A 144,179-nucleotide genomic window follows, 5' to 3' on the forward strand; every position below is an offset into this window, starting at 1 on the left:
CTTGGAGGAGGGGTAGCACTGTATGTTAGAGAAGGGATAGAATCTAACAAGCTAGAAAACCTAAGTGGACTGGAGTCCTCCACAGAAACCCTGTGGGTGACTACCTGTATACAAGGCCGGAAAGGAATCGTGCTACTGGGGACATGCTATCGCCTTCCGGATCAAAATGCCGACAGTGACTGGGAGATGCAGGAGGAAATCAGGGAGGCATCAAGGAGAGGCAGGGCTGTAATTATGGGTGATTTCAACTACCCACACATAGACTGGGTAAATTCACATTCAAGTCAGGACAAAGAGGTCAAATTTCTAGATACGCTAAATGACTGTGCCTTAGAACAGTTGGTCATGGAACCGACCAGAGAGAAGGCGACCTTGGATCTAATTCTGAGTGACACCCAGGACCTGGTGCATGATGTCAGTGTCATCGACCCTTTAGGGAACAGTGACCACAGTGCCATCAAATTCAGCATACATGTGGGGAGAGAATCACCAAGGATGTCAAACACAGACATTTTAAATTTCAAAAGAGGAAACTTCTCCAAAATGAGGAGTATGGTGAAAAGAAAGCTGAGGGGGGAAATCAGGAGAGTCACTTCGCTCCAGAGTGCATGGCGTTTACTCAAAACCACAATACTAGAAGCCCAGTTAGATTGTATACCCAAAAGGAGGAAAGGTACCACTAAGTCCAGGAGGATGCCAGCATGGCTAACGGGTACCGTCAAGGAAGCCATAAAAGGGAAGAAGACTTCCTTCCGAAATTGGAAGGCCTGTCCAAATGAAAAGAACAGAAAGGAACACAAACTCTGGCAAAAGAAATGCAAGGTGACAATAAGGGAGGCAAAAAGAGAGTTTGAGGAACATTTAGCCAAAAGTATCAAGGGGAATAACAAAAACTTCTTTAAGTACATCAGAAGCAGGAAACCTGCCAGGGAGGCGGTTGGACCATTAGACAATGAGGGAGTGAAAGGGATTATTAAGGAGGATATGGAGGTTGCAGAGAAACTGAATGAGTTCTTTGCGTCTGTCTTCACGGCAGAGGATACTGAGCATATACCTGTTCCTGAACCAGGCTTTTTAGGGATGGAGGCTAGAGAGCTGAGTCTGATAGAAGTGACAAGGGATGATGTTCTAAACTGTCTGGAAAAACAGAAAGCTAACAAATCACCAGGGCCAGATGGCATCCATCCAAGAGTCCTCAAAGAACTCAAATGTGAAATTGCCGACCTCCTTGCTAAAATATTTAACTTATCCCTGAAATCAGGCTCTGTATCAGAGGACTGGAGAGTAGCAAATGTAACACCAATTTTCAAAAAGGGATCCAGGGGCAATCCGGGAAAATACAGGCCGGTTAGCCTAACGTCCGTTCCAGGCAAATTGATGGAAAGCATCCTCAAGGATAAAATTGTAAAGCACCTAGAAGATCAGGCCCTGCTGGGAGTGAGCCAGCATGGCTTCCGCAAAGGTAAATCTTGCCTCACCAACCTTTTGGACTTCTTTGAGAGTGTCAACAAGTATGTGGATAAAGGTGATCAAGTTGACATAGTCTACCTGGACTTCCAGAACGCTTTTGACAAAGTTCCTCATCAAAGATTCCTGAGGAAACTTAGCTGTCATGGGATAAAGGGACAAGTACATGTGTGGATTGCTAACTGGTTGAAAGACAGGAAACAGAGGGTAGGTATCAATGGAGAGTTTTCACAATGGAGGGAAGTAAGAAGTGGGGTTCCCCAGGGATCTGTACTGGGACCGGTGCTTTTTAATTTATTCATAAATGATCTAGAAGCAGGGGTAAGCAGCGATGTGGCCAAATTTGCAGATGATACCAAACTCTTCCAGGTAGTGAAATCCAAAACTGATTGTGAGGAGCTCCAAAAGGATCTCTCCAAACTGGGGGAGTGGGCGACAAAATGGCAAATGCGGTTCAATGTTAGCAAGTGTAAAGTGATGCACATTGGGACGAAAAACCCCAACTTCAAGTATATGCTGATGGGATCTGAGCTGTCGGTGATGGACCAGGAAAGGGATCTTGGGGTTGTGGTTGACAGCTCGTTGAAAGTGTCGATTCAATGTGCGGCAGCTGTGAAAAAGGCCAATTCCATGCTAAGGATCATTAGGAAGGGGATTGAAAATAAAACGGCTAACATTATAATGCCCTTATACAAAACTATGGTGTGACCACACTTGGAGTACTGCGTACAATTCTGGTCACCACATCTTAAAAAGGACATTGTTGAACTGGAGAAGGTACAGAAGAGGGCAACCAAGATGATCAGGGGCCTAGAGCACCTTTCTTACGAGGCAAGACTACAACACCTGGGGCTTTTTAGTTTAGAAAAAAGACGACTGCGGGGAGACATGATAGAGGTCTATAAAATCATGCATGGTGTGGAGAAAGTGGAGAGAGAGAGATTCTTTTCCCTCTCACACAACACTAGAACCAGGGGTCACTCCATGAAATTGATTGCCAGGAGGTCTAGGACCAACAAACGGAAGTACTTTTTCACACAACGCGTGATCCACTTGTGGAACTCTCTGCCACAGGATGTGGTGACAGCCAACAACCTGGATGGCTTTAAGAGGGGTTTGGATGACTTCATGGAGGAGAGGTCTATCAATGGCTACTAGTCAGATGGCTGTGGGCCACCTCCAGCCTCAAAGGCAGGGTTCCTCTGAGTACCAGTTGCAGGGGAGTAATGGCAGGAGAGAGGGCATGCCCTCATCTCCTGCCTGTGGCTTCCAGCGGCATCTGGTGGGTCACTGTGCGAAACAAGATGCTGGACTAGATGGGCCTTGAGCCTGATCCTGCAGGGCTGTTCTTATGTTCTTATGTACCCCTGCTAATTCAGCAAAGAGGCACCTTTTAAATGTGGTGATTCTCTTTATTTAGTAGGGGGTGAGCAACTGGGTCTATCCACCCCTAGCATAGTACCCCTACAGTGACTTTTGCTGGTCTCTGTCTTATGTTTCTTTTTTAGATTGTTAGCCCTTTGGGGACAGGGAGCTATCTTATTTATTTATTTATTTATTTATATCTGTGTAAACCACTTCGGAAACTTTTGTTGAAAAGTAGTATATGAATGTTGTTGTTGTTGTTGTTGATGATGATGTTGTAAAAGCAGCCTTGATCACTTCAGGACCAAAAGAATAAAAATGGTGCAGCCATGCCCTTACTCAGTCAGCCAATCACATTTGCATTCATGGCTGGAAGGGGAGGGTGGGAAAAGGGAAGCCCAAATGCCTGGAGAGCAACTTCAGACATGCTTGGGAGGAGGCATATCTAGGGAAAATAGTGCCTAGGGCAAGCACTGAAATTGCACCCTCTGTCCAAACATCTGACACTCATCTTTCAGATAACTTTACCATAATATCAGCTCAAAAATACAACTCAAGCTCGTTAATCTTTTAATCTTTCAAAAACTATTTAGCAGTGGACATAGCCAGTCCAAAAAATGCTGGAAAACTACAAATTTCAGTATGCTGGGGCTCATGAAATACCCAAATACTATGTGATGTACTTGGAAAACTAAACAGAAGTGCCTGTCTAATTCTCTACTGTGCATTGTAGCATCATTATTACATAAGTTTTAAAAATAAATGGAGAATTTGACTTTTCCCAGATACTCTGAAAATAATTAAAGGATGATGATATTATTATTATTATTATTATTATTATTATTATTATTATTATTACATTTATATCCTCCAGAGTAAACTGTGCCACTGCTTGGAATATATTCTAGTATCTCAGAAAGACAGTTAAAATGAGAGAAAGAGAGCAAGAAACTCCCAATGGGCCTTAATACTAAGGATTTCACACTGATTCAAAGACAAGCTCACTATTAATAGCCATATTATTAAGACATCACATTTAACTCACTTATTACAAGAAGCAAAGTAAGAGCAAATAAATACAATCCTAGCCCATAAGCTTCAGCTCAGTATTCACAAGCCCTGATTCTCTGTACATAATGCCAAACTAAATATGCGTACAGTGACTTACATTAGATTAATTTTTTTTAATTTTTGTATAACTGTAGCCCCTTCGGGGGCTTCCTAAAGGCTGTGTGTGTGTGTGTGTGTGTGTGTGTTTTCAAAGGTCCCCCCCCCCCCCCAGCTGGCCTCTAGGGCCTTGCAGGGACCTTTTGAGCATGTGTTGTGGCCATTTAAAAAAATATTTTTTTAAAAAAATGGCCGCTGAAAACAGAGTGGCCGCTGTGCATGCTCAAATGGCCTCTGCAAGGCATGGCATGGCCTAGGGCATCACAGAGACCATTTGAGCATGCGCAGTGGCCATTTTGTTTTCGGCAGCCATTAAAAAAATTAATTTCAAAAAATGGCGCCCCCTTCAAGTGGTGCCCAGGGCATGTGCCCTGCCTGCCCCACCCTAGATACGCCCCTGCTGGGAGCTAACTAGTGCCTGCTCCTGATTTGCAGAGCATTGCAACTTTACAAAAACACTTAATCCTTCTTGTATTTCTTTTTATAACACTGTGAAGTAGATGGCTTTTTCGCACTGTATAGCTGAGGCTATTAAATAATAGTAACTTATTTGTTTGATTTCTATCCTGCCTTTTGAACCAGAAGAATTCCCATGGCAGCTTATATCAAACAACAGCATTCAGTTACATTAGGGCTGCTACTAGCCCTTCCAACACATAGCATTGCTTTAGCTAGGACCTAATGAGGTCATTGTGGCTGACCGCATCATCTTTCATCCCATCACATTCCTCCAGTTGGTGGCAACCAGACAGTCCGTTGCCTGACTGTGTGCTCTTTTCTCCCTTCTTCCTGGGACTGCAGGACTTTTCTCTGTCCAGGAGGAGATAAGGAGGAGCTATGTGAGCAGTTGTGCATCAGGGAAGTTGCTGGGCAATACCAGTTGAATGTTCTGATGTCTGGATGTTGATCAACAAGCTGATTCAAACACACAGAAAGAGAATGTGGTACAATCCTTCCGGTACAGAGAGCAAACCGGTGCTCCAACTATAGAGGAAGGTAGGGGAGCCTTAATAAAGTATGTCAGCTCTGCCTCATGACTCTCCTTAGCTTTAGTCAAATGTGTAGTTAAGGAGACCATCTCACAAGGTAAGAGGACCAGACCTTCTCTGTTTCCCTTTGTAATCTGAGCAGTGTCATAGATGGGGAGGGTTGTACGTTTCAGTGCTCTCACACACTAAAATAAACTTCCAGTGTACTGTCGGGGGGGGGGGGGAGAAACACTATGTATAATGTTCAGAGGTTTTGACACCATACCTGCAGCACTAGATACACCTAATAAAATTCATTCATTCATTCATTCATTCATTCATTCATTCATTCATTCAATTTATTTACCACCTGACTCCAAATCTAGGTGGTTCACAAAAATAAACACAACAAAAACAAGACAAACCATTAAAGCAATTTAAAACAATTTAAAACATTCAAAGATTACTAAATGCCTGGCTAAAAAAATGTGTCTCAAGGGTTCTTTTAAAGGCTGGTAAAGATGTTAAAGCAAGAACGTCTAGAGGGAGTGCATGCCATAGCCCAGGAGCGACTACAGAGAAGGCCCATTCCTGAGTCACCGCCGGATGACCTCGCCATATACGGAGACAGACATCTCTCAATGACCTTAACGTGCGGTGGGGATCATGCAGCAGAAGGTGCTCTCCCAGATAAGCTGATCCTAAGCCATTTAGTGCTTCAAAGGTAATTACCAGCACTTTGTATTTTGCCCAGAAACCTATTGGCAGCCAATGCAATTGTTGTAAACTAATATGATCTCTCCAAGAAACCCTAGGGACCAATTTAGCTGCTGCATTTTGGACCAACTGAAGTTTTCAAACTACATACAAAGGCAGTAACATGTAGACCACAATGTACTAGTCAAGCCTAGAGGTTACCAGAGAGCAGAGATGGGCAAAATACTTCTAAAATGTATTTTAGATACAAAATACAAAATACCTGAGCAAATATATTGTAGATACAAAATACAAAATATTTGGTAAACTTTTAAAAAAATACAAAATAGTATCTTAAAATACAAAATACAATGCCTGAAAAAAGGAAACAATTTTCAGATGTTGGTTACTTATGCAAACTTCTTTCAATTTCCTTTCAGCAATACAAGATTTTCGAACATTAAATTACTCGTTGTGCCTTCTGGGGCTGTGAATCATCTCAGCAAAGGAAAATAACTGTTCTACGGGAACGCTTGATGTTAGACTTGTATTATATCTTTAAAAATAGCCATCGGACAATGGGATACCCACTCAACATACTAATGTCCTTGGATTTGGCTTACAAAAACTGGAGTATTTCCAGCTTTTTAAACAATCAGACCAATAATTCCAAAACGACATAATACCCTGTTTCTTTTTGCTATGCTTCTCTATTCTCACCACCCTCCATGGTCATCTGCAGGCTTTTTTTCTGGGGACAGGAAGGTGGGCTGGGGAGGGGGGATATACACATAGTATATCAATACAAATCAAAACACAACAGGATGTATCCAATGTTAATCCTGCTTAGAGAAGATACACTGAAATAATTTAAAGCTATTCAAGACAAAGGCTGCAATCCTATAGCTGTGGCACAGTCAAATGAGCAGCAAGTTTTTTTGTTTGTTTGTTTGTTTAAAATGTTTCTATACTGCCCAAAACATGCATCTCTGGGCAGTTTACAATTAAAACATTAAATCAATTAACAATTAAAATAATTTAAAATATTAAAACATTTAAACCCAATATTAAAAATATTATAACTTTAATATTAAAACTTAAAATATTAAAAGCTGTGTTATGGTGAAGCAATCATATGGTCAAATCATATGGGGAGAAGAACAATTCCTTTTGCCCCAATTAATCTGCCCCCCCTCTCTCTCTGCTATTCTTGAAGCACTGAGAGCAAGGGGGGGGGTGTTTTATAGGAGTGTTTCAGAAGGATTCCCCTAAACCCAAACTGTTACTCAGTAAGAAAGCTAAGGAAAGCTTTTAATTTATATACAAATCAAAAGGATTTATCTGTATATCCTCCTACAAATCATCAATTATAATAAAATAAATAATAAGATTCTATTTGCCCCATAAGCCAATGTAGTATAGTGATTAGGTTGTTGGATGAGGACTGGGAGACCCAGGTTGAATCCCTTATTCAGTCACGAAGCCCTCACTCAGTCAGATCACTGGGTGATCTCACTCACTTATTATTTCTCAGCATAGCCAACCTCAAAGGATTGTTGTGAGGATATTGTACATGGAGTCATCTGCTTCTGTGAGGCAGTGTCCCCCGCCCCCCACACACATGTGACCAACTTTACAGGCTGTTGTGAGGGGGAGAGTGGCTTTTAAAACTTTAGAAGCTTTTAATCCAGTATATGCAAGCATGGCTTCTTGATTTCCTGTATTGTTCTGTGTGTCCCACAGTGATACTGAGGCTCAGTTAGGCTGGTTGTGGGACGTGTTGGGATCCTTGTGGACCCTGGCACTCCTGTGCATCCTGACATCCCTTACCAAATCTGGCTGTTAGCCGAGGTTAAGGGTGGAAATGCATTCTTAACCTGGCTGCTGTACATTGTGTGTCTTCTTGAGCTGTGTGCTGTTACCAGCTGAGCTTATTCTGCCCACTCCTAGAAGCCTCCCTGGTTGCAACTGCATCTCCAGGCTTGGAGATTGCACTTTTGCTATGCTCAGGAGCTGCACTGCAATGTGAGCTCCCATTCTATGTTATACATGGGGACAAGTCACTTAGTTGGCAGTGGACTGTTCACCCCTAGATTTGACTACAAGCCCCACAAATTGGAAAGGGGATTAGCTTCACACTCTCTATGAGGGATGCCCAGCTAAGCAGACTCCCAGGACTAGCTACTGCAAGCATCTGGCATCTTAGATCATTTCAGCTTTGGAATGAAATATAAACTCCCCTCTTTCTCTTGCAAAGAGAGACAATATCTGGCCATTAGTCCAGGGAGAAAAGACAGATAAGACACATTTCTTATCTGCAGCCTCCATTACAATAGGGATGAGTTAGTGATGTAGTGTGCCTATTGAAACTGTTGATAGAATTATTGGGAAGCCATTCCAGCACAGGATATTCTTTAAACACACCTGCACACTCCAATTCTACTCACAATCAGCCTTGAATGTCATGGCCAATTCACACACATGAAGGACTAAGCCACAATGCATTCCCAAAAAAGGTTGTCTGGGCTCCCCTGTTCAGCAGAGCAGGACAAAAGACAAGTGCCCTCAAGGCACGTTTTGGGATATAAGTATCCCTAATTCCATGACCCAATGTGCTACCTCATGTATATTACACCTGGGACTCCCACTGCGAAACATCTCAGTGCCTCTCACTCTGGACCCCAGCAGACTGCAACAAGGGACTCCAGCAGACCACCTTGGTGTTCCTCTCCTGGACAGGTGATATAGCCTCTTGCCTGGCTTCTTCAGGGCTGAACCGATCCTTTTCTCTTGTTTCTGAAATCTTTCCCCTCTATCTTAAAGTACCTCTCTAGCCCGCCTGGGAATTTACACATAATTTGGAAGTTTAAGCTAAATGTGCCTTACAATAGTCTGTTTCTTAGCATATTTGTAGTGCCTTTAAACTAGGGCCACATAGTAATTTAGTCTGGTTTTATTTTTAATTGACTCCTTTTTGATAATTCAAACTTCTCTCTCAAGTTGATTTTCTTGAATTCATACACTTGCACAAATGAAGGCTGATGGGAACTGTCTCCCCTTTTGAGCTAAATTCCCCACATTCACCCGAACAAGGGGATGCAGGCCAATCACCCTCGAGGCAGTTTCATTAACAGTGCAGCCCGAGGAGACATAGAGATGGGTGATCAATGCACCATGCACGTGTAATAATAAACTGAATAGTAAAACTATAGTAAATAGTAAACTGACACAGAGATAGGGAATCCCCCAATGCACCATGCACAGTGTAATAGTAAATTGAATAGTAAAACTATTGAAACTTCAGGGGGCAGAGAGGGAGGAACAGAGCACACACACAAGGATGCTTGGGAGCCAATGGGCTGCCTGCTTTCAATAAAAGGGAAGCAAAGCAATGATTGGTTGAGAAGTATTTTGGTTTTGGCAATGTATTTTAAAATTACACAATACCTGAGCAAATGTATTTTAAATACAAAATAATTTACTGAAAAGTATTTTAGATACAAAATAAAAAGTATTAAAAATACATATTTTAAATACTTGTATTTTAGATACTGCCCATCTCTGCCAGAGAGTGCACCACAGTTTTGAGATCATTATCTGCAGGTTCATTATTTTAACCTGCAGGGATCTTCAGTACAATCCAGTGAAACTTAGCCACTGGATTCTGTTGAAATTACTCTTATTGAAAGGCCCGATTTACATGTTATATGTAGTTCCATGTAACTCCATGCCAATTTATTTTTAAATGCACCACCAAGTTGTGCATAATCCTTTCCCTGGCAGCCATTTTTCTGTGCAAAATCATCCCTAATTGGTTGTGTCTCTCTACAGGGCAAAGTTTCCTCTGGGGAACCTGTATGTTTATGATTTTGAGTGGAAATTAGCCAGCGGGAAAGGAGTCAAAGTGTCTCCTTTTCATCCACCAGTTCTCTGCTCAAGATTTTTTGGGCCTGTGTTAATTTGTGTGGTTAGCTAAATGCCAGACTAGATGTGATTCTAAAGGATTAAACATCCTTTTCCTCTGCACAGCAGTCCTAATTAATTAATTAATATAAGAACAGCCCTGTTCAATCAGGCCCAAGGCCCATCTAGTCCAGCATCGTGTTTCACACAGTGGCCCATTAGATGCCTCTGGAAGCCTACAGGCAGGAGTTGAGGGCATGCCCTCTCTCCTGCTGTTACTTCCCCTGCAACTGGTACTCAGAGGCATCTTGCCTTTGAAGCTGGAGGTGGCCTATAGCCCTCCAACTAGTAGCCATCTATAGACCTCTCCGCAATGAAGTTATCCAAACCCCTCTTAAAACCAACCAGATTGCTGGCTGTCACCACATCTTGTGGCTAGAATTCCACAAATTGATTATGTGTTGTGTGAAAAATTACTTCTGTTTGCTGGTCCTAAATTTCCCAGCAATCAATTTCATGGAATGACCCCTGGTTATGGCAGAGAGAGAAAAACTTCTCTCTCTCCACTTTCTCCACCCCATGCATGATTTATAGACCTCTATCATGTCTCCCCACAGTTGTCTTTTTTCTAAACTAAATAGTCCCAGGTGTTGACCCAGGGAATACCCGCAAGATTCTCCGGTATATAAGAGTGGGCAGGCCAATGATGAGGGGCCAGACTAGCGAGGGCTGCCCAACAAGATAGACCAGGGGGAGCTGGAGGCCTGGAGCAGCAGCAATAGTCTTAGATAGTCTGTGAAGTTGACAGGCACCAGGCTTTTCGAGCCAAGGAGGCCGGAGCGCTGAGGCCTTACCCGCCCCAGCGACCTAGCGGTGACAGGAGATTCCATAGGGATCCTGACACAGCAATAAACTGTAGGAAGTGAAAAACTTTCATGCACATTCGAAATGCAAGCTCACTCACCCTCCTCATCCTCCTGAAGGCTTCCATCCTGTTTCCCAGCACCACCATATGCTTTGCTCAGATGCTGAGCAGCAGCTTTGTGTGATTTTTTTTAGTGCTACTGCCCATCCCTTTCTCCCACTTGCAAGAAAAATAATAACATAAAAGGGTTGCACGAGGTCCTGCTCAGCATCTGAACAGAGCATTACGAGATCATGAGATTGCACTAAGAAGGAGAATGGAACCCTGCAGGAATGTGTGGAGGGTGAGTAAGCTAACGCTTAGGATTTGTGTGAAAGGTTTTCCCATTGTGAAGTTTATTGCTGTCTGGAAGGACATTTTTTCCTGGATTGTGCGTATTGTGTATATCATCAACTACCTGAACCAGGGATTCTACTCAGATAATCTCCAACAGCATAACAGCATGTCAGATTTTCTCAACCCCCAGACTATACTAAAATAAAGGTAAAGTGTGCTGTCAAGTCGATTTTGACTTCTGGTGCCCACAGAGCCCTGTGGGTTTTTTTGGTAGAATACAGGAGGGGTTTACCATTGCCTCCTCCCGTGCAGTATGAGACGATGCCTTTCAGCATCTTCCTATGCCACTGCTGCCCGATATAGTACCAGCAGGGATTCGAACCGGTAACCTTCTGCTTGTTAGTCAAGCATTTCCCCACTGCGTCACTTAAAGTGGCAAAACTATACCAATATTGTTTTAAAAACTTCTTCCTAGCACTGTCCCCACAAATTGAACTGAAGTGAATTAGAAATGAATAAATATTCCGGCCAGTGGGTGGGGGGGAGGCCAATGGCGGCCTAGGTTCAGCCCACTGCCCTCCCCCCTCGCCCCACCTCCTGCATCAGACATCAGCGTCTGATGTCTTATACAGAGGGTGGAGGTTAGCCACACACCCCTGTGTCTGACATCAGACACAGGAGGCATAGTTTAGCTCGCAAATGGGGCTGCATGGCCCCGTCTGTGAGCAAAATCAACCAATGCCGCATTTGCAGTGTGGCCAGAGCGGCTCTCCCTTCCTTTTAAAGCCATGCTGGGAGCATGGTGCTAGTCGATTTTTCCCGCAAATGGGGCTGTGCGGCCCCATTTGCGAGCTAAACCACAGCCCCCATGTCTGGTGTCAGATGTAGCGGTTGTGGCTGGGGCATGAGGAATGGCCTGTGAGGGGTGGCAGCCAGGGTTCTTTGAACCTGTTCACGCAATGGTGGCTCCGCCCCTGATTCTGGCTGAAATTCTGCACAGTGGAATGTGGGCGTAGGGGGCCTTCTGGGGCTGCTGTGCAATGTGAAAGGCAGTCCTGACAGTGTAGTGCAGCGTTTCCCAACCAGTGGTATTCCAGCTGTTACTAAATGACAACTCGCATCATCCCCAGCTACAATTTATTGTGGCTGGGGATGATGGGGGTTCTAGTTCAGGAACATCTGAAGTACCACTGGTTGGGAACCCCTGCGTAGCGCAACAGGGCAGCTGCAAAATGACTCAAACCAGCTTCTGGACTATTGCACAGTGCTACTTCTGTCATAGCTATTTGGAGCATTATTGTCCTTGCACAGGTGATTCTTCCACAGTTGCGTATCACCATTTTGCAAACAGAGGAATAATTGTGGCTTTTGGAAAAGGAGGGGACTAGATTCCTTCAATACCTGTTTTACACTCTGGATGTACAAATGATAGGTTAGCCCCAGAAAAGAAATGCTTATATATGTGCTTTCCTTTCTTAGCACTTGGAGCTGCACTGTGCGAATCCCCACAAACAAAACATTTTGATATCTATTTCATGACTGGTTCTAAGCATGGAAGAGCTCATCCGATTCTTTTATACCATGTTCACCTGAAGAAGGAACTGCCCCCAACTCCTTGAGCGGCTGAAGGGTACGTTTATGTGAAGACATTTGAGCGATGTGTCACATGGCTGGCAACCATTTTAGAGCAATACAAGCTGTCACATACCCATAATGGAGGACATAGTACTGTCTTAGTCATCCACAGAGTTAATACTGGAGTCATGTTGTGACAACATGCAGAGAATAATAAAAGTATGGTGCAAATGAGTTCCCAGTTGGTAGGACTGATAAGCAAAGATTTTATTGGCTGGAGGGAGAAAATACTCAGAGGACACATGTCTTCTGCTCATTTTGGAAAGGAAGCGAAACTCACTTGTCTCACAGCAAGCAATCTTCCATTTTGCAAGTATCTCTAGATTTGTCAGCGACAGCGTTGTAAGTGCTACTGCTGTGTTGCAAGCAGCACGTATAGATATCACCTAGAAGTCAAGCTTAGTGGGAGTTCTTCATATTGATGCAATGGGACAGTGCAGAATGGAGGAAAAGCAGCCTAATGCCAGGGACTGCTGTGAGACACTGTAGTGATAATTCTATACTGTTTCCACAGAGACAGGCTGCAAATATGAGACACTCTGTTCCAAGATTTAAAAAGAGGCACAGTTGTTCTTTGGAAGCTGACAACAGGCAATACTGTCAAAATGGTTTAAGTCAAATCCATTTGGAATAAATCTACCTATGGTATATATTACTAGTAAGAGAGTTTGCAGTTTGCAAGCATTAATCCTGTTCCACAAAATCTCCCTTCACTCCTTGCTAGCTGATGACCAGAAAAGCTGCTTTATTTTGCGGATCTAATTGTGTTGCTTCTAAGAACCCTTAAAATTATACTCTCTTGGAGACTGGATGAGATAGACCAATGAAGATATCTAGTGCAAAAAATCTTAAGTGAGTTTCATGGAAATCTGACACAGATTGCAATTCAGTGAACTGAAACAATATAGCTTGTTTGTGTCATCATTATTCTTTGAAAGTCTGGATTTTTGGTCTGTAAAAGTTCCTGAGAAAACTGAGAAAATTTGTCAGAAGACATATCCATGGTTTTTCAATGGGAGAGTTTCCCCATATTTTTTGGGAAATTCATGGATTTCTCTGTGTTTTTAAATTTTTCTGGTAGTGTGGGTGAGGTCTGGAACCTACCTGTGAAAATGGCATGTTTCTATCTTTTGTGGTTTGGTTCGGGAGTTTCATGTCAATCAGTGCGTGAGTCAACGAGGCCCAAGCAGATCCCAAACCCACACCTCCTTCCTCCTCTGCATGCTTCCAACATAACTTGAGCTTGTCAACACAGGACGGGAGAGGAGAGTAGCTAAGCAGATTTCTGAATCCAACCCTTTCTCGTGCACTTTTTACTGAAGAGGAAACTCATTGAACTAAATCATTTACTTCTGTGTAATCCCACTTGCTTAAGAGCGGCTCCAACTCTTATAACTTTTTAAAAGGCAGTCAATACACATTTGTTCACCCAGCTCTTAATTAGATACGGTTTTAATTGTTTATTTTTAATAGTTTTAATGTTTTAAATTTTAAATTGTTGTCCTGTTTTAACCTTTTTATTTGTTTGTACTGTTTTGTTGTAAACTGCCCAGAGGCTTGCATTTTGGGCAGTATACAAATATGTTAAACAAACAAACAAACAAACAAATAATACCACAAGGCAAAGGGCAGGGAAAGAGAACAGTCACTTACTTAAAAGGAAGCCCATTGAACTGAATCATGATTCATTTACTTCTGTGCAATCCTGCAGCCTTCACTAGAAGAGCGCTTGCCTCCCCTCCTCCGTTCCGCATCTTCCCTCCTATTCATTCATTTCTCTGGAGGCATGTCGCCACCATCCTCCCTCCTCAGGAGAAGGCCCAGCAGAAGGGAAGCAGCGAGGGCGATGTCAAAAAGGAGAAATGCACCCCACTGCCGCCACAAGGCTCCTTGGCCCTAGGAGGTAGTGGTGTGCCCGAACCGGTCCGGCGGCCATTCCAAAGAATGGCCGAACTGCCGGACCGGTCCGGCCCTGCCTGGTTCGGGTCCGGGTGGGGGGGGGTATGCCTTTAAGGGCGGGGAGGGCTTGCTTAGCCCTCCCGCCTCCTTGCCCCCGCCAGCGCCCGTATTTTCTAGTATAGGGGCGCTGGAAACCAGCCGCCCCCCCCCGCCGCCGCGGCGGCGAAAGAACTCCCCATGCCAGCCCTTCCTCCCTCCCAGCTAGCTGCCCGCCCGCCGCTCACCCGCTCACCGGATAGTAAACGAGAGGAGCTCCGGCACAGAGCTCCTCTCGTTTGGAAGGCCTCCGGCAGAATGGTGTTTTGCGCGCGCGCGCATGCGCACACCACAAAGCACGCCGTTCGCCGGAGGCCCGGTCTACCCGGCCCTTTCCCGGCGGGTAGACCGGGCCTCCGGCGAACGGCGTGCTTTGCGGCGCATGCGCGCGCGCGCAAAACACCATTCTGCCGGAGGCCTTCCAAACGAGAGGAGCTCTGTGCCGGAGCTCCTCTCGTTTACTATCCGGTGAGCGGGTGAGCAGCGGGCGGGCGGGCGGGCAGCTAGCTGGGAGGGAGGGAGGGCTGGCATGGGGAGTTCTTTCGCCGCGGCGGCGGGGGGGGGGGGGCGGCTGGTTTCCAGTGCCCCTATAATAGAAAATACGGGCGCTGGCGGGGGCAAGGAGGCGGGAGGGCTAAGCAAGCCCTCCCCGCCCTAAAAACAAGGCCCCCCTTCGGTGCCGGTCCGGACTTCTCCGGACCATGCACATCACTACTAGGAGGCTCTGCCTGGGGCACCAACTGAGGAGGAGTGGAAGAGGCTGCTGCTGCTGCTGCTGCTATATCCACCCCCAGCAGCCCAGGCGGAGGAGCTGAGGAGCCACTGGCCACCGCCGATGCCAAGGAAGAGAACGCCCATCCAGATGTGTCAGTTCCTCTTTTCCCCCCTTCCAGGCTCACCACAGGATTCCCCATTTTAGATATAGATATAGATATAGATATAGATATAGATAGATAGCATGTCACACACACTCTATGACTCCATTGGCCCAAATGGAGCAGGAGGAGGGGCAGATAAATATGTTTCAATGAAAATATGGACATTCCTGCCTGGAAAATACGTTTCAGTGGACTGAAAATATGAATGGCCACCAGCTGACAATGAAGCATTAAACAACCCTTTACTCTCGTTTTGAAACTATTGCACTATTCTGTCACAGTTTGTAACGCATTAACTGCTGCAAATCTCATAGTCCGGAAAACGCCCAGGGTTTCACAGAGAAGTTTTCCCCAATTATAGTAGAGATGTTGGGAAATGAGCCTGGGGCCATCTAAATGCAAAATATCTGCCCACCATAGAGCTATGACAATCTTCCATAGACAATCTTACAGTAACTTGAAAACTTTGCCTACTTTTGTAATTCAAATTGTTCATTTCAGATCTGTTCCTATCATTAGCATTACTACCACTATAATTTGAGAGTGAAACATATTGTGGTCACAGCATGGTTTTTTTGACAGTTTTCAGATGTTATGGTTGAAAAAATGGGGAGAAAGGCAGCTGAGGACTGTCTTAATTTTTGTGCTACACATGCCTACAACAGATATTTCTATCATAGTTTTTTTAATATATCAAATGAATTCAAGTTTTTATCTGTATTGTAAATTGTTTTTTTGTTAATGTTTTAACTGTTGTGTTTTAAGATTGTGAACCACCCAGAGATTTACATATGGGGCGGTATTAAAATGTGCTAAATAAATAAATAAATATGAGGCTGCAAGATTAATCTTTACATTACTTGTGACCTCCACAATCATCCTCTCTAATAAAACGCTTGGTGTCCGTCCGTGCAAGCGTGCGTTCATGCCTGGCCTGTTCTGGGCATGCGCGCAGCGCATGCCCAGAACAGAGCAAGGGAAGCACGAACGGCAGGACCCGGCGGCCATCTTGGGCGGCCAGAAGCAGCCGCCCCGAAGAAGCCGGGTAAGCGGCGGCGGGGGACACTGGCCGAGGCGCAGCCAAGGCGGCGGCGGGGCCATGGCCGCAGCCTGGCTGCGCCGCCGAAGCCGGGCGGGGGGAGGAGGCGGTGGGGGAAGCCAGCCGAGGTGGTGGCGGAGCCGCCGCCGAGGCCTGGCACCACCGCCGAAGCCGGGTGGCTGGGAGTCCTTGGGGCCCTTGCCCGGCTGGGGAGACCGGCTGGGAATGTGAGGCGGAGGTGGCCCGGCCCGGCCCGGCCGCGGCGCCCCCAGAGTCCACCCGGCCGCTGATTGAGCGGGAAAGAGGCGGCGGGGGAAGCTGGCCAAGGCGGTGGCAGAGCCGCCGCCGAGGCCTGGCGGCAATGCCGCTGGAACCAGGCGGAAGGGGGAATTTGGGCCCCTTCCCTTCCTAGCGCCCGTTATTCAACGGGCTAAAATTTACTTGTATGAAATAATTGTTGAGCGTGCAATAGTCATTGTTTCAGAAAAATAAACATTTTGCGATTTTAAACATTTTCCTCTCATTTCAGTCCACTGACGTTACATAGCCAGTGTGGTGTAGTGATTAGAGTGTTGGACTAGGATTGGGGAGACCTGAGTTCAAATCCACATTCAGCCATGAAACTCACTGGGTGACTCTGGGCCAATCACATATATCTCAGCCTAACCTACCTCATAGGGTTGTTGTGAGGATAAACATTCCCATGTTTATCTGGGCTCCTCTGGGCTCCTTAGAGGAAGAGTGGGATATTAATGTGAAATAAATAAAAACAAACAAACAAACAAATAAATACTAAAATAATGTAATTTTTAAAAAGTTTGCCTAGTCTACTTAAGTGGCGCAGTGGGGAAATGCTTGACTAACAAACAGAAGGTTGCCAGTTCAAATCCCCACTGGTACTATATCAGGCAGCAGCGATATAGGAAGATGCTGAAAGGCATCATCTCATACTGCACGGGAGGAGGCAATGGTAAACCCCTCCTGTATTCTACGAAAGAAAACCCCAGGGCTCTGTGGGTGCCAGGAGTCGGAATTGACTTGATGGCACACTTTACTTGGTCTGCTACAAATTGGCAATCAGAGGTTGACATCCGGACTAAAAAATGGGAGGGGGGAGGCAACTGAGGACTGCTTGTGCAAACATGTTGCACTAGTGCATGGATATTGGCCCTATCCCCATTAAGTTTGGAGCTTGTGTTCAAGATGTGCTTGTGCAATGTTGTTGCAATAGCACAATAATGTTGCTCAAAGAGAGGAATGTCTATTCCAGACTAATCTGTGCACATGCAGAAAATATTTTCAAATTACACAAAGGGCAACTGTATGCCTCAGTAAGATCTTCCACAGATGGCTGCACAACATTGCAGAGCACCACAACTTTGCACAGGTCTATAAACTTCTTATGTCTGCACAACTTCTCTCATTGTGCTAGCATCACACTAGTCTGGATGTGAGCCCCTGCTCCAGGATCCTTGTAGCACAAGTGCATCAAGAGGGCAAGAGATTACACAATCCATGCAGCTACATGACCTTCTTGCTACATGACTACATGGCTTTGTTGTGCTAGCTCAGTGTTATTCTGGATGTCAGCCAATGAATGGATCTTTTTTACAAAACAAAATAAGAACACTTTCCACTATAGACCTGGATTCCTGGACACATTAAAAGGGTGAAGAAAAGAAAATGAAAGTTAGGTTACCCTTGGGCTGAATACAGGTTACCAAAAAGTGAAATCACTTGTCAATGTTCAAACTGCTGTCTCTCGGTCATTTCCCAATGGATCTGCAAGAGATTTGGGTAGACAATGCCACTTGTCATGAAGTTGCTCTGTGCCAAAGCTCAGGTGGCTGAGACAGATAGTTTAGATTTTATGATAGACAGACTGATTATAGCTTATTATTGTTTTTACACCTTTCATTAACTATACAGGCACTACCATGCCTGTATCATTATTATACCAATGCAGTATTGTATATAATATTATAATGTATAATTATAATACACCAGTTTGCAATACTGTATTATATTACAGTGTACGTTTGTAATAGGGGAATTATTCCATTGACTCCAGGGAAGTTTGAATTGCAGCAGCAAAGTTTTAGCTCTCAGGAACACTTACATATACAGAGGAAATAATCATTCTCTTATAGAAAATATTTTGAGGGATCTCATACTATAATCTTCAAACTTTGGTCAGCTGTCAGTGGTTTTGATTGTAAGTTCTAAAATGTTTGGCACCTACAAATGTATGAGAATCTTCCCTGCAGAAAAATAAAATACAAAGGTATTATAATGTGCTTTGAAAGTGACTGTGAGAATATAGTTCCTAAATCACTCAGAATTCTTCTAGGAAGGTTATGAATATGTCTAATAATCATATGTCTAATAATTCTAGGAAGGTTATGAATATGTCTAATAATCAGGGGCATAGCAAGGTTGGGGTGGGCCCAGAGACAAAAAGATTTTGTAAAGTGTGGATGATGCAAGTCATTTAATGGTACTAGAGAAAGACATGCTGTTCTGGTAGCTTCAGGTCTTAACACTCACATCAATTTCGGAGGATGAATACAACTGAAGGAAGCCCGGGCGGGTGCACGGCTGAGGGAGTCAGTCATGTCCCTAGACTCTGGAATGCTCTCCCGGTGGCCATTCGTTCCTCAGACTCCATCACGGCTTTTAGAAAGCTTTTAAAGACTTGGCTTTTTACCCAGGCTTTTACATGATCGTTTTTACTGCGGCTTCTCTGTTTTTATCTGTTATCTGTTGTCATGTTTTTTATGCTTGTTTATATGTTTTTAGCTTGATGTTTTTATTGCTTGATGTTTTTACTGCTTTTATTGTATGTTTTAATTTTTGTAAACCGCCTTGGGGTTTTCTTTTAACGAAAGGCGGTATAGAAATGTAAACATAAATAAATAAATAAATAAATAAAAATGTGACTTGTCTCTGGGGCCCCCCCCCCCCCAGACAGTGGGCCCCCAGGCAACTGTCTCCCCTTGCCCTATCATAGTTATGCCCCTGCTAATAATAAAAATTGTAACAATAGCGTAGAGGAGGTGCTAGAGAAGGCAGATGGTGAGAACACTCCACTTGTGCTTAGCTGTATGATACATGCAAACATGATGGTGATGCTTGTCCAAGAGTGGGGGGGAAGTGTGTGTGTGTGGGGTGTGTGTATGTGTATTTTTAGGAAGTCTTGTGGTCATCCATGGCTCTTGGGCAACCACTGCCCAACACTACCAATAAAATATGATAGTATATACGAGGTACATTTTGTATTTCAATCTCTAGTGGTACCATTTTGTTGCTAGGCAACTCTGAAAGACACAACTGATCCAAAACAAAGAGGTTGGTGAGAAATGCAGCATGATAAGATTTGCGTGTGTGGGACACACAACAGTGACAATAGTGATGAAGATAGTCATGATGACAGATGGGGAAAGCACTCATTTGAAATTCCCAGCAGCCACTTTGGACTCATTGCAGTGAGGGCACTTTTACATTTACCCCATATAAAGGTTACATTTATCTTTCACCTTTTGTTTCAGACATGTACTAGCTTGTGATGCCAAATTGCATTGGTAATTTCTAATCATTAGGAAATAGAGGCATCACAACCAAGTTTCATCTTGTAGGACTCCGCACAACACATCCGTTGCCCTAATTCGAGGCAAATTATTCTTACTGCCAGAAACTGAAGTAAGACCTCTGATTTTCTTGGAGAAAAATACAGGAGAAGAACTGACACTTGTAGGACTCCGCACAACACATCCGTTGCCCTAATTTGAGGCAAATTATTCTTACTGCCAAAAACTGAAGTAAGACCTCTGATTTTCTTGGAGAAAAATACAGGAGAAGAACTGACACTTTGGAGAAAAATATATATGAACTGACATCTATCAGATTGGGAAGGTGAATTTACATCTAGGTCTTTGATGCTTTGATTCATTCAAATGCAAGGGTTTGGTAGAAACAAGAGTGAAAAATAATATGATGCTCAGAATGTTTAAAGGGGTTTAAGCACTGCAATGTACTATTCAGTCCCAACATCTAAAAGTGTATCAGACAGGAAAAAAGCAGTCACTTTCTGATCTGTTTCTACCCTCCTCAGTTTCCTTCTCCTTAATCATGCTATATTAAATGTCAGAAGGAGAATTTGGCTTTTCCGCTGTGAAAGCTGTTTCTGTGGGCTGAGCTTGTTGACAGGAGACTGCTGCTGCTTAAATGAGCAGTTCTAGCTGACAAATCCTCTTCTACTCAGACTCGTGACAAAATTTTGTTTGCCTCATCAAGGAGTCCATTCTGTTTGAGGCACCGGGAGAGCGCCTCTGCTTCTCATTCAAAGTTCCCAAGACGCCTCCACCTTTCTTTCATCCCTAATTCACAAGGCTGCTATGAGTGGCACACAGGTCCTTCCTAGTTATTAAGTGGAGCTAGATAGATGAACTGTCACAGGAAGAAGCCCTGCATGCTCACACAACTCCTGCTCATGCCTTTACTTGCCAGAGCAAGTGCCAGAGACAAATGAGGACAGCCGGGCCTTCTGGTGATTGCCAGGAAAGGGCAAAAAGAAAAAGAAAAAAAAAAGCACTCAAGTTTGGAGCAGGGCAAAGAGGAGCACAGACAACATGGTGTGACATGCACCAGAGAGCTCAGCACTGCAAAGTTGTTGATCCCCGGTTCCCATTGTTAGGTCAGAACTCTTGCACTGAGTAGTTCCATCTTGCACTCAGACTATTCCAGAAGGGTTGTGCAATTTGCACACAATAATCCTCCTCAGTGGTTGTCAGATATCCAGACCTCTGCATCTGCCCAGTACTCCAACTGTAATATGGAGGTGTGATTCCCACCCATTCTTTGCACACCCTAGCCAAAGCATCACGCGTTATAAGCAGTGCTCAGTGGGATGTTGCTGACTGTCATGTGCACATATTGGGTAGTGCCCATATCACCAGGCACTTAGACCTTCTTAGCTTCCCAAGATTGAGAAGGTCCAGGGACGGCACTGCCCTTTGGTTTCTGATGGGTGAACAAGCGGTGGAGAAGCTTTATGAGTTTTTTGCTAATATTTTTTATTGCAAATGTACAAGCAGAACATGTATATTGTATCCTACAAGAGAAAGATCTGCTATCCCACATCAGATCCCCAGAGAAAAATTCCCTGCACCCCCCAAATGCCTTCACCCAAATCACTCTCTTTCTGCAGGCTGTTGTCTTTCTCTTCCAAACTGCAAAATTCTCACAAACATACCCCTGCCTCTGAAGCATCTGATAAAAACACAGATGATCTCCTAATTATTAGCTCCCATAACTAAACAATCTGGATTATAAAACTATATTCGGCCCAACAATGCAATCAGTGTGCACAGTACTTTAAAGAGCAACATGTGCAAAAGACATAGGTTGAGTTACAAAGCCCCACACAGCTAGTCCTAGGTACCTGAAGGGGAATTGAACTTTTGATCTTCAGGTAGCAGCAGCCCAAGCCCTGCACAGAAGCCACTTTGGAAATGAAAGGGACTTCAAAAGCAAGTGACGATAGAACATGGGGATTTGATGTTTTAAGAAAAAAAGTCAGAAGCCACATGGAACATGTTGAAGTTCTTGACCACTCCTAAAGCAGCTCTTTGGATCCTAGCCTTATGCGTATACAGTAGGGATGTGCCTGAACCGGTTCAATACCTCCTTAGTGAAGTGCCAAAATGGCTTGGGCACCCACATCCGAACTGCTTCAGTGGGTCAGGGAATGATTCCTTTAAAAACCAGGTAAGCAGGTCCTTACCTGCTCCTCCACTGCCCCACCGCTTTTCCGGGTGTGGCACTCACTTTGCAAGAGGCCATGCGCGGCTGCAGCGCTGCTCCCACCAGCTTGCATATGGCACCAGCAGGGCTGTCCTTAGAGAGCCCTGGCAGGGAGCAGGGCCTGGGGCAAATTAGCCAATGCAGGACCTCCTTCCAGTTTATTTTAATGGGTGTTAAAAGAGTGCAGCCTGGGGTGGTTGCCCTGCTTTAAGGATACTCCTGGGCATCAGCACACACAAGCGAATGGGAGCAGCGTCACAGCTGCACATGGCCTTTTGCAAAGCAAGCGCTGCACCTGGAAAAGCCACGGGGTGACAGAGCAGAAACTAAGGATCTGCTTACTTGGTTTTTAAAGGAACCAATCTCTGCCCCGCCCACAGCTGCCTGAGCCAGTTTGGGCACATCCCCAGTACACAGCCCCAGCTGCTGGATTGGACTGGAGAACTGTATATGCAGCACCTGTTCGTGAATTGAAATTTTTAATCCAGCTAAGGTGGGAGCCTGCTTCTGCAGAGGTATGGCCCCTAGCTGGATTGGGACATCAATTTCCTTAATTCCACAATATTAATTAATGGAAATATATGAGATATATCAAAGTCGCAAACAATTTGCAGCTGAATAAAAAGAGATTTAGAATATTTGAATAGAGAAAAATAAGAATCCACTTCCAAGTAGCAATGGCAAGCTGCTTTTCCAGGTTCCATGAGGAATTACTTAAACAAACAAACAAAAATAGTTAACCAGACCATAAGAGAGGCTTACCCAGTTAGCAGTGTTGTAATACCTTCTGCAGAGGGAGAGAACTTCAGAGTAAACCTACCCCACTTTTGTTCAAAACATATCACATCATCAATTGATTAAGTGCTTTCAAGTTGGTGTCAACTCTTAGTAACCACATAGATTTTCTCCAGGATAATCTTTCTTCAGCTTGGCCTTTAAGGTCTCTCAGTGGTGCTTTCATTGCTGTCATAATCAAATCTATCTGCCTTGATGCTGGTCATCCTCTTCTCTTTCCTTCCACTTTTCCCAGCATTATGGACTTCTCAAGGGATCTGGGTCTTCACATAATGTGTCTAAAGTATGATAGTTTGAGCCTGGTCATTTGTGCCTTGAGTGAAAATGCTGGATTGATTTGATCTATGATCCATTTGTTGGTTTTCCTGGCTGTCCATGTTATCCTCAAAAGTATTCTCTAGCACCAAAGTTCAAAAGCATCAATACTTTTTCTATCTTGCTTCTTCAAAGTCCAGTTTTCACATCCATAGAGTGTCACAGGAAAAATCATTGCCCGAACGATTCTAATCTTTGTAGGTATAGAAACATCACAGCATCTAAATATCCTTTCCAAGGCCTTCATTGCAACCCTACCAAGTGCTAGTCAGCGGCATATTTCTTGACTACTGGATCCTTTACTGTTGATGGTCGATCCTAAAAGGCAGAAGCTATCCACCATTTCAATGTTTTCATTATCAATTCTGAGGCTGGTTGCTGTACCCGTTGTCATTAGTTTAGTCTTCTTTACATTTAGCTGGAGTCCCAATTTTTCACTGTGCTCCTTGACTTTCATTACTAGAGCTTGCAGATCATCTGCTATCAGAGTGGTGTCATCAGCGTAGCACAGGTTATTGATGTTTCTTCCTCCAACTTTAAAACCGCGCTCGTCTTCTTCCAATCCAGCTTCTCTCAGTATATGTTCAGCATATAAGTTGAATAAATAAGGAGAAAGTATACAGCCTTGTCTTACTCCTTTGCCAATCTGTAAATAATATCTGTCTCATTAAACCGTTAATATTCCTGATTCAACTCCACTGTCTTATCCTTGCATACCACAACTCTTTCCTCTGGCGAAGAGGATGGGATGACATTGTCACTGGATATGGAGTCATCACAATCTGAGCTTGAAGCCTGATGTGTGCTCTGCACTGTTTTGAAGTCAGATATATTTCTTGTGACTGTATGATTACCTCCCGCTGGGCTGTGATCATGGTACCTTTTATCTGCGTTATTTGATATGGAGCAGAATAAAAGGGCAGTGACAATTTGTCCCAAGGGCGAAGGTTTTTCACTAGAACCACGTCACCGACTTTCAGTGGTGGTATTGTGGCTCACCTGCTTTGATCCATGCATTGTTTCATTGCACTCTTTGCGTGTTCATCATGTTATCCGCAAAAGATCAATTGTTGAACTCCAAGCTATCTATCTATCTATCTATCTATCCATCCATCCATCCATCCACCTAATTTTTATATGCCCTATATAAAAAAAAAACTCCATGGATGGTTCACAATCTAAAAACCATTCAAACACTGACACAATTAAAACAATTTTAAAATACAAATAAAAACTCTATAACACTTTTGTGTTCCAAGTTTTGTTAGTACAGTACTTTGATGGGACTGGTCTTTTTTGGTGGGGGGAGGGAAGGAGGGACATGGTGTTTTTGGTTAATCCATATCTTGATCCAGGCCAGCTTTTGAATGGAACTTTAGTTACTTTTATTCCAGCCCTGGAGTAGAGGCAGGGCTCACAAACAGCCAACAGCAATAGCATTGATGGCAGGTGGCACTTGCCTCTCAGTAAATATCTGTCAAAGGAAGATTGTCTCAATGGTTTGACCAGTGAAGCAGGCTTCAGGTTCTAAATCCATTCCCAGATGGGAAAACAAATTTAGTGAAATCCTCTGTTTTCTATGTCAGCGCTGAAAGAGTGGTTGTAACATGTCAGTAATGTCAGGTTTCATTTAGAGGAGTGGGCATAGCTCAGGAACAGGACACTCGTTTTGCATGCAGAAAGTCCCAGGTTTAGTCCTTGGCATTGCCACTTAAAATGATCTTAGATAGTGGGGACAGGAAGTACACTCCCAACCAAGCCCTTGTCAATCAGAGTAGACAGCACTGGGTTAGATGGATCAATGGTCTGAATCACAGCCACCCTCTGAGATAGGTTTAGACTGAGAGAGAATTAACAATGACCTGGATTTGAGATAGGTGTCCCCCGTATATACTATTCATTCCGCCAGCATTTTCCAACCTTCCTACTTTCAGGAACCACGTTGCAAACCATGAGGACTAGAAAACTGCTCTTTAAAATTAGTGTGCACTGAGACTCTTCGGAATATTAATTGGGTGGCTTTTCTGTGCTCCTACAGCATACACACTCAGTTGTGCTCTTATACAATGGACAGGCTGCTTGTGCTCCATAACACAGGGCAGTTGAAAGCTCATGCTGGTGACTGTCAAATAAGCAGAAGTCCCTTTTCTTTACCTGAGCCATTCTAGATTATTCAGCAGTGTTGGGTTCAGACACATATGCCCAAGATGAGCGTGCAACCTGCAGCAGGTGCAGATTATGCATCCTGCTCTGTACCTGACAAACAGTTATTAGAGTACATTATAGCCAACCTCCCCTGTGTGTCAGCTGTCAGTCCTGAATCATGAGAGGAGAGGAGAAACCTCTTCCACCCTCATCTGCACTGCATGATGCAAGGCGGGATACAGCTTCAACAGCCTGAAAAGCACAGAAATGCCTCCACTTTAATTGCACTTCTAAGTCAATAAGAACACAGCAAGCATCTGGTGCCCTAATTAATCCCCACTCATTCGCCTTCAATGTACTTAACTGGAAAACTGCTGAACAAAAAAGCATGCTCTGCAAAGCAATGGTGATCGATTAGAGCAGAATGGGTTTTCTTAAGGTTTATAGAGCAAGAAAAATGAGTGACAACTGATGAGCAATGATCAAGACTTCCATCTTTTGAAAGCCCTGCATGAATCTCTCTCTCTCTCTCTCTCTCTCTCCTCTTCTATTTTTTCCTAGGTTCAAAAAAATCTTCAGTTTAAGAGAACAGTTAAGGTGCTTACAAATTCACTCATGTCCCCCCACCCCCCAAAAATGTTAAGGCGCCCACCTTAACTTCGTTACCATCCAAGCAGTAAACACATTCTAGAATCTCACATGTTGTATTCACTTACACCTTGATCTCCACACTTCCCCTTCGTCTTTCAGCCTCTTCCTCTGTAGGTTGGGGGCAAAAGTGATGCTCAGGATATTATGGGGGAGTGGCCACATAGCAGAACCCCCTGCTTTCCCTAAATGCTTTTATTGTTATAGGGAGAGGGAGAGGGAGAGGGAGAGAGAGAGAGAGAGAGAGAAGATGGGTGCAGATGGGCATTGGGTAGGGTTGCCATATTCTGGCTTTCCAAATCTGGGTCCCTAATTTGCATATGATGTAAATTGGCTTGGAAATAATTTTTGAACAGAATAGTGACTGCACGTTTTGCTCCATAACTCCGCTTCTACAAGGGCTTAGCCTTTTTTTAGAAAGCTGAAATCCACATGAATCCGGGTGGGCTAAGCAATCTGGGTGAGATGCTTAAAATCTGGGTGAAACCCGAAATTCTGTGGGGCATGGCAACTCTAGCATTGTGGCAAGTATCTGGCATATCATAAGATGACACACAAAAGTCAGCAAGAGAAAGGAGGAGGTCGCTGACCTCCTCAGAACATCAAATTTACAATGAGTAGGTTCACACAACATGAAAAGCCAAATCTCCAGTACCTGGAATTCAGCAGCAAGCCTGACTTCCAGTTTCAGAGAAGGGAGATACGCAGACATTTTCAGTGGTGTCTGAAACCGCCAATTCAGCCCTAGTACATATGGTTCCAGAGCTGCCATTTCTAACTGGCTTCAACTCTTAGTTACAGCTGTTAACTCTAGAATTGTAAGTAGAACTGAATAAGCCAACCCTGACAGGTTCAGACAACACAACCAATGTCAGCTTATCCCTCCTCCCATGCCCCAGCTTAGTGGGGGCCGGGGGGCCGGCAAGAGAAGACAGTTGTCCCTCTGGATTGAGTCTGTCCCACTGAGTTCAATAAGGCTTACTCTCAGCTAAATGGGTTCAGAATTGCAGCCTTTGTCCTCTTCCTCTGGAAAAAAAAAGAATCCTGTGGACACCTATGCCCCCACCCTCCAGGAGCTGGGCTTGCCACCACAATCTTGCAACCAGAGATTTGGTTTTTCACATGTTGTGGCAATCTGCCCAATGAATAATATTGGCCTTTGCAAGAGGTTGGCTTTGTTTAGTATGTATGTACACACATGTGTGCGTGACTATCTTATTATTGTTAAGGATATTTGCATGAAACATTTCCTGCTGCTCCCCCTTCCCATTCCAAGTCATAATCTACTGTTTTGTGATGTTATAGTTTCCATGGCAACCAGCTGAAGTGCCACACAGGGCTGTGATGGCTTCAGGTAGATGTAGCTGGCAGGAAAAGGGGTTTAAAACCCGAAATCCATTGTATTTGTGTTTTCTTTGCTATGTCCTGTTGCAGAATAGTGCTTGTGGGGTCTTTTAACCAAAACGCGTGACAATGGAAAGATTGAGAGAGGGGGGTTAGGTGGTAAGTATCAGGGAAGCTTTTATTGGATTCACCTGGAAACACAAAAGATGCTGTGTAAAAAGGATGGGGGTAGAGATTTGCATTCTGTACCGAGATAATGAAGGAGCAGAGTATTTTTTGATTCCTCTATGAAGTGCAGATAGAGAGGTCCTATTGAAGGTAAAGACCAGGTGCACTTAACATATTCCCATCCCACATATTTCTTACCCCACTTCCCCCTCTGTCTCTAAAGCAGAGGTCATGCTCAGCCTCCTGGCACAGCGTGGCATGTTGACCACACCACCCGGGACAGACTGAAGAGGATTTGGGGGATGTGGAGGCAGATGTGGAGGCCCTGGGCTTTGGCCTGGAAGACCCTGGTAAGAGCGCCTCTGTGCCCGACAATGTCAAGGTAAGACCCAACACAAACTTACCTGGGAAGGCCACCCTGGTATGAAGAGGCCCATAAAGGGGTCTTTGATGGTGATCCCTACAAACCTGGAATGGGCTCTGTAGCTACTCTCCTGTCTTCAAGCCTCCTCTACCCCCACTTATCTCTCTTGAGATAAAGGCTATCTCTTTCCCTCCTCCCCTCCCACCCTGATGTCTGGCATCATGTGATGGTTGCATGCCAGATGCAAGGAGCACTAGGAGGAACTGTATTTTTTTCTGGTCTTTGAACCAAAATTTATCCAAAGTGAAATTCGAAAGAGAATTTAAGGGTTCCTCCAAAGAGAAACTGGCATCTGATGAAAATTTCTGGGTTTCTCCCAAGGAGAAACAGTAGATAATTTTCTCCTATCATTTGTCTCCCATTCCAGAGATTTCCACTTCTAGTGCAATGGGTCAGTAATGTTGGAAAAACTACAATTCCCAGTATACCTTGCATCTGGTGTGCAGTCATCAGGAAGTGGAGGGGGGAAAGACATCCCTCCATTCTCCTGCTGCCATCCCCAGAGCCACAAAAATTATGTGGATGGAAGGAGATGGTGGGGACAAGGCAGCAAGCATGTGACATATAGATGTGGAGTGTTAAATATTTTGGGGAGGGGGGATCTGATTCAATTTTGTCACACTCCTCTTGGCATCAGCAGGGGTGTGATAGTGTCTCTGAAACAGACTCAGAATTGGGTACAAAAAGAATAAGCTATTTTCTAGGCTAAAGGAGGAAGGTTCATTTTTCCAAGCCTCATTCTAAACCTGACTTGGAGGCATCTGCTTGTATTTTCTAATCCCAGATAAACTGGACTCTGGTCCTAATCCACCTCTCAGTATAGACAATTAACTGCAAATAACAACCAGGGGCTTTAGTTGCAGATGAGCATCATCTCTTCAAAAAGCATCTGGTAGGTCAGTGGGACCCACACGAGCATTTCAATGCAGACAGCACTGCAAATAGCAAAGTGGAGGGACATCTGCTTTGCAGGCAGAAGACCCCAGTGTTGATGGATCTCCCTCAGGGATGATTGGTCAACACCCCCAGTTTGGGTGAATGTGGGAATTTAGCTCAAAAGGTGAGACAGTTCCAATCAGCCTTAATTTGTCCAAATGAATGAACTCAAGAAAATCAGCTTGCAAGAGAGGTTTTAATTAACAAAAAGGAGTTTATTGAGAGAAAAATAATAAGAGCAATAAACTAAGTTCCTAGGTGGTCCTAACGTAAACACAATACAAATATGTTTTAAAACAGACTATTGGCACATTTAGCTTAAAGTTCCAGTTCGTGTGTAAATTCCTAGGCAGGCCAGAGAGAAAGACTAAAAGATGGGGAAGGTGGAAGTTTGAATCAAAGAGATAGATTGGGTTCCTGAGAGCCAGACAACCACTATACTGTACCTCTCTCTAGGCAACAGGACTTTGAGCAGCAGGAAACTCATGTCCTTCAGAGACAGTGAGGTGAAAGGCAGGGGGGTTGCAGATGTTAGTGAAGGGATGGATGCCCACAAGATAAGTGTCTCAATGGACCCAGCTCCTATGCCTGCTAGGGATGCTGGCTGGAAGGGCACACAGACCGATCCAGGTAGTGATTAGTGATTTCACTTCGGGTGGCCCAGAGGAAAGGGGAACACCAAGGTGGTCTGCCGGAGTTTTTCTTGAAATGGAGTCCCAAGTGTAAAGCACAAGGGAGCACATGTAGCAGTGGAGTCCCAAGTGTATAATACATGAGGAAGCACACTGAGTCATGGGCTTAGGAATACTTATATCCCAAAACAAGCCTTGAGGGCCCTTGGCTCTTGTCATGCTCTGCTGAATAGGGGAGTCCAGGCAGGCTTTTTTGGAATGCCTTGTGTCTGATCATCCTTCCTGAGTAGGAAGGTGTGTGAATCACGTATTCAAAGCTGATTGTGAGGACAATTAGAGTGTGCAGGTATGTCCAACAGCATCCTGTGCTGGGAAGGGCTTCCCAATAGTTCTATCAACAGTTTTGATGGGCACCTCTTCAAAGTTACATCACTAACCCATCCCTGTTGTAATGGAGTCTGCCTTCCCTTCATAGCCTAATTGCTTTGTTAGCATCAGGTGTTATCCCTCTTGTGAGACGATGAGGGGAGTTTTAGAGTTCATCCTATGCCCAAAATGACCTTGGATGCCAGATAACTCACAGTAGCTAGTTCTGGAGTGTGCTTAGCCGGACCCCCACATAGGGAGAGGGTGTGTGAAGCTAATCCCCTTTGCAATTTGCGTTACTTGCAGCCCAAATTTGGGGGCAACCAATCTACTGTCAACTAAGCAACTTGTCCCCATGTATAACATAAAATGGGAGCTCACATTGCAGTGCAGCTCCTGAGCATAGCAAAAGTGCAATCTCCAAGCCTGGAGATGCAGCTGCAACCAGGGAGGCTTCTGGGAGTGGGTAGAATGAGCTCAGCAGGTAACACCAGGTCCAATCCCTGGCCTCTTCAGGCAGGACTGGGAAAGACCGAAGCCCTAGAGCCGTGGTTTCCAACCAGGGTTCCTCCAGATGTTGCTGAACTACAACTCCCATTACCCCCAGCCACAATATGTTATAGCTGGGAATGATGGGAGTTGTAGTTCAACAACATCTGGAGGAACCTTGGTTGTGAACCACTGCCCTAGAGAGTTGCTGCCATTCAGTGTAGAGCTTCTTGCTATTTTAGCAACAAAACAAAACTTCTATGAGATGAACATCCAGATATGTGCATGTGTCTGCAGAGAAGGGTCAGCAGAGATGTGGGCCCTCCGTGGCTTACCCTAGCTTGATCAGGAAACGTCTCTTTGGTGGGTGGGAACCTCAACATCTTTGGCTCCGGTTCTTAGGCACAATGGAATGATATGTTTTTCCATTCCAGGCACACTTTATTCCTCGAGTAATTAGAAAGATGGAAATTGGCTGTTTGATGGTTTCAATGCTGGCATGCCTCTATATCGCATAACAGCTGGTGGAATGTAGAATGCACCTCTGGTTCTTTGAGATGGCCTCTGCTCTAGGAACAAGCTAGGGAGATCAATCTCCCCAGGGGTACACTTTGTGAGAAACTGCTTTGTCGGCACAGAAAGGAATTTTGAACAGGTTGGGCTAAATGTTCGCATACTCTCCCATATAGATGGGAAGAAGTGCCCGTTACATATTTATGCAGCTTGGATGGGAATCCATGTGGCCTCTGCATTTTAGCAGATAGGGTGCATCTGAACTGATTCTGCAGCAGACTTCATATTCACTGGATTTTGGAATGGGAAGTGCTTGCTGTTTTCAAAACCTTATCCAAAGTGCAATTAATTCTCAAATAGAGAGTCTACCTTTCTATAAAAAAATATAATCAAGACAGCTAAGAAAACAAATCAGCCATCATCATAAAATGAAATAATAGAAACTGACATAATTTGCTAAAATAATCTAAAAGCAGCTATCAAAAGGGAAGCAGCAGCTAGGGGTGTGCACAGAACTGCGGAGCTGCAGTCCGGCACTGGGGTGGGGGGTTCCTTTAAGGGCGGGGGAGGGTTTTCTTACCCCTCCCGCTGCTTTCCCCCATCTGGCGCCCATCTTTTTTTTAGTAATCGGGGTGGCAGGATACCTCCCTCACACCCCTTCCCCCGCTTAGTGCAAAAGGCCTTCCCTGCTGCAGTGCAAAAGGCTTTTAGAAGCCTTTTGCGCGCACGCCCGTACTTTCTTCAGTAATTGGGGCAGCAGGATACCTCCCTGCTGCCCTTTCTCCTGGTTGCAGCAAAGTGGGAGAAGGGGTGGCAGGGAGGTATCCTGCCGCCCCAATTACTAAAGAAAATACGGGCGCCGGATGGGAGAAAGTGGCGGGAGGGGTAAGTTAACCCTCCCCCGCCCTTAAAGGAACCCCCCCACCCCAAACCACCCCAATCCAAACTGCCCATGTCTGGACCGGTCCGGAGGCCTGTAGAATGGCCTCCGGACCGATCCGGGCAAATCACTAGCAGCAGCAGCAGTCAAATCACATGTATATCAGGCATTGCAGAGCCTCATAGCCTCAGTGTTGCAGCTACAGTAGGGGTGTGCCCCAAACAGGGTTGCCCGGTTTGGTTCAGGTCTGGACTGGACTCGAAATGGACTGGGCATGTTTGGTTTTGTGCACCTCAACCCCGCCCCCCAGTTTGGTTTGGGGGCTTCATGAGTTAAAATTTTATTTTAATTTTTTTAACAGAAATGGAACTCGTTGCTGCTGCTCCAGGGGCTTCTCCAAGGCTGTGCAGCAGGGGTTCTCCAGACCTGGCCATGCAGAGGCCCACTGGGCATATGCAACAGCCTCCAAAATGGCTGTTGTCACAGGGATAAGGCTCAGAATGGGCCGAAGACCACTGAATTGGGCGATTTGGAAAATAATGGAGGCTAGTGGGGGGAGGGGGGATTTCTGGAGACCCCCTGCGGTTTCAGAGAAGCCCCCAGTGTAGTGGCGGTGAGTTCTATTTCTGTAAAAATAAAATTAAGATTTTTTCTTTTAACTTGCCAACCCCTCCCCACCACAAACAGGCCAGGGGTTTTGGTTTAGTATCGAACCAAATGCGGGGTGGGTTCGGTCCAATTTTGAGCCATCAAACTAAACCTGTTTCTGAACCTGTTTGCACATCCCTAAACTACAGTCCCCACATAATCCCCAGCCACAGACATGTGAGGCAGGAGCTTCATCAATATGGCAAGAGATATATGCATTCTCTCATACCTGTCAGCTCTGCTTCTTTGTCAGTTTTTGTCAGCCAGGCATGGTTGCTATACTCCCTCGCTGAATTTGTATGTACTAGGAAACCGGAGGTCCCTTCACCTCTGGTTTCCCATGCCGCATGTCTGAATTGGTGAAACCAGAGTAAGATGGGACCCGTGGTTTCTCTTCCCAAACTCCATTCTGAAACTTTGGTAAGAGTGGAGTTTCGCTGCCCTCACTTCTGGTTCTGTGGTGCCAGCATTAAATCTGAACACTGGCATTGCAGTTTCGGCTCCAAGAAACTGGAGACGAGGGAGGAAGCTGCTCCCTCTGGCCAGCCCGATTGGAGGGCTGTCCTTCTGTCGAGAAGGAAGCCCACACAGCCAGCTCCCCTGGCTCTCTGCAGTCTTGCTGACTGTAGAGAGGCAGCTCTCCCGAACATCGGAAAGTGGACAGGAGAGTGGGGGGAAGTGGGGCATGGAACCATGGGTCAATTGGACCTGCCATTCTGTGTGATGTTTGAAGGCAGCCCCTGTGTCTGCCCACCCCAGTTTCACTCCCCTCCTGGTTATCATGAGACTACTTGCAGTCTCTGGTCTCACATACCTTTCTCCCATCTAAACCTATTACGTCATCTGTTCAGGATCAGGATCATCTCCTTCTCTTTACCCCATCCGCCACAGCACTTTGTGTTCAAAGCATTTCTGATATATTGGCCAACATCAAGATGAATGAAGTGCTGTTTTGATGATGTTGGACTGCTGCTATGCTGGAAGGGTGGTTTTTGTTGATCTCCCCTTCCCTCTGAAGGTGCTGTGCACTCTTCAGGGCCATATTTTTGGGAATCACATTTGGTTTCAGAGGGAAGGGGGGATTGAAAAATCTGAAGAAGAAAAAACAACCTAACTGGGCCAAAAAACCTCCAGACTACCCCAATTTAACTCAATAAAGTAGAATGTTCACAGACTCAGAAGGCAGTTCACAGACAACCAGCTGGGTGGAGCTAATGGAACTCAGTGGCAAGGAGGGGAAGAGAAGGAGGACTTGAACAGAGTGGGAAATTTCTCAATTTGAAAAATATTCCCTCAAGACAACTCCTTCCACTTCTGAGAGGGAAATGTGCCTGGCAGCATGCTCTGGCAGAGATTCAGGTCACACACACACACACACACACACACACACACACACACACACTACTGCAAAATTTTGTTGTGGTCAGGGGTGGAACAAGGTTGGAGTGGGCTGTGGGACAAAAAATGAAGATAGCCCCCTGCCGCCCCTTCAGAGAGGTGAAAGGAGAAGAACAAAGAGCTATCTGTCACCCAGAAGGTGGGCCCCCTCCCTCAACGGCTGCCAGGGGCATTTATCCCCTTGTTCAATTGTAGCTCTGCCCCTGATTGTGGGTCTCTATTTATCATCTCCATAATCCTTACCAGGCCCTTATTACCACCATGTTGCAGAGGGACTGTCATTTGCCTATGACCATTTTGTAACTGAGGTGAGAGTGGAATCAAAGATTCCCTGGTTTACAGCTCGGTATCTATGCCATCAGGAGCTATAAACTACCTCTCAAATGGCAAATTTGTGTGGACAAATGAAATGATATATAGAAATGCAAGCAAGGATGCCACCAAATGGCCTGACAACAGAATACCATACCTTGCAATTAAGGTGTGTGAGACAAAGGCCCTCTCCACATGAAGACACATACCCAGAAGCATCACAGGGACTGGTTCCCAAGGTACAATCTCATGCCACTGAGGAATGTGTATGAATTAAGCCTTCTTGTGGATGGGTTTGTTAGCCCCATCTTACCACAGACACAAATTTATTATGTTAGCCCCATCTTACCACAGACACAAAATGAGTACCCAGAATGTTGGGGGCAATATGCTAAATCATTGTAAACCGCTTAGAGAGCTCCGGCTATAAAAGCGGTATATAAATGTAAGTGCTATTGCTATTGCTATTACTAGATAGCTTTAGGCAAGCCCCTATTTTCTCAGCTCATCCTTATACCTGCAATATGGAGATAATCATAATACTGGTCTACTTTACAAGAATCAAGGCGATAAGGTACTGAAAAACACACTTTTTCACTAGCTACATAAATGCTAGTGATGCTGCCAAAGTTCAGAAGGCTCAAGTCATGGATTTCCACAACGCCTATTTGCATAATGCCTGGATATATCCTAAGAATGACTTCTGGCTGCCAGCACTGACAGAGCTATCCTCCCCTACCGCCATATTACAATTTCCCCAAAGCATTGTGCAAATATGCATGCATCCAGAAAGGATGCAGGCATGTGCAAAAAAGTATGAGTCATTCTCCAGTGTTCAAAATAATGCAGTTTTGCTAGTCTTGTCCGAGGGTGCTTGTAATTCCTGAATTTTTATGGTGAGTTTATATGCCAATTTTGAACCTGCAAAGGCATCAAACTGGGCACTCTAAGCTAGTAGCTGCTTTTGCTGCAATATCACTCTAACCCAGGTATGATCAACTTTGGCCCTCCAACTGTCTGTGGACTACAACTCCCATAAACCCCCTCTACAGTGGCCAACAGCCAGGGATTATGGGGGTTGTAGACCAACATAAACAAGATCCATCTTATTTATTTATTATCTCTCTGTGTGAACCGCTCAGAGCCATTTTTGGAAGGGCAGTATAGAAATTGAATGAATGAATGAAAGAATGAATAAAAATCTGCAGAAGGGTTGAGGTTGAGCAGGCCTGCTCTAACCCTTTACTTTCCGTGAAATGATCATGGATTGCTGATATTAACTAGAACTTTGGGGAAGTCATTTACAGACCAGTTCCTTGGCTCCTGAGAAATCAAGTGGCCTGGGGATTTTTAAGTTTCAAAAAGTCAGGTACACCCCAAAGACATGGTGCCATATAAATGTGACCTTTGAAACAATGCACTCCCATCTTGACTGTTGGGGTGGGGTTTAAAAATACCCCATGCCATGCTGGTCACCTACGGGGCTCTTGCTCTGCTTGCACCTAAGGAAGAAATGAAGGAAACCATGCTGCTCATCAGTATTTGCCCATCACTAAAACATGCTGTGGTCATTCACATGACCACAAAGGGATGGGCTGGGGTGGGTGAGGCAGAAGCCTACCTGCCTTCCCCCAGATGACCAGTTGCCCATCAGGGCAGCCACACAAATGGAGTGGCAGCAAGCAGAGATCGGGAAGGAAGCAAGTCAGGGCCACCAGGGATCCCAGTGCATCATGCTGGAGAGCAGAGTGGTACATTGGAAAAGCTCTGCACTGCCTGGTCACTCCTTCCTCCCAGCTCCATCATAAAGATGGCTGCTGGCAGCTCAGGAGCAGTTGCCAGCAGCATGGCAACCCAGAGGAACAGAGAGTGAGTAGGAGGTGCACACTTGTCCTCTTACCTCACTTTAAATCTGGGTAGCCAATCAGGGCTGCCCAGGAGAAGAGCATTGGAATTGGGAGCAATGCCAGGGCCCCAGATGACCAAGCCTACCTCGGCTAGCCCTGCCCTACCCAGGTAGGGCTGTCCATGAGAATGGGCTCTCTAGGTATTGCTAGTAGTAAGTATTGCTACAGCCCTGCAACATTCAGCCACATCCATTATTTGCTAAACAATTTGCATATCTATTGGCCCTTGGAGAGGGGTGAACCATTGGTTAGACTTTGAGATGCTCATTAGAACAACATTTCTGAAACACTAGTGTGTGGAGGGGGGCTCCATTTGTGCAGTGGCAGCAGGCTGTCATTTCAATGCACCCTGCAGCTGATGATTGTTTGAACAAGAATGGACCTGGGAGAGTCAACAGCCACTGCTGCAGACTGGGATAGGCCCAGAATTTTACCTGGGTCATAAGGGCCCTATAAGGAAATTCACAATTGCCATTCTGATTATGTTATTTGAATATGAAAGCAAAGAGTGGTGTCAGATACAAGTGGCTTGTGAGCCCTCTAGTGGAGCACGATACTCCTTTGTGCAGCTGTGGCAACAATGGCTCGCTGCAAGAGAAAAAGCTGGGCCTCGATGGCCTCTCTGCCTCCCAAAAACATGGCTACTCTTGTCAGGTCGTGGTTAAGACTGTGAGTGGCAAAGGCCCTGGCTCGGATCTTGTCTCAGTGACATGCACACTGTAGGCAAGCCACTGTCTGTCAGTCTCAACTCTCGATGTGCAACCTGGGGATAAAAATACCATCCACCTACCATACAGAGCTGTAGTAAGAGTACCGAAACAATGGATGCTGAGACAATGAGAGAGCTGGTCTTGTGGTAGCAAGCATGACTTGTCCCCTTAAGCTAAGCAGGATCTGCCCTGGTTGCATACAAAAGGGAGACTAGAAGTGTGAGCTTTGTAAGATATTCCCCTTAGGGGATGGAGCCGCTCTGGGAAGAGCATCTAGGCTCCAAGTTCCTTCCCTGGCAACATCTCCAAGGTAGGGATGAGAGAGATTCCTGCCTGCAACCTTGGAGAAGCCGCTGCCAGTCTGTGTAGACAATACTGAGCTAGATAGACCTATAGTCAGTATATGGCAGCTTCCTATGTTCCTAATGCTATGAACACTCAATCGGTGCTATATAATTGGTAGCGTTGATTATGTAAATAGCTGATGTGGTGTTTGAGTGGCCATCTGGCAAACTGCAGCGGGATCTGGGACTTTTCAAAGAGCCCCTAGGAACGGAAATGGTCTATTGCAGTGGCTACTTCCATGCCAATGATATGGCTATCCAAATTTATCTGCCCAGCTGTTAACAGTGGGAACTCAGTGTAGGATCACAAAGTATCACATCCTTGCCTTGTTGTGTCAGAGGCTCTCAGGAATGCCAGCAGCTTTATCAATGACTCTTGCTTGAGAATTTCTTAATCACACTTTAAGGTCATTCACATGACCATTAGTACCGGGCTGGGGAGGGCTGGGGGGAAGGCAGGACATCACCTACCTTCCACCATATGATCCTTGCCACTCCTGAGCTCTGCTGCACACAACTGGCATGTGAGCAATCCTGGAGTAGCGAGAGGGCAGGGGGAAAGCAGGCTGTGTCTTCCCATATCTCACAATGCACCCCATGAGGAGCATGGTGCACTGAGGAATTCCCCACTGCTGGTCCGCTCCTCCCCCTGGCTCTATGGAAGCTCCGGCTGCTGACAGCCCGGGTTTCCCCACGACTGGGTGGTGAGGTAGGATGTGTCTGCGTCCTCCTACCTCAACTGCAGCCCGGGTTTAAAACCCAGGTGACTCAGTGGGGGAGCGCCAGGATTGGGCGTGATCCCAGTGGTTGTCACGGCCAGCCCTACCAGGGCTACAGCTCCCCGTCGTTAGAATGATCTCATTGTATCTCTCAACCTGTTCATCTTTGTTTCTTCTCGCACCTTAAAACAAACAAACAATAGTGCTTTTTCAAGTTGACCAGAGCATCCTTCTTGCTCTGCCTCACCCTTCTGCCTTCATATTTCTTCTCTCGGTTTGCTTCTTCCCTGCCTGCCTGAGCTGGCCTCCCTAGATCTGATTCCTTCCAAACCTGGACTCAGCTCAGCCAAAACTGTCCACATCACCATGAATCTTGGCCACCAAATCAAACGTCGAATACTCCGCAATCCTAAAATGGCACCTTGTTCCAGAGTCCACTGAAAACAGTCTACCATTCCTTCTCCTAAAATGAACAAGTGATGATCACTTTAAAAACGTGGATAAATTATGGTCTGTGAATTACTCCCTCTTAGTCAAGCAAAAAATAAAAGAAAAAAGGAACTCTTTGATGTTATGTAACATCTTGTTGCACAGAGCAGCCATTTTCTCTCCCTGCCTGTTATCTGACCTTTCCTCCAAGGAGCATCCCACTTTTATCGTCACAACATGAACTAGATTAGGCGGAGAGACTGTGGAACTGTTCTCACGACTAGCCTAACCCTGCCTAGTCTGCCTCAACCGGAAGGAAAACATGTGAACTTGCATCAAAATAGAATCCAAGAGCAGGGGGAGGGGCCGCTTCCCTCAATGCCACGAGTGTGATTCGAAGTGGCTTCACTCAACATTTACCACACGGCATGAAGCCATATGTGAATAACTCCCAGGTCTTTTGAGTTTAAGTCTGATACTCTAACTGCTACACCACACTAGCTGTAGGTATTGGGCAACTTCAGAATCCTGATGATTGTATAATAGGTTACAGCTTGTTTTGCTGAAGTTTTACAAAGCTGGTTCAGTCTACAGTGATCCCCCTCTCACCTTTTGACAATGTTGCAACAGTTCTCTTTGTTTGGAAAGTCCCCCAGAGTTAGTTTCATCACCGTCAGTTGTGCATTGTGTAAAGGTATACACAGAATTTGCATACATCAGTGGTGTACACATAACCTGCTGACATCCAGAAAAACAAAGAACCAGTGCTAAGGAAGAAGGACTGCTGCTTCCTAAGAGTTCAGCTAACTCAGCTCCACTGCTCTTGAAGCATGGTTGAGGTAGCGGGGAATCTCGACAACCTCCCCTTCTCCGGAAGTGTTCTGTGTCACCCAAAAATATGTCCCTGAGGGTTATGCAGCCCTCAGGAACATATTTCCAAGGGGTACAGAGTGCTTCCAGGGGAAGCAGAGGCCATCAAAAATCTCCCTCCACCCATGCAAATACTGGTGCAGCATTAGTCTAGAACTCTTCAGAAGCCATGATGCTCTACTGGTGTTTCTCCCTTAGCACCAGTGCTTCATTAGTCTGGATGTCAGCCACTGTTTCTAATTATATTACAAAGGCCTAAGATGAGGGATGCATTTAGATCACGGATGACCAACCGATGGCTCATGGTACAGTTCTTCTGGTCCTTAGAGCAATTTTATCTGGCCCCCCCAGTAACCCCATCAAAAATTAATCAAACCACGGTAAACATTCTGGCTCAGAGTTTCAATTTGCAAGGAAAAGAAGCAGTGAGTCTCTGTGGTAAATGTCATACAAATTGTGTTGCATCGTTATCTCATGCACATTATGGAAAGGCAGAGTAACACTGCCAGTCTGCCACCTGAGGGGATCTTCAAGAAGCACTTTAGCTTCTCAACCCCCCTCCCCTTACACAATTGATGGTTTTGTATCTTCCAAGATACAAAAGGGCTTGTGTTGTGAAGCCCTTTGTAGTAGGTAATGCTAGCTTTAAAACAGAACCTGATCATCTGTAACAGGCCTCAAACTACTGTCTGGAGCAGGGTCCCCAAGAATACAGAAGTTAGCTGTTTCTGATTTAATATCTATTCTGATTGGCTGATCCTAGGAGCCAAGCTAAACATTGACAGGAATGCATTTGTTTAAAGGCATGGCTCCAACTAACTAACTCTCTCTCTCTCTCTCTCTCTCTCTCTCTCTCTCTCTCTCTCTCTCTCACACACACACACACACACACACACACACACACACACACACACAGTGGAAAAAGTGTCCCAGCCTTGCTATTTGCTGCAAATAGTCATTTTAGGGAGAAATGGCAGTACTTTGGGTGTGGGTGGGTGTGATTTTCAGCAGGATAATGGTGTAAGGGGAAATAATGTATCCCTCCCTCTGCACTGTAGTCCTGATCAGGATCAGACTCCCTAGCTGTGTGTATAGATAGATAGATAGATAGATAGATAGATAGATAGATAGATAGACACGCACAGCACACATGTGTACAAACACACACACATTTCAGCTGGAAGCACACCTTTTAACAATGTATTCCTGCTAACATCTAGTTTGGATCTAACCCACTGGATTACATGTCATTCACCTTGTAAAAAGAAAAGATAGAAAACTGCACCCAAGAATCTGACCCCTATGAAGCACAAATTTCAGATGGGCTCCCAGCTCTCTTGGGCTTCTGTAGTTTTTATAAACTTTAATACTGTTGCAGGCTCCCATGTAATTCATGGCATAATTTTAAACAGGGACATGTAAATCACACCTCCTGTGCACAACCCCAAGCAAAGAAGTATTCAGCTTCAGTTTTATGTCCCCTCAAAGGCCCTTCCACCTGGACCATTTGGTGTTCATCCATCACGAATTGGTTTGGTACCAAACTTTTCAGATCCCTGCTAGAACTCAATATCTGTGTTTTCACTAATCCCCACATTTGAGCCCATTTCTCCTGACCTCACCTAACAAACAGCTGGCCAAATGTTTGCAGTTTTCCACCCCACCCAAGCACACACACATACCCTCCCCCCGATAAATCTCTCAAAGCCCATTTCTCTTCCATTCCCACCCCCATTTTTCAGATCCATCCCATCAGCCCTGTGCTTTGTTCAGTCCAAAGAAGCATGCCTCAAAACGCCCATCATTAATCTGATCATCATGTATGACCCCTGGTTTGCAGAGGATGTGGGGGAATGGCTCCCCTACAGGACAGGATCTCGGCAAGGAAGTTCCAAGGAAGACTCTGTTCTGGCAGGAGTGGAAGTGGGACACATTTGTGCCAACACCCCCAACCAGGTCGCAAAGCATCCCTTGACCTGCAGTTTTAGAAGATCGGAAACGGGAAAAGCACACGCTCTGCAGCATTGTAGGCAATGTGAAATATGGCGTCTCCAGGGAGCACTCATAGATGTTGTCAGCCTGTAAAATGGAATCTTGCAAACAACTTTTCGGTGTCCTTCCAAGGCAGGTTACCGCGCAGCACCATTCCGCCCAGTGTTGTAATTTAAGTGCTCCAAGGGGTCTGAATCCCTTGCTGGAGCTGCCAGCGCTCTGCATGCTGCAAATAATATTCTGCTTTTTCCATCTGTGACTAGATTTATGGCTCAGCAGACTCTCTCCGATTCAGGCCCATCTTCGAGAGTGGATGCTGGAATGCAGCTCATGTGATATTTTCCTAAACGTCCCTGTAGTGCTATGAAATCTCGTTATAAAGAAAACAAGGACATGTTTTAACAATAAAACCAATGTGCATGATCTAATTAAATGGCATAATAAAATTAGGAAATAAATGCACAAAGCATGAAAACCTGTTCCTTGAAAAGTGAATCAAATTGGCTCCTTTAAAAAAAGGGAGAGAGCGAGAGAGAGAGAGAGAGTGTGTCACTTGCATGGGAAGTGGCAGGATCTTCGTTCACTTGCCGGCCCAGCAGCAGCAACCAGCCTTGCTTGTGTTTTGGTTCTTTCTCCCACTGGGGGGAAATTAAAAACCAACAGGCACAGAAAGAACTTCCATGCTGGAAAAATGATTTTGCAGGGCAAGCTAAATAAGATGAAGGAGAAAGGAAGGAAGGAAGGAAGGAAGGAAGGAAGATTGCCAGAAGAAGGACAGAGACAACAATGTCACAACTTTGTCATTAACTGCTTGTGGAAATTGTATGGAATTAGCAGCAGAAGTGATGATAATGACTTCTTTAAGTCTCAATTTACTCAACTGCCCTAAGATATCAATTTTTCCAATTTTGTGATATTGAGCCCATAAGATAGAGGAGGAGTTGAGGTTTTAAGCTGTAGACTTTCACATACTAATACACACACACACACAGTATCACACCACTCATATTAAGTTGCTGTCTTGTGAGTTACTGAGTCCATATCACTCAGTTTTGTTTACAGTTATTGGCAGTAGTTCTCCGGGGTTTCAGACAGGGTTCTTTCCTAGCTCTACCTGGAGCTTCCAAGGACTGGAGCTGGGACTTTCTGCATGCAGAGCATGTGCTCTTCCACTGAGCTACAACCCCTCCAACTCACACTGAAGTTCAGTGACTGCCAGACACCTTTGGACACTACTGCCAACCTCTGCAGTCCTCCTGAGAGTGAACTATAGTGCAGGACAAGAACAGCTCTGGCTTCACCTCCATTGGAATGTGCAGTTTAGTTCTCACAGGTTGCTCTCAAAAGCACACCCTTGAGAGTGGATGGATGGAAATCCATTGTGTAGGAGTCATGAAGGAAACCAAGGACCCTGTTACATACACTACCATTGCAATGAAAATTGTAACTTAGACTAGGGATGTGTACGAACTGTGGATGCCATGTGCATGCAGGTGCCACACGCTAGTTCTTGGGAGGAGCACCACCGCAGCAGGAAGCTGCATGGGGCGGGAGGGAGCAAGTAAGGACCGGCTGTCCTCCTTTCTAAAGATCCTGCTTGCTGCCCCCGGTGGCCTGTCCATGAACCTCGGTTTTTGCACATCCCTAACTTGATTGATTGATTAAGTGCCATCAAGTGTCGGTGTTGACTCTTGTAAGGTTCCTTCATGGTGCTGTAATGCTGGAAACTTAAGAGCCATTAGGTTTGTTCTCTCAACCAGCAGCTGGCCAGGAGAATTGTCCAGCCAGGTTCCTGGCCCTGTGTGTGCAAACAGTCATCTACAAAAAAAAAAAAAAAAGAGGTAGGAGGAGGGGAAAGTGATTGGCTGCTAATTGCAGCCTAGGTAGGACAGTGTGGGATGTGTTTTTCCTCCCACTTTGATAGAGTGCAAGATGTGGTTTGGGCACCATCGCCCTACTGAGATCAGGGCTAGCACATGGTCACTTTCCTCTCCTCCTGCCTCAGTTTTTGCCAACACATGGCCATTTCTTAGAAGTGTGTACACGGTTTGGAGCCTGGCTGGATGCTTCGCCCACCCATCTGTCAGTTATAAGAACAAGCCCATTATCTTTAAAATAACAAACAGAATTGCCTTCCCAACTGTTGGAGCTCACTGTTTGGAGCTTGAGGAGTCAGTTTCAGGCTCAGTACTATTCCTTGTTATGAGGGCTGAAGCTTTAATTGATTAAGCAAGAACAAAACAAACAAACAAACAAAATAAAAAACCCACCAACTAAGGCTCATATGTAATATCAGGGGCAGGTGGGATGGAGCAAACTATCCCAGTCAAGGCTCTGAACTGGGCGTGGAAAACCAAATTATTTCCCTTCAAACCCTGAAAGCAGTCTGGTTCACTACAAACTGTATCCTGAGAACCCATTAACCCCTGTCAGGGATTGAACCCTGAACCGTCTGCATGCAAAGCAGGTGCTCTCCCACTGAGCCATGGCCCGCCCTTCAACTAGTCCAGGTAATCTCTCTTAGTTCTTGTACATCTTCCATTCCACCACCGTATGGTGCACAGGAAGAGCAGGGAAACCTCACAGATGACTTTCCCTTCCCATTAGTACTCTCATAGCTATCAGCATGTGTCAGTTCAGGGTGACTTCCCTTCTAACAGTAGCAGCAGGCAATAGACAGTAGCAGCGCCCAGCTGAGATTAATGTCAATGCATCCTGTTATCTTGGCTGGAACTGCAACAAATTTGGGCTTGGGCTTGTGAAATGTGGGAAGGCTTACTTGGGGCCTGGAAAGGGTGAGGGGCAGCCAGCCATCTAGACACAAAGCACATCTTCGGGGAGATGCAGCCCGACTGTGAAATGAGGGTGAGGACAAAGCTTTGCAAAGCAGGCATGGATGATGAGCAACAATTGGAGACCTGAGGATCCCAATGAGAAATGTTCTCCAGAAGGTGGAGGAGCAGGGGCGTATCTAGGGTGGGGCAGGCAGGGCACATGCCCCAGGCGCCACTTGAAGGGGGGCGCCATTTTTTAAAATGAAAAAAATTTTTTAATGGCCACCGAAAATAAAATGGCCACCACACATGCTCAAATGGCCTCTGCAAGGCCCTAGTATCTGGGGAAAGTCAAATTCTCCATTTATTTTTAAAACTTATGTAATAGTGATGCTACAATGCATAGTAGAGAATTAGACAGGCACTTCTGTTTAGTTTTCCAAGTACACCACCATATAGTATTTGGGCATTTCATGAGCCCCAGCATACTGAAATTTGTAGTTTTCCAGCATTTTTTGGTCTGGCTATGTCCACTGCTAAATAGTTTTTGAAATATTAAAAGATTAACGAGCTTAACTTGTATTTTTGAGCTGATATTATGGTAAAGTTATCTCAAAGATGGGTGTCAGATGTATGGACAGGGGGCCCAATTTCAGTGCTTGCCCTAGGCGCTATTTTCCCTAGATACGCCTCTGTGGAGGAGGTACAGGATACACTCTTCCTCAGGGGTGGCCTGAGGTGCAAAATGCTGCCTTGCCCCTTGATCCTGGTGGGAACCGGTCCCGTTTCATAACCAACACTTGTGTGGGAGGCAGGGAGGAGGACATACTCTCCTTGTGTGTCCAGCAAGCTTTGCCAAGATTGTGAGGAGAGGTGCTCCTTGCCAAGTTTGCAAGGGTCAAAGTGCCCCAAAGAGCTGCTCCAATGGCCATAGGAGGGGGGAGTATCTCAACACCTGCTGATGCATCAGCAATCTGCCACCTGAGGTGACTTACTTACTTACTTATTTAACATATTTGTATACTGCCCAAAATGCAAGTCTACCTCACCTTTCCACAGGAAAGGTCCACCCCTGCTCTCCTCCCTCCTGTTTTGAGGCAGTGGCTTCCCGCTGAGGTCGGCTATTCAGGGCCCACAGACAGCTTGTTTATTTTCAAAAGCATTTTTTCTTGTTATGTGTTACCATAATAGGTAGGTTCCATTCCATAATTCCCAAATTTGATGGTGGAAAGCCACAGGCCATAGCTTTTCCTTATAATAAGAAGTGTTCCATGAGGTTGTGTAGACTGTAAATGTCTTTAAATTTAATCAATACTTGAGCTGAAAGCCACAGAGTTAATGGATTAAACATATTGCAGCCCTACTTGTTACTGGATGGGATGTCTATCATCTTTCCACTAAGCAAGTTCAAGTATTAGATGCCAGCATTTCCTACAAAGGCTACGGGACCAGCCTGCAGACAATGACTGCAGAGACGTCACTTTCCAGTCTGAAATTGATTGATGCACACAGAACTTGCTTTGAAAAAAAAATGGCTACTGCACATGTGCAAATGACCTCTGTGAGGCCCTGGGTCATGCCAGGGCTCGCAAGGGCCATTTACGCATGCACCGTGGCAGCGCATGCACTTACAGAGGCCCGAATGGGCCAAATACAAGCATTTTCCAGGCTGCGGTGGTGAATTAAGAGGCCAGTGGGGAGAGGGGGAACCTTCGTGGGACACCACCACCCCGTGGCCTACAGGAAGCCCCCCAAAGCTAGAGGTATTTTTATTTTATTTTTCAAAAAAACAATTTTTTTTAAAATTGGCGGACGTGTCCGGAGGTTTGGTTCTGGTCTGGACAGAACCGGGGTGTGTGTGTTCCAGTTTGATCTCGAACCCCCAAACCTCCAGGCCGAACCCGCAAACCCTCGAACCTCCGGACTGGTCCGCACATCCCAAATAGACAATACTGAGCTAGATGGATCAATGATCTGACTCAGTATATGGCCGCTTCCTATGTTCCTAGGTTCAGTGACACAGAAGAACCACTTGATTATCCCCTAGAAAGAACACAAGGCAGCATCCAGATGAAAACTTTGCCAGTATAAACTCATTTTGTAAATGGTACAGGCCCTGAACTCATCAAGGGTTCATTGTGTGAGTGGAAGATGTCTTTGCACAAGCTCAACACTAGGGATGTGTAATTCAATTCATGCTGAATCGGCTGGCAGGGGGGCACTTTTGGGGGGAATTTGAAAATGTGTATTCAAAGGGACTGGGAGGTAGAGAGAGAGCCCTTATGAAGAAGAGGATACATCAGGACAGGAGGAAGGAAGGTTAGATTTTGAGGTTCTCTTTTCTCAGCACTGAGTATATGCTGTGCTATTGCTGCTGTTACTGTTTTGCTGGATCTCAGATTGACAAAGGGGGAACAAAAATGGAGGGAATTTCAAAGTGCATTCAAAGGGACTGGGAGGCAGAGAGAGCCATTACATCAGGAGAGGAGGAAGGAATCAAGGAGGGTTTGATTTTATGGTTTTCTTTTCTCAGCACTGAGTATAATGCTGTGCTACCTATTGCTCCTATAACAACTATCTGGTTTTGCTGGATCTAAGATTGACAAAGGCAGAACTTGAGTGCCTGCCTGACTTCCTTGAGTTGTGGTTTTGGTTTGGTCTGTTTGTGAGATTGTGTTGTGATGAAGAAATGGACAGTGGCAGCTCAGGTGTGTGGTATGTGTGTTAGGTGTGTGTTAGCCGAACCACCCCCGGTTCGGCTCGACCCCAGACTGAACACCACCACCCCCTTCCAGAGGTTTGTTGAGCCATTTTTTATTTTTATTTTTTATTTTAACTTACCCCTACAGGGGGCTTCTCCGAGGTGCTGGTGGGTGCACAGACATTCCCCCCTGCCTGGCTGGCCTTCCTTTATGCAAAAATCACCCAGTTCAGGCAGTCTTCGACCCTTTCCAGGCCTATTCCCCTGCATGGTGGCTATTTTGGAGGCTGCTGACATGCACAGTGGGACCCTGCATAGCCAGGTAGGCCAAAGACTGCCCGAACTGGGCGATTTTTGCATAAAGGAAGGCTGTTGGGGGAGGATGATCCTCCGCAGACCCCACCACCACCTCGGAGAAGCACCCTGGAAGAGGTAAGTTTAAAAAAAAGAAAAAGAAAAAAAGTTCGATGACCCCTCCCCCCAAACACAACTAAATGGCAGGGCTCGAAGTGGGGCAAAACCAAACTGACCTGGTCCAGTTCGGGTCCAGTTTGAACTCAAACCAAACCGGGCCAGGGGTTTTGTGCACACCCTGTGTGTTGGTGTGTGTGTGTGTAAGTAATATTTCTTGATGATTGCTGTGATGAGCTCCATGTCTGGACTTGAGAGTAACCTGTGCTTCACTCATTGCTCTGGTCTGCTCTGCAACCTGCATTCTGCATCACAAGAATATGACTGAAGCTTATGGCTATGCTTGCTGGCTGCTAAGGGTGCTGCTGTGCTGTGGCAGCTGTTGCAAGCACGATGGAGTCATAAGTGTGTGAGAGAGCAACTTGTGCCAATGATGTTACTGCAGCGTAGGCACTGTGGCTGGCAGTGGATTCTGGGTCAGTGATTCTTTTTGGGCTATCTTTGGACTGTGTGTTTGGAAAAATGTGTTGTTCTGTGTTGGGAGGGTCTGTTTGTGCTTCTGTTCTGCAGTGTTTTTCAAGGGAGGGTTGCAGAATTTGTGCACTCTGCTCGTTTCACCCATAGGGAACAATGTGGAATTCGAATCACTCCATTATTACCCATGGTAGGTCCTATGGACACCAAAGTAGGTTGGATGGTACAGTGTGATGGGTGCTACCTATCACCGAACTACAAAAGAAACAGGCGATTTAAAAACAAAACAAAAACCTAAACCCCCATAGCATCTTATAGGGTGTTTTTTTGAAAGCTTGTTTTAAAAATTAAACATCACCCACTTGCCCTTTTCTTTTGTGGGATCATTGGTAGGTAGCACCCATCATACCCTACCACCCAACCCACTTTGAAATCTCTAGGACCTACCTATGGGGAACAATGGGGTAATTTGTTCCCCATTGTTCCCTATGGGCAAATCATGTTTTATTTATTTTTTATTTCAATTTGATTTGTCAAACCAGCCAGCAATGGCCAGCTGGTTTGATGAATCAATTTGAATTTTTGCAATTCTATTCAAGGTCAAATTGAATCACAAACATCAGTCCATGCACACCCCTACTCAATACTCCTTCCATTGACAGAAGGTTTATGCTGATGGAGCATTAGTCTGCACGCTGCATTCCATTGTTTTTTAGAGCTGCTTTGATATTATACACAAGAACAGCCATGCTGGATCAGGCCCAAGGCCCATCTATTCCAGCATCCTGTTTCGCAGGACAGCCCACCAGATAGCACTAGCACTTACATTTATAGCACTTACATTTATATACCGCTCTATAGCCGGAGCTCTCTAAGCGGTTTACAATGATGTAGCATATTGCCCCCAACATTCTGGGTACTCATTTTACCGACCTCGGAAGGATGGAAGGCTGAGTCAACCTTGAGCCCCTGGTCAGGATCGAACTTGTAACCTTCTGGTTACAGGGCGGCAGTTTTACCACTGCGCCACCAGGGGCCTCTGGGAAGTCCACAGGCAAGAGCTGAGGGCTCTCCTGCTGTTACTCCCCTGCAACTGGTGTTTAGAGGCATCCTGTCTCTGAGGCTGGAGGTGGCCTGTAGCCCTCAGACTAGTAGTCATTGATAGACCTGAACTCCCAGAATTTATCTAAACCTTTCTTAAAGCCATCCAGGCTCTTGGCTGTCACCACATCTTGTGGCAGAGAATTCCATAAGTTAATTATGCATTGTGTGAAAAAATACTTCCTTTTGCTGGTCCTAAATTTCTTGGCGATCAGTTTCATGGAATGACCCCTGGTTCTAGTGTTATGTGAGAGGGAGAAAAAAATTATCTCTATCAGCATTCTCCACACCATGAATGATTGTATAGACCTCTATCATATCTACCCTCAGTCATTTTTTTTCTAAACGAAATAGCCCCAGGTGTTGTTGCCTTGCCTCGTAAGGAAGGTGCTCCAGGCCCCTGATTGGTTGCCCTCTTATGCACCTTTTCCAGTTCTACAGTCCTTCTTAAGAGATAGTGATCAGAACTGTACGGGGTACTTCAAATTTGGCTGCACCATAGATTTGTATAAGGGCATTCTAATAATAGCAGTTTCATTTCCAATCTCCTTCCTAATGATTCCAAGCATGGAATTGGCCTTTTTCACAGCTGCCACATATTGTTTTTATTCTTGTGGAGTGATTGCTCTATTATTTTGTAGCTGGCTCTTAACATCTTCTAATCTTATTGTAACATTGCTCCTGGAATTATTTTTGGTATTGTACGTACTTTGATAATTTTGTGATGCTGTACTTAAGAGCCATGTGCCGACAGTGAGAGAGACCTGATTGTTGTGCAGGTGGGACAGGGCCTTCTTGGTTTTGGCCCCTAAGCTTTAGTATGCTTTCTCTGGTGTCCCTTGCTGCCTTTAAGAAGCAGTTGAAGACCTTGCTTTTTGTTCAGGCCTTTGCCTATTAGGGCATGTTGATTTCTCTGATTTCTTGCTGCTCTGTCTGTGTATTTTATGTTTTTTATTGTATAGCTGGTTGTTTTAATGTGATTTTATGGATTTTACTGTTGCGTGTTAACCTTGTAAACTGCCTTGGGATAAATTTATGAAAGATGTTATAGAAATCTAACAACAAATAAAACTTATTTGGATTGCTTTGAAATTTGATTGCTGTATCGCTTTCTGATGTATTGAATTGTTGCTTTGATATATTGATGATGTTATTTTCTATTTTTTTAAAATGGTTTCTGGCTTTGATATATTGTACTGTTTTGTTATATTGATAATTACTCTGGTATTTTGTATTAATTGTTGATTGTGTCTGTGGGTAGCCACTTTGAATCTCCTTCAGGAAGGAAAAAAGGCATATAAGTAATAAATAAAAATTCAGTTCAATATATGGTGTGTGTGTAATTGCCCTATGTTTTCAGAATGTTGTCAGGGGAGGTAGGCAGAGGCAGCACCATAGCAAGAATAGAAAGGCAAATGCCCCCACCCACAAGCTACAAGGAGGAACATTTTCTAGGGTTTCTCCCCAAATAGCAGCATCCCAAACACCAGCCATATTTCTGAGATTATGTGTGTGAAGCACTTGAACACTTTGAGCACTCCAAAGCACTTTATAAAATGCTTGCTTTATTAAAAAAAAACTTTCAGGTACTGTTTGAGGTGGCTTACAAGACAACATAAAATAAAGCCGGCCAAAATAAATAACAAATAGAACACAGCAACCTATACAGACATAAACAGCACACAGTAAAACAATCTGGGTAAAATCCCAGGCTAGCAGACCGAAAAGCAGCTGTAATAAAACAAGAATGGAACAAGTTCAAATGCCTGGGCAAAGGCAGCCATTTTTACCTAGTGCCAAAAAGCCATAAGAGGAAGTGCCAGGTAGTCAGACTTAGGGAGGGCATTCCACAGACTGGGTGCCACTACTGAAAAGGCCCTCAGTCCTGTCACCACCTTCTTGATTTCAGCAGGTGGGGGGAAACAGAGAAGACTCTTGCCAGATGGTCTTAAAGCACAAGCAGGTTTGTATGGCAGCAGACAGTCCTTGAGATACTCAGGCCTCAAGCTATATCGGCCTTCAATAGATTACGTTCAGTACCTTGAATTGTGCTTTAAAACAGATAGGAGGCCAGGGCAGTGGCTACAGAACTGAGATATAGTCTACAAAGCCTGTGACGACAATAATCACAATCATAATCAATCTCTAGGCACATGGAGACCATTAAAGAAGCCTGCTGGATCACCACCCAAATCTTGAGCCTTTATCATCTATTGGGATATTGGGGGATATCAAACTGAAATGGTTTGATATCGAACCTGTTCAGTCCAAAGGTTCAGGGTTGAGCTGAACCACCCCTGGTTCAGCTCGACCCTGGACCAAAGCCTACCCCCACCCCACCCCCAGTTCAAGGGTTTGAATTTTTTTTCTTTACCCCCCTCCAGAGGGCTTATCTGAGGTGGTGGTGGGGGTCTGCAGAGGTTCCCCCTCTCCTCAGCAGCCTTCATTTTTCTAAAAATTGCCCGGTTCAGGCATCTTTGGCCCTTTCCGAGCCTATTCCCCAGTGCGGCAGCCATTTTGCAGGCCACCGTGCTTGTGCAATGGGACCCTGCATGGCCAGGTCTTGACTCAGGCCACGCAGGGTCCCACTGCACAGGTGTAGCATCTCTAAAATGGCCACTGTGCCAGTGAATGGCCACCGCGCCAGAAAGGGCCAAAGACACCCAAACCGGGCAATTTTTACAAAAAGGAAAGCCGGCGGGGGAGGGGGAGCCTCCGCGGGACACCCCCCCATGCCACCTCAGAGAAGTCCCCCAGAGGGGGTAAGTGAAGGAAGGAAGGAAGGAAGGAAGGAAGGAAGGAAGGATTCTTTTAAAAAAATGTTCGACGAACCTCCCCCCACCCCACCGAACCGAACCAAACAGTGCGGTGGGGTGGGTTCAATGGGGGCAAAACCAAACTGGCCTGGTCCAGTTCAGGTCTGGTTCGAACTGAAACCGAACTGGGCCAGGTGGCTTTTTGCACACCCCTATCATCTATGTGTACGCCTTGCTGTTTGACTTATGTGAACTGTACATGCATGGAAGCAACTTCCCTCATTTTTATTATTATTATTTATTATTATTATTATTATTATTATTACATTTATATCCCGCTCTTCCTCCAAGGAGCCCAGAGCGGTGTACTACATACTTGAGTTTCTCTTTCACAACAACCCTGTGAAGTAGGTTAGGCTGAGAGAGAAGTGACTGGCCCAGAGTCACCAGCTAGTTTTATGGCTGAATGGGGATTTGAACTCGGGTCTTCCCGGTCCTAGTCCAGCACTCTAACCACTACACCACACTGGCTCTTTTGCCTATAGTTGTTCTAACTCTATCTAGACTTTATGTTGTATGTGCATAAAGATGTCTGCACGCATGTACATGTTTTTGTGGCAACAACAGCACATGCATTCATTTTAAAAGTGAAAAACCTTTCAAATGAAGGGTATGGATATGAAGTGCACGGCAGTACCCCAAATTCAACATAACATATGAATAACTGTACCTGTGTGTACCAATTTGTATACACATTCACTGTACACATAGATTGTATTTGGACTGAACATAGTGTGTGAATCGGGCTTCTGTGTGCTAGAGGACCTGCAACTTATTCGCAGATGCGGTGATGCTTTTCTACAGGGACAGAAAAGCACCATCATAACACCATTTGCACTCATCATACACTCATTGCACCATCATGCACCATTTTCTTTGCTGATCAGTTGAATGGGTTTGATGGGATGCTCAACAAGTTTTGGGTACTCGTTTTGTTGTCGTTGTTGTTGCTTCTACCAAACTGATGCCCAACCAACCAACCAAGCAGTCCTAATATTATGAATCTGTCGGATTGGCAGGAACTACCAAAGGCCAGACTGACCTTGAAAAAATCCTTCCCAGTGATGGTGATTCCACAAGGTCCCTAGGGAAACTCTTCCATTGCTTCCAGCTGCACAGCCCTCTTCTCCCTTCAACATTAAATGTGAAGAAAAACAAATGACGGCTACATGCCTTCATGTATTAATGGCTTTGTGTCTAGATATATTCGGGGAAGGCATTTCAGCAGCGTGTTCCTGTTCTTTCAATGGTCACGGCTTTGCAAGATCATGTTCGGAGCAGAATGATTTCTGAGCCAATGACAAGGGAGCGGAAGGAGTGAGTGGCTTGGCATAAGTACCCCCGAGTGCTTGAGACTCCGGCAGCCGGTTTTTAACTTTCTTCTCTGCTTTGTCCCTTTGACACTCGCAATAAAACTGGTGCATCCTCTCCCCCACCACCACCCATTTCTGCTGTTTATTTCCGTCTGTCAGTCAGCCAATCAATCACTCCCACTCTGTCCCTTGGAAACATATGCATCAACTTGCATAACCCAGTGGTGTTAAATAATTAAGCTGTGGCACATAGTAAAAATAAAATAAAAATTGATGCATCTTGCAGCTGGAGGATAAAATCATTTGGCAAGGCCTGGGAAGATCAAATATCTGTCTGGCAAGATGGAGGGAGTCACAGGATGGACAGATATCCACAGTGACTGCTAGAGGGTTTTCAGGCAGGCGTCTTCGGAACAGCCATTTCTCAATCTTCCTCTATGGTTTCTCCCCATAAAAGCCCAGTGTGTTAAAGAGCCCTTTAGGTTTTCCTCTTGTGAAAGCACTTTGGATGTGAAAAAGAAATTGTCATATCTTTGTTCAAAGGAAGAACACTAGGAGAAGCAGCGGAAAAAGCCATCCAGGAAGTTTTAGGGAGGAGGAGGCTCTTGATGCCGAAATAAGTATTCGTCAGTGACACCAGGGGTACTGTTGAGAAGGAACATCGGGTCCCTGTGACCAATATGATCCGTGTTGCAAGAAAGCAAGCTGCAAAAAAAGAGAGTGAGGGGGAGGGGGGGAGTCCACAAAAAACCCTTTACCAAGAAAGTGGTTGCAAAATGTCTGGTTTGCCATGGTTGTGAATAAAGTCTCAGCCATTGTGCATGATTGGGCAAGAAGAACAAATGGGACATACATATTCAGAGATGACTAGTGTTTGTTCATTCACCACTGGGGGAGAAAAATTACCCTGGTTAATGTAAATGCTCCAGTTTTGCTTTTTATTATTATAGTGTTGTTACCTGAGCAAATGACCATTGACACGGATAGTGAAAGAGACAAAGGTTTATTTCTCAGCGCTGAGGACGACCCCTGGTGCCTTCTGGCAAAAGTCCAAGGAGCGTACCTCTTACAGACTAACAAGAGTTTATAAAGATTTTCCTCCACCCCTAGGCATCAACATTCAGCCCCAAAGAACCAATCAGTTCATTACATTCGTACATATGCTTGCATAGAGGCTGGACTTTGCGCTCTAAGTTTCTATTTCACAGCAGAGAGATAATTAATTAATAGGAGAAGCCTTCACATTCCTAGAACAATGCAGTTACTATTCAGGGGAGCCTATCTCTCCCCGCTGCTGCAAACCCCCACTTATTTTGCTCTGGGCAGATAGCTGACTTAACACTTTCGTTTGGTCTGTACTTTTCCATCCCACAGAGGCACTGACTTGCAAACACACTTTCTACAAAGCAATTACAAAGCAGCTTTCTATTAATGCTACACATGTCACATCTCCCCCCTTAAGAACCTTCTAATTATAAAATTCAAGGTTCTTCCTCAAGCCTCCTTAATTCTTCAGTCGCAATTTTCATATACATCACACACACATATCCTTAACCACCCATATCTGGCATGATTTGATATATATATAAAAATTTTACACATAACAGCAAAGTGTACATATAAAGATCATACAACTTATAGCAAGCAACATGATTTTAACCCATCTTTATCCCAAATAAAGTATAAATAACAGTCTTGCATTGTGGAACCAGATGCTTCTGGTGATTAATGGGTTATCAGCTTGTGGAAAGCGATAGCAATGACAAGTCATGTATAATCACACTGATTAATACAAGTGTCTATAAAATTTTAGGTAAGGCTTGGGCCAGCTTAATGTCTTAGAGCATAAAGGGATCAGTAACTTGGGGATAGGTGCAGACTTGCAGGTAAATGCTCTGGTTGAAACAATGAGATGATTGGCACAATATATAAGTGAAACAATAAGGAAATGACTGGAGAGCAAGCATGTGAGGCCCATGACCTTACAGCACAGGAGATAGCAAGGTTTCAACATAATGATAGCACATAGTCACTACAAGAAAGTAATATAAGAAAGTGGTGCAAATCATCAACTCCCACCCCCCTTAGTGTCCTCTAAAGTCTGTCATGGCCAAAAAGGAAGCCATGGAGAGCTTTAGAATTCAAAATCTAAAAGTCCTTGGTAAGGAAAAATATATTTTAGTCCTTCAGTTGAGAACCAAATGCTCTTGTAAAACGTTGCAGGATTTTGGCTATCCTGATCCGTGTTGTTTTGGCTTGTTTGGCTAGTGTCCACAGACAAGCTTAAATGTTCATGTGTTTGGGAGCCTTGACTCCCTCCCCTTGTGGGCAATCTGAAATAGTGTCTTTGGCAGAATTAGAAATAGTGTCTTTGGCAAGGTATCTTACCCAGCTAGGATGGTTCCAGGGCTTTACAGCTTGGGGAAATGCTGTTACGTGTATGACTCCAGAGAAAAGTGAACAAATTGGCTTGCTTGTTTGTTATCAGGCAGTCTTCAGGCATTTGTTGTCTATCCTTCTCCTATAACACTTGGAAGCAGGAAGATGAACTGTGCATTAGGCCTTCTTCCTCGAACACAGGACAGGGTAGTAGATAGACGTTCTGTCACCATTGGGTTGGACTGGAAATGCAGATAGGGACTGCCCCCGGGTAGCTGCTGCTGCTGATTGTTAGTTTTCCTGGGTCACTGTTGATGGAGACTCCCTTGGGATCACATTCTGGCGATGGATCCAGGTATTCCTTCGATCTGGGGAGGAACAATCCTTCTTGGAAAGACAATTCAAGGCACTGTTGGTTGCAAACCTGTTTACTTGAGAGAAAGACAGGCAAGTGAGTTGCCAATTCCCTCCCCCCCCATGTAGGGACAGCATCCTGAGACTAAGTCTCTGGGTGCCAACCGTTAGCACAAAAGGAAAAGTCAAGTTTTCAAGGCAAATAATACAAAGGATGGATAAAACCTGAGGCTATTTTCAATTTGGTCTTTTGGCATTTTTTCTTTTTCCAATTTATATTTTTATTTTCCTGCTTGCCCTGGGCCCCCCCTTTCCCTGAAGACCAGAACAGGGGATGATGTCTTCATTTGAGGCTTGGTGGCCAGGCGTGAGGCTGTGTGTGGGGGCCGGTGCTTCTTGGAGGCTGGCTGGCTTGTGTTGTAGGCTGGTTTTTGATCACGAGAACAAAACAGCAATCCTGGGCAATAGCAAAGCAATAACCAGGGGCTCAAGGTTGACTCAGCCCTCCATCCTTCCGAGGTCGGCAAAATGAGTACCCAGAATGTTGGGGGCAATATGCTAAATCATTGTAAACCGCTTCGAGAGCTCCGGCTATAGAGTGGTATATAAATGTAAGTGCTATAAAGTCAAAAAGAAAAAAGGCATTCACATTTTTCACCCCCCTTGTGAGTTTGGGGTTTTGAGGAGGCATTAAAGCCTTTCAGGTCAATCACAGTCACTGCTAACAAAGTCCAGTTTCCATGTGGCATCTCACATTCTCTTCTGCATCCTGTTCTTCCTCTTTACAACAACCCTGTGAGGCAGGCCAAATCATTTGAGTTGTAGGCTCTGTGTCGCCCAGCAAGTGTCTTGGCTGAATGAGGATTTGGACTCGGGTTTTCCCGGTCTTATTCCAGCACTCTAACCACTGCACCACGCTGGCTGACAATCATACTTACAGTCCTTTGTCAGGGCAATCAATCTCCATCCAGTATAACTGACTTCATCGTCAGTAACGTGTAGATAGTTGTGGTGTCCCAGTTCTCCATCTTTAGCCTCATAATTAACCAGTCACTGATGGATTCAAGTTTGGGTTTGACATTTCTGTAAAGTGAAAACAACCTCTCGAGACAAGGAAAAAGATAGCCCACACAGTATGTCCAGTGAGATACTATACCTTGGTAAAGTAGGATTGTTTACTACACAAATTACACAGGCTGTTGCCACATGTTCTGCAAAAGGGTACATCCAAGAGGCACAAAAGTGTCTTTGTATTGACTAGGGAAAAAAACCAAAGGATTGGTTCTGCAATAATTCCACATCCATCTGCTGTTCTTTACCAGCCATCCTCTTCTAAGTGCGCCCCCCTGCTGTGGTGCAAAGTCGATGTCCTTTTTTTTTTTTTTTTTGAATATGTGGGGGGGTTGTGCCAAGATAGTTAGCACAGGAATCAAAGATGCTTGGAAACAGGAATAGAAGGAGCAGCAGTTTTAACTGCAGCATCTGCCATCCAATTACCCTTTGTCACTGGGTCATTTTCCTCTGGTGACCTCTGCTATGGATGACTGCAACCTCTTCTAGTAGTGTAACAGCAGTCTAGAGTTCTGATATCTGTGTCCCATATTTTACTTCCTTGTTTCCCACTGTTAAAATCTTCTTTCTTTCCAAGTGGCCCCATGGGTTGTGTAAAAATTACCTTGAAGGTGATGAGCTCTGCAAGCTGTGCTGGAGAAAGAGCATGGTCAGTCACTTCTCCATAGCCAGCTTGTCCATCTTACATGAAGCTGCCTCCATCTGTGTACAGTTCATCTTTAAGATCAGGATGGCTTGACATAGATGCAGTCCACAGCTTGCAAGCAATCATGTTCTTGGTCTTCTGTAGACTCAAAAGGAAGTAAGTTAGCTGGATTAAGAACAAAGTAGTAGCCATGGAAACCCCAGGATCCTCACCAAAGTCACATGATATTCGGTCATGTGTGAGGGAGTCAGCCATCTACTGCCCCAGACTAATCCCTTTTAGCTGGGAAATTTCCAAGGTGAATTGCAAACCGATGCTTTGGAACTCCTTGCCACTTGCAGGATTGGCAAAACAAAATTCCTTTCATTAAATCTCATGTCTGGGATTTTAAGATTCAGCTGCTGTGAAGGCAAAGCAGGGCTGGTGGATGAGTCAAATTAAAAAAATTTTTTTTGAACCTTAGACCATTTGATTAGTAGCTTTCAGTTTACATCAAATTCAACTAGCAGAAATATTGCATAGATTTTGCAAAACATGACAGTAATACAATTAGACTCATTTATCTTAAAATCCATTTTTCCTTCTCACCCACAATTAATCTGGCTGGAACACAAACTGCTTTTCAGAGAACCTCTTGAGTTCACAGAAATAGGTAAGATAAGATAGATCATTGTCAAGGAATTCAGTAAACATAACATATAAAGGCTTATGATACTCAGTAGTGGCAGAAATATCACAATTAACTTGATATAAGAATGAATGAATTAGAGCTTGCTCTCATGCCTAATGCATTTAGCCATAAGTAGCACTTCTGCAGAGGTGGGAAGATTCAGCCCTCAGTTGGCCAGCCGACCGCTGAAAGTTCCCTGTGTTGCTCAGGCCATGACCAATTTTATGTTCAATTAATATAATAATTGTGAATTTTGGAATTCAATGTCAGAGCAAGTTTGGTCTGGAACAGTTTACAGAAAGGAAAAACAAAACAAAACATGTCACTGGTATAAATACATTCACAAATACAACAGAATAAACAGAATAAATACAACAGAAACCTCATCTTCACAGGGATGAGCTATAAAATTGATGTGGGTTGAATTCCTATACAGAACCAGAGCTTTGGGCTCCCTCTCAGAAACATGCGCGCACACACACACACACACACAGAGGCTCGTCTTGTGTATTTCACAGAACAAAGGACTAAACAAAGAAAACTTCATATGAATCCCAAAGAATTTTATAGCATTTTAAATATGTCAGCCATAAACTCAGTTAAGAAAGTAGTTTAAACAGAACAACCTTATCACAGTTATCCATGAAAACAACCTGTAATTCTATATTACCTTTCCACATCACAATCTTATAACTTACTGGTGCTTTTCAAGCATTTTTCTTTTTGTTGTTGTTAACAACCTCCAACAAAAACCCTTTTACGTATTTCCTTCTAGTTTTTTCCTTCTTCTTTTGTCTGCAATTCCCATATGCATTCCTTCAAAACTCCATTTTCTTTCCTCTTTTCCAACTCAAATAGTTGAAGAGAGATGGAAAAAGAAAAAGAACAAAAGCAGCCTTTTGTTCAGAGAAACTTTTGCAGCTAGGACAGTTATCTTTTGGCTTCGTGACAACAGGACAGTAGCAGCAAAATTTTATTTTTATTTTATTTTTTTGCAACACAAGGGCAAAGCCTGGAAGCAACTTGGAAACAGAACACAGAGAGAGAAATGATTTTTGCAAAAGACAAATCATTCTTCCTTCTTTAACACTTATAAAACAGAGGCAAGTGCAAAAGGATGTTATTTTCAGAGTCAGGAGGCCTCTGACTCGAGTTCATAGTGGCCAAACTTTCATACAAAGGCATTTCAAAACATGTTTTCTAAGAGCACTCTTTGCTCCCATGATAATCACCCAATTTTTCAACACACACTCCAAAGGTGTACATGAAATCCGTTCAGATTTTGTGTACTTGCTATTTCTGCTACCCATAGCCCCCCCTTTGAGTTGGTCGGGCTTAGACTGTTTATTTCTGACTCAAAGCCGGCCCTCCTTGGGCTCTTGGCTTAAGTCACTCCTTCCCAGGCAGCCCTACATCGGCTGTGGGTTTTTTGTTGTTGTTGTTGTTGTTGTTTTCTCTCTCTCTTTCCCCCTCCTCGAGCTGAAAGATTAAACCGCCCCTGCTTGGACTTTTTCTCCCCCTTTGCCCCTCTTGGGCTGAGGAGAACCAAAAGACGTCTTTGGATTTCACTCTCTCACTCACTCTAGACGTTTGTAGGAAGACACCGACACCAGATTCGCGCCGCCTGTTTCAGTTCACTCCCGTCGCCGGGTTTATGAACCTAATAGGGCGTCCCGCCTTGCCAGTGACAAGGTCCACACTCAGTTTAGGTTTCCCCTAGTGGGTCCCCACGCAAACTCTCTCCACAATCACTCAACATTCATCAACTTTCCACCCTCGACCTCCCAGATACGCCCTTCTCCCAGGGCGAGCCGTTGCCGTTAGCGAGACGGTGTCCGCCGCCTCTCACGGTGGCTCGGGTAGACTGGACGACGTTCTACCCCAAGGGGGACTTTAACCAGAGGGACTTCAGATGGTTAAACCCTCTCCTCTCGGACTCAGCCGGGACTTTAACCCCTGTGTCCGAGAAGCCCTTACCTGTCCGGACACTCCTGCGTTGTGTTGTGTCTCGTTCCGCACCCAGTCAGGAAGTCGAGTCTGGCTGAGGCCCCGCGAGTTTCAAGCCTCTCCTTCCAGATAGAGGAAGTGGCGCCGAGGGGTCGCTCCTCGCGGGGCGGGAAGACAGACCTCGAGTCCACTTCGGGTAGGCCAACTGACCAGCTTGACCATCCGAGTCACGGCACCAGAATGTTACCTGAGCAAATGACCATTGACACGGATAGTGAAAGAGACAAAGGTTTATTTCTCAGCGCTGAGGACGACCCCTGGTGCCTTCTGGCAAAAGTCCAAGGAGCGTACCTCTTACAGACTAACAAGAGTTTATAAAGATTTTCCTCCACCCCTAGGCATCAACATTCAGCCCCAAAGAACCAATCAGTTCATTACATTCGTACATATGCTTGCATAGAGGCTGGACTTTGCGCTCTAAGTTTCTATTTCACAGCAGAGAGATAATTAATTAATAGGAGAAGCCTTCACATTCCTAGAACAATGCAGTTACTATTACTATTCCTAGAACAATGCAGTTACTATCTCTCCCCGCTGCTGCAAACCCCCACTTATTTTGCTCTGGGCAGATAGCTGACTTAACACTTTCGTTTGGTCTGTACTTTTCCATCCCACAGAGGCACTGACTTGCAAACACACTTTCTACAAAGCAATTACAAAGCAGCTTTCTATTAATGCTACACATGTCACAGTGTTTTGTATGAGGAATTTGTCTCTCTCCATGGCCTGTACTTTCCAGGATATTGTTAAGCATTTTTCAATTGTATTTATGTTTTACAGATTCAAGGCATGTTTATTAGCAAGTTTTTATGCCTATGACTGTAGATATTTGGGGCCGATTGCATTTGAAACCTGCATTTACTTGTTACTTACATAAATTATGTTAACATAAATATATACTACAAAAGGAATGCAATAATTGAACTATAGCATCCATCCATCAGTTCATCCATTTATTTTTTCTTACTGACTCAGCCCACCTTCCTTATCTGATAGAAAAACCTCAAGACTGCTAACGAATATACTATTAATAGTCAAAGCAAGCTAATGGAAGAGGCCTCATGGCCTCTCCCTGAAGTATTTTTAAGTCACACTGATTTCTCCCTTAAATTTCTCCCACTTAAATCAATAACTGACATCCAGACTAAAGTAGCACGGGTACTTGTGAGGGGACAACAATTTTTGTCACTCTCATGTTCTCTCTGAAGTGGGGGAGGCTCCTTACTTAGCGCAGAGTGGGCCCAAAAATTTGCCCAAATCAGCAGCTGCTTGCTTCACTGACTCTGCATCTCAGTCTGTGCTGCCATGTTTCCTGCTTGCAGCCTGCTTACTGCAATGTTTGCACAGAATGGGTGGGTACTGAAATGCCACATATTTCATTGGGCTCATTTAAATATCCATGAGACAGCAGCCAATTCAAAGGCTGGCCTTTGTTTTCAAAAGATGGGCAGAGCTGGGAATGACCTTCCAGCCAATTACATTTCATCATTTTGATTGACTACTCTGGCAGCCAATCAGAGTGGCCAGAGGGGGGGAAAGTCTTTGCTACTGAGAGGCAAGGCAAACAGAATGAATCGGCGTTTGGGTTAAGCAGTGCTAGTAGGAACTGCTCTCTTCTCAAATAATGTGTGTGTGTGTGACTTTATTTATTACTTTGAATATTTATTTATTACTTTTTTTGGAATTTGCAATCTATATATTGGACTTCATAGTGGTGGTGAGTAAGAGGTTGTATGGGGCAGTGGAGGGTGAGCTGCTCCTTCTGGCCCCTGAATGTTGTTTTTTGTGCCGCTCATAGAACCAACTCTCCGACACTTGTGCCACCTATCAGTTGGCAGCCCACACCTCCAGCCTCATGCACAGTCCAGCCTGCCCTGGTCCCTCCATCAGCCAGTGGCCTCTCCTGCCACCTGCCTCTGTCAGCAGCCCAGTGTTGGCTGACGGAGGGAGCAGGCCACATCTCCTCTCTACGCCATGTGCACAGCCTGGCCTTCCCTGCTTCCTTTCTCCGCTAGTGGCCCAGCAGGTCCAGGAAGCACTCCAAACTTGGAGCGCCACAGGCTGATGGAGGGAGTGGGCTGCATTTCCTCTCTGTCTCAGCGCAAGACAAAGGTGCAGCTTTTCAAAGCTACTCACCAGCTATGGAGGGAGCCAAGCGGCAGCCCGGGTGCTGCCTCTGCTCCACACCCGCCCCGCCCCCTGCATCTGACATCAGACGTGGCACCATGGTTTTACTCCCAAAGGGGTCTGCACCATGAACCCCCCACGGAACAAACTGGGGGGAGGATTTCTAAGGGGTGCCAGACAGAAATGGGACAGTCGGTTCTGTGCACATCCCTACTGCAAATGCAGTGCTGGCCAATTTTGCTCCCAAATGGGGCCGTGCAGTCCAGTTTGGGAGCGAAGTCATGCCCCCCCCATGTCTGACATCAGATGCAGGAGTATGTCTGGGGTGCAAGGTGTAGCCCCTGATTGGTGGTGGCCCGGGTTCTTTGAATCTGTTTGCCCAATGGTGGCTCCGCCCCTGCTACTCACTTGATCCAGTGAAATCTGGATGCCCAACCCAGGACCAGCTGGCTGAACTAGTCTTTCTCTGCAAATGGGGCTGCTGGGTTACCTGAGCCACTATCCTACTATTTGCATCCACTTTTACGCCAGCAAACAAAGCTGAAATATGGAAAGTTTGGCATTGTTTGAGTAAGAATGCTTCTAAATTTCATCCTCAGATTCAGCATCATACTATGAATGCCTGCCAAATGAATTTGAAAGTGCAGATCTGGCAGTAAATATAATTGAAATGTATTTGTCTAGTCATAACCCACAACACAATTGACATTTAAAAAATGACAACCCAAGATAAAAAGGCACAAGAGAAAATCAAGCCAAATCATAATTACACAACCCAAAATACAATTGATACAGATATCATGATTCTTATTGTTATTAAAATATTTATGTTCACTTTAGAAACAGAAAAAGAAATGCTCAGAACAGTTTACACAGCTGAAGGTATGTAAAAAGAAAATAGTTTCCTGTCCCCGAAACGCTGACAATAAACATAAAGGGGATACCAGCAGGAGCCACTGGAGAGATGTTATACTAGGATGAGGTGATAAAATGGGGGCTACTCTGTGTTTTCCAGGGATCTACTCTCAGTAGAGAAATTGCTCTGATCCCAAATCTAGGAGAAACGCGCACCTTCAGTGTAGGCTGCCACCAGCTGAAGACTGATCTAAAGCCACTGACCAGGCTCAGACATGGCTTCAACAACCTGTCTGGCTTGTGACTTACAGGCACTGTACAGCCAGAGTCTACACCAGCCAGCTCTAGACAATGAGATATTATTCAGAAACAACTCAAAAGTAGCAAATGACTTTACGATGCACATGAGGAAGAGTTTTGCAAGTAACCCTCCAGAACCTCTTAAATCAGACTGAAGCCACTTCTAAGTATTTGAACTTTATTAAGAAACTAGGGTTGCACACAGAACAAGGAATTGGGGAAAACATGGCACACAGGAATTCAAAAGAAAATACAAAAACATTAACTAACTAGCTAGCACTGAGCTTTAAGACTAGCAGTAGACTGGTCCTTGGCTGAGGGAGCATTAATCCTTACAGCTTCTCCCTTTCTGGACACAAGAAGCAGCTGGGGACAAAGTGTCCAGTTGCTGGCAACTCAAGACTGTACTGGGCACTTTCCAGATTGCACACTACCACAGTGTCACAACATATCCCTTAAGGGTGCTTCCGCACTGCCTGCTCTGTCCCTGCGCTGTAAGCAAGATGCCGTTCACATTTCCAATGCCTTCTTTCGGATTTTGTTGCTGCATTGTAGCCCTACAACGTCACATATGTGTCGCAAAAAATAGCGGTATTTCCCCATTGTAGCTTACAATGGATTTCAACTGTGGTTTGAATTCAGCACACAAAACTTTGCAGTTTACACCACTTTTTGCGTTGTAAGCCTCACTATCTGGAAACCACCCCAGTAACAAAATGAAGGGCTTCTTGTTCCCTGTTTTATAGTGATACAAAAGGGGGAAGGCTTTCCCACTCTTCCAGAGATAGACAGCTCTGGGATCCAATGAAAAGAGCCGGTGTGGCTCTGATGTAATGCCGCTGGCCAATCCAGGGTAGAAGTTTCCCCTCCAAACTGGAGATCCTTCCTCCTTAATGGGGCTGAACTAGCATGTCTAAGCTGAATCCAGTTTGAACTGGTTACCTAATGTGAAAAAGGCTTAGGCCTGTAGATTGATGGCCCTGTCGCCTCGATAACAAATGTAAGAAACTGTTGAGCTAAGATGGGGAATCTGCATTTCGTCACAGATGAACAGGGGCAGTTGCTCTCTCCTTGCTATTTATAAGATATAGGATAAAAATATATGAGAGACACCACTTTAAAAGGTGCCTTTTTATTTTTGCTGGGTAACCATAATATTTTGTTTTTATTTTCTCAAAACACTGCCAAAGTTGCCACTTTCTAGATAACTACTTTGTTATCATTTGAAAACATAAAATCAATTTTCTTGCACCCCTTCAACAGTTTGTAAAGAAATCTCATCCTCACAGTATCAGTTAAAGGACCACAAAACAATTAATGTTGCAAATTTTTTATTTCCTATATTCCAAATATTGGGAATTCTCTCTGGTAAGAGATACCCTTCTATTACAGCAGAGTGCACTGAGGCACAACACAGTGGAGTCTGCCCAGGCATGCGTGCATGCTGAGAGTAAAAGAAACTTGGAGCCAGTTCATAGTTTCAAATCAATATAAGGAGTCTTTATTGGAGAACTCCATTCTAGATAGTAAAGTGGAGAGATAGGATCTCTAATATAGCTAGCTAGCTGGATGCAGAGGGATGGTTTCTGCATCTCTGCACATATGGTGCAAGGAGAGAGGAGTGTGGGTGTTGTAAGGGAGAAGAAAAAGGGAAGAGGAAGTGGCAGGCAGGAAGGAAGTCCTTGAGAGCAGCAATCTACATATCAAAGGGATAGTGTTGGAGCAGTAGAGAAGGGATGACCAATGTCTTGACCCCTCTAGCCCTCTGACTCACTAATCTGTCCCCCTCTGTCATTGAGACATGACAGAGTCCTTCACTTCCAGCACCAAAAACACAAGGTGCCAGTTCCATGAAATGCATGCACTTTCTTCCAGGGTAAATTGTTTAAGGTGATTAAATGATTCCCCAATCCATATTGAAGTTTGAATGGTGCAATAAACGTAAGGGGGAGTTGGTAAGACATCTAGACCTTTGAAAAGATATATCGGTGAACATCTGAGCAGAAATGTGAGTGGTGCCCCTTTGGTAGTTCATTTTTGGGAGAAAAACACATTCCTTTAGGGATGTACAGTTTGAGACAATTGAAAAAAGTATACATGGAAATGATAAAGCTCTACTTAAGAAAGAAGCATGGTGGATTTTGGAATTGCAGGCAAGAATATGTAGCATACTGGGATCTATACAGGCATACTTCAAAAAAAAAAACAGGAAGATCCGCCAACAGAGTGGTCAATGAGACACACACACACACACACACACACACACACACACACACACACGTTGCTATGAATAGCCCAGTTGTTGCCAGCATCACAAATTTATATATGGCTCATTTAATAATCTGTACAAGAAGTATTTTTTAAATTGTGGTAGATTCGTTGATGACATTTTCATCATTGTCCAATCTGATTGTCTTATACTGATGTATTGGGGTAGCCTTGACCCCAATAGGGGAGGTTCGTTCCTGGGCAGATGGAGTCCAATAATCAGCCCAGACGAGAGGACTTACAATCAAAGCTTTATTATGCTCTTAAGTAGCATAGGTACTGCTCGACTAATGTCAAAGAGCAGGACAAAGAACCATACAGAAAGCAACACATTTATAGTCAAAAGTATTCCTCAAAATGCAGCTGCATAGCAATAACTGGCCAAAGTTAGGGAATGTGTGCAGACTGCCAACCAGTTCATTCCAGCCTTATCTTCCAGCACTAGCGGGTTGCTTTGACTTTAGGGAACATGGAAAAGTACCAGTAAACAGTTTCAAAAACTACTGACAAGGCTCTCCTTGCAAAGCCTTGAGCTTAGTTAAACAAAATAGGGTTGCTTATGTTAAGCTGTGCACTTCAATATCCATACCATACATCAATACCTTCATTTTTTGATTGGATCAACTCGATTGACCCACACATACAGTTTACTGGACATGTCAATGATAATTCCATCTCATTTTTAAATGTCATAGTGTACAAAGAGGCCAATAACATCCTGGTGGTGAGAGGATACCATAAACCTACAGACAGGGTTTTTTATTTCACACTATAAGGGTTTCTATCACAGACACATTAAATATAACATTCCATTTGGACAATTTTTAAGATTAAAAAGAAATTGTACAAGTGGTAACATTTTTTATCAACAAAGGGAAACATACTCCCTTTGGGGGGGAAAGGGGTTTCCCCCAATGTATCATAGACTTTGCTGAGAGATGGACAGAAGGAATAGCAAGACATACACTGTTTGAAAACAAACCTTTTGTGTAACTCTGTCTAAATTGTTTGAGTCTATGGTGTTTAGCCCCTTAGTTAGTTGGATTAAACAGATCATTAAGAGACATTCACATATAATCCAAGCTTTTCTGGATTGTAATAAACCACCAGGAATGGGCTATCGTAGAATATCTAATTTATGTATGTATGTATGCATTTATTTAACATATTTTTATACCTCCCAAAATTTGCATCTCTGGGCAGTTTACAGTTAAATAATTTAAAACATAAACAAACATTAAAAACCATTTAAAACCAACATTAAAAATTAAAACCATGAATCTAGTTAATTGTCCATGAATCTAATTAATTGTCTATTAATTGTCCAAATTGTCTATTATCATGGTGAAAATTACTTGGGTTGTAATATATGTCCAGCATTGTAAAACCAATGTTATTTATTTATATATTATTTCTCTGTGTAAACTGCCCTGAGCCATTTTTGGAAGGGTGATATAGAAATCGAATTAATAATAATAATAATAATGTTTGCAACAATAATTGTAAGTTCCTTCAGGATTAGATCAATGATTCACCTATCATTGGTAGCACACCTTCAGTCTTGCAATCACAACTGATTGTCAGTGGGTATATAAGATCAGTTTGAGATTGTTGGTGTATGAGTAAGCTTTGTACCTGCTTGTTCAAGAGAAGTTGCTAGAAGCAGTTAAAGAGATTGTATAAGACTAAGTACTACACAAGTTGTTGGCTTGGTTTGTTGTAACACATTTTTTGAGAAGGTTAGGGGCGTAGCAAGGTTGGAGTAAGCCCAGATGCCCCCCCCCCACTGAAGCTCAGCTCATTAAGTAAACAAGTCTTAAATGAGGCTGAATAGTGGTAACACAAAGCGTATATATAGATATAGATATAGATATAGATACACACACACACACACACACACAATAGAACATCATCCTACATTTTTAAAAAATGTTTTGTAAATTGTGGATGATGCAAGTCATTTAATTGTACTAGAGAAAGACATGCTGTTCTGGTAGCTCCAGGTCTTAACACTCACATCAATTTTGAAGGATGGAAGGAAGCCTGGGCGGGTGCGTGGCAGGGGAAGTCAGTCATGTGACTTGCCTCTGGGGGCCCCCCAAGGCAGTGGGCCCCCAGACAACTGTCTCCCCTTGCCCTGTTATAGTTATGCCTGTGGAGAAGGTGCTCTTATGTTGTTCTGTACTTATATTTATTACTAATTGAGTGTTTATGTAGTTCAGAAATCGCTTTACCTCTGGGAATGAGATAGGGGCAAGTTTTCACAACATCTTCTCTTGAGTATAGGAATTGGAGGTACTGCTTTGGAGTGGCTCTCGTCCTTTCTTGCGGGGAGGGTCCAGAAGGTGGTGCTGGGGGACTACTGCTCAGCTTTGTGGCCATTGGTCTGTGGGATCCCGCAGGTTTCGATTTTGTCCCCCATGCTGTTTAACATCTACATGAAACTGCTGGGAGAGGTCATCTGGGGACTTTGACTGAGTTGTGAGCAATATGTGGATGACACTCAGCTCTATCTCTCCTTGTCACCTGATCCTAGGGAGGCAGTGGATGTCCTGAATCGGGGGCTGGAGGCCGTGATGAGTTGGATGTGGGCTAATAAACTGAGACTGAATCCAGACAAGATGGAGGTAATGTTGGTCAGTAGGAGAGCCATTTGGAATGAGGAGATTCTACCAGTTCTGGATGGGGTTGCACTCCCCTTGAAAGAGCAAGTATGCAGCTTGGGGGTATTGCTGGACCCGGCTCTGCTTTTGGAAGCTCAGGTGGAGGCAGTGGCCAGGGGTGCCTTTGCAAGACTTTGGCTTGTGACCCAGCTGCGTCCCTTTCTTGAGAAAGCAGATCTGGCCACAGTTACCCATGCCTTAGTCATGCCACGGCTGGATTACTGTAACATGCTCTGCTTGGGGCTGCCCTTGAAGAATATTCGGAAATGGCAGGTAGTGCAAAATGCTAGGATTTTATTTGGAGCTGCCCGCTGGGATAACATCACACCAATTTTGAAAGAGCTGCGCTGGCTACCAGTTTGTTTCCAGGTCCAATTCAAAGTGCTGGTTTTGACCTTTAAAGCCCTTAACGGTTTGGGCCCTGGATACCTAAGGGACTGCCTGCTCCCAAGGGTTGCTGCCCACTTGACAAGATCATCTAAGGGGGCCCTGCTCCAGGTGCTGACAATGAGGGAGGCTTAGCTGTCATGCACTTGGGACAGGGCCTTCTCTGTTGCTGCCCCCAGATTCTGGAATGCTCTCCCAGTGGCTATTCACTCCTCAGTCTCCATCACAGTTTTTAGAAAGCGTGTTAATTCTTGGCTTTTTACCCAGGCTTTTATATGATCGTATCTATTGCTGCTTCTCTGTATATTGTATTTTGTATGGTTATTTTATGCTTGTATTTTAAATTTTTAGTTGGACTCATGTTTTTAAATTTTAGCTTAATATTTTAATTGTATATTCTTATAGGCTTGTGTTAATTTTTCTGTGAACCACCTTGGGATTGTTTAAATGAAAAGTAGTATATACATTTAACAATAAATAAATAAATATATAAATCTTCTTGTAATACAAACAGTTCATATATTGTACAAACTTCCTGTTTTGTTCATTACTGTGATGTTTGGTATAAGGTACCATTAGTGGGAGGAAAAATGGGGATGTATAATCTGAAATATGATTGAAGTTTATATAGTAACTGAGTTTTATATCTCAGACAATTAGGACATTGGGTCATGTTGACCAAAGTTGTTTAACAAGGTCAACTTCCACTTGAAAAAGGCATCTTGAAATGGAGGTCACTGGATCACCATAGAGTATGTTTGGACTTTTTTTGTACATATTTCATTTTCGACTCTTTTATATACAGCGTGTGGACTCATTCATTCATGAGTTGTACTTATTTCCACATTATTGCTCCTCTCTGAATATTTTCCATTTTACTTATACTGAATAATTTTTCTACTATTGTTGTGCCCACAGGAGTAATTTGGATTCAGAAGACCTTGTTGTTTGTACTGGTTCTATATGTGAATATGCTTATGTCACTAGGTGTCAATGTGACTATCACTTAACAAACCTTCACTAAAAGTCTTGTCCAATTGATCTCTAATATATATTGGGGTGAATTTTAAATATCCAAATATCTCAGATCAGAGCCAGACCAGCCCAATTCCAGTGTCACAAATTTAGTTCCTTATTCCAAGGATCAGTCCAGTTCCAGTGAATGCAATCCAAGTTCTTCAACTTGGAGTCCATACATTGTTCTGAGACAAAATACCTCAGATGCTGTGTTCTCAGTCACTTTGCACTCTGTAAATGCTCTAGAGTAGGGATCCTCAACGTTGGGCCCCCAGATGTTCTTGGACTTCAACTCCCATAATCCCCAGCCAAAGGCCACTGGGCCTGGGGATTATGGGAGTTGAAGTCCAAGAACATCTGGGGGCCCAACGTTGAGGATCCCTGCTCTAGAGCACCACAGCCAAAGGAACTGAACATTACCCCCGGGAACTCTCTTGTTTTCTAGCGAGATATAGCAATTTCTTGGCAGAGACATGACACAGACATCAAACTGTCTTTTAAATGTTTACTTAACTAATAGAAGCATTAACAGAGAAATAACAGTTGGCAGGTGGTGCGTATATGTGTTGCCTTAATGATTAGCAATAATACATAAACTACTAAGAACATCTTAATTATGTAAGAAAAGGAAGAAGGTGGGGAGAGATTTGGATTAGGGGAGGGAATGGAACTGAGATTTTCCAGGGAAAGTTCATATTACCAGGCTTCAGACTAGGCTAAAGCCTCGTCTTGTTGAAAACTGGAAATTGGCCAAAGATGCAGGAGGGTCTTGAAGCTTTTGAGACTGTAGGCCAGAAAAAACACAGGATCAGGCACCAGGTAAAATCTCTACTCTGAACTCTGCCCTTCTGCAGAGCTCACAAACAGACTTTGTGCTTTGGATAGTGTCTGGCTCACAACCAACTCTTTTTGGATCATGCTCCACAGCACCATCCAACAAAGTGAGAAGACAAAGCCAAGAGCCTGTCTTCCTTCGAAATCTCTGTGTCTCTCCTTTTAGCCATTTTGCTTATGCTGTTTCAGTGAAAATCTGTTTCTGCCCCTCCCTTCGGAAAAGCCTTTCACACAGAACTTTACTGTCTTATCACTGCAAAAAGGATCACTTCTGCCAGCTTCATACAACCTCTATTGCCTTGTCTTGCAGCCAAGACATCATAAGTTTTGCTATCTCTCAGTAACTAAAGCATAGCAATTTTTGCAGTTCCAGAGATGTCAGAGGGTGAAGGAGGTGAGAGTAAAGAAAAACAAGAGATGCAAAATAACCTTAGTTGTCCTTATTGACAATCATCTCTAATATCTCTGTTACATAAACCTTGCCAGCTCAGGTTACAATATACAGGTAGATATGCATTGATTAGCATGATTATTGCAGAACTCAGGCCCAAATGGCCTTTAAGCTTTTAGAATGGTATCTTGATCAGAGTTTCAAAAGATTGTGTGAACAGCACAGCCACATAATTCCCAGAGAAGTCTCTCCATCAGCATAAGCACCCCATTCTCAGAGACAAGAGTTCAAAGTTCAGAGCTCCCCAAAGAATCTCCTGCTCTATGAACAGGCCTGGTATCCATCTTAGGTGAATATGTATGTATGTACTGAATTTATATGCTGCCTAGTATAAAAATCTCTAGGCGGTATACAGAATTAAAACATAAAATATAACACATTTAAAACCCATAAGGTAAAAACATGTTAAAAGCACATTAAAATTAAAAAATTGAATCTCAGTTGAAGGCCTGGAAAGACAAGTACGTCTTCAGGGTCCTCCTAAAAGCAAACAGAGAAGGGGATGCTCTTATTTCAGCAGGGAGCGCGTTCCAAAGCCCTGGGGCAGCCACAGAAAAGGCCCGGTCCTGAGTTGCCACCAACTTTGCGGCACCTGTAGTTGAACCTCTCCAGATCATCTTAATAGGCGACAGGGTTCACAACAGAGAAGGCACTCTCTTAAATACCCTGGACCTAAGCCATTAAGGGTCTTATAGGTAATAACTAGCACTCTGTATTTCATTCAGAAACCTATTGTCAGCCAGTGCAGTTCTTTTAGAATTTAGTGTTATATGGTCCCTTCGGGTAAACCCAGAGACCAGTCTGGCTGCCACATTCTGTACCAATTGTAGTTTCTGAACTATGTACAAAGGCAGCCCTACATAGAGTGTATTACAGTAGTCAAGCCTAGAGGTTACCAGCATATGTACTACCATTTTAAGGTCACTACTCTCCAAGAACAGATATATCTGGTGTATCAGCCGAAGCTGATAAAAAGCACTCCTGGCCACAGCCTCAACCTGAGAAACCAGGGAGAGTTTGGGATCCAGGAGCACTCCCAGACTACTAACCTGATCTCTTAGGGGTAGTGTAACCCCATCCAGAACAGGCAGATCTATACCATCTCTTGGATCCCGACCCTCTACAGACAGTACCTCCGTCTTGTTTGGATTCAACTTCAGTCTGTTATCCCTCATCCAGCCCAATATCACCTCCAGGCAAGCACTTAGAGGGCGTTATGCCATTTCCTGATGAAGTTGGTATAGAGAAATAGATCTGGGTATCATCAGCATATTGATAGCATCCCAGACCAAACTTCTTGATGATCTCTCCCAGCAGTTTCATGTAGATGTTAAAAAGCATTGGAGACAATATGGAGCCTTGTGGAACCCCACACTTCAGCTCTTGCTTTTCAGAGCAATAGTCTCCAAGTGACACTATCTGGAAACTGCCAGGAGCAGAACCACTGTACAACAGTGCCACCCTAGCCCACCAAGCAACCCAGCAGGATACCATGGTCAATGGTATCAAAAGCCACCGGGAGATCCAAAAGGATCAGCAGAGTCACACTCCCTGTGTCGAAAGCCAGTTTGGAAAGGATCTAAATAATCAGTGTCATCCAAAACTGCCTAGAGCTGAGAAGCAACCATTTGCTCAGTCACCTTGCCCAACCAAAGAAGATTAGAGACAGGTCTGTAATTAGTTAACTCTGAGGGATCCAAAGCAGGTTTCTGTGTCCCTGATACAGATTAAATTTGACTGTGTGCCTGATACAGATTAAAGCTAGCTGAGCCTAATGTTTGCATCACACTATAGAATCATTTGACTACATTTGTGTTTCCCTCATTGGTCAGTCTGGTGAGGATCTCTTGGTTTTTTGTGGATTTTGGAATTGAGCACTTTGGCTCCACAGGGGTTAAATGCTTAGCCTGCTCTCCCTGCACAGGAGCAGGGAGCTATCCCTGGGTGGCACATGATTACCAGCTCCGTCATGGAGCCGGTAAGGGCCCCCATCCCTGCCACCCAATCCCCACCACACCTACTGGCTCTGTGATGGTGTTGCCTTCTGGTCGGGTCTCCTCATATTGGGTCTTGTTCTTGGATCTGGGTCTTGGACTTGTTTGCCATGTCCATAAAATACATGGCCATGTTGGGAACTTTTCTGAATGTAGTTTCCAGCTTGTATAGTATGTGGTCATTCATCTCTGGGATAGTTCTTGTCCTGAAGATAGGCTGAAGTTAGTTCTAGGGGTGTGCAATCTGGGTATTCGGTGATTTGGTTTGGGACCCGAACTGAATCACCCCTGTTCTGTTTTGTGCCCGAATATGGGCTACCCAAATCACCCTTGATTCGGTTCGGGTTCGGATTTAATCCGAATCCGAATCCAAATCCGAATCGATTTGGGGGAAAGGGGCCCAGGGGCAAAATTTTGGGGTGGGGTGGTAGTGCCCAATGGGTGGAGTCTACCACCCCAATTTCAGGGGAATTGGGCAAAGGGCTGGTTTTTGGGGAATTTTTGAAGTTTTAGTGACTTTGGGGCAGTTCAGGGGCATAGCATGGGATCTGGGCAAAAGGAGTGGGGTGGGTTGGTAGTGCCTAATGGGTGCAGGCTACCACCCCAATTTCAGGGGGATTGGGCAAAGGGCTGATTTTTGGGAAATTTCTGAAATTTTCATGTCTTTGGGGCAGATTGGGGCAGAAATTGGGGCCTGGGGCAGAATAGTGGGGTGGGGTGGTAGTGCCTAATGGGTGGAGGCTACCACCCCAATTTCAGGGGGATTGGACAAAGGGCTGATTTTTTGAGAATTTTTGAAGTTTTAGTGACTTTGGGGCAGTTTGGGGGCAGAAAGTGGATCTGCCCCAAAAGAATGGGGTGGGGTGGTAGTGCCTAATGGGTGGAGGCTACCACCCCAATTTCAGGGGGATTGGGCAGAGGGCTGATTTTTTGGGAATATTTGAAGTTTTGGTGTCTTTGGGGCAGATTGGGGGCAGAAAGTGGATCTGCCCCAAAGGAGTGGGGTGGGCTGGTAGATAGTGCCTAATGGGTGGAGGCTACCACCCGTCCCCAATTTCAGAGTGATTGGGCAGAGGGGTGAATTTTGGTGAATTTCTGAGGTTTGTCTTCATAAGGTGAAGTGTGCTAAATTGATTAATTCCTCATATTCATAGTAATTGAGAGTGTGAAAAAGTGAAAGGGGTCATGAGAGTTGTTTAATTGAAAAAAAATCTCATTTGCTATGATAGAATGAGAATTCACACCTCAGAAGTTTTTTCTCATTGCTCATTTTGGGCACAGATCATTCTGTGCCCAAAATTTTTTGCACATCCCTAGTTAGTTCTTGTCCACCTCCCTCTCCTCTCCTCCCTCTCCTCCATTAGAGTCTTGTTTTTGATATTCAAGCTTGGTTGCTCCAGAGGCTTGCATCTGCTTGGTCAGTATTTGGTTTTACTGGCTTTTTTTTTTTTTTTTTTTGCATGTGTAGTCACTATAATCAGGCTCTATTGGCAATATGGTCTGTCAGAAAGCTTTCCCACTAGGAAAAAGCCCAATGGGAGCTTACATAACAAGTCGTTTACATGGGTTGTTGCCAGCACTGCCATTCTGCAGGCTCTAAGAAGCCTCTCTGCTCACTCTTAACATGCTCAGTCTCATGGGATCATGGGTTCATCGCTTGTGGCATATGGGGACAGGTCATTTAGCAGGCAGTAGGACAATCGCCCCCAGGTTCACCAGCTATCAAGCAAATTGAAAGGGAATTAGCCTCATGCCTTTCCCTCTACTAGAAATGTCTAAGCAGACCTGAGTTGGCTTCCAAGGTGTGTCTATCCCAGGCCTGCTCAACTTAGGCCCCCCCAACTGTTTTTGGATTACAATTCCCATAATTCCCAGCCACAGTGGCCAATAGCCAGGGATTATGGGAGTTGTAGGTCAACATCTGCAGGAGGGCCAAAGCTGAGCAGCCCTGGTCTATCCAAGGACTGACCTTGTTACCTCCCATCCTTGGTTGCCTCAAACAATCTAAACTCATAATCTCAGCAAGAGAGCAGATAAGATACTGCAAATACTGCTCCTTTCACCAACAAAAGAGGTTGATGAGCCATTGGAACTCAGGAGCTGCGTTCATTAAAATGCTGTTTGATTTACTGGGTCCTTCTGACCATTAATATCTGTGTAGTCATTTTACATATAGGTTGTTCTTGACCTTTGCATGCCATTGTGCATATGCTACAACACCCAACAAAGACAATGGATTCTTTTGAGATCCACAGGTATAACCCGCCCCCTGCCTGCCCTCAGGAAGGAACTGGCATTTTGCCTCAGGGCACATTGGTTTCATGAACCTGTGTGTTACCTTTGGTTTCTACACCTTGGCGCCACCTGCTGTTTTAGTGATTGACTTGACACCAGACATAACATCTGGCCGTGTCTTGCTTCTCGCACCATTCCCGTGCTCAGCCTCCTGATCGGCCTTCCTTGCTGGCCCGATATGCCCAGCATGCCTTGCTGCTACGAGAACTGGTTGCACGAGACCAAACACCTTTTGGATTTACCCCTGCTGCCTAACCCTCAAATGGCATTCTTCTCTGCTGCCTCCTGAATCCTCTTGGTCTGTTCCAGAGAAAAGAGTTCCTTTTGGTTTCATCGGAGCCATAAGGAGTGAGGCTGTAGGATAACCACTATGCCCCTCTGGGCTCTCGCTATCCTTGTTCTTTACTAAATCCAAAAACCTGTTTCTCTAAAGCTGCCTTATCTCTAGCCAGCCTGGATTTGATCTAATTTGGACCAAGCTCAAATTGCCTCTTTGCAAGTTACTTGGTTAATCTCTGCAACATATTTTAGCAATAATATTGCCTTAATCAACTTTTTTCCCATGCTGTGCCCCCAAACTCTTCTATAAACAGATTGTATTCATGAACCTCAACTTACACCCTGTCAGTTCATTTCCCCAGAACCAGAACTTGGTACAAACTTATTCTGATATGGGACTGCTCCATTCTAGATCATTCCAGCATCGCTAGCCCACCAGTGGCTGGGCTATCTCCTGCAGCACTAGAACTGCTCCTCTGCGGGCTCCAAGAAGCCTTTCTGTTTATGCTTGAGACCACAAGCTTGTGAATTCTCACTCTCAATATGCTCAGGGACCTCACAGGATCGTGAGCTCTCTATTTTTGGCACATGGGGTTCAGTCATTTAATAGGCAGTGGGACAGTTACCCCCAGATTTAGCAGCTACCAAAGCCAAACTGAAAGGGAACTAGACTCACATCTTCCCTTTCCTGGAATACCTAAGTAGACTTCTGGAAGTTAACTCAAGAAAGTTAACTTTTTATTCAAGGTCTCTCTCTGCACGAATATTGTTTGCATGTCCATTTATGTAACAGGGTACAACTGACCCATTCAAACATTGTGTAGTAGTGCAGCACAGCAAACACAAACAATAGAACCTTTTGAGATTCCATGTAACTGCCCTATTCAAGAAAGAAGAGCAACTGAATGTTGCCTCAGAACACATTTTGGGCATTAATTGCCCCTGGTTCCTTGAGCCAGTATGATCCATTTGGTGCTCCCTTGTGTGCTTCATATGGTTTCTCCATCTCAGAGTCGCCCATACTTTGGACGCTAGATCTGACACCCGCCGTTACACTTGGCCATGTCTTATTCTGTGTGATAATAATGCTTCTAGTCTCCAGATTGGTCCTCTTGCCTGGCCTGATCTGCTCAGCCAGCCTTGCTGCCACCAGAAGTTGGCTGCTCAAGAACAGACAGTTTTTGGATCTATCTCTGCTGCCTAACACACTTGGTTTCCTGCTTCTGCCTGCTACTTTCCGATCCATCCCTGAAGAAAGAGGTCCTTCTGCTGCACCAGAGCCATGAGGATCCAACCACCACTGAAGGAAGGACGAGGTTGTATAGTAATCACTGCATCCCTCTGGGCTCCCTATCCCTGCTCTCTTCTTAAATCCAAAAACCTAGATCCAGTCCTAGAGAAGAGGCAGGGCTAACAAACAGCCATCAGCAAGAGCACTGAAGGCAGGCTGCACTTGCCTCTCTGTACATAATATCTGTCTCATTAAAGCATTAATATTCCTGATTCAACTCCACACTCTTGTCCTTACATATCACAGCTTTCTCCTCTGGATTCTACACTGGTGACGAGAGTGGCTAAGAACCCCTCCATAAACCAACCAACCAACAAAACCACCTTCTCAATAACAGAAAGCAACAGAGAGAGGAAAAGGCCTACACAGAGAGGACAAAAGGAAGGCAAGGGACAGAAACAAACACACCATTTTCCTAACCAGATATTTTTGTCTTCAAGCCCCTGATCACCATGGCTGCCTTCTTTGGTATCTCTTCCAGTTCTACAATGTCCTCCTTAAGATACAGTGACCAGAACTACATACAGTACTCCAAATGTGGGCACATCATAGATTTGTATAAGGGCATTATAATATTAGCAGTTTTATTTTCAATCCCCTTCCTGATGTTCCCTAGCATGGAACTTGCCTTTTTCATAGCTGCCGCTCACTGAGTTGACACTTTCAATGAGCTGTGCACCTCAACCCCAAGATCTCTCTCCTAGTCAGTCACTCACTGACAGATCAGACCTCATCAGTGTATATGTGAAGTTGGGGTGTTTTTGCCCCAATATGCATCACTCTTTACTTGCTTACATTGAACCACATTTGCCATTTTGTCTCTTGTCCACTCAGTTTGGAGAGATTCTTTTGGAGCTCTCCACAATATCTTTTGGATTTCACTATCCTAAATAGTTTAGTGTCATCTGCACATTTGGCTACTTGGCTGCTTACTCCAACCTCCAGATCATTTATGGACAAGTTAAAGAGCACCTGTCCCAGTACAGAACCCTGGGTTTGGTCCAGGTGGGTGGATGGGTTCAGAAACTTTTTTTAAAAAAAAATTACTTACTCCCTTCGGGGTGTCTGCGGACACCGCCCCACCAGCTTCCCTTCATGCCTCTACCAGCCATTTGGCTGTCTCTTCAGCCCATTTGGGCCTTCCGCTTCTGGAGTGGTGGCCATTTTGGAGGCCACCGTGCCTGTGCAATTGGCCTCTGCGTGGCCTGGGTTCAATGTCAAACACATTCGATGAACCTGTTTGCACATCCCTAGTCTCCACCCGAAAACCAGTTTGAAGTTGGTCTAGATAATCGGTTTCCTCCAAGACTGGAGCTGGGAGGCCACCACCGTCTCAATTACCCTGCCCAATTATGGAAGGCTGGAGACAGGCCTATTGTTGCTTAACTCTGAGGGATCCAATCCAGGCTTCTTCAGAAAAGGTCTGAGTGCCTCCTTAAGACAGGGAGGCATTCTGCTCTCCCTCAGAGAAGCATTTATAACATCTACCAGGCCTTGTTTATAATATCTACCACCCCTCTGCCAGACTCTGTTGTATACACAGTCATATGGAGGAATACGGCAGTGTGAATGGACCTTTGCTTTCTAATCTCTAAAATTGGATTGTTAAAGAACTCACTAGGATTGTCATGACAACCAGTTTGCTGGGGTTTTTTAAGCACTTTGCATGTTTAAAAGAGTCAATACATAATTAAGAAAAATGGCTGATAGATTGATTGATAGATTTAGATACCGCCTTTCATTAACATAATCTGAAGGTGGTTAATGCTCCACCAGTGCAATGATCTACCCACACAAGATCACATAGCTGAGCGGATGCAAGTAAAAACTGTTCCATCTTGTGTGCTCTTGCTCAGAACTATGACAGTGGATAGCTTTGCATCATTCTCTGAAATATATATGGACTGAGGAAGAGGTTTAACAGGAGGAGGAGTGACACAAATTGTGCAACTGCACCCTGTCTAGACAACACTAGTCTGGAATGCAAGACCCTGACGTATGAAACTAGCTAGTACATAGATTTAGGTGTGTTCACCAATCACCCCAGGGCAGTTTCATTAACAGTATTGGCTGACATCCTGACTAATGAAGCACCGGTGCAATTGGAGAAGCACTTGTACTTCTGAAAAGTTCAGCTTACTCAGCTCCACTGCTGGCTCAGTGATGGGGGGATATGTCAACAACCTCCTCTTCCTGAAGAAGTACTCTGTGCCACCTGAAAATATGTCCTTGAGGGTCACACAGCCCCCAGAGACAGATTTTCAAGTGACACAGAGGGCTTCCAGGGGAAGGAGAGGTAACAAATATCCTCCACCAATGATACACTAGCACAGGGATCCTCAACGTTGGGCCCCCAGATGTTCTTGGACTTCAACTCCCATAACCCCCAGCCAAAGGCCACTGGGCCTGGGGATTATGGGAGTTGAAGTCCAAGAACATCTGGTGGCCCAAAGTTGAGGATCTCTGCACTAGCACTATAGTACTCTAGAACTCTTTAGAAGCACCAGTGCTGCTCTTATTGCAGCAGTGCAGGGGCGTAGCTATAATTGGGCAGATGGGTTCAAAGAACACAGGCCCCCCAGCTCCCGAGGGCCCCCCGGCTCCACTCCCCCCTATTTTCTTCATTATCTCCCTCACTCAGAGGGGCTACCAGGGAGAAGGGTGAACACGGGCCCCCTCTCCCCTAGCTATGCCCCTGCAGCAGTGCTTCGTTAGTCAGCAAGATGTCAGACATGTTATCTAGAATATCTCTGAAAATAAGTTCCTGGAGGGCAGATAGCATGGGCAGGGGTGTAGCAAGGTTGGAGTGGGCCCCAGAGTGAAGGTGAGCGCCCCTTGGGCCACCCTGGGTCCACTGCCAAAGAGATAATGCCCTCCAGTATCTTTGTTGCAGAAGAACTATAAGGACATTGTGAAAAACAAAACATAGAAGTGAGAGAAAGACATATCCTTTCTCTCACTCCTATGTAAATAATATCACACACTCCATGCATGGACTCTCTCTCTCTCTCTCTCTCTCTCTCTCTCTCTCTCTCTCTCTCTCCCTGCCTCTGAAATGCGATAAAATATATGCTTTGGCTTGAAGCTGCAATGAGTCTTCCAATCAGGAGCCAACAGCATACCAGCGAGTCAGGGAGGTGGTGGTGTGTGTGTGTGTGGGGGGGGGGCAAAGAATGAACTGCCCTCCAGTCAGTGACCCCCTCTCTTTCAGGGGCCCAGGGACATTGGTCTCCCCTCTGCTTATTCAGTTATAGTTAAGCCCTTAGGCAGAGGGGTGCTGTTTTATTTATTATTGATTGATTGATTCAATTTATATACAGGTACCACCCTTCCAAAAAGGCTCAAGGTGGTTTTCTTCAGTTCCTGCCTGTGGGCTTCCAAGCCCACTTCTGGAAACAGGATGCTAGACTAAATGGATCCTTGGTCCAATCCAGTGACACTCTAGTTAATGTTATGATTTTATCCTTATAATACCCCTGTAAACCTGACTGGTCTTATTATCCCCATATTACAGGTGGGCAATTGAAGCAGAGGGAAGAGCAGCTTGCACAAGGCCTTTCTAGTCAAGTGAACTTTTCTGCTGCATTCCTCCCTGGACCCCATTTTTCAGACTTAAGGACACGACATGCATTATCATTCACAGCCTTAGTTTACATGTAGCTAACATAGGTCAATTTATTTTGAAATCTCTTTTTTATGGCCCTATTGAACTATTTGCCACATTATTTATACGTTAATGCGATGGATCCCTCTGGATATCCGACCATCTAATAAATAATGTGACAAATCATTAAACAGGGTGATAAAATCAAGCCATTTAAAAATACATCAACCTGTGTTGCCTTCGTGTAAAATGAGCTCCAGGGGGCTATCACAAAGACGTACACATTCAGAACTTGGTCAAACTCTTTGGATTATTGAGTAAAAGCAGCAGGCAAAACAGGTGGTCAGAAGACCCATTTTTATTGATGGATCTCAGGGAGCTGAATTCTGGAGACAATGTTCTTGATGCTGGTGCAATGCCACAAAACTCATTTAAAAAAAAAAGTTTGATGGAAAAGTAGCCTAGTCAATTATACCTTTATTGTTTTATTTCAAACAGCCCCGGAGTTTTTGCTGCCAAAGTCATCATGCTAGACATCCAGTTACCAAGCATAGTACTCCTCCTTGGTCTCTTCATATTTATACCATTTGCTCAATCCATGCTCTGCAGAAGAACTTGTAACAGTAAGAATAATCAAGATTTGGTACATAAGAGCCATGCTGGGGGATGATAAAATCTGTGCTGTCAGCTGAAAAGCCTTCATGAAACCATTGGCAATTCACAATTGTCTCTTTTTATATATTTTGAGTCACTGTATCTTCATGTTCCATTTCACTTTCCTCATTTGGATTGGGTGAATGTGTTTGCTTCCTCTTGGCAATAAAGAGATCTGTCCCATCAATGTATAAGTACATGTGTAAGTACAAATACAAGAAGGTGTTAAGTTCTGTTGCCAGCATGAAGTTCCAAACCCTAGCTTACAAGCTGCGCACTCAGTATACAGACATCACTAGTAGAGATGTGTGAACTGGCTCGAGGTCGGCTCCACCTCAAGCCAAACCCCCCTGAGCTGGCTCAGTGGTTCTAAGGTTTTTTGGTTGGTTGGTTTTTTAAATTAAACCAGACTCACCTCTGGGTCTGGGGTGGCAGCGGTGGCCATGCTCATGGGGTGTGTCTGTCTCTGCCATCTACCTCTCTAAAGCTGGCCTTCTCCCACTCTAAAAAGGGCCGGTTTGCCCCATTTTGGGGCCATTCCAACCCTTCCTCCGGTGGCAGTGGCCATTTTGGAGGCCACCACACATGCCCAATGGGCCTCTGTATGGCTGGGTCTCCAGTGGTGAATCTGGTTTTTTAAAAAAATCTTTTAAAACTTAGAACCCCCTGAACCAACTCTAATTTGAGCCAAGCTGGGGGAATGCGCAGGGGGGCACAAAGCTGAACATGCCTGGTTTGGTTTGAGTCTGGTCTGGACTCAAACCGAATGGGAAAAACAGGTTTTGTGCACACCCCTAATCACTAGCACTGATTCAGTGGTGTGGCCACCATTGGACAGGTGGGGGACAAATGTCCCTGGGTTGCTGATGACCGCCCAGGGCACCATCTCACCCCCAGAGCACCCAGCCAATGCACGAACAGCTCACTGGCGGGGAGAGGAGAGTGAGTGGCACTCTTGTATTCTGTTGCTGGCCATGCCCCCATAGATAAGCACTTTGTTCGCCAATTGAGTGCTTCCTTTCTCTGCCTCACTTGGAGCAAGGGAGAGAAAAGAAGCACCCAGCTGGCAAAAGAAGCACCCAGCTGCTTTCTAACTGGGATACAGCAATGGGAGGAGTGGCCTTGTCCAATGTTGGACATGCCCCCTGCATGGATGTGCTTTGATGCTGAGCATGGCCAGCACTGGCAACAGAAGGGTCGCCTGCTGCCCTCTCCCAGAAGTAGGTAGCTGGGAAGGCACATAGGCAGTGGTTGCGGGGCTGCAAGACAGCAGTGGTGGAGTGGGTGGGGTGGGCTGCCAGCAACCCCCCTATGCCCCAACACTGATTGGAACACTTTGCGTTTGCCTGCTTTTTTCTTCTGAGAATAGAAAGTATCTATTCCTTTCATGATCTGTTCGGAAACATCAAAGTGATCTTGCAGCTGCTGCAAAAGACAATCCAGCATAATGTAAACATTTCAAGACAGACATTACATCAGGGGTTTGTTCACCAATATCAACCTAGTCAAAAAAACTCTCTTACAGTATGCAACCTGTCCCCCCCCCGCCCCAAAAACAACGAAATGGGAAAAGATTGCATTTCACTCGGAATATAAGCCCAGCCTCTATCACTTCTAAGAGACGTTAATTTCCTTGTGACATCTCCTACGATTGTCTTAAAAGCACCAACATGTGAGGCAATTCCTTGTAATGTTGATGTGACAGGAAGGAGAACCTGAAGTATGTTCAGGCAGATTCTAAGCTTGGAGGTGAATTCAAAACTTTCCAACTTCTTTTTCAGCCCTGATGCAGCAGTTACTGGCTGACATCCAGACTACCACTGCAGTGGTGCATTAGGGGCTAAAACTTTGTCCCCGAGGGTTGCACAGCCTTTGACATATTTCTGGAAGCGAAAATGTTCTTTGCAGGCCTGCTCAACTTAGCCCCACCCACCCACGCCAGCTGTTTTTGGACTTCAACTCCCATAATCCCCTGACACAGTAGCCAGGGATTATGGAAGTTGTAGGCCAACATCTGCAGGAAGGCCGAAGCTGAACAGGCTTGTGAGGGAGAGGAGAGCAGTGGAAATTTCCCCCTCCCCGTGTGTATGCACTCTGCTGCAGTATAAGCCTTTGGCTGAGCTCTCTGCAAAGCCACAGCTCTTGCTCTGCCCTTCTAATGCTGGGGAACATGATCATTACTATTTTTAACTGTGCAATCAGTGTACATGGCACCTTACTGAGTTGCATAAGCTACAATAGGCTTCTGCCTCCAATGAGCTTACAAAATGCCTAAAACAGACAATAGGGAATGCAGAAGAGGGAGCGGAGGGAGACACAAAGCCAGGGGGAGGAATGTGGGCAAATGAAGTTGCAGGTGTCACTCTTCAGACAATCCTCTTCATACATGCAGTGGCTGCATGGATGGAGGAGTGGGACCATGCACATTCTGGCTGGCGAGGCCATGCCCCGACGTCTGTGTGTTCAGCTGAACGTAGGTGTGGCCATAGGCACAATCTCACTCCCCGCATCACTGAATGTAAGGCAAGGATAATCTGGAGAGAGCTGTACTTAAAGCTTAGGCATATTTGGCAAGGAGGATCCAGAGGATAAGTCAAAGGCCAAGGATTGCCACAGGTGGATTTTGAGGAGGGGGGCATGAAGGAAGGGAGGGAGCTGGTACATGTTCAGGGAGAGAGTTCCATGCCAAGGGAAATCGGCCACCAAATACTTCAAAGAAGTAGGAGACCCTTGGACCACAGAGGGTGGTAGAGCTGGAGGAGCAGAGGGCACAAGTGACAGCATGAGAAACAAGGACCAAAAGAAAAGGCAGGGAAGGCTGTGGGCAGTGCTAAGATTTACTATTGGCATCAGAGGCAGGGAAATGCATGTTGTGATGACTTCTGGTCATACATTGAGTCACTCTGCATGTTATCTGGAAGAAGGGAGAAAGAAAAATGGAATGGCAGCAGCGAAGTGCATCTATGGGACCTGGGATCCATGTCGACAATGCTTTGATTGGTTGAACAGTCAGCTATTAATCTAATAGCACTATAGCAATAGCACTTACATTTATATACCGCTTTATAGCCGGAGCTCTCTAAGCGGTTTACAATGATTTAGCATATTGCCCCCCAACATTCTGGGTACTCATTTTACCGACCTCGGAAGGATGGAAGGCTGAGTCAACCTTGAGCCCCTGGTCAGGATCGAACTTGTAACCTTCTGGTTACAGGGCGGCAGTTTTACCACTGCGCCACCAGGGCAGACAAGTCACCTAAGCAGAGGGCTATGGGGCCCGGATACACTGGAGATAGTGGCTGGCATACTGCGCAATGGTGTGTCAGCCAAGTAATGCTGCTGTGTGCATGCAAGTTGTGCAAATGCAAAATGTGTGCCAATAGTGTTACACAAGTGTAAATCCATTGGAAAGAATGGATTTATTTCCATTCAGAGACACAAGTTTATTTCCATTCAGCTTCGCAAGGCTTGGGCGGTATAAAAATACGTTAAATAACGTTAAATAAGAATTTATGCTCATGTAACACAATTTGTGCAAATTTTGCATGTGCACAATTTGCATAGCATGTGGAATTTGCATGAATGCAGAGTTGCTAAATTGATGTACTGTTGTGCAGTATGTCAGCCATTATTCCAAGACACTTCCCTAAATGTTCAGCCTTTGATAAAGGAAAGATAACCCTTTTATTTAAAGGGACATTAGATAAAAGATGCGGGTCATATGCTACCCAATCGCTCAGTAAGACATTAACCTGTTCCCACCTTCCAGGGCACTGGTCATTGCATTCAAAGGCACCAGAATGGCTGACAAGAACCTGACACTGATTTAAGTGAATGTTTTCAACATTATTTAATAAGCAACTTCTTACTGAAGTACCTTAGGGTGCTCACATTTAGGTTATTGCTGTTTCACATTGACTAACAATCCCCCCCCATACACTTTTAGCTTCCCCATGGTCCCATGTTGTACCCCCACTCTGAAACTTCGAGATAGGGCAGAATAGCCACTCTTAATTAATTGATTACACTCAACAAATTTGCTGCAAGCCTAATAAATTATGCAAATTGCACGATGCAAATATTTTTATTGTCTAATCTTGTAAAATCAAATTTGATTTATTAGAGCCAAACACCATTCATCGTGAATAGCAAATGGAAGACATTTATTTGAAGCAGTGCACCCTGGGGTAGATTAGGGCTTCTGCCCTCACTGCAAAAGAGCTTCAGAGCAGAGAAGAAGGTGAGCAGAACCAGAGGCACTGCTAGGTCCTTAAAAGATCAGGGACCTTGGCTCACTGTCCCTGTTCAGTCTACAGTCCCCTCCCATTTTCACAGTTATATGTAATCATGCCCCCTGCCCTAGTAAATGTGTATTATGCATGTTGAAATCATCCAGCAATAATAATAAGCAATAATATCTAACAATTTATTTTTACTTTTATGTTTAGACCCACTCTTGCTCAAGGACACAATAATAATAGTAAACACTAACATACATAATTATAGCGACAATAAACTTATGCCAGGAAACTGTTCATGATGCCAATATGCAATATATGGATGCCAGCATTGAGAGCGCTTGACCGACCTGCACTTGGGGTTTGTTCCGTGGTTTTACACGTTCACTTGTACAAGTCTTCTTGGAAGTAAGCGCCATTGTGCTCAATGGGATTTGCTCCAGGGTGAGCACAGGAACGCAGACCCAGTGAAGAACTGCAATTTTTGAGGTCACAAGTGGAGCCATTCTGAGTTGAGCCGGCTCTAACTCAAGGCTGGCTCAGTCCGAGCCTGCTTACACACCCCTACTATTTTAACATTAATTTTCTAACAAACTCTCCAAGTAGCTCCAATTTACTGCAAAAAGTTAGTATTTTGACTTCCTGGCTGTACTGTAAAAGTAAATTAGGCCACCTTCACACATAATGCCAAAACTGTAGGCAAACAAGCAAAAGGTTCAATTTCATGATCATCCCAATGCATGAAACTGTGGTTTTGTCATAAAAGTGGCCCAAGGTTTTCAAGCCAAAACCGTAATCTGAACCTTCGATTTGTAGTGAGCTTCACCGCTCCAGCCTAAGGTTTGAAGGCGGCATTGTGTTGTGGCACCAGATTGTGCCACTGCTATAACCTTTGAATGGTAGACTACATGAGAGTACTGCAAAATATTCCTCCTAGGGGATGGGCCTGCTCTGGGAAGAGAAGGTTCCAAGTTCCCTACCTGGCAGCATCTCCAAGATAGGGCTGAGAGAGATTCCTGCCTGCAACCTTGGAGAAGCCGCTGCCAGTCTGTGAAGACAATACTGAGCTAGAGGGACCAATGGTCTGACTCAGTATATGGCAGCTTCCTATGTTTTAATCTCAAACTACATAGATGGGAATTTTACCTCCTGATATTAGATCTCAAACTATACCTAGCAAAACATTCCATATGACATGCTGTGTGATCTGTGGCAACATAATTCTTCAGACAAATCAGCCTTGTATAAAATACCTCTGGGTAAAAAAGCCAAAACGTTCTAATGTTGCTTAATGAAAATAAGAGACACAGGTGCTAGTACTTTCAGAATGCAGTCATTTAATATAGCTATAACAAGTCCTTAATTGTATTAAAAAGCTGAAGTTCACAGATGTGAGATGTCTGAACAAAAATCTGTTTGATACAACAATGATACATAACCCCATGAATGTAATGCAGCTGGGTTGGGTTGTGGGAGGAAGAGGAAAAGCGGAGTGAGCCTCACTTACTTGGCTCTGTGAAGTTCTGCTCCTCTTTTGGAGAGCAGCTAGGGCTGTTGTGCTGTCTGTCTCTCCTGAGCTGCCCCCACCCCGTGCCACAAGGAACAAGGGCAAACTAAAAGCCTGCTAGTTTTACATTACACGATTACATTAGTTTCTTTGGTGGAGCAAATATGCCTGACATCCAGTGAAGTAGCTGCAAATTCAGAAGTGCAGGTGATCTCCATGACATCACCCATGACCATGCCCACCTCAACAGCCAGAGAACCTGAGAAGTACCAGCGCCCCGTCCCTGGTCTGACTTGAACATGCCTCGTCACCAGGATGTTAAGAAGACAATCTGCTATCTCTGATATTTGCATTTGGCAACTGAAACAATGAATCAGCAGTTTAGCACCTCATATGTATACAGAGGTGCTCTTACCCCTAGACTTTGGGGCCGAATTCCAGGGCCTCTACAGTCCCTGGGGGCCCCCAAATCTTCTTTAGTCTGTTCCAGCTGGTGTGGCCAGCCCCAGCTGAGCATGATGATGCCTAATTTGCAGGGGAGAGAGGACTCCAAAGGCCTTCAGGACCAGGCTCCAGAATTACCTAGGTTCACCTCTGTATGTAAATACTGGAATGGAAGGAGCCCAGAGTCAGGCAATTGGCTTCATAGGAACATAGGAAGCTGCCATATACTGAGTCAAACCATAGGTCCATCTAGCTCAGTATTGTCTTCACAGACTGGCAGTGGCTTCTCCAAGGTTGCAGGCAGGAATCTCTCTCAGCCCTATCTTGGAGAAGCCAGGGAGGGAACTTGGAACCTAGATGCTCTTCTCAGAGCAGTTCCATCCCCTGAGGGGAATATCTTCCAGTGCTCACACTTCGTCTCCCTTTCATGTGCAACCAGGGCAGACCCTGCTTAGCTAAGGGGACAAGTCATGCTTGCTACCACAAGACCAGCTCTCCTCTCCTTCGTTTGTGAAGTTTTCAAACATCCCTTCTTAAAGAAGCCTGGGGGCTCCATGGCAAAGCTCCGCCTCACCAATTGCAGGGATAGGCCAAGGAGGACAGAAGGGTTAAATCATCCATTGCCTTAGGCAAGAGTTTGGTTGCCATGACAATGTGAAAACCTGCTAAAACCGCCCTTGGACAGGACTCATGAGACATGGACAAGTCATGCCAGCCTTCAGCAATCAGGTTCTGGGACCTGGGATTGTTAGTGGTCAGTCCAATTGGAGTGAAAGCAGGTGTGTGGCCCCAAACAGGCAGGCAAGGACCCACAGTAGCAAACAAGGATCAGAGGGACCAGATGCACATGCATAATCCAAACGAAGAAGCAGCTAAGAGCCAAGGCAGCAATCAAGTAGAGAAAGCTAGACCTTAAGCAACCAGTATGCTCACAGCAGAGATATTGCTTGGATTCAGGAGCAAGCTCTGAAGCCAGGGCTTTACAGGGCCTGGTGGACAGGGATTGGCCCTTGGGGTCAGCTGACTGAATGCTCAGGTGGGCTGGTACTGTAACCTAAATGGCACCCTCTGCACAGAGCTCAGTCTGGTGGGTTTGCAGTAAGAGCATGGGGTCAAAGGCATGCTCTCTCTCTCTCTCTCTCTCTCTCTCTCTCTCTCTCTCTCTCACTCACACACACACACACACACACCCCTACCCCACTTCACAAGTGGTGTATGGGGGTCCTGGAGCTGAGAATTTGCAATCCTGAGACTGACACAGGTTGCTGTGAAGAGTGACCTCTTACTTAAAAAGAAAGGAATGTTAAAAGCATTATTTTAAAGCCTCTATACTATGTCCTTTTTGCAAATGCAAGCAAAGGCAGCTTTGTAGAAAACAGTAGAATTAAAAGCAGCAAAACAGAGGTGGTTTACAACAAAATGTAAAACAATAAAGCATAGTCAATATTTAAGAGTTCAAAATAAATTTGGCAACAAAACACAAAGCATCTGGTACAGACAGCAGAGATAAAAGCACAGCCCACCACAAATCACATCACCTGAAGCCAAAACCCTGTTTAAAAAGCCAAGCCTGGGCTACATGTCGAAGACTGTACCATGAGGGAGCCTTAGAGTTGGTGCCAGTACAGAAATACGAAAGCTTGCTGAAAAAGCCATGTTTTTGCCTGGCATCTGAAGAAGTACAGCATGGGAGCAAGCAGGCCTCTGACAGGAGGATGTTCCAAAGGGGACAGTCCAAGACTTGGGAGACACCCGCCCCACCACCACTGCCCCCAATCTGGCTGCTGGGGCAGCAAGAGCAGCTGGCCAGTGGGAGAAAGAGGGCCAGGCAGGAAAGGCAGTCCCCAGCCCTCAGATGGCTCCCCCCGCCCCGCAAGGCCCTTTGGAACAGGATAACTCCAACCCCTAACTGCAGGCAACAGTCATGTTTGATTACGATGAGACAGCTGGTCTTATGTTAGCAGGCATGACTTGTTCCCTTAGCTAAGCAGGGTCTGCCCTAGTAGCATATGAAAGGGAGGCTAGAAGTGTGAGCACTGTAAGATATTCCCCTCAGGGGATGGAACTGCTCTGAGAAGAGCATCTAGGTTCCAAGTTCCCTCCCTGCCATCTCCAAGATAGGGCTGAGAGAGATTCCTGCCTGCAACCTTGGAGAAGCCGCTGCCAGTCTGTGAAGACAATACTGAGCTAGATAGACCAATGGTCTGACTCAGTATATGGCAGCTTCCTATGTTCCTATGAGATGATGATGATGATACTGCACCACAATCAGCCAGTGTACATGGTGGTTTACAGTATACACAGAGGCTGACACCTAGCGCAGAGTTAGGTGTCCATGTTGTCCTGACTGGAGAAATCTGCAAACGTTCTTTCTGTGCAACTGTCTCTTTGGTGGAGACTTGATGCTGCTTTTGAAGGATGCAGCAGCCCTGCAGTGCACTGTTGTGGACACACAACACTGCAGTGGATGTCAGCCCAAGAAAACAAGTCCTTGTCTTAAGGAGCTTACAGTCTAAACGTTGACAGTACGCATGGAAAACAGAGGGGAGGGATGAGAGTATCGGAGAAAGCAGAGGAAAGGGAGAGGCAAGAATAATATAGCAAACAATGGATGTGAGAAAATGCAGTCATATGTGCTGATGTAAGGTTTTCCCGTAATTTCTTGAGGGAAATGGAATGTACATAGGAAACTGCTTTCTCCTGAGTCAGACCACTGGCCGCTCTCTCTTCTTATTGTCTACATTGACTGCCAGCAGTTCTCTAGGATTTCATAGAGGCGTCTTTCCCAGACCTATCTGGGCATGCCTCAGACTGAACCTGAGATCTTCTGTTCGGTGTGCACGCAGATGACCTATCACTTAGCTATGGCTCCATCACATGCTGGGAGGGTGGAGGTGGGAAGACATAGGAGGCAAAAGATAGCATTTAGAACAGTATCCAGTTGCTGCTGTTGCTGCCGCCTCTGTCAGTGAGGAGGTAAGAGAAGCTCAGACCCATTTCAAAATCCTTTTGGACCCCTTTCCCACTGTTGGGGTGCATGTGTACAAGCCAACACTTTTGTAGTTTTAAATGTGCTTGCATCAGATGAAAAATCTGAAGTTGATTAAGGTTGATGGGAGGGAGGAGGATTTTCAATTCCATTTCAAGTTTTCTGCATGTTTTGTTTTGAACAGCTGTTTTCTATCTGAAGTACATGTTTTACTCGTCCGCCCACCATTTCCCCCACAGAGATGTATACCTTTGGGAAATGCTTTCTTTCACATTTTAACATCTCTTCCCTGTAAAGAAGGAGATCTTCGGTCTCTACTAATCAGCATAGCAAGATTCCATCAGCTAGTTCCTCCTTCTGTTCCACGATTATGAGACATAGCTTTACTTATTTCCCCCAAGTTTTGTTAATTAGTACTTAAAGAATGTACAACAGATGATTCAGAAAGTGTAGTTTGCTTATTAACTGCTGCTAGCAGGCACGGAGCTACAGTGGAGCAAAGGGGACAAGGACAACTGTCTCCAGGCCACCAGTGTCCACGTGACCTCTGGGAGCTGCCAGGAGCCACATGACACTCGTCCCTTCACCCTCACCCCACCCCCTGCTTCTTCTCTTGGGTTGCCCAGACATATCACCAAGCCGCACTGCTCCTTCCCACTGCCACTGTGGCTAGCCTGTCTCTCTTGGCTAGCTGTGATGGAATCTAGTGACATCATGCCACCAGTTTGTGCCGGTGCGATGATGTCATTGGTCTGCAATACGGCCCAGCAAAGGGAAGCTGGGCAAAGCATGAGCTGCAGGGTGGTGGCAGCTGGCAGTGGCAGCAGTGACAAGGGCCACCCCAAATTTCATCCCAGGGCCACCCTCATTGTCACTGTGCAATGCTTTGTTCATATACTAGAATTATTGGATTGATATAGAGCTGTGTTAACAGCAGTGAAGTTGCAGATAGCCCAAAGAAAAGGGAGATCCAGATAAGTTCATTAAGAACTGGATTTGGCTTGTTGCTTAATGGAATGTTAAATCTGCTGATAACGTTCATCGGTAAATTTGGTTTACACCTATGCAAACAGAGTAACTCTTTATGGACTCATCTATAAATCTGGTTTTTAATTTTAAAAAAATACAATCAGGAAGGAAGGACAATTCCTTGTTGAGATGGAATAAAGGGTTAAAGTAATCTAGTTCTGACTCTGAGCTTGTGCCAACAGCGGCTACTGGTCTTGCCAGACTAGTCTGATGAGTGCCAACCAACCAAGCACAGGCAAAAGTGGGACATCAGCTCTAAATATGGCTCATCATTAATTTAAAATGGAGCAGGAGTTTCAGATTAGGAGTGTAATAAAACTGAACATTACAAGCCGTGAGCATTCATACTACAAGTCTGTGATTTGTGAATTTCCTCAACATCATTTCCTGGTGCTCGTGAATTGGCGAAACTTTCTCCACGTCAACTCGTGCAGTTACTTCTGAACACTTTGCGAGTCACATACTGCTGGAAGCTGTATAAGAGTCCAGGTGCTTTCTGGCTTGCATGGTGCTACTGGCATAGCTGGTACTCCACATGCTCTTAGAGTTTTGGAGCCTGTACAGCATTATAGAGGACGGTGCTCTCAGACTCACACAATGTTGAGAGAGCTGCATCTTTTGGTAATGAAAGGACGTGACAGGTAGAAAGGAGACATGCTGAACTTCTCCCATTCTCAGCAGTCATTCCCTGCAAATCCCCCTGCCACTGATTTCCACTTAGCTAGGCTCAGAGCCCAGGCTGGGCAGCAGAACTCTCAAAGCCTGCTAACTGAGCAAAGAGGAACCTTTCAAAAGTGGTGATTTTCTTTATTGAGCAGGAGGAGAGCACATGGCCCCATCCAACCCTAGCACAACATCCCTCCAGTGGCTGTTGCTGGTGTCTACCTTATGTTTCGTTTTCAATTGTGAGTCTTTTGGGGGGTCAGGGAGCCATCTTTATTTATTATTTATTTATTTATTATATCTCTATGTAAGCCACTTTGGGAACTTTTGTTGAAAAGCGGTATATAAATATTTGTAGTAGCAGTACTTGTAGTAGTAGAGCCTGGCTGGGGAGCAGAACTTCTAAACAACCATTGGGGCAGGGGCACCTACAGGAGATAATTGACAAGCAGAAGGGTTCAGCAGCTCCTCCAGCCTACCAGTTCTTCCTCCAAATGACACCGGCCCCTGTACTAGCATGACAAGGGAAACAACTGAAAACATTAGGAGCCCGGGGGAGGAGAACTGGTCTTGTGGTAGCGAGTATGAATTGTTCCCTTTGGTAAGGAGGGTCTGCCTTGGTTTGCATTTGGATGGGAGACGATAAGATATTTCCCTTGGGGATGAGCCCATACCTCAGTGGAAGAGAATCTGAAGTCTCAGGTTCATTCCCTGGCATCTCTAAGTAGGACCGTGAGATTCCTACCTATAACCTTGGGGAGTTGCTGCCGGTGAATGCAGACAATACTGAGCTAGACAGACCAATGCTCTGACTCAGTATATTGCAACTTGTCCTATGTTCCTTGCATTTCTCTGATAACATCCAAGTAAATTTCAGAATTATTTTCTTTTTCTTTGTTTGGCTGGCCATCCTGTTTGGTCATATCTTATTGATTTTCAGATATAGGATTAAAAAAATTTTAAAGAAAATTTTCAACAGCATTAAATGAGAACTTATTAACTCTTAATCAGAAAATATATTAGAAATGGTAATATTAAAAAATCATAATTGAAAAGGAAAAAAGGCATAGAGCAGCACAATGAATATCCAATAAACCTTCCCAAATCTAACCTTGAAATCGACACCTCACTTGTCTGGCAACAAACAACATAAATATATTATGGTATACCAAAATTTCAAGATATACTTTCTATACCTGGAAATTAAAAAATTTTTTTTTCTAGAAATCATTGCGTTTACTATGTGGCATTTCCTTAGCATCAACACCGGGGAGGCTGCTGAATTCACAGCAAGACTCACAGCAAGATTCAAAGCCTTTTGCTTGGATATCATATCAAGATTGAATTGCAAAAAAATGTATTTTATGAGTATTTATTATGAAGCATTTCTTTTTAATGCTTCATCATATACAGAGATGTAGGCTCTGCTGAGTAACAATCACATGTATTAAATCTGAAACACTGGGGGAGGGGCATTAACTACACCTCCCCCCCTCTGCTAGGGTTGCCATATTCAAGCTTCCCAAATCTGGGTGGCCTAATTTGCATAGTATGCAAATTATGTGTCAACTATTTTGCATTTTATTTATTTATTTGATAGATTTGTTTACTTCCCCCTCCTCCTCTACCCTCCCATGTGATTGGATCCAGAGTAAAATCCGGGCAATCCAGGCAGCGCATTTTAAATCTGTGTAAATCCAGGTGGAATTTAGTAGCCAGGTGGAGGAGCAAAGATCTGGGGGCTACCCTAAATTTCAGAGGACATTGCAGCTCTACCCTCTGCCCTTCTTAATGCCTCTCATTTACACCCCAATTTTTTCCCCTGAATTGGAAATGTATGAAAGTCAATAAAACAAAGCAAAACAAACTTTCAGAGATGTTGCAGAAAGTATTTCACAGATAGGGGTTTTGGGGGGTAGGGGGGGATACAAAAACATTTTCTGTTCTTGGAAACATTTTCTCTGATTCCCAGTGCTGACTGTTGGTGAAGGTATTTGCATATGTTGGCAAAGTAAATTGAGTCTTAATTCCATGCATGTTTCTAACATTAAAATGGTATTTATCTTGGAAAGCTGTAAGTGTTCTGTGTACTCAGTAATCATGAGTGACCCCATCAGCATGGAAAAGGACTTGCACTTCAGCAAAAAAGTCAGACAAGCAATTGCTTATAGGTGGTCAAAACCTTTGGTGAATAGTGTCACTCTGCTGGATGCTTGGGCTCCTCTCCAACCCCTTGAATGTTTTCAATTTAATTACTTTTTTCTAGTTTATGTTGTATTTTCAGAGTTTTTGAGAAGTCCTTTGGATTTCTGGCAGAAAGGCAGAGCAGAAATATTTAGACAGACAGACAGAGAGGAGAAACATAGGAAGCTGTCTTATACTGAGTCAGACCAGAGCTGGCCCAAGGCTCAGGGGCGCCCCAGGAGAAGTCAGCCCAGGCACCCACCACTGCCCTCATTGCCCGCCTGGGTGCCCTCCTGGCCACAGCCTCTGTGGCGGTTAAATGCTGTGGAGGCAGCTCGCAGGAGGGTGTGTGGGTGACGGGGAGCATGTGCCTGTCCTCCTTGCCACTGCCGCCTCTACCTGCTGCTTTGTGTGGCAGTGGCGGCAAAGAGGGAAAGTGGAGGGGCGGGTGATAGGGAACACCCACCCGCTCATCTGCCCCACTCATCAGCACAGCAAAAGTGTGGGTGGAGGCAGAGGCTGCAGGGAGAGGGTGGAGGGTGGCCAACTCTTGGTCCCATGGGACCCAGACTGTCACCGCCCCTGCCCGCTTTGTACCCTAAGCAGGCGCTTAGTTCACTTAGTGGGCAGGCTGGCCCTTGGTTCATCTCGCTCAGTATTTTCTACTCCAGTGGCTCCCAACCTGGGTTCCTCCAGATGTTGCTGAACTACAACTCCCAGCATCCCCATCCATAATAGATTGTAGCTGGGGATGCTGGGAGTTGTAGTTCAGCAACACGTGGAGGAACCCAGGTTGGGAACCACTGGTCTACACTGACTGGCAGTGGCTGTCCAAGGTTTCAGGCAGGAGTCTCTCCTAACCCTAACTGGAGATGCCAAGCATTGAACCTGGGACCTTCTGCCTACAAAGCGGATGCTCTACCAGTGACCTACAGCCCATCCCCTAGACAGACAGACAGACAAGACTGATAGATAAAAACAACCCAACATAAGTCTTTGGTCCTGTCTTTCTCCTTACAAGATGGGTGACTTTGGAGTTTCCTATAGCTCAGGAAAGGGGAGGGAAAGAGCATAGCAATCACAACTTTTATATAGTAGTTGTCACATAGGGATGAGGCCACAGCTCAGGTGTAGAGCATCTGCTTTGCTTATAAGGTCTTAGGTAGGGCTGGGAAATACCCAATATCAGTGGCTCCTGAAGAACCACTGCCAACCAGTGTAGACAGTGCTGAGCTAGATGGGCCAGTGGTCTGATTCTGAATAAGGCAGCTTCCTATGTGCCACATGGGGACTATAACACTTCAATGTTCATATGACCCCTCCATGTGAAAAAATGAGGTGGTGTCCTTCACGAGGATTTTACTCTCATTTGAACTTGCAATCAAGGCAGATGGTGAGTTAGAACTGGAACCATAGCTGCGGACCATTCCAACCCACACCTATTCCACCCAGCAAAGAAATGGGACTAAGATTGCCTGGGGCTTGGTATCAGCTCTCACTAGGAAGAACTGTTGTTATGCTTTTCCAACTTGTGACTTGTATTTTGAAAATAAGTTTCTGTTCTGTGTTTGTCAGTAAGAGTGCGTTTTATTTACAAGCTTGAATGTGCATCATATAATAACTCAAGTTTTCATTCTTTGCATAAAAGGAAATGAATTGAAGGCCAAGTGTGTATAATTGTATAAGAAGGAAGGAGAGAAGAAGATTGTTGGATGGGAAAATTAGAGGAAGAGTCAAGGCCAAATTAGTCCCTTAGGAGAATGGTGAGTAAATGTGAATGAAGATCTGTAAGGAAGGAAGAGAAAGGACAAAGAGGTTAGTCAATAACAAGATGCATATTAGAAGTGAGTAAAAATATGAACAGAATGAAAGTTCAATGTTTCATGACCTCTGTGCCACCTGAAAAAATGGCTGCATAACCCTCAAGGACATATTTCTGGGTGGCACAGAGGACTTCCTGGGGAAGGGGAGGGCATCATAAATTGCTGCTCCCCGCTGCAATTGTGCAGTTAGTTGGGAAATCCCATTAGTCTGCTCTCTCACTGCACTAGTGCATCTTTGCTATGTCTCTTCCCAGTTTGGCATTCAGATTGCACACTCCTTTAGGAAGGGACCTGTCTTATTTGTTAATAATAAATAGTAATTATAGTAATTATCATCATCTTATTTACTAATGATAATATTCTGTAAAGCATCATGTATGGTCATGGCACCATATACATAACAATGTTTTTTGAGCTATAGTATATTACAAGACGACTCCATATATATATAAGGAGAATTTGCAGAGTTCTATTCAGAAAAGGAAACAAAATCTTGGTAGCTGGTTCTGAGCTATGCCCTTTACTCCCAATGCAGCAGTATTAAAGGGACAAAGAGTAGATGCCAATACTGTATAATCATTCTGAGCAGACTCACGCTAAAGGCATACTGTACTTCTGAGGCAATGTAGAAGGGGGAGATGCCAACTGTACTGATATTCTGAGCAAAAAACTGCTCTCTTCCATTACATTTATGAGGCCATAGAGAAAATCTCATCAATGTGCACACTATATTTCATTATTCAAATGTAAAATCTTCTAGGTTTGCTGCCTAGGAATGCTGGCAGGTATGGGATGGATTTAATAGAAATGAGGAAGTGGCTGTCTATTAAATATACACCAGGTTTCCCAACCCCACCCATCCCCATTCCTGGTGAAAGCTCCCTGTCCAAGGTTTCAGCACAGCGGTGGTGATTTGTATCTGTTAAGCAAACCTACCACAGGCTGCCATTATGAAGGCCTGTCTGCCTTTTTAATCTAGCATTTTGTGGTTTGGTTTTCGTGTGGTCATTTTGCATCTATTGCACAAATATTTATTGCTTCCACAGAATTTTCTCATCAGTGCCTTACAGTTATAAGGAGAAACAAGGTCAGCTTTGCAAAAACTCAGCTTCAGTCAAATTCATTGCAAGACCATTGCTCCTGACATTGGCCACAACTTAACTAATCAGGTAAGCACCACCCAATCCGATGCATGTTTAATAAGCAGCAAATTCCACTGAGTCCCAGAGTAGAATGCATGCTTTGCATGCAGAAGATCCTATACTTAATCCCTGGCATTTCCACTTGCACCTCCAGCTGCAGAACTAGGAAAAGCCCCCCCCCCTTTTTTTTCTTTCCCCCCTGAGAGTCTGAAGAGCTGCTTCCAGTTAAAGCAGGTAATGTCTAGGGCAACCTTACATGAAGGTGTGCACAGAAGCACAGCCTTCAAATCTGATCCCTTTATCTGGAAATCAGCATAGTTGGCAAGAGTGCATTGCTGAAACAGCCCACGGTTTGTGTAATCAGTAGGCCTGCTCTTAGAACTAGCAAAATGCTTGCCATTATAACAGGAACTGTGCCTGTAGAGAGGATTTTATATTGTGAGTACTGTTGGGGATGCAATCTCTCTCTCCCTCCCTCTCCCTCTCCCTTGCATTCAGAGACAAATTTCACCATCCTGCAGGCCAGTGAGAACTAGGGCACCCTGTAACAAGGCTGTAAGGCAAGTGTTGCCCTCATTGCTGCAGCACTCCCAAGTGTTGAACTGCTATTTCCCATAAAATGAATGTTATCCATTCACTAATATGGGAGAAAGTCAGGAGGTGAACTCAGCAGCAGCACTGGAATAAAGCTGTCCACGCCCTGGTGATCCCACCCATTCAGAATCAAGCCTACTGCTGTTTGTTTCTTGGCCACACTAGAATATGACAGAGGCCGCAATCACACGTAACGCAGAACCAGAGTTAAAGGGGCCAGAGGTTTGCAAACTGTTATGTCTGAATGCATGCAACTCCAGTTCTGTGACACAAGCAACCCAAGGTTTTCTCTCTGGAGATCCAATCTGAACCCTCGGGTTGTACTGGGTTTCATCACCCCAGCCTGTGTTGGGTCAACACAGCCTGTATTGTGTCTGAATTCAGAACTGCAGGCTGAGTTGCCTTCAACCAGAGTTGAAGGAGGCTCCTTCCACTCTCCGGCCCTAATTGGCTATGCGGCCTCGATTGGCTTCCTTCATGCAAAAAGGAAGCCTGCACAGCCAGTTGCTCCTCCTCTCTGCAATCACACTAACTACAAGTTCCCTGCTCTTCGTTACATCCAAAATCAGACCGGAGAGCAGTGTGGGGGGAGCAGAGCTGCAGGTCCATTGGACCCGCGGTTCCACCTTATATGTGAATTTGATGCTCTGAAACTGGCTTATGTATGCCTAGATAAGCAGACCAGAGAGGATGATGTCCTACAGTAACAATCCCTGAACTTTGCTAGCGAAAGTAGGCCTTCTCAGACATCAGCCACCTTATGCAAGCAAGAAACCTTACATCCTTTCATCCATCCCGCATTGAAGTCTTTGCTTGCCACTGGCAAATGATGTAATGCACTTGCCTGGTATGACAACAAGATGGTTATTATGCTAATCATTATAATTAGCACCAGGCAATTATTTTAATAATACATTTCCCTGTTCCAAAGATACTTGCAAAATAGGCTCACTGGATTACGCTTCTTTTTCAAAATGGCTCAACAAAGTAAGGCGGTTAGGTATTTGTATGTGTCATATTAAGTTCATCCTGAGTCCTGTTTGCTTCACTGTCCCAATGGACAAGATCAGATTTGGTGAAAGGCACATTGTACTTTGCTTTTCTCAGATTTCAAGAGCTTTCCTTAGGTCAGGGATAGACAACTTTGGTTGTTTGGTTGGTTGATGGGGTATATTTATGTTTTTATTCTCTGTTACATTTTATAATAATTAGCAGTTGTATCCATTCCAAAGCAAATTAATCCTGACTAACACTATTGAAATCAATTAGATGAGTTAGTTGTGACTGATTTTAGTATCATTTATTTCAATGATGTTTAGTCAAGATTCACTTTCTCTGGCTGCAAGCAATCAGTTTTTGGCTGCCTTCATATATGTTCTGATAAGGTGGAATATAGAACTGCAGACTCATGGAGGGATCCTTATACGCCATCTTGTCCAACCCCCAGCTTTATGCAGGGAAACTACGGCTAGAACATCCCCATCAAATGCTGTCTAGCTCTGCCTGAAGACCCCCAGTAAGGCAAAGCCCACCACCCTCCTAGGTCATTGGTTCCATTGCTGAACTGCTTTTACTGTTAAGAAGTTTCTCCTAATGTTCAGCTGAACAGTTCTACCCTTCCTAAGCCCATTAGATTTAATCCTGCTCTCTGGGGAATCTGACAACAGGCTTGTTCACACAGTCATTTGAATCCAGATTTAATGTGGGTTACCAACTTTGAAGCAATTGTGTGAACCCATGCTAAGGTGGCTTATGGCATCGTTCATACAATCACACTAATGTTGGTAATCCACATTAAACCTAGGTTCAAATGATTGTGTGAAGAGGCCTAAAGACTTTGGGTCGGGTCTCACAATCTGTGAGACCCGGTTTGGGGCGGTGAGCGGGAAGGGAGCCCTGGGAGGCCGGATTGGCCGCTCACATGATTGCCGGCTCCGAGACGGAGCTGGCAGGGGCTGGGGAGCTCGTGGGGGGCATGCGCTCACTCCGCAAACCTGGTTTTGGAGCAGGGGTTCTTGAGCGGGTTACTCACTGCATAACCACCAGGCTCGCAGCTGAGCCCGGTGGTTCTGGCGATTGGCAAAAATCAGGCTAGTGGAGCCTAGCCCGATTTTTGCTGATCATCAGAATAGCCCCTTTACTTTCTTCTGTGTGACAAGGCTAACATACACATTTCCTTCACCTTTCCATCATAGGGCTTGTTTTCAAGATCCCTAACCATCTTTGTTGCCCTCTTCAGTATTTCAGTGAAAATGTGCCCATAACCTTGACTCCAGGATTGTGTGTCAGCACAAGCTGCTTGCGCTGACAGAGGCGGGTACCTAGAGCACCCATCCCCTGAGGGAATCCCCCAGTGCACTGTGCCTGTGCACTGTGCTCGGCATGTGGTGCACTATGAGATTCTCGGAGGCTGGAACAAAGGGTCCCGGCTTCAGAGCAATCTGCACTGCCCCGCAGTGCCCAGAGTGGCAGGAATCGTGTGGGAGTGCGCTCCACACTTCCACCAGGAAAACACTGACCGTCTGGGGGGAAGGCAAGGTTTGGGAAGCCTTCCCCCTGCCTGCCCGGTAGGTCATGTGAGTGGCCGCTTAGTATTATCAGGCCAGCAGCAGCAAATGAGGGAGGCAGTGGCAAGAAAATGGAGGAGGAGGTGGTGGTGGTGATGGTGGTGGTGAGGAGTGCCTCTTTTCTGAGAAGTGGCTGTGCTCTTGCTTGACGAAGCACTACCTGGAGGTTGGGGGATGGCAGAGGGAGGCTGGTGAGGTGGCAGAGGAGGACATCTTGCCCCCCCCCCCTCCGCTGGTGGCCCGATATTTTGCTGCCGGGGGCAACCGACTCAGCTCACCTCATGGAAGCACCACCCCTGTCTGCAGATCCCTCACTTTTTCTATAGCCGCCCCAAGACTTTGAAGCACACTTCCTGTCAGAATAAAAGCTTTCCCTTCTTTAGCTGCCTTTAAAAAAACCTTTTAAGACACATCTGTTCCGTCAGGCTTTTAGTTAAATTTTTAAATTGCTTTAGGTGGTTTGAGCTGTTTGTTCTATTTTTAAATTTTATGTAAACCACCTAGAGATTTATATATGAGGCAGTATACAAATGTGAGAAATAAAAAATAAACAAACTCGCCGCCACCCCTCTACCAGCTATGATTTAAACAAACAGTCAAAAGATGCCATAAACTCTTTCTCTGAAGGAAGCGGGCCCTGGAAAGCTTGCTATGAACTTGCCACTGCTAGCAGAAGCAGTGAGGGTAGCTAGGTGGTACTGTAGGTTGTTCCATAAAACTGCACTAGCCAAAATTATGAGGATGTTGGTGGCTTTCAGTTTTTTAAAAGAAGACGTTTCATGGTGTCTGAGAAAGGTCTGAAAACATGCCCGCAGTGAATCTTAAACCAGAAACCACATTAACAAAGAAAACAAAGCCCCAAAATATAATATTTGAAAACCTCAACATATTTTTGGAGGCAGGCTTGGCTTGTGGTTTTGGAACATTTGAGAATAGTGCTGTTGCAGCTGAGAGTTGTTCTCAATGGGCATTTGGGGGCAAAGCAAGGAGAGCTACACTTGCCTATAAAGCATTACCTGCAACACAAGTGTGAATCAGAAGCCCCTTTAAGCATCCCCCATGCAACCCATGGCACTTTCCCCCACCCTCCATACAAATTCTTGAATTTTTTCCTACTACTTCTACAAAATACACTGCTTTTTGACAAAGCTTCTCAAAGCAGCTTACTTGGAAAGATAAATAAATAATAAATAGGATGGTTTCCTGTCCCAAAAATGCTCAAAATCTAAAAATAAACACAAGGTGGAGAGCTGCAACAGCCACTGAAGGGATGCTGGGGCTAGGGTTGGACAGGTCCAGTTGCTCTTCCCTTTTGAGTACACTTCTCAACCTGAATTCCCAAAGCAGATTACGGCGTTAACAAAAGCAATACATAAAGGTTGTTCACATGATTGGAGCTACCAGATTCACATAGAACAGAGCTTGCTGCCACAGGAAGGTCTGGTCATGTGCAGCACTGGGATCGCTCCCAACTGCAGTGCTCCACCACTGGGCAGCCTTGCTTCTGTACCTGGGTTAAAAGTTAGGTAGGAGGATTCATGTGCACCTCCTACCTCATGCCTGGGTTGTGTGGGCACTCAATCTTCTGGCAGCTCCTTTTGAGCTGCCAGCAGCCATTAAGACCATAGAGATGGGGGCGGGGGGGTGACCCAGCAGCAGGAAGTTCCCCAGTGCACCATGCTGTTTGTGCGGTGCATTGTGGGATTCCTGGCAGCTGGGCAGCCTTCCCTCCTCCTCATTATTGCTGTGCTGCTCACTGCCCTGCCAACTGTGTGGGCGTGAGGCATAGCAGAGCCTAGGAGTGTCAGGGGTCGTGTGGAGGAAGGTAGGTGGGCTCCTGACTTCCCCGCAGCCCTCCCCCCTCCCCCGGCACTGATGGCTGTGTGAGTGACCTCATACATTTAAACTTCCATCAACGTATCTGATGGAGGGTGCCAGCCGGATTGGCTGCAGGTGGAATGGTTGCAGATGAGCACAGCTCTTGGAGGGGAGAAGCCAGGTCACAGTTGGTCCTCCCAGTCAGGGCAATGGAGGGGGCTTGGCTCTCTGACCACTCCCTGTGCTGCAGCCAAGTGGAATTCCTGCATAGGTTGAACAGGTCTGCGGCATCTCCAGCACAACAGGATTCTGTCAACCAAATCTGCCTCCCTATCCTGTTGTGCTGTGGATGGAAAAGCCAGGTTTGATTGTATCCTTTTTGTATGGATATGTTGACAGCCTGTGCCACTGTGTGCAGGAAAGCCGACTGATGGAAGCAGATGTGGATGGGGCTATGCCATGCTGGCTACGATTGTATCACCCCTACACAGTGCAGATGAAGGTGAGTCCTCCCATTCGCCTCCCACTTCAGATGTGAAATGTGATTCCTCAAAAACTCTGTGCTGTCTACTCAGAGCCAGAGGTGGGCACTCTGGGCAGTCGCCCAGGGCACCTAACTGAAGTGGGCATGAAGCTGAGCCTGGTGATTAACTGTTTGTTGATTGTACTGTCTTCATGATCTAGGGAGGAAAAACAGAGTCTAAGTTTATTCAAAGTTCTACAGGTTGTTTGTGTACTAATCGCAAAAATGAATTTCCATCCATTAACTTGAAAGCACGTTTCATTGCGATGTCATTTGTCCTAGATAAAAATCAGCGGAATACTTTGACGTAACAACTCTGTACCAAGATAATATTGAGGATGGGCTGTAGCTCAGTGGCAGTGCAGAGGGATGTGTGGTCCAAGTTCAAACTGGACTGGCCCCCAAAGGGAGGGTGCCGGTCTGAGTTTGAACCTGAATGCCCCCAGTTTGCAGAACTGGCTTGTGGGCCAGCTCAGGGGTAAGGTAAAGTGTGCCATCAAGTTGATTTCGACTCCTGGCGCCCACAGAGCCCTGTGGTTTTCTTTGGTAGAATACAGGAGGGGTTTACCATTGCCATCTCCCGCGCAGTATGAGATGATGCCTTTCAGCATCTTCCTATATCGCTGCTGCCTGATATAGTACCAGCGGGGATTCGAATCAGCAACCTTCTGCTGTAAAGTCAAGCATTTCCCTGCTGCACCACTTAAGGTGGCTCAGCTCAGGGGAGTGGGGTGTAAAGGGGAATCCGGCTAGGATTCACATTTACAAGGACAGGGGATTTCTTAGCCTAATAATGCTTTCTTTCAACCTTAAAGTGGTGGCTGGTGTATGGGAGGGGGCAGTTCTTGACTTTTACATTTAAAATGAAGCCCCGCTTGCAGTGGGGGATGGCCACTGCAGCGGCAGAAACTGGGGAGGCAATAGAGGGGGCTCCTCCAGCTGCCTCGCTGGTGGGGAAAATGCTTACTTTTTCTCTTTAAAATGAAGCCCTGCCGGTGGCAGGGGTGGCCACTGCTGCAGCCGGAGACGGAGGAGGTGGCAGCGGGGGCTCCTCCAACCACCCTGCCACCCTCCCAAATGGGAGGGCGGTGGGGTGGTTGGCGGAGCCCCCGCTCTCACCTCTTGAGTCTCCGGATGCAGCAGCAGCCACCCCTGCCACCGGCAGGGCTTCATTTTAACGGTAAAAGTTGATATGTTGGCAATGCACTGAGAGTTAATGGTAAAAGTTAAGAATTCCTCCCCCCTTGCTTTAAAGTTAAAAGAAAGCCTTTTTAGGCTAGGGAATCCCCTGTGCTTGTAAAGGGGAATCCTAGCCGGATTCTTCTTTACAAGTATACCCCTCCCCCCGCCCCAAACCGGCTGGGTTTAATTGAACCCAAGTAGCCCAGGGTGGCTCAAATCCAATTCAGATTTGTGCCAAACCAGGCTAACGTCTTGATTGCATATCCCTAGTAGAGCACTTCCTTTGCATGCAGAAGGTCCCAAGTTCAATCCCTGGCATCTCCAAGTAGGGCTGGGAAATACCTCTGCCTGAAAACCTGCAGAGCCTCTGCCAGTTAGTGAGAATAATATTGAACGAGAAGGACCAGTGGTCTGACTCAGCCGGCAGGTTCACACAACCAGGCTAGGAGGTGGGCTACCCAGATTTGCATGATCGTGAGAACTTGAACATTTCTTTCCAGCTCAGGTTGCTCATGGCAGGGTTACTCAGCTTCTGTACCTGGCTTTTTACCAAGGGTGGAGTGCAGAGTCCTCCTACTAGGGATGTGCACAAAATGGATTGAGCTTTTTGTTTTGAGCTCGAAACAAAACACAAAATGCTTGAAACATTTCGTTGAAACAGAAGAATGCCTGCTGTTTTGATGAAACAAACTCAAAAAGTTTTGAGTGTTTGGCCATAGGGAACAACAGGGAACTCGAAACACCCCATTGTTCCCCATGGGTTAGTGAGTTGTTTGGAATGGCATGATTACCTACCACCAATTCACAAAAGAGATGGGCAAGAGGGCAATTTAAAACAAATTTTCAACCTTTCCCCCAAATGAGAGGGCAGCTGCTTATGTAATTAAGCTTTTCCAATCTGCTGGCAGGGAAGGGGATGCTGGGAATGCATCCCGGCCCTTGGAGGACCTTCTGTGTGTGGGTGGTACTTGAAGCTGCTGATTTCAGAAGTGGACTGGCCGCCTGCTGTAATTGTGTGCCAGCTGGGCTGGTGGAGCCTAGCAGGGGTGGTGTTCATGTACCACTTAGGAAAACATCTCAACTGGGCTCCTACCCACCTCAAAGTGGTTGTGTGAATGAGCTGAGTATCTGGCATGTTCCTATGCACCAACTTTCATTGACAGGTGGTGGAGCGCAGCATAATATTTAGGTGTCAGGAGGGCTTGAGTCTGCCGCAGGTCCTGAATCTGGGACCAGGCCAGAAGGCTAGTCAATCGAGATTTAGCTAATGTGCTAGCATTCAACTCTGGCAAGGCAGTCTCTTGCAGCAATAGACCAGAGTGGGTCACTTGATACTCCTGGATTAAAAGCTTGTGCAGCAGACTTGTGGACTGGTTTAAGCAACAAAGGAACTCTGCTGATGTATTCCCCATGATAATCCACCTTGGCATCATCTTTACCAACACCACCAACCAGTGGCGTAGCAAGCTTTGTGGTGGCCGGGGGACAAAGTGCACCCTCCCATTTCTCCATTGTGCGTGCAAAGCGCACGTGCGCCCCAACCCACAATCCCTGCATCTGATGTCAGATGGGGCAATCCAAGGAGGCAGGGCAATGTCTTCCCAGGCCTGGGTCACCTACTGTCCTTACACTGGGGGACCCGTCGCCACCGCCGCCGCCTTCTCCATGCCGCTGCCATGGTCAACTCAGCTGGCTCCTCGGATACCACTCACCCACGGCCACTCTGCAGCAGCCAGCAGCCCACCCAGCACCAACCTGCTGCAGCAGCTCTGCACTGGCCCCTAAAAGCAGGCCGCGGGCCGAGCTCAGCATGGTCACCAGGCAGACAGGAAGAGCCACCACTAGTTCTTCCTGACAGCTCACCTTCACTTCAAAATGGAAACCCTGCTGGGTTTCTCAGCATTGGCCCCACCCCTTGTGTCTGACATCAGATGCAGGGACAGGACCAATTCCCGGGAGAGGGTCTATCCGTCTTCCAGAGAGTTGGAGAGGAGAGGAGAGGAGAGGAGAGGTGAGGAGAGGAGAGGGGCGTGCTTCATGCTCCCAGCTGGTGAGCGCTTTGCTCGCCAGCTGGGTGCAGGATAGGGGCAAGGAAGCACCCTGGGCAAGGAGGGGCACCAAGACCCTCTGGGCCTGGGAACAATTGTCCCCGCTTGCTCAAGGGTTGCTACACCACTGCCACCAAGACATAACAAGAACTAGGTCTGACACTGGGCAACAAATAGGACTTTATAAACTGCTTTCCACAATATGTCTCCAACTGCTCAGATCTCATTTCTTTTTTCCTTGTGCTTTGCTTATGCATGTAGCATGAGCTCAGCCTAGAGGAGCTGCAAAGTCTTTTGCCTCCAGTTTAAAATAAAATAAAATAAAATTTGACAGCTCACTTTATCATCTCTGTGTTTCTTTCCAGACCATCCCTCCCTGCCGCAATATGCCAAGCAGAGCGAGGCTTGGCGGAGGACAGCCAGAGCTAACACAATACAACTGCTGAGAATATGCCTGCCATCAATTGCCTCCATGCATGGGAAAACAAGAATCTGCTCTCTTGACACCAGACCTGTAGGGGAATCACAAAAATATACACCGCCAAGGGTTTTCTTTTCTCAAGATTCATCCAACCACACGTTTACAAGCAGAAAGGGGCTCCTTAAAATAACACCAAGTAGCTTTATAAACATGCAAACTCATAATAAGCAACCAGATGCAATTTTAACCAGCATGTGAAAGTACTGCAATATCATTTTCCTTCAATACACAGAACCAGTCTACGCAAATAATCGGCCATAAATAAAAAGTTATATATGGCCTCCTTGAGGGCAAGGCTATGCACTATAAACATGTAGCTACTCTCAGAGATCACCAGGGTGGAAAGAAGACGGCCAGCCATGCTCAAACTTCTTGCAAAGATACTTGCCAGGGGGATAAAACATCCCAGCTCTCCTACCTAATAATGTGGTGAGATGACAGCTGTTACAAGCCTGAGAAGTTCTCTGCTGGAGAGACTCAGAGCTGCTCAACCTTGTGTCATAAACCCAATACAGATAGCAACTAATGGGGATTCTCCTTTTACTCAAGCAAACACCCAAATGAGAACTCTCCTGTTGCTCAGGGATTCTGTAACTTTACAATTCTGCTTGCAAAAAACCTGCCAGTGGAAGGGAAAATGCAAATAAGCATATCTGTACAAAGCAGCAGCATCCAATTTCAAATCTACACAGTTCTTTACCTTTTAAATTGAGAATCTTTTCCACTGCAGAATATAGGATTAAAATTAGTGGGGGAGTGCAGATACAAGACTGATGAAAAAAGTACAAGAGAAAAGAATAAGATGTACTCTAGGGGTGTGCATGGACTGTTCAGTCCTGAACTGATTCACCTCAAACTGGGCTGGTTTGACGATTCAATCATGCACCAGACCGGAGCTGGTCCAGTCCGCAATCAAACCGAACCAAGCCCAGACTTAGGTGGACCAGTTCAGAATCAAAGAGCTATGCTTGTAAAGGGGAATCCAGTGAGGGTTCCCTTATACTAGCCAAGTGGTGCGGGGATCCTTTAAAAGTGTTCTGAAGGGTGGTTGAGGGGGGTGGCGAGAGAAGTCGATTAAGGTTCTTACTGGCCCACTGCTGGCTGTTGGCACTGTTGCTCGCCCCCCTGGCACAGCCCAAGCATGTGACACTCCCTCTCCAGCAGCCTGCCTGCATGGCAGCAGCACGATTCCGCCTCTGCAGAGTCCGGATTTGTGCTGCCGCCACGTGAGCAAGTTGCTGGAGAGGGATCGCCACACACTTGGGCTGTGCCAGGGGGGTGAGCAGTGGTGTTGGCGCTTGCCACCAGTTCGGGTACCATCAGTACACATTCAGTCCGAATTTCAACCGAACAGCCATTTTCAGTTCGTGAACATCACTCAGCTAGGAAAACTTGGAGTAAGGGGGTTAATAGTTGTGGCTGAAAGTTGTGGCAAATCAGGGCTGCACAACTTTGGCCTCCTAGAGATATTAGACTACAACTCCCTGCTAAGGCAGGGAAGAACCAGGGCTGTGCTGCAAAAGCAGCGCCAGCCTTAGTTTAGCTCCCAAAGGGGCCTCCGCTCAGGAGCTAAACCAGCACCCCCGCATCTGATGTCAGATACGGGAGGCATGTCGGGGCCACAAGGCGTGGCCCCTGATTGGGTACAGCCCGGGTTCTTTGAACCTTTTGGCCCAAGGGTGGCTCTGCCCTGTCCCTCCCATCACTGGACTCCAAACCCAGATCTTTCCCCCTGCCAAGAGAACTATCTAAGATTCTGCAATAGTTCAGAAAAAGTAGATAACATTTGGCAATGAATTCCACTTCCTGAGAATCTCTTCATTTTAAAAGAAGTTTCTGACCCTTATGGTTTTGAAGAGATGCTTGCAACTGTGAGCATTAATGCCAGCTGTAATCTCAGAATTCAAAGGGGGAGCTGAATAAGATTTCCAGAGACTTAGGGTTAAGGCTTTCTTGTCCTGTACTGTTCCTTTCCCCTCCTCACAACAAACAACACCAACACAAATTATACAAACTAGTAAACAAATACAAAACAAAGGATGAAAAAAAAGAGAAATTAGCCAAATCTGCCCAGTTTACACAATTTCTGTTGGCCACAGGATTCAGTTGTGGTGCAAAATTTTAACTGGAGCATAGAATATGCAGAATCCTGTTTAATGGGCAGTGCACTTGATTTTGTCTCTGATTCAGCATGCACAGATGCTGTGTTCTGTCCTCGGGATCACTGTTAAATTAACAGCCGTTCCTTCCCCAAATAGAAGCCCGGGAACATACTCTGTAACATGACTAGGAGCTCTCTAAGGCTGCAATCACACATACATTCTCAAACATTTTAATGATCACTCAGGAATCTTTCTCTGCTTTAGTTAATGTGCATCACACCAGTCAAAAGTTATGGTTTTCTACCTTTAAATGTCAGCACTTTCCCTCAAAGTGAGGGGAAAGCCCGAGAGAGGACTCCTGGCCCATACTGCCCTGTAATGATATTCAATTGCAGTCTCATCTAATATACTAACAGTTTCTAATTGCCCTTTTTGTGTACCTCATTCCTACCTATCATTTCGTTCACCATCTCTGTGCTCTGATCTCCAGTGAAACAGACAAAGTTAGAGAAAATTCCTGTCAGTTTTCACCACCACCACCCCACTGACTTCTTTGGACACCTGTGAAATTAACGAATGCCAGGAGAAAACCCTGTCAATTACATTAGCATCCCACTCCTTTGGCATCAAAACAACATGTGTATGTACACCAGGGCAGGTGCTCATAGGAATACTTTGATTTGAAGGGGGGGGCGGGACCCTGAAGAGGCATCTGTAAAATTGACGACTCCTCCGTCACTGGAATCTAGGGACTTTGGATACAATGGCAAACTGCCCTGTGCGCTCCAAGACAATCATAATCTCAAGTCTGGGAGGTGGCAAAGGGGGCGGGGCTGGTAGTGTGGATTTCCTCCAAACCTGGATGGACAGTCCGAACCAGCCAATGGGATGGCAGCTTGCAGGAGGAGCGTCCTCCCTTAATTCCAGTTTTTTGAAATCCCAATCTGGATGTAATGGTGAAGGGAATGGACCCTTGTTTGGGTGACTGAAACTCACTACAGACCGAGGGTTCATTCCTAGGTTTGGGGGCAAAACTGGAAAAGGGGTTGGTTCTGGAAAACCAAGGGTCCGGGAACCGCTGGCATTGGGGATCAGCATCACTAGGCAGCTGCTGAGAGCTCAGGGCCTTCATAAGGGCCCACTGTGGGTAGCTGAGACCACTTTTGTGCCCAGAACCTTTGTGTGCTGGTGATGATGGAGGAACTCTCTTGGGCTTGACCCAGGTCAGAGGTGGCCCATGCAGGGTAATTTGCTGAGGTCTCCTTGATACCAGAGCCAGCCCTGAACTCATGAGAAGGCTGCAGGAATGAGTTAAGGAAATTATGCTGTGCCCGTTAATAGTGACCTCCTGGACAGGGAAGAGTGGTTAAAATGTAAGGGGGGAAGCCATCCCAAAATATGTAGTGTTGTGGGGGGAAATGTTGGATGGGAGACTAAAAATGTCCTTCAGATAGAATGCACCTGTTCACAGGTGAGACTGAAATGAGACTGGAAATCCACCTTTCTGCATCAAGCAATCTAAAAACCCAATACAACCACTTTAAAAACCACATTTCTGTCTTTGACATAGGCATACCATACCATTAGCAGAAGTGAGAATCAAAGGCTCTTTAAAAGTGGCACATGTGAAATCTGTCTAACAGAGCATTTTCTGCACTCATACAGACCTGTCGTCCCTGAAGTTCTTTGTGAGAGAATCTATTACTGTGCAGCTAAACTGGTTTGGAAACCAGTGTGGAAACAATTGATTTCTCTGGGTCATGCTCACCAGCTTCATGACAGTACTTGTGATGAATCAGTTATGTCTTCAACATACCCAAAGCGATGAAACATCATGTCTTTGACAGGATCACAGACACAGTGCAGTGGCTTGTTCCCTCTACAGCCGAGAAAGCTGTTCCTATGGTCAAAGTTCCAAAAACTGGAGAAAAATTAAGCCACAAAATCAGGCAAAAATTATCTTCTCCTTTAAGCCTATGGTGTGTGTGTGTGTGTTTTTAAACATGTTTACAGCCATTGTGGTGAAGTGTATACTGTATTCAGACTGGAGAGGAGAGAACACACAAAGAGGCGGGTCTCATGATCAGTGAGACTTGCCATAAGGGGGTTTGCGAGGAGAGTGGGCTTAGCCCGCTCTCCCCGCAGACGATCACCAGACAGCCCTAGGCGGCCAGATGGGCCGCCCACATGACTGCTGGCTCTGTCACGGAGCCGGCCACCCCTGGAAGTTCCAGGATGCCCGTGCAAGTGTTTGGGGCATCCTGGAGAGAACCCCGAGCCACAGCGGCTGCTTGCAGCCTCCTAGTTGAGGGTCTCCTCATGTGTTGCTGCACCGCAGAGCTGCGCCACGGCAACACACAATCAAAACGCCAAGGATAACGGAGCATTCGCTCCGTTAACCTTGGCTAAGGGGGAGGGGTACTCTGGGCAGTTTGCTGCTGGGAGCCATGCAGCTCCTGTTGCAGCACACAATCGCCAAAAGCGAGCTAGGCTCACTTAGCCCGCTTTTTGGCGATCGTGAGAATCGCCTCTGAGTCTCTGTTGAGCTCTTGGCACTTAACCAAAGGCCTTTGCAGCTGGGGATGCTGAGAGTTGTAGTCAACAAGACCTGGGGATGCTTGTTACAGGGAACACTGCTCACCAGGTGTCCTTATGCCAGATATGGAAAAAAAGGGCTCTGATCTGTAGAGGAGAAAGTCTTGAAACGCTTACCTCTCTGTCAGATGATTGAGGGCTCCTTCATGGTCGGGTGGATTGCCCGCCCAGACGATTACCCACTGCTGCTGGCTGCATGGAGGGTTGGGGTCAAGGATGCGTCTTCCCAGCCCCTGGAACTCCTATAATGCACCATGTGAGTCTTCATGCCCCAAACCCGGGCTAAGTGGTGGACTCCCTAAGCGGGTTTGTTGCTGTGTCACCGCTGGGAGCTACATGCCTCCCAGCACACGCACCAGCAATACTGGGCTGGTCTTCCTTAGACCGGCTTTGCCTACATGTGTGAATAGATCCACTGACTTTATCTCAGCTGCGATTTCCCTCACAGGATTGTTGTGGAGATAAAATAGGGAGAACCCCAACACACCTCACCCTGAGGTCCTCAGAGGAAAAGCAGGAGAGGATGATGATAATATAATAATTCAACCGTGTTTGTGAGCTGGTGTAGTGTGTGGACTAAGTCAGAGAAACCCTTAGTTCAGTTTTAAACTATGGGTGACAGGCAAACCAGCATCCCTCACTGCCAAACCTCTCCTGTATGGGGGAAACAATATTGGTCTACCTTACAAGGCTTTTGTAAAGACGACTGAGATAGAGGATCCGAAGCATTTTGAACACTTGAAACATGCTATATAAGTGCATTTTAACTTGTTAACTGTTCTGCTCCCGTTTTAAACTTTGCTAAACTATAAATCATCTACTAGCATGCTGTTTTTAGCCTGTTTTCCAGTTATGAGATCACCCGGCATTCTGTGTGTCCATGTGTGTGTGTTCCCCATCAACTTTGCAAAGCCTTGACCAATATGAACCAATTGGGCACAGTTGTAGGGACACAAAGGGACACCTCAACGACATAGTTTGTGATGATGTCATCCAGCCCAAATCAAGCGGGCAGATGCATAAACTTTTGAGCTGAAAGTGGGCTAACTTGTGAACTGCCTAACCAATTTGAACCAAATTTGCTACCGCTGTATAGACACATAGGGATGCCCCAATGGTGTAGTTTGTAATGATGTCATCCACCCCAATCCAAGATGGCAGATGCGTGAACGTTTGAGGCACAAGAGATCTAACTTGTGGACCTTGATTTGAACAAAATTTAGTCCAGTTGTAGTGAAGGTAGGCAGATTAGTTCTTACTAGAACAACTTGTTTAATGTTTCCTTTGGAATTTGGGAACCATCCTCTTCCTATTCTTCTTCTTTTCTTTGTAAACCATGTTGATAACTTATCTGTTGAAAAGTGATATATTAATGATGATGTTCCAGGCTATGGAACTCACTTTTAGTTGAGATCCACATGGTTCCCTCCCTCCCAATCTTTCGTAGGAGACTGTCCTTTTTATCCAGGTGTTTGGTCAATGAGTTGCCACCCTGCTCTCTCTTTTAGGTTGTAGATGTATCTATTTTATTTTGATGATGTTTTTATTGATGTTTTATGATTGTAGGGATGTTTTATGATTGTAGGGATTTTGCTTTCCATTCTGAGCTCGGAATGGAATGCAAAATCCCCAGAATGTTCTGTCGGAACAAGCGGTTAAGTCGGTTGTCCCAACAGAATAACTCCATTCCAACTCGGAACCTCCCTGAGGTCTCAGTATGAATAGTATAAATATAATGAACAGTAAACGAATACACAATTCATTATGGCTTACATGCCGCACAGCAAAGTACAGGAGCTTCAGAACTGCTCATGCCATTGCAGGCGGGAGTTTAACAAAGAGTGGAGAGCCAGTCTTGTGGTGGCAAGCATGAATTGTCCCCTTTGCTAAGCAGGATCTGTCTTGGTTTGCATTTGGATGGGTGACTACATGTGAGCAATATCTGCGGTAAAGTATTCCCCATAGGGAATGGGGCTGTAGCTCAGTGGCACTGCTTTGCATGCAGAACGTCCCAGGTTCAGTCCCTGGTAGCATCTCAAGGTAGGGCTGGGAAAGATTTGAACCTTGGAGAGCTGCCAGTCAGTGTAGAGAGACAGTACTGACCTAAATGGACTGATGGTCTGGCTTGGTATAAGGCAGCTTCCTATGCTCCTGTGTTTCTAGGCACAGCTACGAATGCCAAACACACACACCTACGGGCGGCGGGGTGGTGGTGGTGCAACAAGGTTCTTCTGCTACTGCTCATCCTTATGCAATTACACATGTGGCTGGATGCTACTTGCATGATTCCCCATGCCAAGTAGCACTGCAATGTATCATTGAACAAGGGTAAGCGGTACCAGAACAGCCTCACACAGCACTAAGGGTAGACTTCTGAGGCATCTGCAGCAGTGCGGGTGGTTCTGAACCATCCACATTATGCTCTGGACTTTGTAAGCCGATAACGATGATGATGATAATGATGATGATGATGATAAATAAATAAAATGTTTCAGCTATAGATTTAAAACTGTTATTAATGCTATCATTCAAGCTAACTTGGGAATAAACAGATTGAAAGTGCAGGGTACAAACAATTTAAATAAATAGGTAAAAAACCAACACTATTTATTAGAGATCCAACAGTACTGGCGCCACTACAAAAGACAATGCTACGAGTCACAGTGTTTTGTAAATCACATCAAGCTTTTCAAATATACAAAGAAGTAGTAATAAGGAGCATGACATTTTCTCCCCCCAATCCGTGTTGTTTGACTTTGCTCTGACCTCTTACATCTGCTGCTGGTCATCAGGCTATGCTGCTAATTTTGAATCCTTGGGCAGCTGAGTGTCTTGCCCTCTAGGGCTAAGATCACATTGATGGACTGGGTTGATATGGAGCCATCGTGTGGCATGTCTGCAACAGAGAGATCAAATGGATGTGCCCATACATTAGCCCAGAAATATTCCTCTGTGGTTGGCACTCATGAAGGCGATCTATGGATGCCCCCTGGGACGTGGCACAGGGTCACATGTGAGGCTTTGGTGCTGCATCTGGTCCATATGAACACATGGCTGGAGACCATGTGCTTATCAGACTGGTGATGCTGAGCCCAGAATCACATGGGGATGTTTTTATGAATAGCCTTTTTCTGTGCTAGGCCTTCTCACAAAGGAGTTCAGCAAATATCTAAACAAGGACGCTGTAAAACTGCTCCTGGACTGTACAACTTATTCCAGGTGGGATACCGATATTTCTGGATCCTTCCCCCTGTCAGAATAGTCCTACACATGGAAAACTAGCATGTCACAGAAAAGGCTAGGCTAGAACCCTTCTCCCCATCTCATTTTCTTTATGCAGAGTCTTGCACACTTACTGCTCTTGCAGTTAAGAAGTTTCTCCTAGTGTTCAACCAAAATCAATCCTTTGAAGCCCATTCAATCCAGCCCTGCCCTCTGAGTCAGCAATGAACAAGACTCTGCTGTCATCAGTGTGACGGCTCTTCAGTTATTTGAAAAGTGCGACTACGTCTCCCCTTAGTCTTTATTATCTATCTATCTATCTATCTATCTATCTATCTATCTATCTATCTATCTATCTATCTAAAAGGTTTCTACTTGGAGATGAGTAGTCCTCTTCTCTTCTCCAAGGTAAATATGCCTGGTTCCTTCAACCTTTCCTCAAAGGGCTTTCCAGGCCCCAGACCATCTCAGTTACCCTCCTATGAATCTTTTCCATTTTGCCTACATAGTTCTTAAAGTGCGACACCCAGAACAGGACACAGTACTCAGTACAGTGATGTTCCTGTGATGAGCTGTTGTGTCCAGCGAGCCTACTAGGCGACATTGCTCTTTCCAATGCTCTAATTCCCAGACAGGTGCTTTGAAATGCCTGCTCTTGTTGAGGAGCTCTGAAGAAGCCAAGCCATTGCTTCTGCTCCTCCCACAATGCAGAACAACATGATCCAAAACCCCTTGGCCCAAACAGGTAAGAGTTAAGTACTATACATCACGTTGCATTGCACCAGCATTTTGGTTTCACATATGTACATGCGCCTTTAGCCTTAAGGACATTTCAGTGTGCTGAAAGGTGGCTTTTAACGTTTATATTCAAAAGATGATGCTGATTTTTCTAGAGGAGCCAGACAAAAGCACGACAGCTGGCAAGTTGTCACCTTGCAGTAATGGTTACACCACCAGTTTGGGAATAGGCATGTTTCTCATAGAGTTGAGTTGCCAAACCCCTAGTCTAAATCAAGCAGTGTTAAGTAAGGTGAATTCCCATCCAAACCCTTTCAACTGCTACTTATAACGGCTGTTGCTTTTAATAGAGCCAAGCTGTCTCCTGCATGATATGGGGCGGGGGTGGGGGGGAGTGCTTGCACACCCTCTGGAAAAGGGTGAACTTAGCAGCCTTCAGAAGTGCATGGCTTGCTTGAAGGGATCCACATGTCCATAATGCAATGCAGATGTTTCACAAGAGTTCCCCCGTTGCCTCTCCCCCCGCCCCATAGTCAGTTTTTATTTCATTTTTCTCTCTCCCCCTCACGTCTTTGAAATAATTTTTCAAATACAAGAAAATCTTTCAAGATTTTACACCAAAGCAATATCCAGCTTTTATAGTTCACTTGTCTCATCCACTGCCCAAGTCTGTGCAGTCTCCAGCAAGATGTAATCTCCAAGCTTCACTGGCTTAAGCTATGGAAACTGTGTAACTGTTGCCCTAGGCAGATAATCTAGGGGGAAAGGCTAGGGGTTCTAGCCGAACACTTTGGACTTCAAATGAATTTCCTGCTTTGCAACAAAGCTCCTCATTCTCTTGTCCCACCTTGATTCCCACTCTTTGCAATCTCTCCTTGTGAGTGCTTGAAAAAGGCTCAAGTCTTTTTTGGGAACTCACAAGGAAATATCATAAGAAGCGAGTGGATTAGAAGACTCCTTGCTCCTGCCTCTTGCCAGGGCCGGACTGGGGGCACTGAGAGGGTGGTGGAATGTGTGTGGGGAGGGTGCCGAGTTTTGAACAGAATAGGCAATTAATGGTGGGAGTTGGGGTGCGGGGGCGCCCCGCGGGTAGGGCGCACCAGGAATATGCCCTGTGGGCCAGTCCAAACCTGCCTCTTGCATGAATACCTCAACTCCAGTCAACCCCAAGACACCCCGTCCATCCCATTCTTTTCTTGCAAGCATTCTTGGTATTTACAGGGCAGAAGCAGTGGCTTCTCTCTGCCCCGAGCAGTAGTACACTAGAGGGAACATAGGAAGCTGCATTATACTGAGTCAGACCATTGGTCCATATAGCTCAGTACTGTCTACACAGACTGGCAGCAGCTCTCTAAGGCAGGCATCCCCAAACTGCGGCCCTCCAGATGTTGCTGAACTACAACTCCCAGCATCCCTAGACACGATTTTTTGTGACTGGGTATGCTGGAAGTTGTAGTTCAGCAACATCTGGAGGGCCGCAGTTTGGGGATGCCTGCTCTAAGGTTTCAGGCAGGAGTCCCTCTCAGCCCTATCTTGGAGAGGTGGGGTATAAAGGGAAGGGAAGGAAGGAAGGGGGGGAAACTGGGTTAGTCCTATTGCATTTTTCTCAGTGCCCCAGTGAAAGAATGTCACTAGACTTGCAGAGAATGTGCTTCCAAATATTATCCTCACACTCTCGGGGGTGGGGAGGAATATGAGGTGGACGATTCTGAGTAGATTCTGCTGAGCCTTAAAATATTCTCCAAATGATTCTCCCTGCAGTCTCATTTGCACATGAAGGTCTCCCTGTTAACGTGTAAATTATGCAGATCAGGTTGATTGTGCAGCAATAATTGCCCATTATCACTGTGACTTCCAGTTCCCCACTTCAAATTACAGCAAAATAGGCTCTTGACCTGATTGAGATGTGCCTGATTCAGTGAGAACTTTTAAAAAAATTAATTTGACTTTTTATTAATCCCTGGTTGAAAAGTAAAATTAAACCCAGCACTGTGAAATGTAAAATACCACATTTTATGTGGTGTTTGTGTTGTGCCCACCACAAGACAGCTGGAATAGGACTAGACTGGGGAAGCCTCAGTTCAAAATCCCCATTTCACCATGAAGCCCAACCTACCCGGCAGGGTGGCTGTGAGGATAACAATAATAACCATCCTCACCTCTCTGGGCTCCTTGGGCTCCAAAGGCCATTGCAGTGGGGGAAGATGGGAAGCTCACCTTCTGCCCCTGGATTTCAACTCCTATAAGGACACTTGTCTCCTGTGGCTGAGGATGATGGGAGTTATAGTCCAACTCCTCAGGGAGCTGAAGTTCTGCAGCATTGCTGCAGTCCTGGAGCTCCCCACTGGAAAATAAGTTCTTTTAATGCCTCTGTAGACTTTTCATATGATCAGACACAAAGCAAAATGACCATACCTTTTAAAGCCTAGAGATGTGTGCATGCTTATGTTTATTCACACAACAACCCCGTGAGGTAGGTTAGCCTAGGAGGGAAGCAAGTGGTCCACAGTCACATCATGCATTTCAGGGCTGAACAGGGATTGTGAACTCAGGTCTCCTGACACAGCACCACACAAGGAAGCACGCAGAATGCTGTGTGGTGTTTGTTCTACATTTCGCAATGTTGGCTTTACTTTTCCCCCCTTTCTGGTGAGCTTGCAGACAAAGGAGGGGGTGCATGTGTCTTCATGGGCTAGTTGTGTTCGTGCTAGCCACTTGCTCCATAGATGGGATGCTGTTACAATTCTGGAGTCTGGACATGCTGAAGACAATCAAAAATCAAACTAATAAAACAGATTCTTCACTCTGCATAGAGACTGAAGCTCGCTTTTTTCAAATTCAGCTGCACCTCATGAAGTGACATAATACTTTGTATTTAATAAAGCCTGTTGGGATTTTTCCATAGACCTTGGGGCAAGCCACACGATTGTCCTGGGTGGGCTGGGACGGCACAGGGTGGGGGAGGCTGAACTTCATCTACCTTCCCTCAGACAACTGAACTTTCCTTCATAGCGCGCCTCCTGTGCACCCACATGGTCAGCCCTGCTCGGTGCAGCTCCGTGAAGCATGGACCTGGGTGGAGGGATCCGGGGCTGGAATGTGTTGTTCTGGCCTCCAGGCATCCCTCAGTGCACCGCACAGCATGTGCATTGCATTGGGGATTACCCCATCAGACGAGTGCTCTACGTGCCCGTCTCTGTGACTTGTCAGGCTGCACACCCGAGGAATCACACAATTCCTGGCAGCTGGGTTAAGGGGCAAGAGTCCCCTCAACCTTGGCTAAAAGGCAGGTTTGTTAAGGGGCGGAGAGCAGAGGGATCCACGAGGATCTCTCCGCTTCTCACAACCAGCCTAACCCTGCTTGAGGCAGCCTAGGCAGAGTTAGGCTGGTCATGAGAACAGCCTCATTGTTTCAGTTATTTTTATGGGGCATTCTTCTTTAATTTGAATGCATCTATATACTGGTTTGGGAGTGGAGTGACAGGCCACCTTTGGACGTAACGCGGAACCATGGGTCCAATGGCACCACAGTTCCGTCCCCCCCACCCTATGCTTTCAGACAAAATGGAGAGCCATCTAATAGAAGTCTCACTTACTGCTGAGAGGACAGGGAACTGGCTACCAGGGCTTCCTTCTTGAATGAAGGACAGCACCGGCAGCCACTAGCAGCTGGAGTAAGGAAGGCACTTCCTCCCTCAACTCTGGTTGTATGAGGGGGGAAACTCCAGTGCCAGTGTTGAGATGTAATGCTAGCACCGAGCAACTGGAGGTCCAGGCAGCAAAACTCCACTCTGAATTGAAGGTACAGACTGGAGTCCGGGCAGGGAAACTGCAGGTCCATTTTCTCGGTTAACCCGCATTCGAACGTATAGCTTCCGAAGCCAGAAGTGAAGCTACCTTTGGTTTCATGTTACATGCAAATGAAGCCACAGTGTTTGTTTGCTCCTCACTTGCTGTCCTGAATTCAGATTGAGAATCTTTCCCTCTCTCTGCATGAGATTGTCAGTCCATTTATTGTTTTCTTAGCTTATGTTTTAGTTAGTAAGAAATATCAAACTCTTGTTTCTCAATTAAAGTTGGCTTCCTGTTCAATTACTTATAGAGCATAAGTAATTTCCCTGCAACAAACCCTTTCTGGAGTTTCAGTCAAGCCCTTTTAAATCTCTAAAATGCTGCTATTGAAAAGGCAATATTTAGAAAAACCTGCCAGCAGATCTGCCTCACACAATTTTAAAGTGTAAAGTTGTTGATCGCTGGGTATAATCACTTTCTTGAATGCATAAATTAAGCTGACCAGAGAGCAGTTTTGTGTCTTAAAGCAAGATGAATTAGAATTTTAGCTTCTTTTAGATATTCGGTGGAGGAGGATTTCGTCATGTCAGTCATTCTCTTAGCAATTCTTCTTGCTGTTAAGGAAGAATATTCCGAGAGAATTATCCTTGTAGAATATTCTTTTACACGTCTAGCTGTCACCCTTGTTGTCCCACAGCTAGGAAAGTTTGGGGAAAGGAAGAGAAGGTTGAGTGGCAGTAGTGGTGGGGAAACCTTTGTATGAGAGACCATATGAGGCCAGGTCTGGCCTTAGTCTGGCAGACTTTGTGCTCACCTCATTTTGGTATCAGGCATTCTGAACTGGGGGCAGGGGGCTTGTTTTCTAATCTTCTCCCAATTGAACTACCCTTCCCCAATTTTATCAGGCTCCTATCCATACAGAGGCAGAACCCTAGCTCCAAGTACAGGAAGGGTAAATGCCCTAAACATTTGGGAAATGTGCTTCAGCATAGGACCCCAACTATATTGTATACATATCTAGGAGTTTTCCAGTGCAGACCAGAAGCCTGTCCTATTTCTATCCATTACAATTCCCTAGACTTCCCTTGGAACACAGAACACTGTATCCCTCTACACATAGCAGGCAGGTACTTTATGTACAATCATCCCTCGCCAACTGCGAGGGTTCAGTTCCAGGAAAATCTTGCAGTTGGCGAATTTGCGATTGGAGAGCCATTGAAATCAATGGCAAACAGGGGTGTAGGGGAATTGCGGTTGCGAAAGGACTGAATGATACAGTAAAAATTAGGGGGGGAAATCCTCCCAAATCACCAGGAGTGAGTAAGGGACCCCTGAAAATGACCCCCAACCCCCCAAAATCATGAAACACCCCCCAAATTACAAAAAAACCCTCACCAAACCACAGATACTCAGGTCACGGTTGCCCACCCTTTCCCCACAGAACCAAAATCAGCACAGCCAGGATTTCCAGGAGGGTCTCCCCTCCAGACACTAACTAGACATTTGTATGACATACAAATGTGTCTGAAGGCACATGATGCCGCTATCTTGCTGGAGCTAAGCAGGTCTGTGCTCCAGCAAGATAGCTGCATCATGTGCCTGCAGACACATTTGTATGTCATACACTCAAGGCTGTGTGCATTCCTCCCGTGCACTTTTCATGTGCCCTTTCAGAAGCTCAGCTTTCATTCAAAAGCAAAACTAATATTGAGAATTTCAGCTTTTGCTTTTAAAAAGATTTCTTAGCTCTTAAGGCTGTCATGATAGGCTTAAAGCAGAATTGACAGCATCTTGAGAACTTCCGGGTTTTAAAAAACTGTTTCTAGTTCTTAAGACTGCAGTGATAGACTCAGACTCTGAGTTAGCATGCAGCACCCTCAGGCACTTGAAAGCTGCTCTCCCCCTGCTGATGACCAGTCCCTGCTGCTGACACCTGCACTGCCATAGCTTCCCCCCCCTCCCGCCAGGTTTTCGTCTTCCTCCAGGTGCTCCTCAGCACCAATGCAGCTAGAGCCGACATTTTCTTGTCCCCACAGTGCTCCCAAGGTAGAATTAAAATGGCAGCTAGATCTACCTGCCTCCGCCTGATAAGCCTGCTACTGTCCACGCTGCCTGTTAGGTCTGCTAGGGTTACTCCCAGAACTAAGAGGAGAGCTTCTGCCTGTTGCCATTCCTGTTGCTGCCACCTGGTAAGTCTGCCAGGGTGCACCAGTATAGGAGGGAGCCCATCAGAGAGTGCTTTGTCCAGAGCCCCCTCCACCCTGGAGCTGGCTGTGGAACATAAGAACATAGGAAGCTGCCATATACTGAGTCAGACCATTGGTCCATCTCGCTCAGTATTGTCTTCACAGACTGGCAGCGGCTTCTCCAAGGTTGCAGGCAGGAATCTCTCTCAGCCCTATCTTGGAGAAGCTGCCAGGGAGGGAACTTGGAACTTCTGCTCTTCCCAGAGCGGCTCCATTCCCCAAAGGGGAATATCTTACACACTTCTGGTCTCCCATTCATATGCAACGAGGGTGGACCCTGCTTAGCTTAGGGGACAGATCATGCTTGCTACCACAAGACCAGCACTCCTCCCACAACTGTGGATACACTTGAAGGTATGTGGACATTGCCTGACATGATGTCAAACGCCAGGCACAGGGTTTTAGCAAAGGGTCTAATGGCCAGTGTATTGCTTAGCTCTTTGCCCCTCCCCATGTCTTTCAGAAACCAAATAACAGGAGCGGCCAAGGCAGGTGAGAGGCACCTTTAAGCACAAATTAATAGGTGCTTATTTCCGCTCTGGCTGCAGCTGCAAACTACTCTGAGCAGCAGTGCACTGACCAGCACTCCCTGCAACAGCAGATTGGTTCTGCCACTCACCTGTCTTCCACGAAGCCCTTCCCCCACTGGTCTCCAGGTGAGTGGCAGAATGATCCATCATCACAGGGAGTGCTGGTCAGCGCACTGCTGTTTGGAGTAGTTTGCAGTTGCAGCTGGAGCAGAGGTAAGCACTTATTAATTTGCCACCCCGGCGGTACCCGCACCAGCTGTTCCTGCTACATAAATTATGTAAAATACGCAAACACATGCATATTTGCACACTGTATACATGTCTCATCACAGAAATCAGCATTTGAATCATTTTGATACAGATTTCTTATTTGGTCGTTGACCGTAAATATTAAATAGAGTTCGGTTCAGATGCAGATTTCTCCCCGCCAAAGGAAAAGCAATTCAGAGAAATTCACAGAAGATGGAAAAACCTGATCTGAAGGAGGGTTCAATCTTGGGAACAATCTTCAGCGCCAGGACTCTGTCTTGGAATACACGAAATGTTTGGGTGCCATCAGGCTCAGTTCTGCAACTGGGTGGATGTGTTCAAGGACCACAAACCACCAGACAGAGAGGGGCTTGGTGGGGCTGCCTGAGAAGAGGGGCCATGCGTGAGCGCCACCTGCCTGGGCTTGCCTCGTACTGGGGTGGATGGGGAGCATCCGAAGGAAAGGCAGGATGAGCAGACCATCAGCCTCCCTCCAGGACTCCACAGCATGGAGCTGCCTTGGCCACCACACACACACACACACGCCAAGCAGCTGGTTTTGGCACTGGTACAGTTGGGATGCTGGAGTCTTACTGTGCATGCTGCTGTGTGGGCCTACACAATCATCAGCTGTTCAGTGGGCAGCAAGGCGAGGGCTGGGCGGGACTCTCGGAGCCTAGACTTTTGTTTTCTTATTCAGTGAGTTTCGGCAGGGGTGGGCGAGTGAGCAGCAAGGTAAGCTTAAGCCCTGCAGTACTTCCTTGGAGCAGGAGGAGGAAAGACCCTTTAAAAATTGGTGACACCCATGGCACACACACACATCCCCCCCACCAAAGGGGGGTGGGGTTTAGTTCCTAATCATGGGCCCCTTCAGACCAGCTTATAAATTAAAAATGGAGAAATAGAAATAAGTGGAACTAGTTGGGCCGGGTGCACAGCATCTGCACCTCTAGTTCACACCCTGCTGCCATCACCATCCCCGCCCCCCGCCCGCCACTGCCGATCACCATCAGGTTTTTGCCCACCCACCTGCTGCCACCATCATTTTCTTCCTGCCCACCGCCACTGTTTACCACTGTTTTTCGCCCTCCCTCCCCCCCCCGCCCATCACCATTCACTGCATTTTTTTTCCATCTGGCCAGCTGGCTTGCTGTCATCGCCATTTTCTTCCCTCCCGCCCGTCCCTGTTGCTATCTGGCAGCTGCTCACCAACTCTCGCGAGAGCTGCCATGCATGGGACTAGCGACAGGTACGCCTAAAAGAAATATATAAGTGGAATTGTGGGGATTCGAGGAAAACCCCAACCTCGCAAAAGCTCCCAGATGCAGAATGATGGGGCGGAGGGGCGGGGAGGGGAGAAGAATAGGATGGAGGGCTGAGCAAAGGGGGAAGCATCAGCAAGGCAAGGAAGGAAGGATGTACATGGGTGTGACTGGAGAGCCACATATAAGTGAAGAAGACTAAGGTGGCCGGGCTGAACAATCCTACATGTCTGCCCTGTATCGATGCTATATATAGGGTCCTTTAGTGAGTTTGTGTGGCCATAGGGCTGGCCCTGCTGATAGACAGAGGAAGCCTGCTACAGGTGGCATACTTTAAGATACCGAGAATGAGCAGCAAATTGCTGACTTGCCTTACTGCTAAGATGCCAAATGTCTTGGGGTGTCTCTGTGAGTCCAGGTCCTGTTCTCAGCTGCAGCAAGAATAAACATGTCTCAGCAAGGGTTTCTTACAGTTGCTGTTTAGGAACTGCTTCAGAAGGCATTGCTGGGTACTTGACCCTCATCCTCCATACTGTGGCTAGACAAGAGAAACTCTGCTACAAGGTTGCCACATTTGAGAGGGGGGGCAGCGCCTATGTCTTCCTCAGCGGCAGCCCAAGTGGAAATTCAACGGGTGCAGCAATGAGCAGAGCATTTAATGTTTAACAGCCACACAGCTCTTAAAGGCATCAAAATGGTGACCATCCCAGTCTCTGGGCCAATTCCCATATATCAGGTTTAGAGAGGTTTAGTAACATAGTGCATGCAGGGGCAAATTAAGCTTTCTGCCGTCCATAGGCAATGAAAGATATGCTGTCCCTCTTTGTCCCCAGAGATGGATTTCCCTTCAGCAGGACTGGGGGGGGGTGGCAGGGTGGGAGGAGTTCTTAGTCTTTTTGAAAAATTACCTTTTAAAAAGCACCGCTGTGCGGCACGGAATGAAGAATGAAGAGCACATGTGAAGAGAGGCCCCAAAATGGGCTGCAGTGGCCAGAGCAATCATTTGGGAGGGCAGAGGGATGGGGGAAGGAGCTCCCGCCACTGGCATCCCTGCCGGCCCATCCCCGGGATGGATGGGATGGTCTTTTCAAATTAGCTCATTTGGGAGGGTGGGCAGAGGGATGGGCCAAGGAGCTTCTGCCACTGCCGCCACCTCCACACTGCTGCCTGGACTCTCATGTGGGAGGGCAGAGGGATGGAGGAAGGAGTCTTGACCACCACCCTCACTTCCAACTGACTGGTAGGCCTGTGCATGGAACTGGGCCAGTTCGGTCCGGCAGTCCCTCAGCCCGACCCCCGCAGTTTGGTTCGGTCCGGAGGGGGTGTCTGAATTTTTTTTAAAAAAAATAAAATAAAAACTATATATATCACTTACCCCCTCCAGGGGACTTCCTCTAGGTGGTGGGGTTCGTGGGAGTTCCTCCTCCCTCCGCCAGCCTCCTTGCCACCCTAACTGGCTGCGCAATGGGCCTCTGCATGGCCCTCCAAAACAGCTGCCACGCTGGAGGAGGAAGGCCCGAACGCACTGAAGAGTTGATGGCAAGGAGGCCAGTGGGGGAGAGGGAACCCCTGTGGAACCCCCCTCTGCCACCTAGAGGAACCCCTAGGTGGACCCCACCCCCCCCCTCTGCCACCTAGAGGAAGTCCCCCGGAGGAGGTAAGTGATATATATTTTTAAAATCACAAATCCAAATCACAAACGGGGTGGTTCGGTTCGACTCCGAATGGTCGACACAAACTGGTTCAATGTCAAACATGTTTGACGTCAAAGCTGTTTGAACACCACTACTGACATAGGAACATAGGAAACTGCCATATACTGAGACAGACCATTGGTCTATCTAGCTCACTATTGTCTTCACAGACTGGCAGCGGCTTCTCCAAGGTTGCAGGCAGGAAACTCTCTCAGCCCTATCTTGGAGAAGCCAGGGAGGGAACTTGAAACCTTCTGCTCTTCCCAGAGCTGCTTCATCCCCTGAGGGGAATATCTTGCAGTGCTCACACTTCAAGTCTCCCATTCAGATGCAACCAGGGCAGACCCTGCTTAGCTATGGGAACAAGTCATGCTTGCTACCACAAGACCAGCTCTCCTCTCCATGCTGCTCTTCATTCTTCATTCTAAACAGCACAGCGGTGCTTTTAAAAAGGTAATTTTAAGAAAGGCTTCCCTTTGGCCCCTTCCCCAGCCACTGGAATTTGCCACCCCTCAAAGTTTGCTGCTGTAGGCAAGTGCCTATTTTGCCTATGCATTAATTCACCCCTGAGTGCACGGATTCCAAAGAGGCCTAAGTACAACTACTTATCATGTTTCAAAGCAACCACTGAGAACATTGGTAACTTAATGGGCATAGGCAGCCTTATATTGCTTGTAATACAGATGATGTCTAGGGAGAAGATGGGATGGTGGAGTGCACAAAGGAGGAATGTAATGGAGAAATCATTTTGGCTGAATGTAATACGCTTGACTGAGAAGAAAAGCAAGGTTTACAGGGACAGCGATATTTGGGCTCCCAGAGTATAGCTGCACATAGTTCCCCCGAATGTTTCTATCCAGCCCTGCTTGTCAGATGTCCATCTTGCCTCATGTCCACCTCGCCTAGTAATTATGAGGGTCATGTTAAGAGCTGAAGGCAGAGCACAACAAGGTGATCTAATCAGATGGAATTTCCCTTCTCGCGTCACCAGACTTGGTGGCTGCTGCAGGATGGGTGTGAAAAGAGCTGATGTCTCAGAGCAGCCACAAATATAGAAGCCTAGGGCTGGGTGGGGCTGGGAGGGTCACTGAGTGTAACTTTCTGCACCAAACTTGAGCTGTCCTATAATAACAGAAGAGGATCCGGCCTCTCCTTAAAAGTCCCCCCGAGAAGGATATTCTATCGTTTCTGCAGGCAACCTGCTCCACTGCCTAGCTGCTCTGGTTTAATAATTTAATATGATTGTCATAAAACTCACCCCCACCCTGGACTGTGGCAGCCTACCCACACACTGTTTCTTGTTGCTCCTTAAGGGACGGGGAAAAGTTTTTCTCTGCTTTCTTCATGGTACTCTTTAATATATCTTGAAAATGATGATCATTTCTTTCTCCCCAAGCTGCTTCTGAAATCTGAAGTCATCTTTCTTTGGGTATTTTCTTGAGCTGTATGGACTAATCTCATATTTAGCTTTGTACAGGGGCATAGCTGTAATTGAACAGTGTGTGTGGGGGGGGGGGAGGGATGTCCCTGGGCCCCTGAGGGAGAGGGGGCCCACAAGATGAGTAACAGTTTGCTCTTCGTTCTTCCCCTCATGGAAGAAGAATGTGGGAGGTGACAGGGACCCATCTTCACATTTTGTTCCAGCCCCCACTATAACCTTCCCGTGTCCCTGGATTTTCAGGCTAAAACTGGTCATTTTGAGGGGGTGGGGTGTGTTGCAGTGAGGGCCAGGTTTGAAATGTTTCCTCTGCTAATTGGGCAAAGAGGCACCTATTAAAAGTGGTGATTCTTTTTATTTAGCAGGGGGAGAACAACTGGCCCTATCCAGCCCCAGCAAGCATCCCTCCAGAGGCTGCTGCTGGTATCTGCCTTGTTTCTTTTTCAATTGTGAGCCCTTTGGGTCAGGGAGCCATTTAATTTATTTGTTTGTTATGTAAACTGCTGTGGGAACTTCTGTTGAAAAGAGGTATATAAATATACGTTGTATTTGTATTCGTTTCCTGAAATACTCACGGTGAAAATATTCACCTTCATTAGTCGCATTTGGTGTTATTGTCCCTCCTATCTCTGCTGCTATCTCAGAAGTTTTTTTCTTTTGCTTATTGCTTCTTCTTCTTTTATCTTGATTAGTAACATGGGTGATCCCAACCAGCTGGAAATCATGTAGTGAATTATTTGGCTACAACATAATTATATCAGTGTAAGCAACTTAATTTCAAGACAATGGAAAGTGAGAACATTTCTTCTGGGATCAGTCATATAAGTGATCCTAGTCAATCAGGGATCACACACCAAATAGGATAATATCACTATACTACACAATCAGATTTGATTACATAATAATGTCACTGAGAGAAAATTAAGCTGAGAGAGAGCAAGAAATTGTAAAGTGAAATGTTGGCTGGGTAATTTTTTCTCCTGTTACTATACTCAGTGCAAAACTTTTCCATTAAAGAGAGGATGTGGACCAGCATTCCACAACTTACCCCAAGCTGATAAAGATATCGTATTCCTAGAGTAACCCATGGCTTAAGCAATAGTCACATCTCATCTCAGTTACTTCAACAGGGGCTGTTTTTGAAAAGCATTCAGAAACTGCAATAGTGGAAAATGTTGGCCAGTTTTTGACCGGGGCTAATTTTGGAGAGCATGTAGCTCTCTTGCTGTATCAGTTATACTGGCTAGTGCCAATATATAAGCCAGTGTGGTGTAGTACTTAGAGCGTTGGACTAAGACTGGGGAGACCCAAGTTCAAATCCCCACTCAGCCATGAAATTCACTGGGTGAGTTTCTTACCTCTCAGTCTAACTTACCTCACAGGGTTGTTGTGAGGATAAACAACCATGTACACCACTCTGGGCTCCTTGGATGAAGAGCAGGTTATAAATATAAATAAATTATTTAAAAGGTCATTTCTGGGAACAAGTGCCTTTAAAGGCCTATGTGTTATGGAATCAGGATTCCGAAAGGACTGCCTCACTCCATATGAAACCACTTGCTAAATTAAGATATTCCTGAGAGGACTTTTTACATATTCCCCTTGTTTCAGAGACTCATCTAGTGGTGACATATGAGATGGCCTTCTCTGTGATGGCCCTAAGTGGAGCTCCCTATCCCAGGAGATTCATTTAGTGGCCAGTCTGCCCATTTCCCAACTCTAGTTGACTCAGCCTTTTTGACAAGCTTTCAACTACGGTAGTTGTGAGCTCTTATTCTGCTGACTCTTAGATGTTATGGATTGTTTCCCCCACCCCCGCTTTTTGTTTTATTATTTTTAAATTTGTTGAATTCATTCGTTCCTGTTTTTAATTGTTATTATGAGCCATCTTGTGCTAACTGTAGAAGGGAGAGGTGTGGCATATTGGTTTGTAAAAGAAAGTGAACAGAGCAGATGCTCTAAACATAAGAAATTGTCACAAGGTAACCCAAACTCTCCAGTGGGGGAAAAAGGTGGAATTTGTACAAATTACACCAATTAAACAAACTTGCCTGTGTTTCCTTATTTTATATAATTTCTTGGGTTTCTTCTAGACATAGGTAAAAATAAGAAACTATGCAAGCCACTGAAGCCTGGCAACTGGAAATTACAATTGGGGAATCCCGTTGGGGGATCACTTAGATTCTCAGAAGATGGTTTGCATACTAAAATTTCTTGATCTAACCCTACTGCTGGTGTGAAGTGGAGGGATTGTTTTAAGAAAGCATCCCTTAGCAACTGACTTCCTGTATTGAACTCTGCTGTCATTGTACTGATGTTCAACATCAAATTTACGATGTTGTCACTCCTTTAGTGGGTGTTGATTTTATAACTTTTGTTTAATGGGCTGGAATTTTTTTTTAACTCTACTTTCCTTAAGGAAAGTAAGCTTATGAGATCACCAGGCATTGTCTGTGTGTCAGTGTATGTGTGTGTATGTGCCCCTATCAATTTCACAATGCCTGAACCAATGTGAACCAAATTGGTTACAGATGTAGGGACACATAGGGAGGCCTCAATGGCTTAGTCTGTGATGATGTCATCCACCCCAATTCAAGATGGAGGATGTGTGAACATTTTGAGGTACAAGTGGGCTAACTTGTGAATCACCTAACTAATTTGAAATGTGTTACAACTGTAGGGACACATAGGGATATCTCAGTGGTGTAGTTTGTAATGATGTAATCGACCCTGACTCAAGGTGGCAGATGTGTGAATGTTTGAGTTGCAAGTGAATTGCCTAACTGATTTTAACTACATTTGCTACAGGGACACAAAGGGACAGCTCAACGGCATAGTTTGTGCTTATGTCATCCACACTGATCTAAGATGGATAGCATACGAATTAAGATTATAGTGAAAGGAAAGTAGGTAGGCAGATAATTCTTACTAGAACAACTTGTTTATATTATTATGATTCAAATTTTTGTCTTTTTAAAATGATGTTCTGTGGACTTTATTGCTTGCATGTTGCTCTGGGGGCATATTTTGCTTCGGTTAGCATACCCCTGCTAACTTGGCAAAGAGGCACCTATTAACGTGGTGGTTCTCTTTATTTAGCAGGGGGAAAGTAACTGGCCCTATCCACCCCCAGCACAGTACCTCCAGTGACTGTTGCTGGTGTCTATCTTATGTTTCTTTTTAGATTGTGAGCCCTTTGGGGACAGGGATTCATCTTATTTATTTGTTATTTCTCTGTGTAAACTGCCCTGAGCCATTTTTGGAAGGGTGGTATAGAAATCAAATAAATAAATATATATTTTATTTTAATTCTTTTTGGCAGATAATATGCCTCATTTTAAAATAAATATTCTCAGGATGTTGACTTTTGCATCCAGTACCCAAATTCTGCATGCTGTGTGATATGATTGCAGAATTAGGGAACAGCAGCAGGAGAAGGCTATTGCCTTGTAGCCCCATTTCCTAATATTCCTGGAGGCATCATGCTGACCATAGTGGGCTTTTAGGGATCTTCTTTTAGTCTCCATTGTAGAATACACAGAAAACCATGGCAGATTCCTGCCCATGCATCCTTTGAAGTCACCAAGAAAGGACATTAAAAGCCACTTCCTTCAATCTAAGGATGCAGCATCGATCTGATCCAGCGAGGGGGTACTAAGAGCTTCCATGGATATCCCATCCACTGGCTGGATGGGAAATCATTTGCACCACTAAGTACAGTGATGTAGTTCCTCTTCTGCTCCAGCAGCCAGAGCTGCCGACCATAAACACATAGAGCCCCTTTTTAAAAAAGAGCTAAAATGCTGGTGATCAGCTGTTGAGGAAGGGAGTGAAGGGCTGGATTCAGTCCCCACCCGCCCACCCTCCTTCCTCCCTATGGCAAGATGGTGGAATCTGAAGACTGCCCTTTTTAAACAGTCATTTGGCCAATGAGTAGCCCCCGGCTCTCTTTTTAATGTTGCTGTGTTTTTGTTTTAGCAGTTTGTTCTTAATTAAGTCATATTCCTGTTTTTCTTGTTAACTGCCCTGGGTCTTCAGATGAAGGTCTTCCCAGATGCTGCCTCACCTGCTCCGCATGTTCTCCACTGCATTGGAGGATGGATCTTCTTGCACTCTTCATTTAGCACACAAGTGTTTTTCCACAAGGGAAATGTTGCAGGGGTGGGATGCCACTATCTGTAGTATGGACAGGAGAGGGATCATCATACAAAAATATAGACCTCAAGGGTGAGAAATGTGCTGAATATACACACCCAACCCAACCCCATTCAAATCCCCATGCTAACATGTCCTGGAATAAAGCAACCGCAGACATACTGCTGCTGTCATAGGACAAGCTGTCCCATGATACTAAGAACCTATTTAAGGAAGAAGAACAACACAGCGCAGGGCAATTTAACTTTGAGCAAAAGTTATTTTTTCCAAGCTCTCTTATGCATTGGACTGTTTCTCTGCATGGTTGGCTGATAGTGGGAAATGATGACATCTGCAGACCAGCCTCTGAAAAGGGGGCTTTCAGGGGATGGGGGCCAAGGTCCTAGGCCCAAATCCTAGCATCTCCAGGTAGGGCTGGGAAAGACTTCTGTCTGAAAACCCTGGATAGCTGCTGCTAGTCAGTGTATACAATCCTGAGCTAGATGGACCAAGGTTCTGACTCAGTAGAATGTAGCTTGCTATATGTACCTAATGCAAAGTACCTCTTGCTCATGGAAGCTGAGATCTCAGTCTGGGGACTCAGATGCTAACCTCATCTGATGCTGCACTGCTCATGTAGAGGAAGTAATGTAAGGTGTGAAGCAAGTCTCAATGAAAATAATATCACTGCATTTGTACCAGTAATCTTGCACATTGTGCTAGCCAGTGGCCAAATCCATATTCAGTAGACTTATTGTATTGTATGATCATAATCTTATTTTGAGCTGTTCTGTAGTTCTACATAAGACTAGGGGTGTGCACGAATCAATATCTGCTATTCAATTTGAGGTTGAATCAAATCGCAGATCCACTAACTGATTTGTCAAAAGCAACTGGCTTGGCCAGCTGCCTCAAGGAATCACCCCAATTTGACCGGAATCAATTCAGGCAAATTGGGTGCCATTTTGAGGCTTGTTTTACTTGAAAAATGGGCCTCAAAATGGTGGGGAAAGCTGGTCTACCAATTGGGGTCAGCAGGTAGACCAGCTCTCCACTCCAGACTTGGTGCGTCAGCCTACCTTGGAGAGCTGGTCTATCCACTGATCCCAATTGGTAGACCTGCTCTCCTCACCATTTTGAGGCCTGTTTTCCAAGCAAAATGGGCCTCCAAAGGGCACCTGAATCGCCCAAATTGATTCAAGTCAAATTGTGAGTAATTCTATTCTACCCTCAGTCTGGCCCTTTCCACCCCCCTCCGCTGCCCAGGGTGATTTGATTTGGGGTAGAATTATCAAATCAACCCCAATTCAACCCAAATTGATTCATGGTCAAATCACTTTGCATATCCCTACGTAAGACTACATAACAAAGGTATTCTATGACTGTTTTGACAGTATATCCAATTCAGTAAAAAGCACAGAAGCATCCCCAATAAAAAGGTATCTAACAGCTCCAGATGTGACAGAAGAAAATGCCTCCTCAGCTCCAGAGCATTCCTTCTTTCACCTTGCTGATCTAGACTCACAGTTCTAGGGGGTCCAAAAAAACCCTACTTGCTTTCTTTGGTGTGATTCCATCTTCTCATCTGGAAAAACAAAGGTGCATTCCAACGCCATTGACTGAGAAAGCTTTCCCAAAATATTCATTTTATGAGTTCTGTTCTTTGGCTTCCTCTCTAGGGGGCAATGCCCTCCTTGTTCCTCTCCGCCCTTTTGACATGTCTTCCAAAAAATGGAAAAGGAAAAACACAATATTTCATCTTGGATCTTCTACTTCGCAGCCAAGAGAGACAAAACTGCCTTCCATTTGCCTAGGCCAAGAGAACAGAACATTATAAAATCTTTTCAACCTTTTAAGGACTTTGTTTTTACAAGGCACTGTGGGTTCTCCAGTCTCAGTTCCCTCCCTCCACTTTAAAGAACCACAAAAAGAGCTTCAGAATCTAAGAAAGAAGGGCAGCCATATTTTCCCTTCCACCAGTTTCCTTGCTTAAGATTGACTCCAGAAACACATTTTCCTTCCAGTTCCTCTGGACTTCTCCCAAGTTGCTACTTACAAAATATGTTAAGGTGCAGCCACATACCTTTAGAATTACACCATAAATCACAACAATTAGAGATCATGTGTTTGCAATTAACTACCCTAGTATCTTGGCTTTGCTTGCAAAACTACATATATGTACACTGGTAAATGGAGCTTGCATTCTGCAAACATAAGATACATATTCCTGGCTACTATTGGAAAAGTCTTCTTCCTACAACCAAGAACTGTTTAAGTGTTTGAAGGGGGAAGTCCCCATAACTTTCTGCAGTTTTTCGACTGACTTTTCTGGATGCCACTGCAAATCCCTTTTCTCAAATACATACTTAATTCAAATATGGGCAGGTTCAGATGAATGTAACCTGGCACACACAATAAGGTCAGGAATGCACTGAGAGTGCGCCTGCTGTGACATCACAAGAGGACATCCTGACATGCTCTTGGGGTGCTCCTTAATCACATGAGGGGGTGTTCATTCATTTAGATGAATGTCCCCTTCCTGAGTTAAGGGATACCCCTAGAGTGTGTTGGGACATCCTCCTGCAATCAGTGTTCCCTGTAACAGGGACTCCCAGATACTGTTGACTACAACTCCCATCATCCCAAGCTACAATGGCCTTTGGCTGAGGATGATGGTGTTGGGATTTGCCATTGACATTGTCTCAGTTCTGTATATGGAGCATGCTTGTATATATTTGAATGTGTACTGGCTTGGGGGTGGAGTCACTGTATTTGTTTCTCTGCTCCTCACTTGCTGTCCTGAATTCAAACTGAGAGGTTCTCCCTCTGCATAAGAAACTGTTAGTCTATCTATTGTTTTTTAGCCTGCGCTTTAGTTAGTTATACATATCAAACTCTTTTTTCTCAGTTAAAGAAAGTTACATGTCTTAAATCATGTGGAAGTATCCTACAATTTTGACATCCCTGGGAAACAATAAGTGGGGCTCAAGCTGTGATACATAGATATATAGGTAGGGGTGTGTGTGTGTGTGTGCAGGCGTGGAAGGATTAATTGGCCAGATAGCTAGAGGGGGGTGTTAAAAGAGATGTTTTAACCATACTTTAATAGCCCAGAAGATAAGCTTTTTGTTTTCACATTGTATCGCTTCCCATTCCAATATTGAGCAGAGGCCCGCTGTGTGTGTTATTATGAACATGATTGACAGAGTTATGGCTGGCACTGTAAAAAAGTAATTACAAATTATGAAGAACGAATATGGTTGTTACAATATTTGAATGAGGTGCCCCAGCTATGTGTCTTGCAAAGATTTAAAGCCTTGTTCTTTATTTTCTCTATCTATCCATCCATCCTTATTAATATGTACATAAAAGGTAAAGCACTAGCGTATGCTGTTAAAATGGCCCTGGAAAATAAGACCTGCCAGAGTGACACCATGGCTTACAGGAGCTATGAGCACAAGATAATAAGGTATTGTTTTATCTGGCTGGAGAAGCAGACAAGTTAATGTGAACATAAATGGATTCTTCATCATTTACAGTTTTCAAATCAAGCGGAGATATTCTTCTAAATGTGATACTTTCGCATGCTATTTAATGATTATATTCTCTCTGTAAGTGAAGGCTATTCACTGTCTAATGCTAGAATGGAAGTCTAGTTCATTATCGCTTGCCTTGCGAGAGTCCATGTCACGTGTCCCACTTAGTAGTGGAAGATCCAGGAAACTGATAGATTTTATATATGGCAGGGGAGGAGGGAGACAGCCATTAATGTTTCAGTGTTCCAGCAGCCTTCAGTGCAACTTGAAATCCATTCTGCATCTAGCAGGTATGGGCAACTTGGTGGGGGGGAGGGTAAGAGGGGGCATTTGCCCCCTCCCCAGATTGAGGCAGTTCCTGTTGAATTCAATGGGGCATACTCCCAGGGAGGAGGATAAAGGATTGCTGGCTTTGTCCCCCGCTGCCCCGGAAAAATCCTTGTGGACCCCCCATGCTAGCAGGGCCGTATCTAATTTAATCTACATAACACCTCCTGCACTTCTTTTAAGATAGGGGGTTTCAACAGATATTGTGGTATCAACATCAGGACCAGCCTGTTCTCCCCCACCCCTGCCTTTTGTTCTTTTGCTTAATGTCCACCTTGAAACAGAGTTCTGAAGAACTTGAAAGCTTGCTCACTATTTTGTTACATTTTAGTTGGTCCTAATAGGGCTTCTACCTCCTTTGGAAGAGAGTGTGTGCATTCACACACCAGCCAAGCTTACCCTGAAGTCCCTTCGAGATCCGTGGACCCACTCCACACACAAGTCGGGCTTTGTCTTGCAAATTCTAGCTTATCTCGATATATTTCCAGGGTTTGTAAATGCTTGTTTTAAGCTACTTTTTCTGAAAACACTGGAGCAAATAGGGAGAGGCACTGATGTAGAATCATTAGCATGATAAGAGGGATACTCTCTTTAGAATCATTAGCATGATAAGAGGGATACTTTCTTTAGAAATGCAGATTACTATTCTTTAGTAATCGCTCTCTCCTCACCCCCACCCACCCCATTGGCTAGAAGGAAAACACAGAGGTATGTGATGTGTACCTGCACCAAAAGGAAACCCAAGAGCAGAGGGGAGGGGCTGCTTCGCCGTGTCCTCCAAATGCTTGCAACAATAGTTCCACAAGGTGACCCAACCTAGGTTTTGATTTTGTAATTCCAGTCGGAACTCTCAGGTTGTAGTGTCTTTTGTCGACCCAGCCTGAGGTTCCACGCAGCCTGTGTGTAATCCAAATTTGGAACCGCAGGCCGCGTTCACTGAGACTGGAGCTGAGGGAGGAAGCTCTCCCTCAGTTCTGGCCATGATTGGCTGGGCAGGCAATCCTTTATACCAGAAGGAAGCCCACACAGTCAGTTTCCCCTCTGTGCTCTCTGTGATGTCTGAATTCAGACAGGAGAGTGGTGCGGGGCGGGGCGGGGCAGGAGTGGAACTGTAGGTCAATTGGACCCACAGTTCTGTGTTAGGTGTGAATGCAGCCAATACGGAGCTGGATGGACCAATGGTCTTACTCAGTATAAGGCAGCTTCCTGTCTTCCTCTGTAACTACTCATCAAGCTTTCACAGTGTGGCTTCATAGCAGTTTGGGAATTCTCCCACTAACAGGACTAAACTGAAGCTTATTTTATGTTTGCTTTCGTGAGCGTCAAAAAGTGCCCTAGTATTTTCAGCTCTTGTTGCAAACACAATATTTTGGGCTCACATTCCATGCAGCATAATACAGACAGTCCACATTCCACACAGTGTAAAGCACCACACACCAAAAAAAACCCACTGTTGGCAGTGCTGTGGAACAGGGCAGTCTCACTGCAGCTTAAAACTTCACCAGCACAGTTGCACATTGCAACAGCCATTGAACGTTGCATCATCATGCCGCTGTGTTTGCACAATTTTAAGCTGCAGCAGAACTCTCCTGTTCCGGAACATGGCCGGTGAACTGTTAGACACACGCAATGGCAGAGGTGGTGCTGACTGAATCACCTGAGTTATGCTGCATTAAGAATATTTACATACTGCTTTTCAAAAGAAAGTTCTTAAATCAGTTTATACTTATTCCCTGCTAAGAGAGCAAAGAGGCACCTTTTAAAAGTGGCGATTCTCTTTATTTAGCAGCAGGAGAGCAATTAGTCCTATCCATCCCCAGCATAGAATCCCTCCAGTGGCTGTTGCTGGTGTCTATCTTATGTTTCCTTTTAGACTGTGAGCCCTTTGGGGACAGGGAGCCATCATTATTTCTATCTATCTATCTATCTGTCTGTCTGTCTGTCTTCCTGCCTGCCTGCCTGCCTACCTACCAATGTTAACCACTTTGGGAACTTTAGTTGAAAGTGGTATATGAATATTCGTCGTATTTATGTTCATTTCCTTTTAAAAATGGAAACAGCAACAACAACCGCTGCACTGGGACTGGTTAGGGACAGCTGCTCTCCCCCTGCTAAATATATGAGAGTCACCGCTTTATAAGGAGCCTTTTTGCCAAGTTAGCAGAATATTCGTGTTGATTTAATGCTGTTCTTGCTGGCATCATTCTCCTCCATTTTTTTGGCCCACACTGTTCTTGAGCACATTTGCCCTCACTGCTGTTTAATCTGATGACTGTGGCAACCCAGTTCTGCATGCTACCCACCCATATCCATTGCTGGATGCATTCATCATTCATCATCTTTTCCAAAAAGAAACACCACTGGACAATGAACAATAAGATTGCTTTCTTTAGCTACTTCCCATTCTTTTTTGATGCCCCATTTTGTCATTAATTCTTTTAATGTTTTTTTCTCATTTATCTCTGTTTGGGTCACTATATACAGTAGCTCTTCTCACACCAATTGGCATATGAATATTGGCTCGGCTACTTCTCTCCATGTCCCTCTCTTGTGTCATTCTGTTCCATCGCTGCTAAATCAGATCCATGTGCCAGTTACAGGACTCTAATATTTAAACTAATATTTAAATATTTAAACATTAAAATGTGTGTATGTATGGAGGGGAGAAGAATGTTAAAGTCTTAGATTCCAAATCTGCAAGTAGAAATCCACATTCAGAATCTAAGAAGTCAATGAACCTTAGAGGGTTACCAAATTGTGCTAGGGTTCTAGTGTGTGTAGCAATAGCCCTAGGGAGAAAGGAAGGCTGTTCACCCCAACCCAAGCACACATCTACTATTCCATCACTACCAGACAGCACAGCTTCAACTCTGGAAGCAACAGGCCTTCGTTCGGTCTTTATGTCTGGCCAATCTACAGTAATCCTATTCATTGTATGTGTTTTATTGCACTATAAAAAGGTGGAGACCTTTCCAGTTCAGCTTGTCAAAGAGGGGAGGGCAGGGGGAGAATCCTATTGAGATTAATGGATAGAGCAGAAAATAAAAGCAATGAAAGCTTCCATGTGAAAGGTATGAGTTTAGGTAAACAGTTGTGTCCTTTGGAAACAGAGAAGACGTTCTTACTATTAGACACCATTCCTGGCTTCTGAGCAGAGAAGCCAGGAATCCTGGTCCCTATGTATTCCCAAAGAAGCCTAATCCTGCTGCTCTTCTCAACCAAGGAATACAGCCAACAACTTGAGAACAGAATCCAGATATTAATTCACAGGTGTGTGTTGAAAAGAAAGTATGGGGCCAGTCATCAGTGGCCCCCATGTGATTGTTTATATGGTATCATATAACCGGCATCAACCTGGCAAAGATGGCATCAGTTGGATAAAGCAGCATCTCTACATAGGGCCGAAGCATATGACCACCTTTATGACTTGGGACCCAGGAACCCAATATACCACCTCCTCCTCCATGTCTTTTCAGTACCAGGTGAAGACATTCTAGTTAACCAGCTTGCTAAATAGCTTGCTAGACTGAGATACTATATAGCAGGGGTTCTCAAGCTTGGGTCCCCAGATGTTCTTGGACTACAGCACCCCTCAGTCCTTCTGGACCCTTCAGCATCTTTGTTGCTTTTCTCTGAACCCATGGCCTTTAGCCATCGTGGCTGGGAATGATGGGAACTGTAGTCCAATAACATCTAAGGGGCCCATGTTTAGGAATCTCTGCCATATAGGTTTCGTGCGCTGTTGCTTTTAATTTATGCATTTTTGAATGTTTAATTGTTTTTAGACCTTGTTGTAAGCCGCCATGAAAGTTGTCTACTGAAAGGTGGGAAACAACTTTGTGTGATCACAGTAGTGTGAAAAATAGCTATGGCCAAGGCTGCAGGCGACACATGGACACCCTGGAAAATACAAACAGTATTTTCACATGACCCAGCCATGTTGAAAAGTTGCAGTTGCTCCCTTTCCAGCACATTTCTACAGACAGTCACATGGGGGCCACCATTATGATAAACTGATATGGGTTCAGAGGATGACAACAAAGATGGTGAGGGGTCCAGAAACAATGTTTTATGGATAACAGCTAAAGGAGCTAAATATATTTTGCCTGGAGAAGAGAAGACTATGGGGGAATAAAATAGCCAATTTCAAACATCTGAAAGGCTTTCACAGAAAAAGGAGCAGAAAAAGGAGGGCAGGACTAGAACCAAAGGGCTTAAATTACAAGGAAGCAGATCCAGGAGGAATTTCCTAACTATAAGAACTGTTTGACAATGGAACTGTCTGCCTCATGTAATGGTGGGCTCTCCTTCTCCAGAGGTTTTCAAACAGAAGTTGCATCACCAGTTTCCTGCACTCAGCAAGCCATGGGACTAGAAGACCTCCAAGGTCCCTTCCTATTTATGTTCTGTGTTTCAGCTGGGCCACCAGTTGTGAGGTGTTATGAAAGTTGCAACTGTGGTGTTTGATGTGGTGTTTCACCCTTGCAATGCATGAAGTGATAGATGTGCATGTGTGAATCGGCCCAGAACTCCTAAACATTAAATGCCTTCCATAGTTTATAGTCAGGAGCAGAAGAACATAGTTCCCACCTGTGGAACTCGCTGCCTAGGGAAACCTGCTTCACTCCTTCTCTGATAGCTGTCTTTTGAGAAGTGAAGACCTCTCCTTTGACAGATAAGTTGCAGATCAGGTGGAGGGGCAAAGGGTTTGCATCACCCTCCTGCTATGCTTTTCTCTCAGTCCTGATCCTTCACTGCAGCTGCTAGAAATCAAGCCAATCTTTGGGTAGGTATGCACAACATGGAAAAATGGAAGAGTGGCCAAACTGTGATCCCTGGAGCACGCGCGGAAACTCAACTTCTGCTGTCAACATTGGGCATGTCGTCAGAACCTGCCAATGTTGGCATATTCTACCCTGCTTGTGGTTCCAAAGTAGAGGTGTGCAGAACCAGTTTGACTAGATCAAACCCAAACCAAACCAGCCTTTAAAAATGGTTTGAACCAAACTTAGCCTGGTCCATTACAGAACGGTTCGACTCAGTTTGATGGTTCGAGGGGCGATGCTTGTAAAAGGGAATCTGGTGAGGATTCCCCTTTGCTTGTAAAAGGTTTTAAAAGTTTCTAAGGGTGACCGGGGAGGGGCGCAGTGAGAGGGTACCTTACTGGTGGTGCTGGCAGCAGCTTCTCTAAACCTCAACACTCCTCCCCCAACAGAGTAGCCCGCATGGCACTGGTGCAGTTCTGGCCTCCACGGATGCATGGAGGTCATTTGTGTGACCTCCACACATCTGTGGAGGCCATTTGCATGACTGCACAAATGATGATGACCTGGCCATGCAGAAGCCAATTGGGCATGCATGGTGGCCTCCAAAATGGCTGCAGCCAGAGAGGAGAGTCCCGGAACAGGCCAAAAACCATCCAAACTGGGCAATTGTTTACTAAATGAAGCAGGGGCATGGCTAGGGGAGAGGGGGCCCATGTTCACCCCTCTCTTTGGCGGCCCCTCAGAGTGAGGGAGATAATTAAGAAAATAGGGAGGGGTGGAGCTGGGCGGCTTTCAGGATCTGGGGGGCTTGTTCTTTGAACCCCTTCGCTCAATTATAGCTATGCCCCTGAACTGGAGGCCGGTGGTGGGGAAGGGGAACCTCTGAAGACCTCCTGCCACTGCAGAGAAGCCCCCGGAGCAGCAGCGGTGAGTTTTATTACTTTTTTAAAAGTCTGACTCTGTCACACTTAAAACACTGCCAGAAAGCAATTCAGCTGCTTCATCCTTATCATATGATGAATCAGTAATGGAGCTGACAGCAAACTTGGCAAAGTGTCCCCCTTTTTTGCACCTATTGCAAGTGACCTTCCACACAGGAAAGTGAGCAAAATTGGCTTTGTGGGAGTAGTCTCCACATTGGTAGTTCCTCCTTTCTTGTGCTGCCACTTTCTGGGGCAATGCCATATGAGAAGATTGGGTTTGGAAGGACTTTAGACTGACCAGCCACTATTTCAGAAGGTTAGTTTTAGGGTACCATAGAGAGTGAATCAGCATAGTGAAGAGCATTGTCCACCCTCCTAGCCATCTTTAAAACTTTATCCAAGATAAGTTTCCACTCCAATAGCAATTTTTAATGAAGTGTGGAGCAGTTTGTTTTCATGACAACCTGATCTCTGATCATTCCATCAGCAAAGTTGGCAAACTCACAGGTTACACTTCAGGCGCGCAATGCTGTGACATACTGATCAGTAGATTCACCAGGCAGCTGGGACCTGGAATAGAACTTGTAACATTCAGCAATCACATTCAAAGCGGGGTTGAAATGATCATCTAAAGCAGGGGTTCTCAACCTTGGGTCCCCAGATGTTGTTGGACTTCAACTCCCATAATCCCCAACCAAAGGCCACTGGGGCTGGGGATTATGGGATTTGAAGTCCAACAACATCTGGGGACCCAAGGTTGAGAATCCCTGACTAAAGCATCAAAAACAGCTTCATAGGACTGGCATCCCAAGTCGGCAGGAAAGGGCAAATGACTATATATTATCTGGCCTTCAGGGGCCAGGCAGTGAAACAATAGAGCTTTCTGCTTTGCTGCAGTAAAATCAGGGCTGTGTATGGTGAGGAGCTAATTGCAGATATAGGACCTCTAGGACCTCCATTGTTTCCAGCAAAGATCAGGTACTCCTGGGTGGGCAAGAAGAAAGGTGGTGGTGGGATCTGAGCCATGCTGCAGCAGGCATCCAATGAACAAGAGAGTCCTGGATGGATACGGGAAAAGTACTTTCAGGGGTTGTGCAGCCGGTAAGGAAGCTGGAGAAACGATCAGCAGCAGCAATAGTAGAAAGCAGTTCAAGCATGTAGGTCCTGTAATGCTATTAAATGAGGTTGCAGGAACAGCCACAAGCTTTGCAGGTTCACAAGCTTAACTGGTTCAAAATCTCATTACCAAACGTTTTATAGCTACTTCCCTCATACACACAAAGGAATCTTCTGTAGATTTAACTAAAGATTTATTCAGCAACTACATTTCTCCTTCTCCTTCCCCTCCCTTTTCCTTTCTGACTCCTCCCCCACACTCTCTACAGGATCCCTGCTAGGACAAATGTCCAAACAAACAGACTGCAAAAGATTACTGGATAGAATACAGCACGTCTTCTGGGCAGCTGCCTAGGCTTGGAGGCCAGTTCTAATGAGAGCGAAGCTGCTCTCTCTCTCCCTCTCTCTCTCTGTTATTAGGCAGGGTTCTTGTATTAGTCAGGTTGACTGGCATTGATAACTTTGCCGTGTACCGATTTTCCTTTTTTATTGCCCATTGTAACTCATGCCAGAGGAAAAGAGACAGAGAGCAACATATCAATAATGTACAGAGATATGGCCTGAGCCAATTGTTCAGTGCTCTTCACAAAGGAACATCATTTTCTCAGCCCTACAGGCAGCTGGCTTCCACCCAGGCACCTGCGATTTGGATATCATTATCTTAATATGCATAACTACAGATACTGTTATTGGTCATAAAATTTGCCAACCCTTTGTTAGGGGAGGGAGCGAGCGAGCGAGTAGCATGTGTCTGTAACAGCCTTGGATTTCAGCGAGTGACTCAGTGCTCCCTTTTAGCCAATTTGCTGTTTACTGCTCACTGTTGATTTCACGATGTGGCCCTTTGTTCTTGTATCATATAAGGCAGCATAAACATATCCAGGGCTGATACACTTTTCCAAGGCTTGTTATTTTCTGTTTAATGTCAGCAGAGATATTTTCTCCTCCAGACACCATTCGGGTTGTCACCTATTGTTTACAAAAATTCTGGCATCTCAGAGTGCAATGTGTAGAATTCTCACCCCCACCCCGTGCCTCAAAGAATGAGGTTTTTGTTGTTTTTTAAGTAGCTTTTCTTGCCTTGTTTTTCCCCACCCACAATGTAAAAGGCACAGGTCACCCACCACAAGGCTGGAACCTGCAACCTTGGCTTTCTAGTTGACCAATTTAAAGCTACCAGTCACTTGGAACTATCCAGAAAGGCCAGATCTTACAGCTGCCTCTCAGACCCATAACTACACCTCCTCTGAGGCTTTCATAAATCCTCTCCTGGCCTTTGCCTCACCCTTTCCAAGAAAGGGAAACACCCTTTCCAAGTACCACAGACATTTTCCACCAAAGTACCTACTTTTTCATACTATTTGTATTTCATACCATAGGCTATACCATTTGTGTCCATGCTGCAATCTAGGGATGTGCAAATCAATTCAAATTTTTTCAACTCGAATCTGGCCAATTCTCATGATTTGAATTTGAATTGGCCAGATTCAAATTTAAATTGATTCAAGGACATTTTAGGGACATTTTGAACACCTTTAAAAACCATTCCGTAGCCGTGATTGGTCAAAAAAGTGCCAAAACAACTCGAATAGATCTGGATTTGAATCAAATTTATTCAAATTTGAATTGGCCTGTTTTGGGCCAATTCGATTTGAATTCAAATTGAATCAGCCAATTTCAATTCAAATTTGAATGGAATCTGAGAATTCAATTCATGCACTTCCCTACTGTAATTGAAGTTCATAACAATAATAAAAATTGGAATAGTTACTGCTACCATCATGTTAGTGTGCTTCTCTATATTGGTTCCATTTGTGGGGAAACAGACCCTGTCCAGGGTTGGATTATGACCTGCTTAGGCCCTAAGCTACGTCAAGCTTAACAGCTTAAAAGGCTCCATAGCACAACAAAAGATACTATTCTAACAAAAAGGACAATTAAAATAGAAATAAAAAAGTGTTATTTTTACATTTATTCTTGGTAAAGATCCAAATTGATCTCAGGATTCCAGGTTCCCAGAACCAAACTGACCATGGATCAAGTTTCTGGTCCAGGATCAGACTTTCGAAAAACCAGGCCCTGGTCTAATTGAAATTTTGATATAATTTACAGTTTTTTCTGCATAGATGTATAAACTCAAGATGATAAACAGAGCTGGCCCAAGAGTCAGGTGCTCCCCAGATGAAGCCCACCAAGGTAACCCCAATGGCCCCTGTCACCCACCCTCCAGTGTTCCCTCTAACTTGGATTCCCAGATGTTGTTGACTACAATTCCCAGAATTCCCAGCTGCAATGGCTTTTGTTTGGGGATTATGGGAGTTGTAGTCAACAACATCTGGAAATCCCTGTTAGAGGGAACACTGCCGCCCTCCCTCCCTCCCTCCCTCCCGGCCACCACCTTTGATGAATCCTGCGGTTGAATACGGCCGGAGGGTGAGCAGATGACGGGGAGTGTGCACCTGCCCTCCTCGCCACCACGGCCTCCTCAACCTTCCACTTTCATAAGCAAGCTATAATGATTTTGTTATAGGTTGCTGCAAAAGTAACAGGTGGAGGTGGATGGGGAACACCCACCAGTTCATTCTCCTACCCTCCTTGCTGCTCCCGCCTCCCCCATGATGTCATTATAGCGGTGGGTGAAGGTGGTGGCAGGGAGAGATGGTGAGCAGGCGGATGCTCCCCACCACTCACTCCCTCACCCACCCCACCATCACCTCCCCGCATGTCACTTTCATGGTGAGTTATAATGACGTTGCTCACAACACAGCTACATCATTATAGCTAATCATGAAAGCAGGGGTGGTGTGGGGGCAGGACAGAGAGGAACAGGGAGTGCCCACTGGCCCTTGTGTGCACCAACAAGGTTCACCCGCCCACCCACAAGGCCCGCCCACATGGACAAAGGGCACAGGCTAACCCTGGGTCCCATGTAACCTATGCTCCTGACAGCTTGGTGCCCTGATGATAAATATTTGGGCAACCATATAAGTATATTTTTGTCTTCTCAGAACCATGTCTGTTTTTGAGTATTTCCCCACCCATTCTCCTTTATTTTTCAACCAATTGTGAAAAACTTGAAATGTAGTCTTTTCTTTTTTTAATTTAGAGGCCCCTTCTAATGTGAGGCCCTTTACTGTAGCTTCCTTAATCCAGCACTGACTCACTCACTGCTAATTTTTGTGTACAACAATTATCTTTAGATGCTGTTGGATACAGTAGCAGACAAAGCCAGTAAAGGCCTGAAACTCTGTGCTTTTGGGCTCTTTCAAACAGGGAGATGCACTGGCCAAGTGAGACCTCCAGCTGAGCAGATGGAGGTTGGTTTCTTCTGCAGCGGCTTCTCTGAATATCAGGGGTGGAATAGATCAAGTTGCCAGATGGCCTTTATCTTAAATTCCCTCTTTCTAAATTAATCTACCACTGCTTCACAGCGGTGTAGTG

The 144,179-nt window shown here is 45.3% G+C and overlaps 1 long non-coding RNA gene across 2 annotated transcripts; it reads left to right on the top strand.

Annotated features, from left to right (window-relative positions):
- Nucleotides 1-27,347: 27,347 nt before the first annotated feature.
- Nucleotides 27,348-107,235, top strand: LOC128346358 (uncharacterized). 2 transcript variants are annotated; one of them, XR_008316930.1, is made up of 6 exons: nucleotides 27,348-27,373; nucleotides 27,758-27,913; nucleotides 95,539-95,653; nucleotides 96,760-96,882; nucleotides 102,253-102,336; nucleotides 105,953-107,235. It is a non-coding gene; the product is annotated as an uncharacterized LOC128346358 (long non-coding RNA). The 2 variants fall into 2 exon arrangements; XR_008316929.1 differs by lacking the exons at nucleotides 27,348-27,373; nucleotides 27,758-27,913 and adding exons at nucleotides 61,403-61,534; nucleotides 62,785-62,826.
- Nucleotides 107,236-144,179: the final 36,944 nt, after the last annotated feature.

This window comes from Hemicordylus capensis, chromosome 2, assembly GCF_027244095.1.
Source record: "Hemicordylus capensis ecotype Gifberg chromosome 2, rHemCap1.1.pri, whole genome shotgun sequence".
Lineage (NCBI taxonomy): Eukaryota > Metazoa > Chordata > Lepidosauria > Squamata > Cordylidae > Hemicordylus > Hemicordylus capensis.